The following is a 144179-nucleotide window of genomic DNA, read 5'->3' as shown; positions in this document are numbered from 1 at the left end:
AATCCTACCAGGCAGGGGTGGAAAAAGGAGTAGCTTGTTCTCCTGGTTCACCATCTATGGGAGAAATGATCTTTTTCTTGTTTCTTTACAGGCCAAACATAATGTGGATTTTTTTTTTTCTTTGTCAGTAATTTGCATACGAGTAATTCTTCCATCCAGCCCCCAAAGCATTTCCCTTCTGATCTGCTGAATCAATTGGGGGTAAAAGAATGGTGACTGTCCTCACAATCAATCAGATTTGATCCACTGTAGGGGCTGGGTTCAGCATCCCTTGGTGTGGTCAGTTGCCTTTGCTTTTCAGTGGGTCTGTTTTGGGTACTGTTGTTAAGCACCGAAACCCTTCAGGAAGGTGGTGGTTTTTAAAACTTCAGCCTTAATCTTTAGCAAAAAGGGGCCTCTGTGACTACACACATTTTAGAGACAGAATTGCAGGCTTTTCAGAAAAGAAATATGATTTGTGGAGAGTTGGGCTCAACAACAAAAAAAAAAGCAGATGAAGAACAAGCATTCCTAAATGTGCAAAGGAATGTACTAATCCCAGAAGGCTTGAGAGGGTTGTTTCTGCGGAAGGACAGGTAGAGTCTAAGTCTCTCATGGCCTAGAACTATAAAAATCAGGAGAAGCTGTGTTCTCTGAGATGGAGCATCCTGGAATCTGAGGTCTAAGGGTACTGTGTGTTTAACTCTCCTTAGCTTCCTCACCAATGTGGCCCTAGACAAAAATGGTACTAAAACCGGAGCCTGGAATTGCTAGGATTGTAGAATTAAATACATGAGGAGGCTGTCAGCTTTTCAGAAATGAAGCATCAAATATTCAGGAAATTACCAAATATTTTAAGACATAGAAATCTAGTTTCAGAATCCAGGTGTCCCTCTTAGATTCAGAAGAAGAAACTATTGAGGTAGAGACAGTGCAGAAGGTTGGGATTTTTTGGTTTTCCCCCTCAAACTGCAAGACTTCAAAATCCCTGCTTTAAATGGGAAACTGCAAAGCCACGAATGTCATCTTTGTAGCTTAAGCCCTTAACAGTGTGCTTACCATGGGAAGTGCTGGTGGAGGCCTTCAGCAGTGTTGTGTTTTGTGAACTCTGTTTACACAGGAATTGCCTCTTCTTATCCCTGATGGCAGACCTAAAAATGGCATTTGCTCAGGGAGAGGGCTGAACAGCTCTGGAAAATCTTACGTAGCTGTCCTCCTACAGAACTGCAAGTGGGTATCCAAACAGTAGATATAGCTTTTTACTGCTTTTCCAGGCCTTATCCCTTAATGTTTACGGAATTGTTGAGGCTGCAGAAGGGATGCTGCTTGCTGAAGCCTGCAGAAGCAGGAAAATAAGCTGCTCAGGCAGGAACGAAGAGGAGTGAGCTGCTGCTTGCTTCTGGAAGGGGGAAGGAGTCTGCCTTGCAAGAGAGGAGAAAGCTGCTGAGACCTGACTGGGAGGCAATATTCCCTCTTTTCAAGATGCTGACCTCTCTGAGGAGAGAAGGTTGAAGCCCTTGTTCCCCTGCTGCCTTGCTCTATATATTTCATAAGTCTCTTTCACTAGCGGCACTTTCCCTACTTACAGCTCTTCACAACACTCAGAGTCTTCAGCTTTTTTCTCCCACAGATGTGCTTTAGCCAGCCCTCTGCAAAACACATTTTCCCACAGTTACCTGTGTTGATGCGATTTTCAGTGCTTTCAGACCTTTCAGCCTGAAAGTTAAATAATTAGTCTGTCTGAAATTTAGATAAACACTAAAGTGGCACATTAAAGTGTGACTCTTCAGAGCATTAGTATCATGCTGGAGCAATGCTGACAGCTGAGTTCTGGGCTTAGGTGTTTAGAAAAGCACGGAGAGAATGAAATGTTGTAGGAAAGTCCAAAGGTTTAAGCACAAAGTAGCTTCTCCAGGTTTCCATAAGGCCTGAGACCTGAGTTTGCTTCTGCAGCCGAGGGATGAACACCACAGACCCTGAGCAGAGGTACCAATCTCTCTACCTTTATAGGGTAGGAAAGAAATACACTATGCGGCTCTGAAAATGCAAAGTCAGTATATCGGGGACCTCGTTATAACAAGGAGCTCTCTGCCCTGTGCCACAAGGTTGTGTTGTGGTCTGGGTGTTGATCACAGGCTGATTAATCAATTGGCATCGTTTCGAATTCCTTTCTTTGGTAAGGGACTGTTGCATCATGAGGAGGCTGACAGCCTCCCTGACCTTTATTATCATAGCAAAAATGATTCAGTGCTTTAAGAAGGGGAGAAACACATGAGGAAATAAGGCTTATGTTGCCTCTTGGACTTCTCCATCTACTCCTTTCTTTGGGCCTAATGAACCAGGGAGATGTGTGTTTCCTGAAACCTATTTTCCCTGTGACTATTTGGAGAACAAATACTTTTAGAACAAGCAGAAACTGCAAATGTCAAGAAGTTATTCTAAAAGCCCTAATAGGTTCTTAACGGTCCTTCAAAGATGTTACAATTTAACGTTCTGTTACTGGTCCCTAAGAAGGGAAGTGTCCTCAGTCTCTACAGAATGTCTTTTGCAGAATCCTCCCAGTCTGGAGAGCTGCACTAAGCTGTACCTGTGTTTCCTCTGCTGTTTGGTACAGCACATTTTTAGTTACTGAGACCTCAAACCTCTTTGGCCTCTCGAACAAGAGAAGCTTAGGGAAGAGTTTCCTCAAGAAAACCTTGGAATGGGTCTACTATGAAGTTATTTAATCATTCAGTGTTACCAAAACTTTCAGCACTAAGATGACAGTATATATCTTGGTTCTCTATAATCTGTACTAAGAGCTTTGTGGAAGAACTCATGCATAATGTATGAAGCATTTGTCTCGGTTGTTTGAGTAAGACTGAGCTGTATTTTGTATTTAAGTTAGCGTCAAACATTGAAAACACAGTATAATTTTCTCAAAATTATGGCACTTACAGCACAAAGTATTTTTCTGAGGAGTTAGGGAAAAACCAAGGATGTGACAGACCATGTTTTTGGTGCTGCTCTAACGGTGATTTACATGCTGCTTAATTCTTGCTAATTAAAACCCACTGAGATCCTGAGCTTGTAGGGAACAAGGCAATGGGTCTTCCTTCCACTCTTTTTCTCCTTGCTCTCAAACAGGAAGCTTCATCTCTTATCCATCATTTATAACTATCTGTTGAATTATATTAAAAATAATGCCTTCCTTCCAGAGATGAATTGCTGTAATTCTCAGAGAGTGACAATTTCCCATGGCACTACTGTTTCCAAAGGAGAGAAGAGGCTTTTGCTTGGGTGCTCACCCTCCTCCTGGATGCCCATCCGTTATCCCTTGCCTCCTCCTGGCACTGCCTGGCTCCCACTTCGCTGTAGCTCCCAGCATGCTGCTGCCAGGGGAACGGGAAGCCCTTACCTACAGGGAGACAGCAGTGGGCTGCCTTTTCCTTTCTATGCTCTCAGGTACATCCTGTTTACCTAAGTTTAAAGTTATTCAGCTTTTTTAAGGTGGTTAGGCTGTGGTTTCCAGGCAACAGAATTTGGCAAGAATTTCGACAGCAGAAAGATAACAGTGTCACTGTGAGAACGCAGTCCTGAGGGTGGTAAGGAATCAGGCAGGTGCCGTGCATCCCACCTCCCGCCCTTCTTGAAACACGGCTCCTGTCCCTGCTTGTCCGTCCTTCCCGGTGGCTGCCCCGTGGCCCAGGAGGGGTTGTTACAGAGGGGTTCAAGTGCTGCAAGAGGTGGCTGTGAGAACTAGGTCCCTGTTTCCTCCTGAAGCTGGGTATGGTTTGACTCTGTAACTCCCTCGGGTAATTACGAAAATTATGGTCCGGGTCATTTCCTCTTAACAACCCCTTTCCGAGCACGCTGGCATGCAGCTTAGAGGTTTTATTTTTTTTTCCAGATAGATGCCAAACTACAAACATGGGCAGCCTTAGAAATGAGAGAAGTATCAGGTTAATCCCTAGATGTGAGACAGAAAATAATACACTGGATTTTTTTCATCTGTCATCCAAAACGCTAATGTAACTGTTTGCCTTGCCAGTTCTCCCCATAATGGTAAGGCGATTTTTGGTTCTACCTCTTTTCTGCCCAAAGCCCGCTGGTGTTTCCAGCCTCTCCTCAGAAGTAAAAGGCTCATTAACCCATGCTGTGTCCTTACCCCAACCCCGGCACCTCCTCTGTCCTCCCAGCTCTTGCAGTCTGTCTGTCTGTCCTTTTTATCCCAACCCTTCCTCCTCCAGCTCCTGATGCATTACGGCAACACACCACAACGTGAAGGAACATCTCTGTGAGATGCCCTAGTGTACGTTCTGCCTTTCTTCGTGTTGCGTACGTGTGCTTTTCTTTTCTCTCTCATTTTCAGGGGTGTCACCGTGGTTCCCACATGGAAACCATTCAAAATCGTGAATAATTTTATATTTCCAGTGGCATTTTTAATTTTCAGAGCACTCCTTACAGGAAATTAAAACTTCCTCATTTCAGAGATGCAGTTATTTGCTGCTATTGTATCCCATAATAATCAGGATGCTGTCAACGAGCTCAAAAATAAGGATGCGTTTGCTGTCTTCAAGCATTTGTTCATACTTTTCAGTCTGTTAAATTTGTTTCTTCACACTTTGACTTGCCAATTTGTCACTAAGTGTGAAATAGGTGCTTGTGTTCCTGAAAGCAAATGCTTCACATTCAGCTTTAGAAACTCCAGTTTTGATGCCTGTGTTTGAAAATGGGATTTTTCAAAAAATGGAGCTCTCTCTGTACCCGAAACCTGCCTTGCTCTTGAGTATTGCTCATCTACAGCTCTTCTTCCAGCCTCGCACGATGAGTGGGCTGTGCCTGTTTTGAAGCAAGTAGATAAACATGCTGCCCTCTGCTCACCTAACTCTGTCTCTGATGCCTTTTGGCAGCTTTTTAAAAAGCCTGTTTTTTTTTTTTTTCTTTTTTTTTTTTTTTTTGCCTGTGTGCTATTTTATCTAGTGGAGCAAGATACTTTGGAGCAGCAGTAGCTATGCTCATCTCCATACAAGACTACATATGGCTCAGTTGTTTGGAGGTCTGGTGGCCTCAGTGTTACAGCCTGCAAAGACAGGAGATCAACATCTGAGCTCACATCTTTAATCAAATGTCACTTGTGTCCCTATTAAATCAGAGGAAGATCTGCTAGAGGGAAGATTTCCTCGAGTGCCTTCCAAGAGCTCCACCATTTGACATCTGGGCTACGTAAAATACGTCCCCGTGTGAGATCAACCCCTGCGGCGCAGCCCGGTGGCGGGCAACAAGCCTCCGTGTCTCATTTGGGGTGAGTCTGCAGTTGGCGTGGGTGTTCTGCTAACGGCCTGCCGCTCCCCACGACGGAAGATTAAACCCAAAAGGTTGAAGGACAGTGCCATTGCTTTCAAGATACGCCACGGCGCGTTTGCGTACGGACTATGAGGCTTGCTGCTTCTTTTTGTGGGGACCCCCATCAGCTCTTTATATTCATCTTTTTTTTACCTGCTCTAAATAGCAAACATCATCTAAAAATCTCTGGCTTGCATGAAACAACGCTTATGGCAAAACAGGTGTTTCAGAAAGTTAGAGAAACCCGGTGCTGCCAGGACAGAGAGGTGGTAATGCGTACTTCATGGGAATGTTAATAGGAGTCATCCACTGAAATCCCTGACTTCGACTGGAGAATAAATCTCCATATATAGAGCATTGACTGTAAACCTTGCATGGGTGGGGGAGGGCATACCGGATTGAACTCAGAAAAACTAATTTTCCATTGGTTGGATAATCCCTTCAAAATCTGTTTTCTGAGCATCGGGGCGAGATCCTGTCTCTTTATTTATGCCTGTGTAGCGCCTGTGTTTGAGCAGAACGGGTATCGGTGGGTGAGTAGCCATGGCAAAGGCAAAGGCTGTTTCCGTAGCCAGTCAGCAGTCGATAGCTGTGGAGCTCAACCATTTAAATCTGTGCTAATATTCAGCACTTGAGATTTATTCTAGAAAATTTATGCTGGAATTTGAGAAATACAGGACTGGTGATATCCACTCAGACCATCAGAGGAACTGCTTAGTTTGCAATATTCACAGTCCATTAAGTCCAATAAAAAAAACCCTACACTCACCAAACTGGAAAAACAAAGCTCTGTGATACACATCTGTTATTTTTCAACGTGGTAAATATAGCTGTATTCAGTAGGACTTCAAAATTGCAAGCCACTCTGGTGAAAGTAAAGACAAATTTCTTTAAAACACAGTATACATTGCCTCGCCATTTTCAAACCTCAGCAGGAAACAGCAAGCAATTCTCTGCCTTATATTTTCTGTTGTATTACAGACAGCTGGGTTTGATGCAGATCACTAGCTCAGTCTGACGCAGAGAAAATGACGATGTTGTAGCATCTAGTTTGTTGAAAAGCAAGAATATAGATTTTTTAATTATTTTTTTTAATCTGTGGAGGATGACGCATGGTTACTACATAACTTTTGAAGGTTTTTAACTGAAAAGAACAGTTTCGATGCCTTACAGAGCAGAGGGAGGGGGAGTACTTAGTCACCTCCACTGACATCTGAGTTTGATTCTACTGTCAATAATGGCTATGTAAATTTTGTACTATAAGAGAAATCAAAATATGTATTTGGTATTTTTTTATACTTTCAGTAGTTATGCACAATTTTTTTCCCAGTACACTTGAAGTAGAAAGAGGGAGAACATTTTTGCCCTTATGCCTCACAGCTGAAAACAGGCATTTGAAAGCAAATTAGACACATGAGAGGGAACTAATGTGGTTGTTTTGTTGTTTTCAGCCTGCGTACAGTCGGGCTTCTGTCTTTGATGGACTGGTGAAAGGAACGGAAGGATGAATTGCTTGTCACCGTATAATCTGTCAATACTTAATTTGTCAACATATAATCTGAATATGTTCAGCCTCCAGAGAAGTAAGTACGTGCTTTGTGGTTGCATTTGTAACAAATTCAATGAAATGCAGATACCTTGTATGAATCCAAGACAATCTAGCAATAAGACTAAGCTATTTGAAAAGATCTCTCTAATTTCAAGATGAAGTTCTCATGAGCTGGTAGGGGCTTTATGTCAAAAACATATCTGTTGTAGAAAGAAAAGAGCCCTGAAGCTTCTGCTATTGATAATATTCAGTTGCTTTGCCAATTCTCTTGCGTTGCAGCACAGGTTGCAACACCTCTCAGAGCTCCAAGCCACTTTTCCCCACCTGTCCCTGCCTGCTGTCTGTAATTTAGCTGCTCCTCAGGAGCTGCTCTGTGAAGTTTATGTAATTAAAATCACCTTTGCAGAGGAACAAAGAAGAAAGTCAGGCAATTCAGTTTGACTGGGAACCTTGACTCGACTTTGCTGAGTGCACTGGTTTAAGCATCTGTTCCCAAAACAACGTACCTTTTAGCAATAAGTGAAATCAAATAAGTAACTGAGTATGACGCTAATGGTCCGGAAAAGATAGAAAATATTAGAGAGGCAGAGACCACCAAGAGTAATGGGGAAAAAATGACCTGAATTTCTCACTCACGCTCTTTGCTTCCACATTACAACATGTGAAGGTGGCAGGAGTTTGTTTATATGCTGTTAGCCAGCAGGCATGGCCACCCCAAATACTGCCTATCATACAGCAACTTTTAATATAATGGTGCAGACATCCATTATGGGATTTGCATTCTTATCTTCGTAAGCCCCAAGACAGAGAAGAAAAATGAGCTGTAATCCTGGAAGAGTCAGTCCTTGAAAACTACAGCTCTCCCTTCACAGAGAGTAAGTTCCTGGGACTGCTCAGCATGCTCTTTGCTCACTGATTTATTTTTTTTTGTGAGCTCTAAATATACTTCCCAAATGATAAAGCTGTAAATTCTTTAATTGCAAGATATAGCAATGTAAGCTGATCAGAACTGGCATTGCCACAGTCTCTCTCTCCTATTTTGCTCTATGTTCTTGGCTGCTTCTTTGCACCAAGCTGAGTGTTTTTCTGATGTAATAGTGAGCCAAATTAGTAAAAATAGACTCCCAAACTGCTGACCAAGCATTTCCACCTCCTTTCTTGAATCAGATCTAGTGATCATGTAGTATATGGTATGTTGATTCAGCATTCAAAGCCAATGAAATAAAAAACCTTGTCGTTTTGTATTTTTCATACTGGTTTGGTTTCCCATGGGATCAGCAATCTTGGTCTTACCCTGCTGCTGTGACCAATGCACAGGAGAGCTTGGGGAAGAGGAGATGAAGAAGAACATTTTTTTTTTTTGTTCAACAGAAGCCTGCAACTAGAGAGGTTTTGACTAAAGACTTGCTTAGGATGGCCAAAAGTGACCTGAAACCCTTTGAGAAGTGGTCCAGCCCATGCTGAGCCTCAAGAGTACTGGCAAAGCAGGGGCAAAGCTCGCCATACTGGGGAGCTTCAGGGCTTGCACCTTCTCCTTTGCTGATTGGGTTTGGTTTCTAACATAGTGGTATAAGTCCAACTGAACTGACTGTCTAGTGGTTTAAGCTTAAACTGGAAGTTGTAGCCTCAGAGTCTAAAAACATAGAACTGACGAAAATTGTATTGAATTGGTACTTGTCCCTTGGGATTGGGAACTGAAGTGGTTCAGAGAGCAGATACAGTGACTAATGATGGCTGGATTGGTTTCCAGCTGAATCGGCTTGCCTGAACTGGCTATAATGGGCCTCCATGAGCGTTAGTGCTGGCTGGCGCAAGAGAGGGAGCATAGATTTAGGCTTGAACAGTCCAGATTTAGGCTTAAACTACAATGACATTTCATATCCAGAGTGAGCTGAGAAGCAGGTTACATCTGGCCAGGTGGGGAGCCTTCATCACTGCAGCTCCAATCCGCCTAGATGGGAAAGAGCAGTGGGAGCAGAGGGTAGAAAACATGCAAGTCTGTGTCCTCGGACCTGCACCATGCACTCCACTCTGAAAAGGGACTGATGGGAGAAGGGCTGGGGCACTTTTATTCCCTCTGTTTTCAGCACTTGGCTTTGCTGGTTCAGAGCTATGAGTTGTGTGAAGGGCTACCTGACACATCTTCAAGGGATTACTCCAGGGCATGTAGATATAGTCCTATGTAACATTAGTTCAAATCAACTTTCAAGAAAGCTAAGGGTTTTTTCTGCCCACTAGCCTTAGCCAGCTCATCTTGGAAATTACATCTCAGCACAATTCTGCAATTCCCAGCTGCCGAATTAAATGCCCAGTGTTGGGTGACATGTTACTTATTGCAGTGAGTGAAATTGTATGGCTATTCCCCAAGGGAAATCATGGCCTGTAAATGTGCAAAAGCTCCAGTGGCCCGTTTCCTCTAGATACAACTCTGATTTTTTACATATTTTCATTCTATTTCTGCTACGGTTCATACAAGGCACAAAATCTTGTCCTGGAATGTTATATTGTTACCGGTTGCTGCAATTTCATGGCAGGAAAGCATGGATTTGATCTATTAATGTTTTAGTTCCTCTACTACGATATGTAGTTGGGAATGTGATTAATTGCTACAATTGGTCTTTAAATACTACAGTAATATAGGAGCTAGGTGTAAATATTCAAACTGGTGCATCTAAGGCTAAATTACTAAACACCTGCTTGCTGTACTGATTGGTTCCAGAGGGACTGGTTAGGTACTAAGGATTTCTGAAAGTCACAGCCGTGTTTACTCTCTGTAACTAAATAAGATACTCAGAGGCCACACTAGAAACATGATGGAATTTGAAAGCTTTTCTTAAATATGTAATATAAATAAAAGCATGAGTCTATGATCCCAAGGAAGGAGAGGAAAAAAGGTGAAGCAGTATTCTTGACTAGGTATTATTGGGTGATACTTACGGAGCCTGCCTCAAACAGTTTGTTACAATCATGAGCTCTTTATTAAGTGGAATTTACCCCAGCGCAAAGGTTTTCTGTGAAAGCCTTTACTCCGCTCGTGACCTACTTCAGGTCTCTGTGAAGGGCAGAAATTTGGCATAACTGGTGAGGTTCTGCCACAGACATAAATCTGTGATGAAAATCCCAGTTATAATGTTCAGCCACTGGATGTCCTCATTTTCAAAGGTCTGCAAAGGTTGATCAGCTGGAAAGCCACATGTTGTTGACAGTTTGCAGAGTGTTGCATAAATATACTTTGTGTGTACTGGGTATTGCCAAACTCCAAGCTTACCACCCATAAAGCAATGGAATCGGTTTCACTTCCCAAGGTAATTAAACTCCTACTGGATGCAAAACATGTATTTAATCTGCTCCTTTCTCCGTCTTTCTCTCTTTTTAATGACTGAACTGCTGTTTATGTAAAACCTTGTTTTACAGGACTCTTGCCTTCCTAAACACTGAGAAGTTCCCTACATTTCTTTCTTTTTCCAGTGCTGTTTTCACTAGAGTTTGTTGCTGTTTTAACTGTGGGTTCTGACTGCAGCTTGGTTTTTCCAAGTTCCTATGAATTTCCAAGAGTGCATCCCACTGCTCACAGGAGTCCTGATCTGGTCCCATAAAGACGTCGTCAGTGATGGGTAATCAAATCGTGCATGTAGCAGGGACCACTCTTCCTCACCTGCCCATGGAGCTGTGCCTTGCTTTTTCTCAGAAGGCTTGTTCATGAGCCATCACCACCCATCTTTCCTTTGCTGCAGGCTCTCCTGCCTGCACCATCATGGAGGGTGTTTCTCAGCCCAGTCTTCCCCTGCAGCTAAAGCTCTCATCCAGCCTCCTCGTCCTTGCATCTCTAATGGCATCATCCTCCTTGCCAAACATTCCTGTCTTCTGATTATGATTTGACATTGCTTGTCAAACACTCTCCAACAACTTATAAAAATCTGAGCTGGCAGAAAGGTTGGCAAAAGGCTGCCCGAAGCCACACGTGGATTTCATGTTTGTTCATGAAACGTGGAAAAAACCTTCATGAAAATCCACATTGCTGGTTTTCTTTGGTCTGAAGTTTCAAATAAAAAATAATCTAATTGTCTTAGCTTTCTGCCTTTTAATTTGTCTATTTTAAGCCACTGTTAAAAACCATGTTGCCTTTCCAACAAGGGGGCAGCTTGTGCTCTGTAAACACTTGTTTGAAATCATGAAAGCAAGTTTTGCCAGAGGACAAACTCGGTAGAAAAATTAAGGCTAGACTTAGAATCATAGAATCATTTAGGTTGGAAAAGCACCTTTATGATCATGAGTCCAACCGTTAACCTAACACTGCCAAGTCCACCACTAAACCATGTCCCTAAGCACCACATCTACACATCTTTTAAATGCCTCCAGGGACGGCGTCTCAACCCCTTCCCTGGGCAGCCTGTTCCAATGCCTGACAACCCTTTCAGAGAAGAAATTTTTCCTAATATCCAGTCAAATCCTCCCCTGGTGCAACTTGAGACCATTTCATTTTGTCCTGTCTCTTGTTACTTGGGAGAAGAGACCAACACCCACCTCACTACAACCTCCTTTCAGGTAGTTGCAGAGAGTGATAAGGTCTCCCCTGAGGCTCCTTTTCTCCTTGTGCTTTAGACCCTACACCAGCTTTGCTGCCCTTCTTTGGACACGCTCCAGCACCTCAATGTCTTTCTTGTAGTGAAGGGCCCAAAACTGAACACAGTATTCGAGGTGCAGCCTCATCAGTGCTGAGTACAGGGGGACAATCATGTCCCTGGTCCTGCTGGCCACGCTGTTTCTGATACAAGCCAGGATGCTATTGGCCTTCTTGGCCACCGGGGCACACTGCTGGCTCCTCTTCACTTGGCTGTTGACCAATACCCTCAGGTCCTTTTCAGCCAGGCAGCTCTCCAGCCAAGTCTCTTTCCCTCATGAAAGAAACTCATCTTCTGGTATAAACAGGCATACTTACACTAGATAATGTACAGTTCATGTACCAGCATGGTAGTTTTGATGCTACAATGCTGGTGCATGAGGAATATCCCCAGCAGGAATTGGCCTCTATAGCTGCTGAAGTCTTCTAAGGTGGCTGGGGCCAGGTATGCATTTATTTATCTACTTGCTGAAGTCTGTTCTCAGTGGTTCAGCATTGGATGAGTGCTTCAGAAAAAGAGATGAACATGCTGTCTTTCCAGTAGGTCCTCAGAAAACTGGCTCACCCGTTGCGCATCTCGTCATGCTCGCTGTGGAAGGGGAGGCATGCCCAGAGCTGCCCTGGTGGGCAGAAGCCTCAGGTGCTCCTGACAGGACTCTTGAGTTCTGGGATTTGTTCCCAGCTCAGTAACTGTGCCAGTTTCTGAACTCTGAAACAAACCTAACATTCAGGGGAGCAGGGAGAAAGATTTGGAAGAAGGAGGATAGAGAGATAACCACTACAGCAGATCTGGATGATGTGATGCTTCTCAAGAGGTTGTTACCTTAACCCCAAGTATGCACCGATGTTTCTGTAACAGGGAAAGTAGCAGAGTGCGGTAGGAGCAGACTGCTTTGGGGACACAGTGAGGAGCTATGTGCAGCTTCAGAAAAGGACATGTGTTGCAGGAGTCCTCCTGTCCTGGAGGTGCTGGCAGCCAAGGAGCTGGCCATAGTTGACTGGAAATGAGCTCTCTCCACTCCTGGTGCTAGACTAACTGGGCTGGGGAGCAAATTAAATATCATGTCCCTGCCCTAGAAACTGTGATACTGCTGTGAAATTTGCTTGATTTAGGCTAATGATGCTGATGGTGCACCTAAATTATCTTCTCTCAGAAAACTGCTTAGGAACTGGTGACAGCCTGCAGTCTGCTGAGCCTTTGTCCTCTTGGAGGAGAAGACTTATTGATCCTTTCCTTCATTCTGAAGGGCATTGTGGGCCACGCTAACAGTGGTGGTGAATACGGAGAGTCCAACACCTATGTTCTGAGGTCAGACACTGCCACTTTTCCCTCTGGCACTCATGGTCATCCCTGGAGACCAGAAGCCTACAGTAATTTGGGGGGATCTACCTACTCTTTCATCTTGTGGCTTTTAAAGAGCTCTCTGGAAAATGTGGGATGCTGCTTCTAGTCATTGCGAAACTGGAGATTTGACTTGGAGTGCTGAAAAGAGATTAAAGGTTTTGCAAGCAGCAAACCCTAGATTTACAGCAAACAGAGGATTTTGCTTCCTCAGTACAAAAGCCCAGATGCAGCTCAAATTAAAATCAATAATTGATCTACATCCATTTACAGATACATCTACATTCATGTAGGCTGGGAAACCTTATCCCTGCGCGCACATTTTCCTTTTAAGCAGCTTGTACTCAAGCTGCCTGCAAATATATCTGCTTATCAAGAAGGCAACGCTCAGTTCCTTCTAGGAATGAGCTGGGGCCATTTTTTTTTTTTTCTGCTGGATGCCAAGAGGAGGACTGACAAGACAGATGGAAGCTGCTGAACTGTTACACAGCTCGTTAGAGAAGCGTGGAGCCCTTTAAAGCTCAGGGTGCAGCCAGGATTTACCTCTTGAGAAATGGCAGCGGTCCCCAAAGTAATTAGCTTGCATGGGCAACAAATCTGCCTCAAAATAAGCAGTGTGGATGTAGCCTGTAAGGCTGAACTCAAAATAAGACTTTTTTTTTTTTTTTTCCTTTCTGAGATGCTATAATATGGGACGAGGCTGAGCAAACATATTGTGACTCTCCCCTGTTTGGCGCTCCGTGTCCCAGATCACTGACTGTGAAGCTGCACCAGGCTACGGGTCACATGCCTTTATTCCCTATATAGAGAAAAATTCCTGCTATGTTAACAACAGATCTGCGAGGAATTTCATTTTTGCCTCAGCTGGTTAATGAAACGACGTCTCGCGCTGGCTGGTGCTTCCAGGGAGCGTGTTGCAAGGGGAAGAGCCCTGGGGACAGGATGTCACCTGCTGTTGGAAACCTGGTTCCAGGGGGCAGCAGCCCCCACTGCCACCAGCAGACCCAGGTTGTCCCCTTCACTGGGAAGCAATTGCTGGTGTCCACCTCGGAGTCCAACTCTTGAGGGCACTTTGGAGTCTGTGGCTCTGGGGACTGCCAATGCCCCCTTATCCTAACCCCCTCCTTTTCAGTCCTCTCCTGCTGCTGCCCCCCACAACCCCTGAACCCCTGTCCCGTATGTCCCCCACATCATGCCCAGCCCTTGGTGGGGGCAGCCCCCTTCTCCCGCTGCCCTGGGATGGACAGGGCCATCCCCAGGACTCCCAGTCCTCCCACTGCTCTCAGGGGCAGGTGGGCAGCCTGGGCAGCACAACGCAGAGCTGACCCAGTCAATGGAGGATTTGGAGAATTTTTAGCTGCTAAATATTAGGCTCGTTAGGTGTACACGCTGCCATGCCTATGTGAACTGACTTTGATTTTTTTCAGAGGAATCTTGGACAGGTTTCATGGCTGCGGCAGCAAGAGGCACACAGGTGACAGGAAGCTGATCTCTCTTCTAAGTGACCCCTTCTGCTAAAAGGACTTTTTTGGTTTTCCCCCAAAGCAAATGATCACAGTAGCAAAATCACTGTGCATCTTTTCAAGGTACGGCATAATGTATTTTCTGCTAAGTGTGTTCTCAGAACCAGCTGCTCATTTTAGCTGAAAACTTCTTTAAAATACCTGAATCTGAGTCAGACTTTCAAGGTGGAAAACATTATCCTGACAGTTGGAGTCTGGGGAAGTTGCAAGCAAGTAGAAACTAGATCTTACAAAAGGAAGTACCAGGCCAGCTAACGATGGAGATTATCAGCTCTTCCCATCGCTCCTGATGACAGAAGGAGAAAAGGTGCCCTTCTGCTTCCTAGGGAGGTTTCCAAATGTAAAGAAAGGGTCTTTGTTTTCAGTTGGAGGGGATTTCTGCTGAGGAAAGTTAGCAGGGAAGCAAAGACAGGAAACCTGCAGCAGTGGGGTATTGTGTGCGAAAGGAGAAGCTGCCTGTTCTGTGTTTACAGTGTGTCTCCAGGAGCTAGAAAGGCCAAGATACTTTTATTTTTGGCTTCATTTATAGCTGTTGTATCCTCTCACTGTTCCCTCTTTTCAGCTTGCAGCCCTGAGTTTAATTCAGATTATAGCACAGAGCTTCCCACCTTTTGGAAAATAAATGTGCTCTCATGTGAGTCCTGTAGGACACAGACAGGGAGGAAGAGGGAGACAAAAGAATCAAGGAAAAACTGCATCATCCGGACAGATCTGCATTAATCCCAACATCTGTATCCTGGGATCAGATTTCTGCTGAGATTTCACTCCAGGACAGCTTGTCCTTCCTGCTGGGAAGAGTTTGCCACAGGATGAGCATGGCCATGTTGGGAAAATTGGAGGAAAAGCAATATATAGGCAAGGGCAACCCATGTGGGCTCTGTTTCTGCAGGGGAGCCCCCATCCCAGCAACATTTCCACCTGGGGACAACCCCATCTGTATGTCTCCTAAACCTGGAAGCACTGACTTATCTGAATGGCCTAAAGCAAGTGAGCCCATGACAAGGAGTGGGATTTCAGGCAGATGAGAAGTCAAACCTATGCCATAAGCCAAGAGAGACCAGCACTGTGTGCATCAAGGTGGTATGGATGCGTCGGCTGCAAAATCACAAGCTGCTTCTTGCCATCTATGTGGCTGCAACGAGCGTGCCGAAGCAGACCAGGTTTCCCTTTCTCCCTGGCTTGGCCTCCTGTTACCCTACGCCTCTGCAAGGTGTCTGGCCGAAGCACTAAAAACTGGAAACAGAAATACGAAATGAAAAACTTGAGTAAAATGCCCTGGCTCCAGAGCTGTGTTTGTGTCCTGGCTGAAGAAATACTGGGCATTTTATAATAGATGCCGAGCAGTATCCATGGTGGGTGATGGTGCTTCTGTGCAAGGATTCTCACCAGTGGGCAAGATCAGATGTGTATTGCACCACTGGTATCAGCTGGAAGAAGCCTGTTTTTCAAGTTTGTGTCCAACAGGATAACCATATTCTTTTCTGGTCCACATATTTTTGAGTGTTGCAGTCATCTCAGATGTTCTCATAATCAAATGATTCCATACTTTCCATACTTTCTTCAAATATAAAACAGTTTTAACTGAGCACAGTGATTGGTGCCTGGCAAAATCTCTTCTTTCATGAAAAGACCTGGGTAGGGTAGGGTAGGGTAGGATAGGATAGGATAGGATAGGATAGGATAGGATAGGATAGGATAGGATAGGATAGGATAGGATAGGATAGGATAGTTCAGTTGGAAGGGACCTACAGCCATCATCTAGTCCAACTGCTGGGCTGGTAGAAGTTCCTTGCAGTTGGGAGTTGACTAAAGGCATGCCAGGGTCATGCTCCAGCCCATTTTGCTTTCCATTTACTCCTTCTGCTGGCCTGCAGAGCTTCTGAGGTGCCTATATGAGCTTCCAGTTCACATTATGTCTGTTTGCCAAGTGTTTACATGACCTAAATTCTTTTGAAAACCATCATTTGTGACAACTGTAGCACAGGCTTTATGGAACTGAGTAGCCGGGTAATAAATGCTGTGACCTGGACACACAAGGCTCTGCCATTTTGTTATCAACAGTATAGGCAGTTATTTTTCTATTTTATTTATTTTTTAATGTTAGCTATTTTCTTAAACTATATTTTTTTCTAACTAGAAGGTTAAGCTGTTGCATATATGTCCTAAATTGCTAGCTTACCGTTCGGTACTCAGCATAACGTCTCTTCAGAAAGGTATTTAATTCTGAAGACAATCACGCTTTTCACTGAATGATTACATCATACCTGGTAGCTCACTGGATTCAGATGTCTGCTTTTAATGCCAGTTGTTACTGTGACACAATTAAAGGCATAAAAAATATTTTACCTGGTGCAGCTGCTTACTGCAATTTTTCCATTCACCTTTCCAAATAAATTCCAGTTATATTTCCTTTATCCTGGGTCTGATTCCTTAAATAAGCAACTTTCACAGTCTATCAGTTCCTCTTGCTCTAAGGAGAAATGCCAGAAATTTCTTCATTCTTTTTCCTGAAGATCAGTAACACTTTTCTAACATAGCATTTTATAATTTGAAGAGAAAAATCTTCTATGGTAAAAGTAATTGAAGTACAACTGTCTAATTAACATGCATTATATGAGCTAAATAACTATTACAGGAAATTAGTGAAGAGTAGACTCAACATTAAACTTGCATTTATGAATACCAAATGTGGAATTGTATGTGTGTGTGTAATTGTAGATAAGACCCCATTTGACTACTCTAAGGGTATTAAACTTCCCTTCCAGCTAAGATGAGAGGAAGAAGGAAATTAGGAACCACATGTGTGTGTGGGGAGGGGGGGGAAGTTTTGAAAAAATTATGAGCCAGTCAAAATATTTTTCATTGTTGTCAAATTTGCGATAGCCCCAATGCTAGCTGCTTCTACTTCCCATCAGTAAAACATTCTCCAGGTCCATCAATCGGTACATGAAACGATGGGCTGTAAGGATGCTCCTGATACGAGTTCTTGACATGCAGAGTGATGTTTCTCATTGCTGCCCTTATGCTGGCAGCTTCCCTAACAGAGACAGTGTCTCCTCCTGACCCTCGCAATGCTGGATGCTACCTGACCCAGAGCCCACTGAGAGCTGAGGGGGGTCTCTCATCATTCAGATGATCAAGATCATGAAATGGCAGGAAATGAAGGTGTGGCTCAATGCCTACAAAAATCCCCAGGCTGGGCTGATAGGCAGGGTGACCTGCCTCGTGCTGGTATCTGCCTTTCCATTTCATGCCAAATCCAGCAGCGTGGTTGTCTCTGTTGGCCATGGGAAACAGAGCACCAGACTACACTCAGTCAAGTGATATTTAGCTGCATCATGTTGTTGATTCGATAAAATAAACACAGGCCTGAATTTGTGTCTCTACTTGTTCTCTTCACGGGGGTTGGAGAAGCAAAGTTTGCTGCGAGAGGTTGTATATGGTTGTATTGGACCAGCTGAAAATAGTGAAAACCTGAAAAAATGGTTTGGGCTCAGAATCTACCTCTGCTATGAAGACAGGCTGAGAGAGTTGGGGCTGTTCAGCCTGGAGAAGAGAAGGCTCCGGGGTGATCTTATAACAGCTTTCCAGTACCTAAAGGGGGCCTACAGGAAAGCTGGAGAGGGACTTTTTACAAGGGCGTGTAGTGATAGAACAAGGGGCAATGGATTTAAACTGAAAGAGGGGAGATTTCGATTAGATATAAGGAATAAATTTTTTACATTGAGGGTGGTGAGGCACTGGAACAGGTTGCCCAGAGAAGTTGTGGATGCCTCATCCCTGGAAGTCTTCAAGACCAGGTTAGATGAGGCTTTGGGCAACCTGGTGTAGTGGAGGATTTCTCTGCTCATGGCAGGGGGGTTGGAACTAGATGATCTTTAAGGTCCCTTCCAACCCTAACCATTCTATGATTCTATGATTCTATGAATCTATCTATCAGCTGCGACAGCCAGCCCAGCAATTGGGAGGGGAAAGAAAGAAAGAAGGGAAAAAACACCATTCCAGCCACCAGAATATCCCTCCTCCTTACCTGCCAGAACCCATCGCTTTGTTCTTCTGGCCAAAGAAGATGATGGGCGTCAGCCCTTGAAAGTCGGTGCAAAATAAGAAACCATCGGACACAATGCAACCATGTGTTACTGGCCACTCCTTACAAACCAAACTGAGGCAAATAGGATTAAATCAGAGTAACACCTCATGTGATTACAGCTCATTGTGTTCAAATAAAAGCTGACGTTATCGTGAGTGCTTTGTTTGGGGTGGGGGTGGTGAGGAGAAGAGATGCTGCAGCTTGTGCTCACAGCGATTGCTGTTTATAACACTGTAAAACCACCGTGGATGCGTTAAAGGCGCTGCCACGAGCACGTGCTGCATGAACTTGGTGTTACGGCTATAACAATTCATCCCAACTCTTAGATGTGCCTTTATACTAATAATACATTAATATTACTCTGTATCAGTTATTGCAAACATACGAAAACTTTGTAGATGTGGCCTTTGTGATGATGTAACTGTATTTGTCGCTCTGTAATCAATATGGGAACACTTTATAGTCACATCTACCCGCTGCTTTTACAACCCCTTTCTAAATAAATTAAATAGAATCTGCAGAGTAAATGTGCCGGAGTCCTCAGCCAGCAAAACTGAGAAAAGAGAAGTACGTCAGTGCTAATTAACTCCAGCGCCCTGCCAGGCCCGGCTCTCAGCAGCTCTGCGGGCTGTAGTACGGTTACCGCGGGTTCACGAGTATTCCCGTTTAATTCGTTCAGAGGGGGTGAGTAACTACTCTTCCAGCAGCAATTGAGCGCTGCTTAGATTATTTTCCCCCAACTGGTCCTATTGCCTGTAGTACTTGGGTCTTTCTCTCTTGGTACTCTTCTTGGTTTGCCCTGACTTCCCTGTGCTCTGTACCTGCATCTCTTTCTCGCTAATGAGGCTCAGGAAATCTGGCTGGGGGAGGGAAGAAATCCCGAACGCAGAATAGGCTTCAGGAACTTGGCCTGCTTTATTTTTGTTATTATTTATTGTATTTTTCCTAGGGTTAATTTAAATGGGTTTTGAACTAGGAGCTTTATGAACTACTTAAACTACACTGATCCAAAATCTATTTCCATCCATTCTCTTTTTTTTCTCTCTACCCCGCAACGTACTGTTAAGTTCTGATTATTCTGAATATTACTGCTTGCTTTGTAGCAGCACTAGCCTCCTGCGCACTCACCCAAACGCATGGATATCCTTGCTTTAGAGCTTTTTGTAAGAATCTCAACTTAAAACTTGGTGGTGTTTGCTTGAATCGCCTTTTGAAAGCAATTCTGTCTGAGCTGTGCTGAGGAGGGAGAGCTGCAGTGTGACCTTGATCTTTCTTCTTTCAAAGGATAACTTCCAGGAATAGTCCTGAGATCAGCCCAGCCTTATCTATATTTTACATTTCATTGTCTGAATTTCTTAAAAGCCACATAAACCTGATTTTTTGTTTGGGAGCACAGAGGAAGATGGTATCTAGAAAGAGAAATCGTGATTTTTAGCACTGAACTTCTTCTTCAACGACCAGACTGGCAGTGACTGAAGGATGGCTCTTTGTTTGATAGACTACAAGATATTAATTTTTCGGTCACGACCTGTCTCCCCAATTTCAACTACGATGTCACTGTATGTGTAGTTGGTACCCCTGCTGTCATTCCCAACAGAGAGCCCTGGAAGCACTGATCTGTTCAGCAGGGTGATCCCTTGCATGTGACACGTCCCCGCTGGGAATCCCATGCGGGAGAGTTTGCTCTCCTGCTCTGTGTGTGTGCTGCGAATAACTGGGCGTGCAACCTTTGTTTATACGCACCTCAGTGCTATTTAACAGGGGCAACAGTGACTGCCACAAAACATGATGTGGGTTGCCTGATCACAGTGCAAATGGCAGAAAGAAATACGAACTGCGGTGTCACGGTGAGAGCAGATTTCATGTGTTACTACCCCCTCTCCCCGAAGCAGAGTTGGTAGAAGTCTGACCTTGCCCACCCAAGGCTGAAGAAAGCTGCCTGCCAGGAAAGAAGCACAAAGCTGCTCCCCTCACTCATTCATTGCTCTCGCAAAAGAGGTAGTAGGTAGTGGCATTACCTCTCTTACAGATTGCATGCAGCTCGAAGGCTCTTGGCATTGCTGTAGGAGTCTTAAAAATAATATTAAGTTGTCCCAAGTAACTAAAATTCAGCCAACCAATATATAAAAGTACTAAAATACTTTTAGAAGTACTAAAAAGGAAAGAAAAAAAAAGTAGAAATGGAAAGATTTAAGTAACAAAGCTCAAAAAGAAAAAAAAAAGGAAGGTAAACCAGACCAAATGGTTCTCAAATGGCAGTTTATAGCCAGGTAATCTCCTGCAGAACTGGGAGAGCAACAGACCTTATTTCCTTTTGCACGTGAGCCAACACCTTGGCTTGCCATGGAAAGGTGTAACGCAGCAGGACTGCTGCTATCAGAGAGTGCAATACTTCTCCTACCCCTGGGGGACACAATTGCCCCAAGTAAGAAGGTTGTAAGGTATGTGTTAGCACAAACCCCCCTGGCGATTTACCGTCCTCCTCTGCTTGCCGGCAACTTCTCCTGCGTGCCTGGCTACAACTTCTAGTTACTCCATTTTACCACAATTCTCTTTTCCCACTCCTTTTCAAAGACCTCTCCCACCAAAACTTGCCCCAATGTGCGGTCACTCTTCTGGCTACACAGGATACAGAATCGGTCTCTTGGTTTAGGGAAGGTTTTTTTATTGCTGCTATTTCTTAGAGCAGCAGAACAATAGAGACTATTAACTCCTTGCGCTGACCAAAGCTGAACAGGTTTACTTGCTCAGGATGATGGTTTTTCCCGTGAGAACACTATTTCTTCAACAAAGGTGCTGGTTTGCCTTTTGGCCTCCTTGATGCCTATTTCCATACCATAGCCTTGGGCTATATCTCCAGGTGCCCAGTGGATGAGGGTCACGAGCACTAATCTGATGTTTTAAGCTCCCAAGGATTTTATCAAAGACCCTATGACAGCAGCTGTCCATCTCAGAGAAGGGGAAGAGGCTCTTTATCCTCACTTTGAGTGTCAGCTGGTGAAGGCAGATCTCATAAATAAGTATTAAGCTCTCTTGCCATCACTCTGTCCCCTGGACTCCCTGACAGTCATGAGAAGCATGCAAATAGTTTGCCTCATCCTTCATTAAAGTACTCCGGCTCACCCCACAGTAACTGTCACACTCCTGTTACTGTCTAGACTTGTCACAGTGAGACCTAGTCACGAGACACATGACAGCATCTGCAGAAGTGACACTGATGCCAAACTTCATGTCTGTGTCATGCAAGAAAGGCTCAAACTGTTTACAAGCCTCCGAGACAGATCAGTGTGCGGGATCTGAAGCCCTCTCTGTCTGGAGGGTGCACTGGGCATTCCTCCCAAACGGCAGAGAAGGCAATGGGGCAGAAAGCACCACAAGCTGGCATGAAATCCCTCATACAGTGACCACCGCTGGAGCTCTGGCCTGCTGTCAGGCTCAGCTGCGGGACAATGTGGATGCTTCCAGCTGAGCAGAAGGTGCACAGGAGGTCCTGAAGTGCCACTCACAAGCCTGTTCTTAAGAGCCGGAGCTCAGGAGTCAACCTGTTCACTGTCCCATTTAGCAATTAAGCAAGTCATAGTGTTCTTCAATTTCAAATGCTTTCACGGCAGCCCATCCCTATGATGTAGTCCTACGTAGAACTGTATGTCCTATGTATACCGGGGGAGTCAGCTCCAGCCCTTCCTTGTCCACTTGCCCTGTTGCACAGCTTCCCTGCAGCCCTGCTTCTCCAAAGGGTTCCCTAGGAAAAAAGGCACCAAGGAGCTGTAGTGGTCGCTGAATTTAGGCAAGGCAATCTTGGTAGCAGATCTCGGTTGATTTCTGCTGAAAGCACCATGTTCCTTGTGTCTGGTTCAAGACCATGTCAGAGCTTGGGTCGGAGCTGCCATGAGAAGCTTCATTTTCTGAACCTGTCCTCTCAGCTTGCCCTCGGAGAGGAGCAGCCTCACCAGCAGCTGGAAGAAGTGCACTGGCGATGCTCAGCTGGCCACCAGCTGGGACCCACCAAGCGTGATGGATATGGTCCTCCTCAGCTCCACCTCTGAGATCTGCTGGCCAGCCTCCTGCATCCCCACCTTTGCCAAGCTCTGTGCCAGTTCACAACACGTTTATTTGATTTTTCTCTCATCTTGTAGTTACCTAATCTCCTGCCTTGGGGCTGGGAAGGCCTGAGAGCACTGGTGTGTGTGTGCCCACCCCATTTCCAAGCACACATAAAGACATTTATGAATGCTCCCTCCATGGGTTCTGCAGGAGCTGAGGACATCTTTGCCTCAAAATATTGTAGATATATCAAGAACACTAATCTCCAAGCCCTGCTCGGAATACCATTAGGTAATTAATCCTTTCAGCGTGGGACGAAAAAGATCAATCGCAGCTTTCTTTTTTGCGTGTGCCATGAAACAGTTTGTGCACTTGTCGTGGAAGAAGATTACGTTGGAAACCCAGCCATGGTCCTCTGAGGTGAAATGCTGACACTTTTCTTTCCAAACACATTTTTTAATCATGGCATGGTCAGAAGTCAGAATCTGTTTCCTGTGGCTTTCTAGAAAAACCACTTCAGTTGTTATCAAGGCAGCAATATTTACAGTTCTTTCCCCGCAAGCTAGCAGGTTTCTTTACATACTTTATTTAGACGTGTTGGGAGGTTCCACATATTTTTTTTTTGTAATTACTGGATATATCGAGTGAAGAAAGAAACTGTTGGTTCTGACTTAAAAGCAAATTGTAACATTTTTAAAGTTTCTTGTTTTGTAGGTCAGGAAAGAGTAACAGTACACAAACTCCTAAACTGTCCTTTTTAAAACTGAAGAACTGCAATTCCCGGAGAAACTAAACAAGTGTAGCTTGCAAGATTAATCAGCTGATTTAAGAAGAAGCAACAATAAATACATTGCAACTTTACAAGATTGTCAGTACTGTGCAGGGATTGAAGAACAGGGATGACTACAACAAACTTCCCCCTCTTCCCTATTCCTGTATCAGCACCCAGTTATAATCATGCAAGAAATTAGTAACATATCAAGAGCAGCTCTGACGCTAAGTGCCTGCTTTCAGAAGTATTCTATGTCACCGTGTGGATTACAAAATTGCTGTTAGGCAACTGGAGAGACGAGAGTCTCGGAGACTGTTTTGTCGTTGGAGCTGAGCACATCGCCCCGCTCACAGAGGTGCGAGGCGCGGGGCTGCTGGAGCTGGCAGACACAGGTACAGGGCTGCCGCTGTGTTTGTCTTCACTAACCTTTCTGACCTTACAATCAGCTCCTTTGAAGGTGGATTTAAAAAACCTTATTTCAGAGAGCCTTGAGGATAGATATAGGTTTTTTTTTGTTTGTGTTTTTTTTTTTTTTTTTTTTTTTTTGTGCTGCGGCAATGTAGTTTGAGAAGAAAAACACCAGCAAGGGCCACGGTACCTCAACAGCGTTCCTTATGTTTTACGATGTTACTTTCCCGGTAGCGTTGTGTCCCAACAATGGGAAAGCAAATGTCAGCGCACTGAGCGCACGTTCCTGCCCGGTGACGTTTGCGAGCACCTCGGGTGAGGAACAGCACGTCTGAGAGCAGGTACAACGAGCGGCCCGGACCGGTTCGCGGCGTTGCCCGTCGTTCAACACCGTGCTAACACCGCCCGACGGCACGCAGACCCGTGCGTGCCCGCACCACCGCCCGCCCCGATGGCGAAGCGTCCCGAGGCGGCTGCGGGCGGACCCCCGAGCCCCCGGCCGCATTAGCCCTCCTGCCCCCGGGCAGGGCTTTACGCTTCCAGCCGCGGGAAACTCCGTGCCGGCGCGGCTTTCTCCTCGGCGGAAAGTTATGCGGGCGCCCGCCCCCGGCTGCCCCGGGGCGAGGCGGCGCCGAGGGGGTGCGGGTGGCGGGCCGCCTCCCCGGGCAGGCCGGCGGGCCGGGGCCGGGGCCGGGGCCGGGGCGGGGCGGGGCGGCAGGGCCCGGCCCCGCTGATGTCAGCCGGGACGGGGAGGAGAGGAGAGGAGAGGGGAGGGGAGCGGGGGGGAGAGGCTGCCCGTGTTCCGGGTCAGGCGCGGGAATGCGCGGCGGCCGCCAGCAGCAGCGCTGCGCCCGGCGCCCCGCGATGCCCCTGCGGGGAGGGCAGCGGCCCGCCGAGGAGCAGTAGGGGGGCGCCCCCCGCCCCGCTCGACTCCGGCTCCCGCCCATTGTTCTCCCGGGGCCGCCGCGCTCGCCCGGGGCCGCTTCCCGCCGCCGGCGGCGGCGCGCTGGATGCGGGTTGCCGCCGCCGGCTCGCCGGGATCCGCGCTGCGCGGCGGCGGAGGGGGGCAGCGGCTCCTGCGGCCGGCGCGGAGGAGGGGGCGGCGGTGAGCGGCGGGGCCGCCCGCCCCGCGGCCCCCGGCGGACCGGCCCCCCCTCTCCGGCGGGGCGATGTTCCACTGCATCCCCCTGTGGCGGTGCAACCGCCATGTGGAGTCCATCGACAAGCGGCACTGCTCGCTGGCCGCCGTGCCCGAGGAGATCTACCGCTACAGCCGCAGCCTGGAGGAGCTCCTGCTGGACGCCAACCAGCTCCGCGAGCTGCCCAAGGTGAGCGGGGAGCGGGAACGGGGGGCTCTCCCCTAGCCCTGGCACCGGGGCCAGGCCGGTCCCAGCCCCGCCGCCGCCCGGGGCGGGGGGCGCAGGTGCGCCGGCTCGGCAGGTGCCCGCCGAGCTCCCCGGCCCGGCGCCGGCGGGATGAGGCGCCGCCGCGCCCGCCCCGAGGCTGCGGTGAGGGGCTCCTGGACCCCCTGGGGGTGCTGTGGAATCCCGGCCCCGGTCTGCACGGCGCGGCGCGGTGCGGCCGGGACCGTCGGTGTGTGGTAGTAACCCCGGGAGTTAAAGGAAGAGCCGGAGTCTGGGGTTAGTGTTTAGCATTTCACCGGAGTTTGATGGTAAAAGCTTTCACGGGCAAAACCTGGAGGTCCGTGTCTTTCGGGAGGAAAAGTACTGTGTGGAGGGCAGAGGGGTTAGGGCTGGAGTCACAGGATGTGAATGTATGTTGTGATTAACGTTCACGTCATCGGAATTACGAGACCTTGGAGGGTATTAAACCCTCCCCTTTTTTCCCCTTTCGATAAATAGTATCTGCTCTGTACATGGGAAAAAAAAAAATCCCAAACCCTCTAGCAGATAGCAGCGTTCCCGTTTCTGCCTTCCACTCCTGGAAACTTCGTCAATGCGAAACACGAGAGGAGAACAAGCTTTTTCTTTCTCTCGGTGTTAGTCCCACACAGTTCCCAGTGTTTTGCTTCTCACATGAAATACGTAGTCAGATTTTTTTGTGCACGATTCTTTCTTAGTGGCATTGTCAAAGGTGAATTCACTTCCAATTCAACGTGGTTTTGAGATGTCGAGGTGGTACCTGCTAGCGTGACCAACTGGCTGGCACTACCTGATTTTACTAGGAAAAACTCCATCGGAGTAATTCCGGCGAGGCACTGTCTGACTCCGCGGATACAAAGCGAGCGGGAGGCGCGCTACTTGACTTTCGACTTGATGAACCAAGGATGTTTTTCAGTGTTTCCTTTTTAAACTTTGGACACCTCAGAAGCCTTTGTGAGTTGTGGCTCGTAGAGTTTGACACTGGAGGGGAAGTGTTATCTGGAAGCTGTGCCTTAAAAGTGTGTGAACTCTTACTGACTTGGAATCCAAGAAACTGAACTCACTAGCCAGAGAAATTTTCAAAAGCGCCTTTGTTTCTACCTGAATCAAAGTCGATCTGTTCATACCAAAACTTAAACAGCCTTGCTTTTATTTTTAAAAATTCAGTTCTCTTACATAAATTATTTTTTTCATTCTAGGTAGTAAGAGTAATTGTGGTGGTGAAGTTTTCCTATAGACAGTATGTAAAGATGTTCAGTTGAAATGACATATTAAATTTGGCTTTTTCTTTTGAAAATCCTAGGCGCAGGTTTGCGCCTTCTTGTGACTGGGCTCTTTATCCTTCTGAAGTAGAGCAAAACTGGTTTACATAGCCTCTGTGTGGGTGCTATTTTTACTTCGAGCAGTTTCTGCTGGCTTTGTGCACAGACTAGACTCAGGAGTCTTTGTTTTTGTACCAGACTTTTCTTCTTAGTGTTGGCTTTCAGGCTTGTACACTTCTTATTGTTGGGGTATTGAATGTGCTTGTGACTGAAATCCCATTGAACCTGATGGCGCTCTGTTTTTTATTTAAAAAAAAAAATCCGCCACAAACTGGTTGCTGTGTACAAATATAAATGATGATATCTGTTGCTCGTGGTATTGTATGATATTTATTTCTGTAGAGTGCAACTATTCATTGTTTCTCCTCTTCCTCAAGCTGTAATATGTGAAATAGTCTTTTTTTGCCCTATGATGGCTAAAAAGACCCCTTCTTCCCATTACTTATGTGTGGGTACATATTAAGTCTCATACATGTAAAAACTAGCTGAGAGGGTAGAAATCCTCAAACCAACGCAGGCTTCTTGGCACTGCAGTGAAAGCAAGCAAAAGTTGAAGTTAGAAAGGTTTTTTTTTTTCTTTTAATGTGCATGGGTCAGATTACAGGAGTGCCTTAAATATACTGTAGGAATATGTTTGTGTTTTTTTAGCTGGACTAGGAGGAATCCAATGAAATACGACTGCAGAGACATACTCGTATCTGTCCTGAGTGCTTTATGCCTTGTCAACAGTGCAGGAAGGCGTTTTTATTAGCGCTTCCTGCATGGACCTATGAACTTTTCTTGTTGGTTGTTCCTTATTGATGTGATAAATGGAATATAGTGCCATCATCTCAGATAAGTGTTGGCTCTGTAGGAGTTTTGAGTACAAAAATACAGCCGCAATCCTGGATGTGAAGCTAACCTATTGAATCTGGAAATGAATGGTTTAAAATTTCTACCAGCAAATAGTTTTTAAAAGGTCTGCTCTAGGAATCTGGATGAGAAGAATAGTGGGAGATCTCTCTTTGGAAGGTAGCTACAGGGTACACTGTTCATTCCCCTTTATATTAAAAGGGAAATGTCTATGCAAACTACAGATACAGAACTGGAAATAAGTAAAACTGCAATAAGTAACTGGAAGTAAGTAAAAAAGCAGGGGTGCACCATACCTCTTGCAGAGAAGACACGAGGGAAATAATTAGGGCGTATAGCTAACAAACTGTTAGGTCAGCATAGATCTTAGTGGTCATTACGACCGTAATCTAGTGTAATGCGTTATATTAGTCTTACCTTGATTAAGTTTCCTCTGTATATGCGTAAAGAAAGTAACACAAATTTGAGCTGGTTTTGGGCTCAGTTAAGGCCTAAACAAGTCAGGACACTTGTTTAGCTCTCACTGACTGGCTCGTTTACTTGTACTAGATGTTGACTTGTACTTGATGAGGTCCTGAAGCTCACAGTGATCTGTGCTAATTCCTGATGAATCATCTGTGGGCTGTGCTGATGCCATAATGTGTCCCGTAACAGCGATAAGGTGTTTGTGTCACTGAGATGGTTGTGATCTTCCTTGGGAAATTGCTGCTGTAAGGGCTCACCCTGCCATAGTGAAGATTCGCCCTGTAGACTCCGTGACCTGCAGCAGAAGTTGCACTAGTTGGGTGGAGGAGGAGGACCCCAACTCTGCTGCCCCACACTTCATTCTGCACACTGATAGTTCAGACCTCGTCTTCCCAGTGTGGGCAAGTGCGGTCTGAAATGGCCATTATGGCCTTGGAATACTTCTCTGAAACCAAGTAGATGTTGGTGAGTTCTTTTCCCAGTTTGCCAAGCTGCAGGTCTGAGACACCCGTGAGGCTTTATCTCCAGACATCTGCTTTCCTTCCACTTGCAAAATTTTTTTGTCCCTTCGATTGTGAAGCTTTCTGAGGCAGATAAATATCAGCAAGTGGCGTGTTGGAATACGTGGACTCGCTGCACTTTTCTGAAGTTGATGGGGCAACTGATGTTGGATGCACACGCTTCCCTGCTTCTCCCCTCTTTCTCCCTGCCTCCATTTCTATTAAGTAGCAAAGAAAGGTGTTCTTTGGTTGGTTTGCTCCAATACCCCAGTAGGAGAATACACTCTGGTACGCCCTAAAACCTACATTTTGAGGGACAAGAGTAGTCTTGGGCTTTGTTTAATCTGCAGTCTTTGCTGGCATACTTAAAACCTCTGTTATTCTAGAGGACAGTAGAGCATGGCATATGTTAGGGTGTTATTAACACCCAACAAAACAGATGCACACAAAAATCTCTTCAAAAGACAGCAGACAACCTAAAGAATTGCTGTAGTGTCTTGATGGGAAAGGACTAGCAGAAAGACCCACTGATACTGCTGCGCTGTACGTTATGAGAGTCATCTGACGTATCCTGAGGAGAGGAGAAACACAAAATACACCTGAATTATTTTGAAAGAATTACTTCGTTGGTTTTATTTTTGTTGTATTGGCTGACCAAAGTGGATGGTGGAATTCTTCATCTCTTTCTAAGGGGAGAGGGGTAGGAAGAGTTCATCTTGGACATTTCTCTTCAGATGTTTTTCTGAAGCAGAAGGAGATGTCTTTGCCTCCCATTATTTCCACTCCTCCCCTTGTTTGCTCTCTCGTACATTAATGTGTATGTGGACCAGGAGAAGACTGGGCTAACTCAGTTTCTCTGACACCCTTTTCCTTACAAATACTTTTTTTCCTAAGCTATACCTGTCAGCCGCTCAAGAATACAAGTTAATAACTTACAGTACAGTAATTTACAAATGTACAGTATGGTAACTTACTTTAATATACTGTAACTTAGACATTTTTTATATCATTTTGCTACTGCACAGGGATCCTTTTGGTTTCCCATGCCAGTACACTCATTCTTTCCCCAGGGATCTGTAACTGCTCTGTTAGATCCCTCCCTCTCTCCCCCAGTTACGTGATGGAGAACTTGTGCTTATGTTGACAGTGACCTTCCTCCGTTGTTACATCGATGTCTCAGACTCCTTGCCCTGCGTGTTCATACTTTCCCATCCTCCCCCATCTTTGATATCCCAGGATCTTGTTTACTTCCTCTGACCTAAACAGCTCAGTCTGCCTTGTGTTTCTGATTCTTTGCTTCCTCTCCTGCCCCTTCTCTGCCAGATTCTCGACTGCCCTTGCAAACATTTCCCCTCCACCCCCCCCCCCCGCCTTTTTTTACACTCTGCTCTTTCCTCTTCCTTTCAGCTGCCTTTCAGGTTCCCTCTTCTGCTCTTGCCCTTCCTGCAGGATGAGCCAGCCTGGTGGGATGTGCTGGAGGAGCAGGCTGTGTACTATTAAGCTGCTGGTGGTTTTCCACAATACTGAGGTCTCTCTAGCCTTCCTTGGCAGATGTGGCTGTTTTCCCACAGAACAACAATTTCTAGCTGTCAGCATGCTTCTCACCACTTCTGCTTTACAAGACAAATTAAAGGGCTGCAGTCTTTGGTCTCAAAAGGATGGGCTTTGTATAGGGCCAGTGGTAGAGTGTGGCTCTTAACTTGCCTAAATAATTCCTTCTCCTGCATTGGATTCCAAGTGCCTTCTTGAATATGTAGTGTATCTGATTTGATTGGAAAAAAACATAATGTGCATAGAGCGACTTAAAAATGTAGTTTGTGGGGTTTTTCTCTAAACCTGGACCATTTCTATTTTCCTTAGGAGTGAAAACTTGAAGGCTTTTTCAACTCAAGCTGTAATGTGTAGTATGTCATTTGCTACACGTCGAAAGCTATACTTCACCGAAGAGTAGGCTTTCTGGCAAATTGCTTTGATAGAAGAAAATAACACATTCTGCACGATGCATTTCAATAGCTTCTCTAATGAAAAGCATCAGATAAAAATAAAATGGTTTCAATTCTGTAGATCAGTGTATAGTTGATGAAATGTTGTTTCCTACTTCTGTACGTTAGAATTTAAGGGCCAATACATCATGCCAACTTAATTTCTCTGTGTGTGGAATTGGCAGTACTGAACTGGAGCTCGGCATATCTCTTTGCCCACTGTTTTGTAAAAAAAAAAATTTTTTTTTTTTTTTTTTTATGAACCTTCGAATGCAGTATTATATTTTGGCTTTTATATTAAAGCACTAGCATTCTTTGCATTGGTGGGTGGTGGAAATAGCTTATAACTCTTGTTTTGCTGCTGTTGCGTCGTGCTGCTGCTCAGTTGTTCTACTCAAAGGATAAAGACCACTTTCCCGTGAGAGTTTTTTCAGATGTTGTTTATATGAAAACTCCAATGGCAAAAAAATTATTCAAAGTTTTATGTATGCACTTAGTTTAGCTTAAGAGTCTACTGAACTCTTTCTTCTTTTGGGGATTATTTTTATGTAGTATTTGCAAACCTAGTCTGATGCAGCTCTAAATCATTTCACTTCTCTGAGCTTACGGATTTTATCTGTCATCTGTAATTTTTCTTCTTTGTGTTATATGCTAATGCTTCTCTGTAGAGTTATTTGATTGATGTGAGACCCCTTCCTCGAGAGAGCTGAAGAAACCCTGGCCTCCTCCTGTGCCCCACTTTCCGTGTGAGAGAAGCTGACGGTGTGTTGCTGCTTGGTGTTCGGCTTAGGCAATGTCTATATCTCATTATTATGTGTGGTGTTGAAATCCAGGGCACTGCTATCGTACCAAAATCTTGTGAAAGCTCCTAAAGAAGAAGTCCCTCTGTTCTTCCCGTACCACACCTCTTTCTCAGGAAAAAAAACCTTTTCAATTTCACTGTTCTACTATAGTTTATGCAACCATAAGCCTGAAAGACGCTTGCTTGGTCAATGGCTAGTAATCCGCTGTGGAAAGAGATGGTATCATACTATACCTCTCTTTAAATGTGTGCTTATGAGTCGTAACCATCGCTTCTTAAGACATAAACATCTAGAAGCTTTATTTCCTTTTTTCAAATTCGTAGATCTCATTGGGATCACAGAGGTGTGGTGGGATGTCTTGCATTATTGAAGTGCTGCAATGGATGAATGCAGACTCCTTAAGAAGGACAGGCCAGGCAGGCACGGACGGGCAGCTGCCCTTCATATGAGAGAACAGCAGGGATATGTCAAGCTTTGCCTTGGCATGGATGATGGGCCAGCTGAGAGAAGGTTGAGATTAGTTGGTGATGTCATTTTGGGTGTCCGCTGTAGACTGCCTGATCAGAAAGAAGTAGTAGATGGTGTCTTCAAATAACGTTCACAGGCCCAGGCTCATGTGGGTCCTGAACCACCCTGACATCTGCCAGGAGGACAACACTGCAGAACTTAAGTGATCCAGGAGTTTTCTGGAGTGCATTTATGACTTCCTAACACAGGTGATCTAGGAGTCAATGGACAGAGGTGCTCTGTTGGACCTCATACTTATAAACAAGAAAGGACAGGTTGAGACCTGAAGGTCAGGGTTGCAGTGACCATGGTCACCTTGACTCTAGTGACCGTGAGATGATGGCGTTGAGGATCCTGAGGGGGCGGAACAGGACAAAAAGCAGCGTCACAACCCTGGACTTCAGGAAACAGACTGGCATGTTCAGGGATCTGCCTGGAGGTGGTTGATAAGGAAGATGTTTGTGCTGCTGTTCAGAGGGATGTTGACAGGTTGGAGAAGTGGGCAGAGAGGAATCTCATCAAGCTCAGTAAAGAGAAATACAAAGCCCTGCATGCAGTTGGGGAGAAGTAACCACATTCTCCAGTACATGCTGATGACCAACCATCTGGAAAGCAGCTTTTCAGAAAAAAGCCCTGGGTTACCTGGTGGACAAGTTGAGCATGAGCCAATAATACTCTCTCATGGCAAAGAAGACTAACAGTATTCTGGACTCTGTTAGGAAAAGCGTTGCCAGCAGGTGATCCTTCTCTTCTGGCGAGCACTGGGGGAAACACACCCGGAGTGCCGTGTTCAGTGCTGGGCTTCCTAGAAGAAGAGTCATGGGTGTACTGGACCGGGTCCTGCGAAGTGCCACAAGGACTCAGAGCATCTGTCATAAGAAGAGGCTGAAAGAGCTGAGATAGTTTAGCCTTGAGAAGAAGGTAGCTCACGGGATCTTACTGGTGTACCTAAATATATGCCAATATACATATACACCAATATATATAAATATACACAAATAAGGGCGTATAGTGATAGGACAAGGGGCAATGGCTTTAAACTGAAAGAGAGTGGATTTAGATTAGACATAAGAAAGAAATTCTTCACTCTGAGACACTGGTGAGACACTGGAACAGGTTGCCCAAAGAAGTTTTGGCTGCCCCATCCCTGGAAGTCTTCCAGATCAGGCTGGGTGGGGCTTTGAGCAACCTGGTGTAGTGGAGGGTGTCTCTGCCCATGGTAGGGGGGTTGGAACTAGATGATCTTTAAAGTTGCTCCCAACTCATACCATTCTATGATTCTGTAATACGCGATTAGAGAGTGTAAAGAAGACAGAGCAAAACTCTTCTCAGAGGTGCGCCATGACATTGTAAGAGGCAATGGGCACAGGCTGGAACACAGGAAATTTTGTCTGAAAGGAGAAGACACTTGTTTTACTGTGCTGGTGCTCAAACCCTGGCACAGGTTGCCCAGAGAGCTTGTGGAGTCTCCATCTTTGGAGATGCTCAAAACCTGACTGGATGTGGTCCTGGCTGACCTGCTCTAGGTGACTCGTGCTTTGAATGGACTAGATGATCTCCAGGAGGTCCCTTCCAACCTCAACTGTTCTATGATTCTGTGAGGGCATATCAAGGATTTCACCTGTCTTTAGCTTTCATATTTTTAATGATGCAGGTAGAATTGTCATGTTTTTCACTGTCTATTCACCGTCAAATGTTTAATTATGTTTTAACGTTGATAATGTCATGGTGTTTTCGCACATCTTGCTGTAAATCCTTGAAGAAATACCACTATACGATTTGAACAAGCATATACTTCCAGTTAATATCAGAGAGAACGATGCCACTGTGTGAAACTGCAGCAGACTGTATGCACACAGTAAAGGAAGTTTTACTGAAAGTTTAAGACTCTCTTTCAGTGTGACAAGTGCTATGTAAAATACTTTCTAAGAACACCTGCAACTTTACAACCTCGGTGTCCTGAGAATACTTACCTTTTGTAAAAACTTTTTGTGGGCATAGTCAGTTAGTGCTAGTGTGCAATGCACACTTGAATTATTAAAATGAGTAACGATTTGTAGAGAAGCAACATTGGCTCCTTCTGTTAACATCCCTGTAAACATAGAACACTGTGTCAAAGGCTCCAAATAAGTTTATTACCAGGTAAATATCTCTAGTTTTTCTACTAGTTTCCAATTTTTTCTCTTGTGTTGCTTAAGACTTGAAGAAAATACTGTGCCTTTTGACATGAAATTTGAAAGACCACAGTCTGATGGGAGCAGAGGGAGAACTTAGTCTGGTGTCCCCTACTAAGTCTGACTTCCCTGTTCATGTACCCGAGATTGTTCAGAAGATTTTGCAGTCTGCTTGGTTTGAAATATTTTCTAATGACAGGGTTTTTTTGTAGTAACAGATAAGTTCTATGGATTTTTGACCTCAGTCAGAAGAAAGTAATTAGGTGGTTATGTTTCAATACTTCTAACTTTTTTTTTTTTCTGTAAGGAGTGCATCGTTTAGGTAAATTGGTAAGTGACGTACACAGATAAGTCAAGGTTTGTGGGCAGAGATTATACATCTGTAGCTCTAAAATACACTTTATGATTATACATAGAGTTATTTTTCTAATTATATCAATTGGTCTAAAAAAGACATTACCTCCTGCCAACAATCTTGTATACTGAAAAAATGCATGCTACAAATTCATTAGTGAGATTAAATGTGGGTTTTTTTTTTATTTGTTTCTCCAAATGGCAAATGCATTTAACTGCAATGAATCCATATTCTGTTGTAGCAGATGTTTTCTGGCGTCTCTTAAAGGCAGAGATGGTCCCTCCTACCGCTGTACTCTGTCGGCTGTGGCATCGAGTGCTCTTTAACCTTTGTTGCCTCTGCTTAATCGACATAGAAGAGAAAGTAAATCCTTGCCTGCCAGGAAACAGTGTGAGGTGACCTGTTCAATGCATTGCTTGGCAGAGCAGCGTTTTGATTCGGTGCTGCAGCGTATTGGTTTTTGAGAGTCGATAGTCCCTTGTTCCTTTTTTAAAATGGGTGGTGATAACCGAGACCAAGACCTGCAACTGGCCTATCATTGACCGTCGTTCAGAAAATGTCAGGTGCTTTGGAAATAGGGGCCAGAAACGTAGCAGGTAGATGTTGAATGGCAGCTTCAGTGAGGCATTAGTTATCATTTTTGCTCTGTCTCCTGTAGACCCTTCCCCACAACCCTTCTGCCTGGCTGATCCTTCATATCGGGCTTTAAAGCATCCATGGGAGGGGGAGGTAAGAGTTGCAACATCTGGTTCTGTTTAGGGTACATGCCCATGAACTGTGATCTTTCATTAATACTTTCTCATGTCTTGAAATGTAGTAGTTTTATTAATGTTTTGTATGGATTCCTGCTTGAATGTCTGCCCCTATGCATCTTCCATTAATATTCATGATGACAAAGTTGGTGTGAGGATGCTGCAAGACCAAAGTACAGCTTTCAGCATATTCTACGACCATGGTTTGGGCATGTAAAACAATCTTTCATCATGCCAAAAATCTGGGGCAGTTCTGGTTTTGCCATGAAACATGTGAAGACAACATTAGAGACCTCAACTGCATGGAGCAGCTGTCCGTTTGCTGACTTGCCACCTAGCAAACGGGCAGAGGTCTTCATACTGCGGTCCATCACCATCTGCTGCTGTGTCTCGTCATGGGTTGAGGAAATCCAGTAGCTGCTTCCAGTAATGCTTTGATACAGAGGTACCAACTGGGCTCCACTGGGAATTAGTCCCTGCCCTCAGAAAATAATTTCAGTATCTCACTTAGTACTTTGTTTGAAAATTGAAGTGTATTTGGCTCAAAGGAACATGAGGGATCCATGTTTATGAAACCCTGTTGTCCTCATCAGCTGTCTCAGCTTGCAGTTGAAAGCAGATGGAGTGACTTGACGGATCTTAATGTTGATAACAGGCTTTGTGGGAGATGCCAACTTCCATACTAGACTTCACTGGAGTCTGCTGGGAGCTCATTACATACTTTGTGAATCCGGAGTAGGATGCAGCTTCTTCAGCGTTTCATTGTGCAGCTAGTTAGGATGTGCTTCTAGGGGAAGGTGACCACTTTGAGTGCTCTCGTTGGTTTTCCTCAGTGCTCCTGCTCATGCTGCTGGCAGGTGTCTCTGAGATGGATTTTAAGGCGGTGATGTACAGAATTGCATCCTAGAAAGAGTTTTTTGGTTACAAGTTAGTTGTGGTTTTCAACTAGGGAAGGCTTGAGTGGAGGACAGGGTGCATTATAGCTTGCTGTGAGCGTAAGCGCAGCTGTGGTTCTCATTGACTCCAGGCTGGTATGTCCACTGGCTGACTTTGGGGTAGAAACAATGTCTGAAGTCCCACCAGTGGTTTAGCGTAGGGCATCGAGTGTCCTGTCCTCTTGGAATCCTAACCACTGAGTGTCGCCTATGGATGGTCTTTCAAAGAGTTGACTGTTGATGACTCCTACAAGAGGAGGTGGGGAAGGAATGAGGGAAAACTCACCCTTCCCTCTTTGTCTTTGCCCTTCTGACAAATGAGGGGAATGTGTTTGCGTGGATGCCTGTAGGAGAGCCTGGTTATTAAACACATCCCCAGGGAGCAGAACACTTGAATTCAGTGCTACTTCTGCCTTACATTAGTTAATCTTTATTCTCGTCATAGTAACCCCTAGGCGCCTTAATAAATGTTGGGCTTCCCCTGCTCTCTTGTTGAAGATGTACAATGGTGCAGGCAAAAAAAAAAGAAGAGCTTCTAGAGGCCAACAGCAAGTGATGGGGACCTCGTTGGGGAGCTGGAGAGCGTTGTGTCAGCCATGCTGCCAGGCTATTTCACGGGTTTGATGCCTTACCTCGTTCACTGCTTTGCTTATCAAAATCAAGTTGCAGCTTCTGCTTGTGTTTGCCTGAAGAAAGACCTTGTTCCGAGGTCTTTCTGAGGCCCTATAAACAGGGTGGGGGGAGGATTGGTTGCAGTTTCACTTATCCAGTGGCTGGAGGAGGACGCGTAGCTGGTGAATGGAAGCGAACGCACAAAGCGGAGGCTTCTCCCATTGATTTTTGTTTACAATGCGGGAGAAGAAAGTGGATAGCCTGAAGTAAGATGTGAAGCAGGAATGCAATTAGGAGTTAAACTATATTTAAATTGCTGTTTATCACTTTTTAATTCTGAAGTGCAAATCTCCTTTAGCTGGTCAGTTATGGGTTTGGAAAATGGATAAAATGAACATAGATGGTGTTTCAGAAACAGGACCTGGTAATGTACTGTGTCTCGGTAGTTTACTTAATTCCTGTTTGAATATAACACTGTCATTTCCTGAAGAAGCTTTAAAAGCTGAGGCAGCATGCATATGTTGAAAATCCATTTTGGTGTCTAAGGGAGACTTGACTTATGAGCAAATACTCACAAATTATTAAGCTTGTCAGCAACAACTCAAGTGCCTGCACTAAAAATTGTATCTTTCTACCCTCTGTGAATACAACTCTGAAACTAGAGTTAATTCGCAGCTTTTTTCTCCTGTCCCTCCTGTTCTTATTTCTGCTGCTTATGCTGGCCCGTCTTTAACATTAGGCAGTGGATTCCATTAGTGTTTCTAATTTTCATTTTCTTTGCTGCTAGTAGTAGGCTTTTTATGGAAACATTTTGCTTAACACAGTGAGCATTTAGTTAAGCTGCCTGTGCCAAATGAGTTTGGAGTGTGACATGTCTCTAGCACTGGAAAGGCTCTAGCAGTGAGATGTTGCTCCTCCTCTCAAACAGCGTTAGCTGTGAGTAGGTCGTCTTGCCCTCCTGTGGTGTTTTTTTTATTTCAATTGCGTATTGTTTTCATCTCTCTTCCTTTTTTTTTTTTTTTTTTTTTTTCTTCCTATCAGGAAAGATGCTGAAGCATTCGGGCAAGAATCTTGGGCATGAATTTTTTTTACTGCAGGAGTGAACCATTGGAAGAAAGCCAGCGATATGTCTTGTTTTGGCCACTTCTGCAGAAGAAAAAATTGAGTTTTATCAATTCTACTAGTTTGGCTTAATTCTGTTAACTTTTATTTCTAGAATCAAGTGCCAGTTGTAGTGGTATTCTTTAAAAAATAAAGTATAAAAAATGAGGACTATGGGATCACACTGTCTGTTTATACTTTTCAGTGAGTCACACACTTATCTCTTTTTTTTTTTTTTCCTTTCTGTTGACTGACATTGACTCAATTTTGTCAGAATGGAGTTTTTTTAAAAAATATGTGGCTGGGTGGAGGAGAGGGACTTGGTTAGTTTACCAGTGTGAGGAGGGCTGTATTCAAGATGTATGTTCTTAGGAAAGAAACCTCTATAAATTCTTTGACAGCAGGAAAAGCTTCAATTGAAGGTTGGGAATTGCTGCTAAATAGAAAGTTGTAGGCTTCTCTAGTGCTGATGCTCATGGAATTATTTGTCTCATTGAAGCAGTATTAATTAGGCTGGCTAAACTAAGCAGCATGAAAAGTGTTGCCAAGATACTCGTAGAGACGTCGGGTCTGCAATCAAAACCTGCTATTACAGCATGCTGGGTGGATGTGCTGCTCTGGCCAGCAACCCCGTTGCACTTTGGTTCGTGTTAGAGCTTTTCAAATAGAGGCTGAACTGTGTCTGCTACATCAAATTAGAAACATGTTTCTCATTGGCATATATTTAAGAAATTACAGATATTTAGATGTGTATATATATATTTTACATTTATAAATATTTTTATATATATTTATATATATTTTTTACATTTATTTTACATTTACAACTCTATTCTGTAAACTCTTAATTCTCTTTCTTCCCTGTGGTCTTTTTGACAGGTAAAACAAAAATGGCAAAAAGGAGGTGCTTGCCTCCCCAGTACTGCTTTAGAGCACTAATGATGTACCTTGGATAAAGGAAGAATAGTTACTGAAATAGGAATAGGATGCACTAAACATGCAAGAGTGATTGAGTTCTGTAGTTTAAAGGAAAAAAAAAAACAAACAAGAAGTTCAAAGAAATGCCATTCACATAACTGCAGTTTCTGATTTTATCTAGGAAATGGTGTCATTCATTAAAAATCGTTATGCAAACTAGAAATAAAACTCCCAGTTCATTTTTCTTTTAAGTAGTTAGTTAAAGGAACAGGAATGCCTTTAAATATTGTGTCATTTTGTTTGCTGCACATATGTGCTCTGCACATTTAATAAATATGCACAACACTGACACGTGGTGCAGTGAGGGCCCTCAAACCTTCCTAGGGATGCCCAGCTCCTAATAGCTTTTTGATGACGATTCTGTCTTTTAAGCATGTTCCTTCTGTCTTTTAAGCATGTTCCTTCTGTCTTTTAAGCATGTTCCTTCTGTCTCTTCTCACTTGCCATTGTAGAGCATCTCTGGCAAGGACAATTGTTGTTTATGAGAAGATTTGTAGTAGAACATCAATATTTATAACTGTCATATAGTTTAGCAGCTATGCACTGGCTGAGGAACACTTTTTGGCAAGTATTTATTTTGGATGGTGTTAGGACAGATTGGGATCTCTTCTGTGGGGTGTACTCCTGCTGTGTTTTCACAAAAATGTCTTTAAGTGCTTTTCTAAGCTTGTGATGGATTCTTGCTTTAGTCATATTAATAAATGTTCAGCAAAAGGGATGCATTTGTTTTAAAAGATGAAAAAAGATGTTAATGATATGAAAATCCAGTTATGGATCTTGTGAGCACAAAAAAGGATTAAAAAAACATTTGTGGCTATTTTAATTGTAATGTATGTTTTTAGGGAGCTAGAAATGTGGAATTGAAAAAGTTTTTTTATCTTCCTCTTACAATTTCAACTCTGATATCAGTACTTGGGGGGGAAGGAGTATCATTCTGACTCAAAAAATGCCTTTGAATTTTCTCATTTGTATCTGGTGCATCTTTTGACTACTGAGTGTTTATTAACTTTTTTAAGCACTATCCCTTTTATTCTCTAAAAGGAGCCCACATTTTTGAGGGAAAACACATTGATTTCAGTTGTGTTTTATTTTTATGTGACAAGGAAAAACAATGAATATTGAAAGATTGGTGGTGAGGTTGCAAACCCTTGCACTTAAAACGTGGATTATGATCTTGGGTATAAGACCCTTGCACTAAGATTGAAAACCAGTATCATAATACAGATTCATAAGACCGTGCTTTTACCTTGTGTCCTAGTGAGATGCCTGTCCTACTGCCTCTTTTCGTGTCAATCTAAGATAGAATTGACATTCAGAGCACACGCTCCAGCACCTAAAAAACACAAAATAATAATAATAAAAAAAAAAGTTCTTAATTTCCAAGAAAGGATTGCAGGTGATTAAATGTAAGCAGATATCCTAAACTTACTAGCACTTTTCAGTTATCTTGAGGAGCAGAACCCATGAGGGTACAGGCACATGCACGTGCCGTGGGACGCGGAGGGTCTGACTGCTGGGCAGAAACACCCGTGTGCTCTGGGGGCACAGAACCCATGCAAAATAGGAAGAGTCTGGTCAGTTCTGGTCAAAATGACTTGTGTATAAAGTCATTTAATTCTGTACAAATCCTCACTGCTTGCACTCGCTCTCATTCGAAGGCCTGCCGGGAAGAGAGGAAAGCTGAGATGAGATAAGGGCTCTCCAACTTTCATACGGATGCCTACATCTCAATAGTTTTTTAATGACCATTTTGTTTTTACATCACCAGCTGCTCCCAGCACCTGGGGTTGACCTGACTTGCAGCTCGGCTTTTCTCCTTTGATGGCCACTTTGTCTTGGGGGCTGCCAGACTCTCTGAGCCCATAGCTGAGGGTCAAGGAAAGTTAGCGTCCTGTCTACGTCGCATGCCCATGTCCTCACGGTAGAGACAGGGTTAGGTTGGGTTCCTCTTCAAGCTGGGAAGACCTGGAATCATGCGTATCCCGCCCAACTTTCATTAGTCCTTCTGAAACTGGGCCGAGGAGCGCAGGATGTATGAGACTGGAAAGGTCTTCCCAAGGGAGGCTGGCTGTGTAACCTAGTTGGTTATGGTGCTCGCCAGCAAAGAAGGCCTTGGCAGGCCCTCTCTGTGAATTTTCTGGATTGTCCTTTAGAAGTGTCTCTGTGCATTAACTTCCTAATGAGCCCCGGTGTGTAATTAGGATGCTTTTAATTATCCTGCTGGGTAACCTCACCCCATTAATGATTTTGAAGCCTGCACTCTGGATTTCTCTAGTATCTGGCTGCTATGATCTTTAATAGCAAGCAGTACAGTTTTGTGGTGTTTTTTAAATAAATTTTCATTTTAGGTAAGACAGATTATAGTCTGTTTACATGTAAAAATTAAACCAAAATGTTAATTCTGATGTGGGTCTGAAAGAGGTCTGCATAACTGATTTTACACAATAACTTTAATTAGCTCAAATCTTGAAAACAGCTTCCAGTTACTGCTTATTATTTATCATGCTTATATGTGAGTTATGTGAGTATTGTCTGATATGGAATCTTTTCTTTCTTTCAGCCTTTCTTCCAACTTGTGAAGTTACGGAAACTCGGACTTAGTGATAATGAAATCCAGCGGCTCCCTCCGGAAATAGCAAATTTCATGCAGCTGGTGGAACTTGATTTGTCTCGAAATGGTAAGCTCCGATGCTAATTTGTTTGATTCCATACTGTCCCATGACATGGTCTATAAAACTGGGTTAGTAGGGTTTTTCTGTCTCTGAAGTTGCTATCTATGTCCTGCAGAATGCTTTTCTGTGTAATTCATGGATTTGCCTGTAGTTCTAGATGGGGAGAATGGAAAGAGCAAAGAAGAGACGATGGTGAAAATATAGTAATAAAATAACACTTGACTGTAGTTCTGTGTTTCTGAGAGCCTGCTTTATTTTCCACTTTAAAGAATGCTTCACATCCTATTTTTATATTTGTATCTGTCACAATGTTGATTTCTTTCCCCAAGCTCTCTGAAATGCCTAGAATTTAAGAAGAAAAAAAAAAAAGAGGTTGACAGAAAAAAACTCCTTTCTGGCCCCCAAAAAAAGCTGTGTGTGAGTTAGATATCCAATTCTTTATCTCACTCTTTACCTGTGATTAGCAAGAGGCAGAATGCAAGTACTTCTAGTTGTATTTCTGGAAAAAGAGTCAGATCGTTTGTCACTTGCACAGATAAATCCAGAAAAGGATGCTGGGAGAAGCTGTTTCTTAAAACGTGGTGTTGGAAGCCACATGGGTTTGTCATTCGGTTGTCATGTTTGCTGCTTGTATTGTCCTGAGCTGTGATGGAGTGAAAACTTTTTTTTGTGTGTGTGTGTGGCCTGGTGAACTTACCAGTTCTGCAAGAAGTTCAGGGGCCGGTGGGTCACCTTTAAGCAGCCCTATGACCCAGTGATCTAGAAACAGCAAATCTGTGTTGCCAAATTAGAGCAACTGTCAGCTATTTTTGCTTCCTTATAAGCAGTGGATATGCACAAAATGCTCTCTGAGATGTGATGGATGGGGTGGAAGAGAGCAACGTTGTGTGTGAGGGTGTAACAATATTAAGAGAAGAATTAGCGCAACAGGGAGCCTTTTTTTCTTTACGGTTTAACTTCACATTGACCTTTTCCACTGAGGCCATTCAGTGGCCACTTCATCTTCCTATAACTATCTGAAATTTGCATCTTTCCTTTATTTGTCTGGTGCTTTTAATGCCCTCTTTATCTGATAATATAACTGGTGAAGCGTAATGAGTCTCTAGGCAGTTGCTGAAAAATTTCTGTGAACCATATAATTTTATGCACATGTGCAAAACTTTGTAAAGAAGAAAACTGGAAAGGAATCATCTGAGAGACAGAAGAAACAGGTTAGTTAAAACACTTTAGAAATACATGAGCATTAATTGATGCAGTATTTTGGCTAGTGAGTTTGGCTGAGTTGGGTGCTGTCTGTGACAGGCCTTATGCAAAAGGAAACACTGTTGGCTTAGTAATTCTCTTTGCAAATGAATAACTAGCTGCAAAAGAGCTGGTGGATCAGAGCCATGTGAACTCTTTGTCAGCCTGACTTGGAAGTTGGCTTGAGAGCTCAACTGTAACGAGAACAGATGGTGTGAGCATTTATGGTTGGGTAGATGCGTGTGTGTCATTAGAAGTTACCGCACAAGGAAGCATGTTCTCAAGTGATGGGTTGGACTAATGCAGGTGGCAGGGAGCAGTTGCTTTACTATATCCAAGGTTCAGTGTTAATTGCCCGTTTTATTGCGTTACTTTCTCTTCTCTGTGGTTCATTGCAGAAGGTGACTGCTACTGCTTCCCTCTGCTTAATCATGTCATGGCTGTGGCTTGACTTGAGTCTTCAAATGAAAAACACACTGTGCGAGGTGGTGCAGAGGGGCCACGACACAAGAGGACTGATGTTACTTTCCATTCTTTGGTCATATTATGGTTGTCTTGCAACTCTTCAAATTGAAAGGCAAAGCACACGTTGTCTGGGATGCTGCAGGGAAAATTCTCACATAAGATTTTTGAGATTTACAGTATTTTTGTTTCTTAGCTTTGTGTTTTGAGCACATCTTCCAGTATGTCAGATTCTCAACCTGCCAAAGGTTTCTCCTGTGCGGTTGTTTGCAGTCCATCAGTTTTTGTTTTTCTAACTACCAAAGTACTTAGGAAAAAAAAATAGAAACTCTTTGTATTCCTTTCAGGCAGAGAAAAACAGCCCAGCTTTTCAAAACGCAGTATGCTGCATGAATAGGAAAGTGTGATGGTGACATCTGAACTTGGGAAATAAGAGATCATTGTTCTGTGTTTTTTGTTGTTTTAGCTGTCTGGTTCGGTGCACTAATTGCTTTCAGTTCTGGCTCTTCTGTATCCTCAGGAGCTTAAAAACGCAAATATAAATCCATTTAATGTTCTGTGTGCAGGAGTAGTGCTTTATGTTTTAACCTCTCATCACAGGAGGAGGAGGCAAGAGTTTTGGATAAACAAAATTACTTCCATTTCCCTCGTAATAAAATGATAACATGTCTCCCTTTCTCATACTTTCTAACCCTTTGGTGAGCATATGATCTTGGAAGCTCCATGAGATGGTGGGTATATCGTATGGCTGGACTTGAGTGTGCATCCAGGCTGCCGTGGCTGGCTGCGTTTTGCGCAGCGGTGAGGTGTTGCTTCTGGAGGTGGGATCGATCCCCCAGGCAGGATCCCTCCTGACTCTTCACAGCTAGCTCTGGATGCCTGCGCAGTGCGGTTTTACCCACTGTGTAAGTGGCCCTTGTTCATAGGCACTTAGGAAGAGTGAGCAGGGCTCGCTCAGAGTGTGGCTATTTTAAATTCCTAAGCAGTTTTTGGTTAATAAGTTTATACAGGACTTCAAAAATACTTATAAGGAAAACTCAAAAATCTTCAGCAGATATAAACTTGATGCTTCTGTGATCTTGGGTGTCTGTGAGAGAAGTGAGGAGGGTAAGGTGAGAGCCTTAGTGGTGCAGAAGAAGAAGGAATTGGGGAAGGCTAGAAGCTATATAATCTTTAACTTCTCCTGGATTAGTTGCATGTTGATGATATTTCTTATTCCTCTGCAACGCCATGTGTTCATGTAGATTTCCTAGCAAGCATCCCCACTGTGCTTTTCTAGTCTGGTGGAGGCTGTTATTTGAGCAAAGGTTGAATGAATGAATCAAGGATGGGAACATCAGAGAGCAGGGAAGCTGTGCTAAGAAAACAGCGTAGTGATGGTGAACACTTTGAAGGTTATTTGGCAATGCAGTTTATCTCTGCCTCTTAGTTTAGGTTGTTTGGAAAGACGATGTACTAGTTCTGAGGCTAAAGAAAACAGACTTGTAGGGCTTCACCAGTGAATGCCTGAGCTTTTGAGTTGCTGGCAAAACATGTCTGAGACTGGGAGTGTTCCCCATAGCATCTTCTGAGATAGATGCTCAACTGCTGTGTATCTGAAACTGCTGCTTGTTCCCTCAGACTCCTCAGGCTGGGGTAAATCTTTCCCTGGATTCTCATATTGCTGGTGAATTCCACAAGGACACTGGGTCGCTGAAGCGTCCTTGTTTGATGTTCTTGAAGTTTGGGTAGGGCTCCTGTGCTTTGCATTGAGTTTCAGTGCCAGTCTTTGCTCTGCATGGTAGAGGAGAGATTCTGCTCTAGGCACAGTCAGAAGTACCTGTGTGCTATTTGTGTTCCCACAGCACTTGGGCACTCTCTGGGACAAGCCTCAAAAGACCCTGAGATTCAGAAAAGAAGTGCAGTCTTCAAAGGAAGAAAGACAGGCTCAAATTTCTGCAGTTTTTTCCTTGTGACGTGGCTGGCACTTCATTAAGCTTCCCTCTCTCCCAAAGTGTGTGCTGCTTGTCTGAGATCCCTGGGAATTGTAGCAGGCTGCTACCCATGCTGCTGGTCCGGCAGAGGTTTCCTCCAGTGACTCCCTCCCCCCTTTTCTTCTGTACAACCCCTGGAGGCTGAATTTTTAGAGCTTAGGGCCCTGCCATCCCTGATTCATTGAAATGTTAATGGATTTTCTTGTTCCGTAGCTTCTTCCAGACAGGAGGGGTGATGCATTAAAGTTTCTGTAGTTAATTTAATGCATGCCGATATTTGGGATTACGTATGCTACATATGTGTGCTGTGTTCTTGCAGATGTGGTGCATTCCTTCTTAGTATCCCTTTTCTCCAAGAAGAGGGTTTTTGTTTGCCTTCGACAAGTGTTAAATCCTCCAGATTCCACTGATGTGTTTTTTTCAGGATATTGCATGCTTCCTAAAATACCCTGAAGGTGTTAATTTAGTTGTATTTTTATTTGAAAGGAATTGCTACCCCCCCCCCCCCCTCCTTTCCCTTAGCAGGTGTGGTGTGGAAGTCTGGATTTTTATTTTTTTTTTTATGTCCTATACATTTTCCAGCCTTTGACAGCCTGTTTTGTTCAGCTCTTTTTAGGATAAGAATAAAATCACTGTCAGCTTTCATGCTGGTCAGTGGCTACTGGGTATTAGGCACTGGAGTGGCTTTCCTACTCTTCCCAGATGCAGGAGTGCCAGTTGAAACATCCCGCTGTCCACTGTCTTCTTGGATAAAGACTAACCCCCTTGCCCTTGTAGGAGATGAGCCTCTTGCAGTTCTGTGTGTGCCTGCATGGTGTTGTCTCTCCTTGATAGAAGCCTACTTCTTCTTGCTTCCGTTGAATGCATCTACCAAGGACTTGGTCATGCAAGCCTGTAGCATTGATGTAGTTGCTGTGTACTGGCAGATTTGCACCAACTATCCGTAGTTGCTCTCTAGCTGGCAGCAGATAAGGAGATTCAAGTGAACTGTTTCTCTGTGGAAGTACTCTGTAACCTTGCGGTTTGATCTTGCGTCCAAGCCTGGAGTCTCAGAACGGGAAAAAATGCAAGTGTGTGCGCTGAGATAATCTTTGTAGATGGATTATGCTGGTTCTGTTGCTGACTGCTCTCAGCAGAGCTGAGATCCTTTACTTTGTGGACTGAGAAGCAATAGGTTTGCTGTGGCATCTACTGAGGAAATCTGTGTGTGGGCAGATCTTCTTAAGCCATATTTGACTCTGCAGGATGCTTGATACCAAAATCTCAATGTGATTCTTTGTTGTGCTTATTGGATATCAAAGTACTGTTCATTAAATGTGTACAGTGTCATACCTACCATAGAGATGAGTTCTGGCTACATGATGTAGTAGTTGCTACACATTTCTGTAATTTCTGGTTAAACTGAGCTTGTGACTGTATGGATAGTGCAGTTGTTCTGGACACAAGTCTCGTGATCAGGATACTCTCATTCCAAAATCCTCTCTCGACACAGTTGCCATATTATGGCAAATGTGCTATCATTTATGTGAAAATAATTACAGATTTCACAAAATATAAATATGCTACTTCAGGATTGCCCTAACAGTAGAGCGAGTTCCTCGGAACCATCTCAATAGTCACAACACTGTAGTGTAAGGAGAGAGCTGCAGCTCTGCAAGGCTGATGGCCTAAGCAGCGTCCAGGATTTTGGAGGTCAGTCTTTGGCAGCTGTAGGCCAGTATCCCAAATGCTCTGTGAGCCTTATTTTTACCTTTTCCTTGCTTCCAAAATGGATTAGAGTTGCAAATTTGGAAACTTTTATTTTGTTTTGTCTTCAGTTATCAAGGTACTTTCAGAAATCAACAGCAACGGTACTTAACTATTCTGCTTTCAGTTGCAGGCGGTTTGATATTACTGCTATTTATTTGAAGTTTTTATTCTTTTTAGCTGCTTTATGACCTTATTAAAAGTCTCTTTTGAGATCTTAGTCACACTCAGGACGCCACATTCATTGTGTATTGTGTGATAGGTTCATTTTATTCAACAAGTCATTTAAGGCATCCTCAGAAGGCTGGGTGAGCATGCAGCAGCTGACCTGCAGAGCATAAGTCCGTGCCACTGAAGAGCTGTCGTATTTTTGCTTCTCTCTCCGAGGCTTCAGCTCACTTGTTTGTATCAGCATGCACACCAATGCTTTCCCTTTTTAATTCTGTTGTCTGCTCTCAAAGACGTACTTTTTGTCCGTACTGTAGGATTACCTCCCTTCTGCCCACAAAATGGGTGTCTCCCTTTTCTTCTCCTCCACCGAAAGCAGGATAAATAGTGTTTTCAAACTAGAAATACTGACTTAGAGTGCTTATTTCAATTCAGCCTAGGCTGGTGACCCAGCTATTTTACAGTGAGGACATAAGCTAATTAGGCAGAAGCACTCTGAAGTCTTCTGATCCTGTCCTGCAGCCCCATATGGGCTCTGCTCTCTCATCTAACAGCTTCTGCCTTTTGCCCTGTGCTCTCACCTGGGATCTGGCTGTCCAGCTCTGCTGCACTTTCCCAGCATCTCAGCAGAGACCTCCACTGTGAAATCCTCTTCTTTGCTGCCTTCCACCAGCTGCCCTCAACCCAGCGTGCTGGTACAAGTCTGGTGGTAAGTAGTGAAACTTAGAATGCTGAGAAGTAAATGTGAATTGACACTTTCTTGCTCAGCAGAGAACAAAAAAATAAAAGAAGGCAGCAAGCTGTGCTGTGAGGCAGTATGGTTGGCAAAGGCACCTTTTTGTTAAAATGGGCAACTGCTGGATGTTGCCTGTTTGCCTTCAGAACTGATTTGTGTCCAGGTGAGTGCTTGTGGATAAACAAGAATTGCTCTCCTACTACTGCGTGGACATGTCTTACCTGGTACAGGAAAGCACCCTGTGAATGCACTCACTGCAATGCTGGTTGTGAACACCTGAAAGCCATGGGACATCCCACCAGAGACTGCTGTGGTTTGTATGGTGGTAGAACACTACTGTTGATGATCTTAAGCTTTAACTTGGGTCAGGCCAGTGACTGGGTTTGTGTGAGATTTTTTTTGTGTGTGCTAATGAAAGCAAAGCTCCCTTGTTGGACACTTGGAGATAACACAATTTTTTACTTTTTTGGATGATTGCTTACTAGCAGTTGTGTTGGGTGGTGTTTTTTTTTTTCTTGTTTGTTTTTTGACACATCTAATTTCTAGTGACATATATTTTCTTTGTATTATCTCCCTTCTCTCCCTTGAGATGAGTTTAAAAATCCATGCTTAAAAAACATTATCATCTTCATATCTTACACATGAAGTTTAGGGACCGATGTACAAAGCAAAGTACTGGGGAAGAAAGAAACATATACTGCAAATTGCTTTTAGATTCTGGAGCACTGCAGAATCCACAGACTTTGAAATTCTTCCTCACTTTAGAGAAGTGATGTAAAAGTTGGAATTTGTGAATCTATGTCACTAAAATGAATTTGATGTTGGTAAGTTGGAGGAGGACGTGAACTTCGTATGCAGCAGGAGAAGTAAGGTGAGAGAGAAAAGTAGATATTCTCCCTCAGCAAGGCTCATCAGGGAGGGGAAGGAAGAAGCAGCAAGTGCTGACTGTGATGCAGAAAGAGAAGATAAGTGAAATCTCTTGAAGGAATAATCTAATTAGAGAAGTTTAAGAGGTGTTATTTTAAAATGGATTACAGAAAAGTGGATTTTTCCATCATGGTATATTCTGCCAGAAGTAACTGTTTTTTCTAAGGAAACTTAGTTAATGTACTTGCTTGCACATCTAGCAACAGTGTCTGGCTTCATCCAAACTGAAGAGAAGGCCGTGGATTTTGAAGGAATTTTTTTTTTTTTTTTTTTTTTTTTTAGGAGTAGTTTGGTTTCTTTGTGGTGGTGGTTTGTTTTGGTTTTTTTTGAAAGCAACAGGACAAGTTGGAGACAGAAACTTTTGGCCTGCTGAAGGATCAGCTCAAGCGTTCAACAACAGACAATCCATATGGGAGTGATGTAAAATAAATGTCATTTTCTGGATAATCTAGATTACAGATCATAAAATGGCAATCTGCAAACAGGCGTTGTTAGTTCTTGTGTCCACAGAGTTGCTTGGATGTTGGTTTCTTTTTTGTTGAGAAGGTCAGGTGCCATGACTACGAAGTTACTGAAGAATTAATTCAATAAATCTACAACTTTGCTGTTAAAACACTTAATCCACAGCTTCATAGGTAGAATACTAGTTTTTACTTTTTTTTTCTTCTCACTTCTCAGACTGAAAGTATTTAATTACTGCTAGCCTTGAGGTCCAAGATGGAAATCCTTATAAAAATATCTCCTAGCCTTGTTTAACTCTTCATTGGTGTGTATCAGTAAAAAGGTGGAAGACCTAAATTCCTTGCCAAACTTGGGCATTTCCACTTAGTTCACCTGGAACTATTGTTTCCTTATGATCTGATCTTTGAGCTCCCCTCACTTCTTTTTCCTCCTGTTTCCAGTTTACAGCTCCTCATCCTCTATTACTGCTGCTTCCTGCAGCTGAGAAGAGCAGCCTGTTGATTTTCCACATGATATCTGTTCAAAAAACATCTTGTTTTTATGTCCCTGTTATCTTTCAAGTTTCTTTCAAGTAAATTGCCTAGTATCTACATACCCATGAAGTGCAGTTCTGTGAAGATTTTTTTTTCCCTGCTCCTCTCCTCCCTTGGAAAAGGGACGTATCCAGAAGCAATGAGGAGGAGGAATGAGAGGTGTTACCTTGCTTCAGTTTCTTGTTAATTACAAAGTAAAGGATTTAGTTGGGAAAACCTAACCTCAACTTGTTCGTGAATTTTTCTTAAAGTTGTAAAGACAGGTCTTGAAAGAGCTGTGTCTCTTGTGTTTTGTATATCTTCAGCCTCAGAGCCTGAAGAGGAAAATGTTACAACCTGTACAAGAACCACTTCATCTCAATAGACTTTGCAAGGACCGTGTGACTCCTGTCACATTGTGCCCCAGAACTTGTAATGTTTACCTAAAGAGGTTGATTACTGCAGCCTTCAGGGCTGGTGACAAAACCTTCCAGTTTCTAGAAAAAAATAAGCTTGCCAGATCATTGTGTATGTCATGATTTTAGTGTGGAAATGGAGGGAGAGGATGAGTGACCTTCCTCCATCCCTTTCGCTTGTGGAGGCAGAAACTCTGGGAACTGCACTTGGCTGCTTTGAGGAGCGTAGAGAGATGCGGTGGTGGCACCAGCAAGACAGCAGGCTGCTCAGATGGGCTTTGCAGCTGAAGAGCCCTTCCTAACGACAAACAAATATTTGAACCGCAAATTCCTTCTTGCAAGGTATTTGACTAAGAGGGCAGTTTCCTTCTCCCGCACTGGGAAGGTGAAGGAGGTGGAAAGCAGAGTGGGAGAGCTTTGCCAAGGGCAGGCGTCTTGGACACCTTTCTGCAGGGGGTGGCATGGAGGAACCTCCTTGGAAGTAGGAAGAGAACCTCTAGTACTGAATCGCTCGAGTACTGCAGTGCTTAATGCTTTATTGGAGCTTTTTTGTGTGTGTATGTGTGATATACTATAGTAGATATTATATGTTATGTTTGAGAGAAGAGGCAGAGAAAATTCTTCTGTATACTGAATTGCATGGATGAGATCTGGTTTGCCTCTGGTTCTCTCTCTCCTGAGGGATAATGCTGTATGGATTCACAGTCTTTGAGTCTGGAATGGGCTTCCTGGGTATACATCGGGTATAAACTAATCAATTGCTTAATACATTAATGAATTACTGGTGGCTGAGTGACTAAGGTGTTTTGCCTGTGTTGTACATACCTGGTGGTGGGCCTTCTGCTATGACTGCCTGGATCAGGACTATTCAGTTGACTTTTGCTGGGGCGTATGGGGTGTGCCAGCTCCAGTCCTTCTTAAAGCACAGTGCTCTGTCACCTTCATAGCTGGAACATGTAACAGCGTCCAGTCGTTGCTCCTTGAATAACTCTTGAACATTGTAAACTCTCCCTCAGGAATGTGACACATCTGAGATTCCAGCTAAGTTCTTGTAAAAATACCTTTTACTTTGAGCTGGAGTCCACTATTTGAGTGCTCTGGTCTGGTAGCCCTGTCGCTAGCCTTCCCAACCGTTGCTGTCTTGATATTGTTTAGGTATTGGAAATTATGTTCGGTATTGGAAATTATGTTCACTATTGAAGAACGTGTGAAGGATGCTGGCCATGCAGCCTTTGGGTAGATGAAAAAATATTAGTTCTTGAAATTTGATATACAATGCTGTAAAAATGTGCTGTACAAAAGGTTTTATCAGTTTACAATGAAGTCTGTTTTCTCCTCCACCCTCCTATCCATCAGAAAGAAGGAAATGGGGGAATGGGGACTGAGAGATGTCGTTGTTGTAAAAATTGTCAACAAAAAATAGGTTAGCACCAAACAAAAGGATTTTTGGAAGTAATTTTCTCATTCAAATAGTACAGAATTCCTTAGTGTCAAACTTACCTCAAGTCATTTGTACAGGACTTGCTAGATTGTTATCAAATTCTTAGCATACTAAAATGATAAACATCTGAAGAGGTATTTTGAATGGAGGAGGGGGAATATGCCCTCTTACATACCTGACTGCCAAGCTTGATTTTCATCGGCTTCTGCTGGCATGACTTCTTTTTGCTGCCAGTGTATTTGTATTGTCACACGTCACAGGGCTTATGCTTGGTTTATGGCTTTATTATTAGCAGTGCTGCACAATCTGTATGGCAGAACATCTGGGGCATCATGTAAATGTAGAGCATTCGTCAGTGTGTAGCATTAGAAGAATCCTAGATATTTAAGTAGGATTTGAGCTGGTTATCCAGCAGTGGCAAGAAAAGCGTTCAACCTTACTGCTGCTGCTATTGGCAGAGATGTATGTGTTAATGTCTGTAATGAAATCAAGTAGTCAACAGTAATGGTGAAAGCTGCTTAATCCATCAAGAGACAGAAGGACTTCTTTATATATTTTAATATCCCGTGTTGGATTTCAGTTGATTATGTCAATGCTTCTGTTGTTGACCATCATCTTCTCTGCTATAATAATCACTCCAGTTTTTTTTGTCATATACTAAATTGCTCCTTGACTTTACTCTTCGGAGTTCATTTTCAACACAATGTTACTGTAGTCTTCACATGTCATGATAAAGTATCTGCTCATAACTTGGTTGTATTTTACCTGAGAAATCTTTTTAAGATGATGTAATTAAAATTAGCTATATTTCAACCCTATTGGACTTATTAAATGTGTAATGATCCTCAGTTCAGAGAGTTGCACTGAATTTTTGTCTGTCCCTTGTCCAGTTAGATCGAGGAGGAAAATGAATCAGACACAGAAAAAGTATCAATGTTGGGAGGAAAATGTACTTTACATGCAAAAAAAAACAAAACCAAAACTTAACATAGAAATGGAATTTCCCTTCTTTTCCCTGTGTCTGTTACATTTCTTATTGAAGATTTTTGCTGATGTAGTGACTTCATAGTCTGGAATATCTAGGCTGGGAAAGCACATTTCATTTTCAGGACAGATTTTGAAGCTTGCAAACGCGTCCATATGTAAGCAGTACATATACTGTCTTATTTCAAGTAGTATCTTATATTGGAGTAATTTTTACTTAGCTCAGCTACTTGTTGGCTTTTACAGATAATACCCAAGACTTGTAATAGAAAAAGTTTATCAAAATAGTTTTGCTGAGAAGGCATATTTTCTGGTTTTCATAGTACCTCATACAGAAGTAGAAGAATTGTAGAATTGTTTGAGTTGGAAGGGACCTTAAAGATCATCTAGTTCCAACCCCCCTGCTTTGGGCAGGGACACCCTCCACTAGATCAGGTGGCTCAAAGCCTCATCCAACCTAGCCTTGAACACTTCGAGGGATGGGGCATCCACAGCTGCTCTGGGTAACCTGTTCTAATGCCTCACCACCCTCCTAGTAAACACTTTTTTCCTTACATCTAATCGAAATCTCCCCTCCTTCAGTTTAAAGCCATTGCCCCAAGTCCCTCTCCAGCTTTCTTGTAGGTCCCCTTTGGGTACTGGAAAGCTGCTCGAAGGTCTTCCCGGAGCCTTCTCTTCTCCACACGGTATTACCCCAACTCTCTCAGCCTGTCTTCATAGGAGAGGTGTTGCAGCCCTCAGATCATTTTTGTGACCCTCCTCTGGATCTGCTCCAACAGATCCATGTCCTTCTTGTGTTGGGGACCCAACCCAAGAGAGATTATTTGCAGTATGGCTATGAAACTACACATTGGTGGAGGAAATCATTAGCATGATTAGTTTCAGAAACTTTGTCATTGAAGATTTATGTTTATCTTCTGCTTTATATCTTACATTTTTATGTGTATATATTCTTTAAAATTTTTTCCCAAACAAATTAGGATGGTTACTTCTACTTGAGCTCTGCTTTTTTGTGAAGCTTTTTTTTTTTTTTTTAATCTAGGAGAATGATTCACATGCACAGAAAGTGTGTTTCCGTGTATGAAAGGGGTGTGTGTGTACTTGTATGCATGTATAAAAGTTGTGGACACTGGCTTGGTTGCAAAGAAATGAGCTATTCGGAGCCATCAGAAGCTTTGAAATTGTGAAGTCCCTTTCAGGATTTTTCCAGCTAGTTATCCAGGGAGGGATGGTGTGAAAACTAGGTGGTGGATGGCACACTTCTTTACTTGCTGCTGGTTAGCAGAGCTCAGGATCAGTGTTTGTCATTGCTGTAATGCAAGGTCGAAGTAACAATGTCTGTTGAGTGCATGTAGGACCTCTGTCTTCAATAACCCTGTAGTACAAATTCAGTCTTCTACAGGCAGCACTAAATCATAGAGGACCAGAATGGGTAAAGCCATCAGCTTTGTTGTCTGTAAATGTGGTTTTGATGATGTTTTGATTTTAGGTATATTTCTGTGTAGGCAAAAGGAAGCTTTCCATTTCTGTGCACTGTTTGTATTTCTTAGAACACCCTTTCAAAAGTGAGTGCTTCTACATTAATGTTTAATTAAAAAAAAAAGAACAAAAAAAAGAAAAAGTAGTAGTTTACTTGTCATCTGTTTTGTGAGACAGAGCAATGTTCCTGCGATGACGTCAACACTTTTACTTTCTGGAGTGTTGGCAACAGTCAAATGCTTTTAAGTACTTACAGCATTATGAGAATTTATCACTTCAAGGTTAACATTTAATCAGGCAATCTTAAGGATACTTTCTTTTTCCCCTTAGTTACTCAAATGCCACTCTTCAGACCTGTTTGTCCCTGCCATAGGAGAGGAATAAAGTTTGAGATTTTGACTCTTGAAGTGAGGTCAGCAGAGATGCTGGAGAACATCACAAATGCTTTGAAACAGGCTGGTTGTGCAAGTGTGTCTGATTTAAATTCGAGAGTCCTGTGGTGTAACCTGTCACTTCTAACCTCAAAAGCCTTACCTAATGTTTTACTCTGACTTTCTCATTGCTGTCGGATTTCTAGGAAAGATCAACTGTTTCCCCTCAAATACCAAAGCTGTTATGAAGGAGCGGGTGGGTAAGAACATATGAAACATCTCTGATGGGACTTAGTCTCTAGAGTCACCTATTCCATTTTATGGGAGAACTGCTGCTGTTGATGGGCCTTAGGATTTGTCTGGATTTATAAGTAGTTTATTCTCCTTCACCAAGTGTACTAAGGGAACTCTTTGCACTGCGTGCGGCGCTCCATGCCAACCTCACCCTGGGTGGCCTTCTTCGGCATTGTGGAAATATGGCTTGGTTGTTTGATGCCTCGCACTGTGGGTATCCACCTTTCTTGTTGATTGTTTTGATATTTAGTAGCAGTGAAATGTATTTTCTGAATATGCAGTGTATTTTTGGGGTTAGTGATTAGACCACTCCAGAGCTATTCGTAAACATTAGGAACTGTTTCTCTACCTGTGCCTAGTGAGTATACTGGGAGCACTGGGGTTTTTAAGGCAAGAGTCATATGCTTCCATTCCAAGAGGAGACACATCTTGGGATGGAGTGAAACCCATTTGAGGATGCCCATCTCCCTCCTTCCCTCCAACCTTTCCCACTCATGTAGGAAACAGGAGATTCCCAGGAGATACTTCTCTCCCGCCCTTTTGTCGATTGTTCACAGCTGGTGACCTGTGGGTTTGGAAGGTGTTCCTGCTGGCCCTTGGGTTTGGTTCTGAGCTGGGAATCATTCGAAATAGATACATTTGCTCGGATTACCTGGCAAGAGATGAAACTGATGAGCAGGCGCTCTCCTCCCCTCCTCTCTCCATCGCACTGCTTTTGGGGAGAAGAGCTGAATGAAATACGTAGGTAGTCAATTCTGAGTTACTCAGCTAGGTGGGAAGAGACCTAATTTCCAAATCTTTTTCAACATATTTAGATCACTGATGGCTACTGAGGTCAGTGATGCCACTTGCATGAGGAAAATCTGTGAAGACGTTTCCCAAAGTATTCTTTGTGATGAGAACAGCAGGAAGAGGAGATAGAGTGGATGTACTGCACTGTAGAAAAAATGGAAATAGGAAAAAACTTGGAAACAGCAGTGTGATTTTTACTTTAAGATTTGCCTTTTTTTTTCTTTTTGAATTCTTTTCAAAATAAATCATAAAAATCTAAGTTGTTAAACAAGGAAACCAAGCATGTTTGTTGAAGTTTTACTGAATCTCAATGACAGTAAACAAGGACTTACACAGAGGACCACAGCCTATTCGTGGAAATGCAGCTTGATGTAAGAGGCCCAGAAGACAATTTTAAGATAGCATGCCTCACTTCAGTAGGTAAACGTGTTGTGTTGAAGATACTTGGAAAAAATACCTCGTTTCACATACAAATATTTCTGATTACTTTCTGGCAATCTGAAATAGTGTACTAGCACTTGTTCGGGACCTGTCAATTTGAGATAATGTTTTCAAATTACATGGCTTTAGTGTGAGGGAGGCGGGTTCTTCTCCTATGACTGTTTGTTATAGGTGGAGAGACTTGCACGTTCTCTTCTTCCTTCCTTTGTTTTCCCTCTCCACGTACTTTCTGCCAGCACAGATTGTGGGCGTGTATTGATCAAATTACAAGAAGTTCAGGTTTTAAATGGTTCTTTAGGACAGTCTTAGCACATAGAGGGTCTGTTTTTTCGATAGGCAAAGGCTGATAAAGATCAATCCAAGAACAGGTGAGTAGTGGAGGATCAGGAAGATGAGTATGAAGCAGGAGAGCGAAATGGGATGTGAAAAAGCACAAAATGGCTCTGTCATGGTAGCCGTATACTTGGACATGAAGCAGTCTTGCATGTTGAAATGTCTTGAAAGATACCAAGATAACTCCTTGCAGTAGCAAGTTACTGAATGTAATGAGGCAATAACTTCAGTGTAGGTGCAGTACAGTTGTTGACGATGTTTTTCCCTTTTTTTTTTTTATTCTGCAGATATTCCTGAAATACCAGAAAGCATCTCATTCTGCAGAGCACTACAGGTAGCAGATTTCAGTGGGAATCCACTGACTAGGTAACTTCCACCTTCTTCTTACTACTCACCATACCAGAAATACAATCTTGCTGTAACAATTACCATTTTAAATAAGCCCTTAAAAATTGTGATCTAGCATCTCTGTGAAATTTTGCCAGCAGTGTCTGTCTCTGGCAGGGACTGCAACAAAAGTTCAGATTTAAAAAGTGATGTGCATCTTTCTTGGGAGGGGATGAAATTTGTTAGCCAACCAGGAAAAATGTAAATCTGATTGCCTGTTAAGTAATTTTCATTCCTCTTCTTAAATGAATAGGAAAACCATGCTCATACTTGGGAGAGATAAGACAATGGTTAGCACGAATGCACTGGCACAAACCCAGGTGCCTGACGATTTGGAATAGACTTTAGATCAGCCGCTGCAGATAATGGCTTTTACTAATGATTAAAGCTCGGACTAGCGTTTCATCACCCTCCCATCAATTGGGACACAGTGACATGCAGTAACATGCGGCAAAAATGCGGTGGCTGCTACGGCTACTGCTGATCTGTGTTCTGGTGAGCTGGGGTGTGGGGATTACGTGCACTTTTAGTATGGAAGAGGAGTTTTGTTTACATTTCTCTGTTCCGTTTGTTGAAGAATTCAGAATTTATCTAGTGAAATGAGGCTAGAGATAGCAAGAAGAGGTGATCTGCTAGCTAAGGCCTTTGAATGCTATCTGGAGAACTGTTTCCTAAACCAGCCCATATCACAGGGCTCCTTTGTGATGCTGAGCAAGTCAGGTAATCCAGAGTATTCACTGTGGGCACTCACCGACCTGCTTTGCTTTGCACTGAGAAGGGCTAGGAATACTTGCAGGATTAGCTGGCTGGCTGTGGTGCAGGAGTGCTGACAAACAGGAGAGTGTCTGTAATATCTTAAGCTGCTCCAGTGGTTTTGCAAGACGGCTTCTCCCACGTGTGCAGCTGAGGTTCTTCAGAAGTGCACTCTGAATATCGCCCATAGTGCGTCCTGAGTTCTCTGGAAAGTCGCGTCTCTGAGCATTAAAGGGACACTTGTGATCTTAATCCCTGTGCCTCTGAAGCCCGTTTATATAGTGAGGATAACACCACCACAAAAATCTGGTAAAACAAACTGAGGCTGAACTGATGTTTAGGTATGCAAGTGGTGAGGGGTCACAAAACAGTTTTTTCCCAGGCATGGGTGTGCAGTATGTAAAGCTCAGAGCCGCGTCTCGTGGTATCAAAATCAAAATTTTCTGGAGTAGCATGCTAGCTGTCCTTCTCCATTTTGTGTGCTGAATAAGGCCTGGGGGCCAAGTAACATGTTTTCTTAAACAGTAGTTGTAATGCACAGCTACAGCTGAGTGGAATTAACAAAAGAGTTGAAAGGCTCCTTAATGGGAGTGAAATAAATCTTTGTTGAGAGTTTAAGGGAATTTTAAAAATTCTTGATATAGTGACTCCAAAGTGTATGTGTGTTCTGGAAAACATCACTCCAAGCAGTTTACTAAGTTAGAAAACACAGATACCAGAAGCTGTTTACACATGGTTGCCAGGTATTTTCTGTGATGAGATCCAGAATTTCGATTTTACCTATATAATAGCATGTAGGTTTGGGCAGTAATTTGCTCAGGCAAAGTGAGAAAGTGTAGTAGTGACTTCATTTTCTGCGTGATATCCTGGAACTTTTTTTAGCCATTGATTCTTGTCCTTGTTTCCTCTAAGCTTAAAAGCCAGTCGGAGATCTTCCCAATCAATGTCCTACCACTAATACAGTATGTTGCCTCATTGTCAAACTTAACCATCAATGAACCTGCAGCATTAAAAGTGTCTGGCAGACCATTTTTCCAGCTATTTTCAAATTACGTCAGGTTTATATTAATAAAAAGAAGGTGCATTTATGGAAGATTAGGCTGGAAGTCCACTGTATGCTATAGGTAGGATAGAATAGAATAGTTCCAATTGGAAGGGATCTACAGTGATCATTCTAGTCCAACTACCTGTCTGCTGCTGAGAGATAATCAGACTATTTAGCTCCAGTTGTAAACCTATTAGAGCCTAAATGGTGATGAACAGTTACAGTGGAGCCTACGTTTTTGAGATATTGAGCATGTTCTGTTAATAAGGTCCAGAAAATGACAATGCAATCTGGAGTTGAGACATAAAAAGCTCCCCTTCCGTCCCAGCCATTGTAATTTTTCTTTTTCCCTTTCCCCATCATTCAGTAGGTATGTATCTGCTTTTGACTAGTTGCCTACAGGTCGTACCACGTGCCTTGAGCTGGGTGATGGAGAGAGCAGGAACCAAACCAAGTGCTGCAGCTTGAGTTTAGGTTGCATGCTCTGAGGGTTGAGCAGAAGTTGGATGGCTGGTCCAGGGGCTGCTCCTCCTCCACCTCATTGCCCTCTGTCTCCTGCGCAACTGCAAACTGAGCTGCTTGGTGCAACCCAGCTGCCAGCAAGCAGCGACTGGTACAGAAATCTGTCCGTGTGTGGGGAGGGGAAGCCAAGCCTTGCAGGAGACCAACCAAGTGACAAACCTAAAGGCTTTGGAAACTTTGAGGGCGTTTTGCATACGGCTGTGTTTTTATAGTGTAAGAAGGGAGGGATTACATGCTGTTGTGGTGTGAACCAGTTAATGTGAAATGCTGTAACAGCAGAACGTTGTGTTTGTAGTGAACAGAAAGTTTCTTCAAAAAGCAGCAATTGAGGAGCAACTCAGTAGCTAATATGAAATGGCCATGCTGTAAGCATGTGTGTAAGTGAAGCCTGAATAAAAATAATTCTTTTAGTTGTTTTACCGTCTAGGTGATACAGCAAAATAGTAGTAAGAAAGGTTTTTAAAATATGTTTGATTTTTAAAATTTGTTTAAATGTTTAAAATGTTCTCAAGCCCTATAGCTTTTTGAAATGGCAAATTGGGGGCAGGGAAGAGAGGGGCTAGGAGACAGGGATATTACCTGTTCTTTGACACAGAAAAATCTTTAAAGTGTCTAAGTCACATTTTTTTTTCTTACTATGATCCTTGGAATTTTCTGAGAGTCCTGCTGGATTCTGAGCATGCCTCCCTCTGTGTGTATTTGCTAAATACTTTTGTTTTCCACTACGTGTTCTCTTTTCCTGTATGTATTATATGAATGTGAATACTTCTGCTGGAAGTCCTTGATTTGAATTAATATCTCCACAGGTTGCCCGAAAGCTTTCCTGAATTACAGAACCTCACATGTCTTTCAGTAAATGACATCTCCCTGCAGGCACTACCTGAAAACATTGGGAAGTAAGTTTTTTATACTTTATTGCTATTTTGATTTATTTTCTTTTTATTGTTGCGCCTAATGTAGAAATGACTTGTGTTACTGTATACAATGTACCTATAAAGTTATTTACAGGTCTATGCTTATTTTTTATATTCTTTCCAGTCTGAGAGATCTGTTTAAGAACAATCCCGTTGCATTGGCAGGCTAATGCAGACTCTGAAGCATGTGTGTGTATGTTTCAACTCTGTTCTCTGGGATTTGGAGTAACTTGGAATTTTAGGTGCAAAATTAAATAGGTGTTTTGTGACGCAGATCTGACCTTTTGCTTTCCTTCATTGTAGTAGACTATTGATCCATTATTGTGAACATGTCAGATGGCTTGCAGCTTAGCTCAAAACCAGCCAATTGTTGGCACAGGAACAGATGGGTGAAAGCTGTCTGTGATCAGGATGGAAATCAGAAGGCTCCTAACTATAGGAGCAGTCTGGTTCTGAAAAAAAGCTCCAGTGGGAGCTCTGAAGATAAAACCTCACGAAACAGCTCTTAAGATGAAATTTGTTAAGCTTTTAAAATGTGTTGTTAACTCTGGAAAGTAGATCAGTGTTGCAAGGACAGGCTTCCAAAGTGGAGGTGTGTGGACATTGAACATTGTTTATCTGTCTCATTTTGGCTGAACTAACATCTACACTTGAAGAAGCGAAATCTCTCTCCTCTTAGTGGAGAGAAAGGTGTCTCCTCCAATTTGAAGGAAAAGAGGTAATTCCATGACTCCTCACTAGAATACGTAAGAATGGCTGTGCTGGTTCAGATCAAAGGCTCCTCTAGCCCAGCTTCCTTCTGCAGTTGCAGTAAGTAGATGCCTGGTGAAGATTAAGAAGAAAAGCGTGTGTTTGATTATTCTTCTTTCCATCCCCTGGTTGTTTCCGGTTCAGAGGATTTCCTGAGCTTTGGATTTTGGTTTGTCTAACTGGTAGCTGATAATGAATCTCTCTTCCATGTACTTGTCCAATTTCTCCTTGAGCTTATGTAGACATCTTTAGTATTCTCCCCTGGCAAATAACCACACAGGTCTATTACCCATTGCACTGATTTGTTGTTGTTGTTTTTGGTTGGTTTTTTGAGCATGGCTTTACCTACCTTGCCTATGATCCCTAATATTGGAAGAGGCAGCGAGCAGCTGATCCCTATGCATTATGATCTGCCATTGATGCCTTTGTAGTTTTCTAGTGTATCCCCAGGTGCTTTTTTCCAGGCTGAAGAGTCTAACTTGCTATTCCAGCTTCAGGAATAGTCTTTGCAGAATATAAGATAGCTGTACTTCAACTCAGGAAAGTTATAGTTTGTTACTTTTGCTGGGAAACATTCCATTTCAGAGAATTTGAAATTTCTTTCAGCACGTGATTATCCTCTATCTCCGCCTGCGCCTCGTCCTTCCCCTCCCCCCCCGCCCCCCCGCCTTTTTTTTTTTAATCTGCACCTGCCTTTATGGTTGCCTTGCCCATAGGGTTGTTCTAAGTTGCCGTGTACTGAACCACTTCCATCTTTCTTCAGAAAGCTGCAGGAACTCAGATGTTGAGTCATGAGTATCGGTAGAGGCCTATTAATCTTGGACATCCTTTCATAAAGTGGAACATTTCTGACATGGCTTCTTTGGAGAGTCAGCATAGTCCCTCACAGTAAAACCCAACTGTTTTTAAACAAAGGAGTCCTCCAGAAGGGATCTTATTATTAAGAGCTCCTGCAACGTAGTCAAGTTCAGACCGGCATTGCTGTAGCCACTTCCCATGGGTATGTAAGCTGTCAGCTGGCACCACTCCAGCAGCAACAGAAGTGGAAAATGTCTTTTGAAACCTTCCGCAAGCACTAACAGGTACAGCTAACGTGCGCCCAGTGAATATGGCAGTGTCTTACCTAAAAGTTCCATGGGCTGGGGCTTCAGTGACCATTCTTCCTTTTCTGTAACAGTTCACAAAACTGTTGTGAAAACAGTTTTTGTGAAAAAAGCTGAAAACCGAGCTTTTCACAGCGCTGGCAGCTAAGAACAGGCTTGCTCAGACTTTGTGGTTACTGAAAGCCAAGGCCAAAAATTTGGGTTCCTGCCTGATTCTGAAAATGAATACGAGAAACATGACAGGCTGCAATGATTCCCAAAGCATGAGGCGGACTGCTGGCTTGCTGACAGCAGCTAGAGGAAGGTTGCTGGCCTCCCTGAGAGGTCACTGGCTCTGGTGGCTCTGGCTTCTTGCTCGTCCTGCCTGTCATTTGGTAGCATGAGTGGTGATTAGCCTCTGTTTTGGAGCAATTGACTAGGAACAATTTTGGTTAAAATGGGGATATCAGACGTCTGTAGAGATGTCAATATGTGGAACTGTGCAAGAATAAGGTTAAAAAATTGCCTGTTACTGGTCCTAAGCAGTCCGGGGAAATGCTGTGATGCTATTTCAGCCCTATGTGAGCTATTGCAGAACAAGAGCAGTGTAATCCATCCTCCCTCTGTATCTGATTCCCAATATCAAAGATAAAAACCAGGGATCCTCACTTGCTTTGGGAAGAGCCATATGCTTGTCCTGGTGATTTTGGTGAGTTCTCCCGGGGGACTAGACTTTTATTCAAGTCTGACAGGCCTGCTTTGATCTGGGAAGTGCTCCCAGGTTAGCTGTCTAGAATATGAATATTATATTTTTACAAAAACACTTTCATCTCATTAGTAGAAATTTTTGCTGTCAGATTTAGCAGAGAAAAATGTGTGGGATGTTGTCTTTGGCTCCTCAAGTATTCATGGTAGGTGGGAATATGGCATTTGGGAAGTTGACAGTAAGGTTGAGTTAAAGATGCATGCTTTCCAACTGAGAAGAATATTAACATTACACAAGGGAAACTCATGGGGTGTCCACCCAAAATGTAACTGTTCCTGAAGTCTATTAGGGAATGTCTTCGTGACAGAGAGAAAGGGATCCTGTCTGGCTCCAGTTGGAAATTATTGGGAGGTCTTGTTTGTAGCCAGTTAGAACTGCAACCTGAAGTCCTTATGGGTCACTTGCCTCTGAGAGAAAATTTTGACAAATTTTTAGCATTAGATCTATAAGTAATAGATTTTTTTTTTTTTTCAGTCTGGTTACCAACAAGTGCAGCTTTCCGTTTTTTAATTCACAGAATTTTCATCATTTATTGCAGGGGAATTTGATGGTGCAGCTGACCACCTTGTGTTTGGTAAAAGCAGTGAAATGCTCTGTGGCTTCTCCAAAGATTCCGTGCTTGTAGTCTTCATTCCCTTCTCTGTTTTTTTTTTCCCTCTGCACTTGCTGGGACTCAAAAAATGCTAGGAATTGGAAAGAAAGTAACGCTAATTGTGTCTCTCCAGCTGAAGAAACCAAGTAAGGCTCTTAGAGGTGTTAGGATATGTTTGCAAATGCCTTACTGGAGTTTCTGTGTGCTTTGGATAATAATCCATGGTATTAATCAATGGAATAGGCTGGACCTATGTGCTCTGTATGAGGTCTGTCAAATAATGAGCAAACAAATACATGCTGATGATTTATTCTACTACAGTTGGGCTTGTTTTGGGGAAAAACTTGAAGTCCCTGTGCTTGCTGCTGATCTGGCCACTAGAGTATGTGAAAACTTAGGTAAATGCATCCTAAATTCTTACGGTCTTACACTCATGTCTGAGAAACTGCCTAATACAGCCAGTGAAATCCCTAATTCATCTTCATGTAGTACAGTGATCAGTATGTACTTAGTGTCTTTTTTTTTTTTTTTTTTTTAAACTACCTACTTAAAGTCTTGTGGCACTGCAAATTTGCCCTGCCGTCTTAAATGGAGAAAGAAACAAAAGTGATGTTGAATATTTTCCAAACAGCAATACTTTGGAGGTTAGTTAGGAAGTTCTTCCTATAGCAGATGATAGACTTGAATTGTCTTGAGGTGAACCATTAGTGGAAGTGTGTCTTCCTCATGAGTTCAGATATCCAGTCTGTTTTTCACATGGTCTGATGTATGAGATGAATGCCAATGTAGAACTTCACTGCCCAGGCCAGTGTTTGAACTTGTTCAAGCCACTGATGTTTGGAGTTGCTGTTAACGTTTTTACTGTGCTGTTAGGAATTCTTCTGCATAGACCTTTTATAATTTTCTTTTCCTTTATGTTGGCAAAAGGAATATTTTTATGGGTCCCAACTGGAAATCTGAAGAACATAGGCAACTTTTTGTCTTTCCTCTCGCTTGTGCATAGCCATGCTCAGTGTATGTCCACTTTTCTTCTGTGTGACCACTTCAATCTGCTTATCCAGTGCTGGTACATGTGCTGAAAGTTTTCCCTTATCAAATAAAGCATTCCTCTTGTAAGCTCATGTGTTGGTTTAGGACATACTAGAAAGATGTGGGACACGCTAATTTAGAACTTGATAACAGACTAGATGTCTTAATATTACCAGTGCTATTTTTTGTGTTTCTCTGTGATTTGTGTTCTCTTAACTTGTGGTGTGGTTGCTATCTGGAGTAAAACAGTGAATGCTGATGCATGTGAGATATTTTAGCTAATAATTAGGTGGGTGCCGCTTCAAGCAGGAGTTGTCCTGTTGGCTAGTTCAAGCGTTCGGAGAAACAAGTTACACAATTTAAGCTGTGAGTAGGAGTGTTTTTACAGTGTTTCTCAGTCTAATGAGAACAAGTCTAATTTCCTTGCCTATGTTGCAGGACCATGTGTGTCTGTAGATCTGCCCAACGAGCAAGCATAACCTGTTTCTCCCAGTGTGGGTAGCATTTAGGAATTTCCACTTGCTTCCAGGATTTTTCTTCAATACTTCCTTATTCATGTAACACCTAAAACACAGGGCATGACTTTTTCCTGAAATTCAAAAATCAGGGTATTTGTATGTAAGGGTATTTGGGTAAATTGGGATGTTTGTCTGTAAGGCTTCCTAGGGCATACCTTACAGTGATATGAATAATCTAATGTCTGTCTGTCCCCAGCACCTTCTCTGTCCAGATGTGTTCATTCCTGTAGCATTGGCTTCAGGGCAAGTTGCCCACGACCACCAGCCCACTGTGATGTTGGCTTGTTACCAGCAAAGATTTGGGAACTTGGAGATTCATACATTCCTCTCATGGCTTAATGTCTAGAAAGAGAAGAGAGGTTGTGTCAACTTTGTATGTTTGTTATTTATTTGTGGTTCTTAGGCTTGAACGAAGTCCAGGTACCTTCTTTGGAAAGCCTTTTATGTGCGTCTCTGATGTTTAATCTAGCATTGGACTCTCAGATGGGTGCTTCAGAAGGAATTGGCCCTAGCCAAAAACTCAGTCTTTTCACCATGAAATGCATATTTGAAAAAGACAGTTATCTGTCAGACTCTGTGGAGGCAACAAAATCAACAAGTTTCTTTAACAGCTGAAGGAAAGTGCAGAGCTTTGCTAGTGTGCTTCAAATTACGATTACAGGCCTGCTCCCCAGCAGCACACCAAACATCTAACTCATGTCCAGTTTCTAGTTTTGTCCATTTTTTCCGCAGTCTTGTCTGTGCCTGGGAAAGATAAAGATTACCTCTTTTTTTTTCCTTTTTTTTTTTTTTTTTTGGATGCTAAGGTTTAAAGTATGACATTATTACTGACTGGCAGGTAGAGTGTTTTGGAAATTCCTTGCCTGAACTCTAGCATAGCAAATAAAAAAACTTTTCCTCTGCCGTAGACAATCTTCCCCCCAACACTGCCTCTAAAATGTACAGATGGTCTACTTGGACACGATCTCCAAATCCTGAGGATTCAACAACAGATCATAGTAATATCATGATTTGTAGTATCCCCATCATTCATAGCCTCCCCTCCCCCCCTTTTTTTTTTTTTCAGATAACTGCACTGTGATGCAAGAAAGTAGAATAGCTTTATTTTAGCTTTAGAAACTTTGGATGTGGGGAGGGTTGAATTTCTTTAGATGGGAAGGGTATTCTTCTGATGCCGATGACTGATGAGTCTGGTTTACCCCCAAGCTGCAAGCAGGCTGAATGGATCTGTGGACCTTACTACTGAAAGGGAATTACCAGGTAAGCAGAGAAATTTTCCTCTTAACCTCTGCAGCTAGCAGGTAGAATGCTGAAATAGGCATTTCATTATGACGGTGAACATAATGAAAAGAATAGAACGAATGTTACTGCACTTAGGAGCATTGTTTTGTGGAAAGATTTGTTATAGGCATGCTTTTCGTGAGTCGTGGAACCCCAAATATCCTGAGATTTTGTGTTACAGAAACAAAGTCTCTGAGCACGGTGTTTTTTTACATATACATATATGCCTTTAATTCTAGAGGTTTTGAAGTTTTCAGCAGCTTGTAAACTCAGAATCTTTAATGTCGGTCTGAATAGGAGTAGCTGGAGAATAAAAGGTCTTCAAAGGCAAGGATGATGCGCTCAATGCGGATGATCCAGAAGCAGATCAGAATGACATGCTTATTCCGATAATGGATTCCTGGGCCAGTCCTTGACTGCGTTGTTTTTTTTTAGTGTATGCTAGGATGCCTCAAGTATAGATTACACATCTGGTAGCAACACACAGCAGAAAATGCTCTTAAAATTGTGTAGAAGGAGAGAATGTAATTCTCTTTTAAGGTTTAGCGTAATAATGTCTCATTAAAATACCGTCTTACATGATAGAACAAAAGTGATGGGGAGGCTTATCTTGCAAATACATAGAAGGAGGACTATTTGTAGGTGGTCTGGCTAGGCTGATGTAAATGTATTAAAAGCTCTCACTCTGCTTTATCTGAATTTAGCAGGACAAGTAGTATTTACAGAGTTTGAGTAGGTAGAACATTCAGTGTTAATCACAGCTGTTTGCTAAATGGCAAAACTGAGTGTTAAGGAACTCGAAAGTTTATTTCAGGAACGCTATTTAACAATATAATAGTGAATGCAATGCCATCTGGCCTTTAAATAAAAGATATTGCATCTTGTATGTTACACAAGGAAGAAATATTTAACATATATTTAGCAATATGTTTTGGAAATAAAGTAATGCCATTTTTTATTTTAGTCATTGAAGGTTGATGTTGCATGACTGGAATAGAAGATATTTTGAAAATGAAATCTTGTAATACTGAATTGGCTTAGCCTCCCCAACCTGTTTCAGTAATCTTGATAAGCAAATTGGAGAATGTTCAGTTAAAGCATTCAAAAGTGAACAGGCTGAACTGTAATTACCCATCTCTCTCTTCTTAATGATGCCTTTTGAAGGTCAGATGGAGTTCAGTGTTCCTGTCCATTTTTTGGACCACGCTTGTTGCTGTGTGTGAGATTCCCCCCCACCCCCCCTCTCAATTTGTGTCCACTTTTCCCAGCTCTGTAGAAAATGGCAAGTATTAGTAACATAGTTCTTACTTTCAGATTTTTTTACTAGAATTGTCCTAACTAGAATACTGTCCTGCTTGTCAAACTCCAGAAATGAACTGCTAAGGAAAGCCTCATGTGCCTTTCCCTTACGCATACCTAAATATTCCATTACTATACACTTAAACTTGAGAGGGAAGAATAGTGTTTAACTATTATATAAGTAACTATATGTTACTTCAAGTTGTTTTGCCTCCAAAAAGGACGAGGGGAAATGCTCTCAAAGATGCCTTTTGGAAGGATGGTCTTTAAGCATACTGATAAGGAGGTGTAATAACAGTTTTATCAAAACTAAATCTAGTTACCTTGCTTGACAATTATTTTTGTAGCATTGCTTATATTCAGGGATAGAACCTTAGGACTTCACATCTGTGAAGACAATTTGCTTTGAATGGATAAATTTGCCCTCATTTAGGAAATTAATATTTCCTGTGATTTCTGGCTCACATAAGAATTTCTGGGATTCAGTAGCTAAGAACATGCAAAAATTGCTTTCCTCTGTTGCATGATGTGGGCTTAAGGTCTCTCTCTTTAAATTCTTGGATTAATCTTACAAAAATGCATTACTGCTGCTCTTTACCATTCACATTGTAGGACAGGTTTCTGTAACTGAAGGGTAACTAGACAAAGAGGCAGGACAGTGGTTAAACCTGACATTTGGAAAAAAAAAAACTTTAAACTTAAGCTGGACTTTTTGGTGAAATAAGCTTCTTGAGAAAAGGAAACTAGCTGCAAATCAGTACTTTTTGCAAGTTACCCTATAATGGCTATGAATTTCAAGGGTCCTCTATGATAACTTTGTCTAATTACATGCCAGCATTAAGCAGTAGTTGTAAGCACAATAAGCATAGTGTTGAACCTTTAAAAACGGGAGGTAAAATGCATATAGACCACAAATTACATGGTTATGTGTTAACAGAACCTTAGGAAATTCAGGAAGCATAATCCTTCCCTGTAAGGCTAATATGGCTTTTGTTGCTTTGGAAATGTCATTAGACCAAAAATCCACATGGTGCTGTTTCTTCAGACACTGAGGAAGGATACAGTGCTGGCGGGTATAGTAACTGTGAGGAGTTTGTTGGTGAAATAAGTCAGTCCGAGGAAGAACTGAAGTGATACTTAACTCTGGAATGAGGTGCGTGCTATGGAAGCTCTTGAAGCCACCCAAGTTTAAACACTTGATTTCATAGACTCACAGAATGGTTTGGGTTGGAAGGGACCTTCAGATATTATCTAGTCCAACCCCCCCCCCCGCCATGGGCAGGGACACCTGCCCCTAGATTGGGCTGCTCAAAGCCCCATTCAGCCTGACCTTGAACTCTTCCAGGGATGGGGCATCCACAGCTTCTCTAGGCAACCTGTTCCAGTGCCTCACCATCCTCGGGGGGAAGGGGAGGAGGGGGGAGGGGGGGGGCGGCGGGGGGAAGAAAAAGTCTTCCTTATGTCCAGTCTAAACCAGCCACTCTGTACGTTTAAAGCCATTGCCCCTTGTCCTGTTACTGCAGGCCCTGGTCAAAGCTGTCTTTCCTATAGACCCCTTTAATTTACTGAAAGGCCACAGTAAGGTCTGCCTGGGGCCACCTTTTCTCCATGCTGAACAACCCCAATGCTCTCAGCCTTTCTTCACAGGAGAGGTGCTCCAGCCCTCGGATCATTTTTGTGGCCCGTTGGACTCTCTGCAACAGCTCCATGTCCTTCTTGTGTTGGGGACTCCAGAGCTGAATGCAGTATTTCAGGTGGCGTCTCACAAGAGCAGAGTAGAGGGGCAGAATCACCTCCCCTGACCTGCTGCCACGCTGCTTTGGATGCAGCTCAGGGTACAGTTGGCGTAAGAGTTGGAGTTTGGAGACTGATCTTCTCAGGCTCTTTCTGCAGTCAGTAAAGAGAGGGTGAGAGAAAGAAGCTTCTTTCGGGAGTGGATTGAAACAGGAGCGGGTCGCAAAGGTGTGTGTTGCGCCTTCCAATACTTATGGTCGGAGTGAGCGGCGTTTGGAGAGCTGGCTGGTGACTGATCAGCCCTGTCATTTCCTTGGGGGAAAAAGGCTGCTGAACATCACGTTCTCAGTGACATGTCACTCTGTGGCAAAAGGCTTGTGGGATGGGAGTAGCTTACCAAGATCCTGTCCATGAGTGAGTAGTCACCTCTCTGGTGTGTCCTGGGGCAGGGTCATGCATGTCACTAGTAGCTTTATTTGGGTGGTGGAGATGGACTGTAATATATTTAAATATGGCTAGTTTCATGCATTTTGTACGCTGCTGTCAGAGAACCACAGTTTCCCTTCCATCTCTTGGAAGACTCTTGACAGACAGGAAGACTGATGCCTTCCTTTTCTGCACAAAAAAATGAGTTGCCTAGTTTAAACTCCCTTCCTTCTCAGTCAAGTATGACACTGAATGTTTCAAAGTGTATGTGCTGCATGGGGATACAGGGGCAGGATGTTATCAAAGCAACAGTAATCTTCAGATGCTGGCCCAGCCAGCTGAAGTCCTTTAGAACTGGTGGAAATAACCAGAATGCGGACTTCATATCGCATTTCTATATGCAGCATCCTTGGACTGTGTTCTGTAGCCATGGCTACTGCTGCCAAAAAAAAACGTAATACCAGACCAATTCAGAATCTGTGCTATGTTCTCTCCTTAGCCATCCTTATTGTGCAAGACCTTCCCTTGTTCTGTATAAATATGGGGACCATGCCTGTTCTCCTTATTCCCTGCTCTTCACAGTCTTACAAATGTGAGGAAAAGATCTCTCTTTATAGGTTGCTGTTCCCAAAACTACGTTTGGGATTTTGCATTCTGCTAACCAGCTGGAACTTGCTGGAAAGGGTGCAAATGGGGCCATGCATTTCTGCAGGTGTTTTAGATCTTCATCTCTTCCAACTCTATTCTGTTGTTTCCCAAAGCCTGACTTCTTGTCTTGCAGGCTCAGCTGTGCCGTGCTCTTGACATAAGGTCAAAATGTGTGAGGCTTCCATTACTCAAATAAAAGAAGCCTATTGTTTAGTTTTTGATCGCCCAAGCACCTTTTATCATCTATCTTCCTTTTCTCCTAGCTTTTTTCAGGTTTGTGTTTTCCACCTTTGTATTTTTTCCACTTCATTTTCACAAAAGAATAGCATGTGTCTCACTGTGCTTCCCAGTGCTTTCCTCACAGCCTTTGCTGTTGTACTCCAAGGGCTTGGGCGCTCCCAGTCCTATTGGGGCTGAGTAGGGGTAAAATGGGCCAGATAATGTTGTCTGTTGTCACTCTTAAGGCTGACTTTCTCTCTCCTTGAATAGGGGAATTACACAGCTGTCCCTGATAAAGTTAAAGCACTAGGATAACTCTTCTCAGTTTCGTATTTTAAAACGTTACACGGCAGAGTATGCTTAATATATGTAGTACACTGAAGAAGTAATTTCATCCAAGAAACTAGGGAATCTCTCGCTTGCTCTCTCTTGCTCTCTCCTTCTTTTTTCGCTGCCATTGTTGTTGTTTTACGTATTGCAGTGATTGTCCAGAGTGTCATCTGCTTTTGAAATGGTTGTTTTGTAGGGCATGTTGCTACTGATAATCTCTTTGCAATTAGTCCAAAGAAAGACTCATTTACTTTGGAAGAAGAAGAAGAATATGCTTTGGTTTCGATCTTAGTGCCTGGTTCTAGACTTGCCTTTATTTTGGAGGAGACCAGCGCAGTTGACACAAAGGAGTGTTTGCCATGTTGCCTATATGTAGACCATGTTGGATTGTGAGTTTTCTGTCAAATCCCGACAGGAATACTCAGGAAAGACACTTCCAGCATTTATGGACTACCTTGTTGCTATTAGTTTTGTTCTCAATTGTTGATTTCACGTTTCTTCTTTTCATTCTTCCAGCTCAAACGATGAATATCTACAGTTACTTTAGGTACAGCACTGAATAAGTGCGTCTGGTTTGTACTGAAAATGACATTTTTAGCTGTGTCGTGCTTTTAAATTTGACTTGGTTCCACCCTTACATCAGAAATCATCTGGAATGCTGGGATGGAAGACTTTGTAATTGTTTCAGTTGCTGCATCCTCTGTCTGGTTTGGCTGTTGCCTTGTGCTCAGGAATTTCACACACGTGCTCAGTGTTCAGGGTGTGTGTGGTAGCTTCTGCAGTGAGAATTATTACAATATTAATGCTTTTTACAAGTTTCGGTGGAATAGCTTCTTGCAATAGTAGTCTTGGAAAAGTACATAGTTGAGTTTTTTTTTGGTTGGTTTTGTTTTGATTTGTTTTTTCTTTATCCTGTAGAATATAGATGACATTTTGTTTGTACTTTTTCTCTTGGGTTATCACAAGAGTGAGTGTAGTGGATGGTTTCCCTGCCCATGGCAGGGGGCTTGGAACTAGGTGATCTTTGAGGTCCCTTCCAACCCCAACCATTCTATGATTCTATGATTCTATGAGGACTGTCTGTGTTGGAGAGCAGCCTGCAATGCTCTATGGTGCGTTTGTATTTCTAGATACAATTGGTGAACAGCCTCTGGCAGAGCAGTCTCTCCTGTCTGAGTAGACTAGGTTGTTGTCACCTTTCTGTTTTATGGATTGAAACAAATATCCCCTCCCATGACTGGTTCCTCTCCTAGATAGAGGTTAGGATTAGGGAAGGACTCGGAAATTGGTAAAGTATGGCTTCTTTTAGTTCCTTTCAAAAACTTCAGAAAGACTGTTTAACTAACCGTGCATCCATAAAATTAAGGGCAGAGAGAAAAGAAGAAATGTATTTCACTTAGTATATTGTGAAAAATCTTTATTTGTAGTTGAGAAGAGGAAAAAATTACACTTTTTGAAGAGAAGGTGTTATTATATCAGAAAACATTTGAAAAATAGCAAGAAATCTAAGATTTTTCTTGCAAATGACTGAAAATCCTTTCTCAACATACCTTAAAAGCAGAAAAATGTTAGTGAACATACAATGTGTTCAGAACCTGTTAGTAAATTTAAGGAAGAACTATACCTCTGCTCTCTGTAAGGTGTCAGAGATTGGTGCTTCATTACATCAGCATGCCTTTCTATTTTTACCTGCTGTTCTGTACTCTGTCATGTTTTCCCATGAGTTTGCTGGGAGCCTCTTCTGGAATAAGTCAAAAGTTTTATCTCATTTTCTGGCCTCCCTTTCAGATGGGTCCACATTAAACATAATATTTTGGTCTAATGGGGCAGCTTCGCTGGTATGAAGTTTTACATTAATGGTGGGAAACTTTATTTTGCCTATTGGGATCTGCTTACATGGCGTTTGGACTCGAGACCTTGGAAGAAGTGCAAAGGATCTATTAAAGGGGTGGAGGGCAGTGTCTTTCTTTTGTTCGAGGGTAGAGTTATAGTTGTGAGCATGCTGTGCGTGAGAATAGCTGTGGAATAAAGCATTTCAGAAAGAAAGCTGTTTGTTAGAGATGAAAATGTAATCCTGTAGGCAGCTGACTCCCGTAAGAAGAGAACCTAGCCTGGGACTGCGATCAGCAACAGTCAGTCTCCGAAACACGGGGTACGTTGTTGGATGCAAGGACAGCTGTTGGTGGATGTCCACAGGGCACAGCTACCCCGTGAGTCCTCCTAGTGCTGCTGGCCTGGGCAACCCAGATGCCTTCCTTGCACCTTTCTGGCCATGGTACTGGCCCAGGTGTTTAAGGGGATTTATTCTATGTTGGATTAAAGATCTGTGTTATTCTTTTTTGCTGGGTTATTTTTAAGCAGGATCAATTTCCTAAGCTGATTCACTGACCTGCCCCAGTTTAATGATACGATGAGGCTGGTTAAGATGGTGGTTCCCAAGTTATTGCTGTTGAATGTGGGTTTGCTGACAAAGATTTCTGTTTAACCACAGCCGAAGTCGTGTCTGATGCAAGAAGAGAAATTAAGAGATTGCACCATTTTACTCATCAACACTTCAACGTGATGGGGAGGGAGATAAGTAGATGTGGGGTGATCTGTAAACACAGGATTACAAGGCAGCTTGGCGGTGTGCACATCCTTTTTGTATTCTCTTGATAAAAGTGAATCATGGACCTCACCTGATACGAGCTTGAAGAGAAAGTGCGAAATTCAAAGGAAGATTGGAATGGCTTACTAGAAAACCTGTAAACAAAAATGTAATGGCAGACTGTGGGTGGCAATGTGAGTAAGAGCAGACTCACATTTCTTTCAGAGAGAAACGGGTCTCCATCATCTCTTCCCTCTCCCCCTCCGCTGATTTGGTTTCTATGAGAATATCAGATACCATGTCCCATCTTGACTTGTGTTTTATAGTGTTAAAATTTTTATGTGAGTTTTTGTTCTGTCGTTGGAACGATGACTTCCTTATTACCTTGTTTCTGTCAAATGATTTTGGGTGGCAGTAGCTGAGTTATTTTCACTTATCTTTTAATTGAATTTGTAATAGGCTTTTACTAAAGTATCTTCACCTATATGGTATGTTTTAACTGTATTTCTTCTGGAGGAATGCAGAACCCGTTGGGTAAAATGTGCTTATTTTAAAAGCCGGAAGAGACTGCTGAGACCAAAACCAAAGCTCCTGTGAGATTTTGTTCACTGTTTTCTGAATGCAGGACAAAATAGGTGCTTGAAATAAGGATGTATTCTTCAGAAACCATCCAAGGTCAATGCATGAAAAATCTTCTTTTCACTTTAATAACTCATTACATCGGTTACTTTGCTTTTCCTGCTTAGATAGCTATATTGGAGTTGCAATATGAAGGTTTTTCTTTAGTTTTGTTCAGGTTATATTAGCTGCTTTTTTACTGAGGCTCACTGATGATCCTGTAATTCAGTATGTTGATATTGTTTGAAGTAAAAACAAATATTTCAATTTTATGTGGTCTGAGTACATGGGCTTGTGTGTTTTTTTTTTTCCCCAAGGTGTACAAACAAAAACAGTTTGGGTTTAGATTTAACATGTGTTTGAAATTTCATGGAATTCCTTTTTTAAACTAGGATTTATTTAAGGCCTAGCATAATGTCCTCCATCCCTGCACACCAGGCCAGAACGTATTCTGTCGTAGGCAACTGCTTATTTGCAGTCACCATATCTGATTTTTATTTTTCCCTGGGACGCTGGAGGATTAGAGCAGATTATAGTGTTAGGATAATGTCTGACTCCTTGTGTTCCATTTAGTCATAAATAAACCCCTGGAAAAAAAAATCTGAATGTTGCTATGGTGACGTTAGTAAAAGCCTAGGGTATGGAGTAAGTGAGCGGCTTAGAGGCATAATGTCACTTACAGTAATGAGCATGCCGTCGTTAGAGCAGCGGTGGGTTTGCCTGATGCTCTGTAACTTGGGTAGCCCACGCCGGGTTCTGAAAGCGAGTAAGTAAATGCAATTCACATGAATACGTGCTGTTCAATAACTTGCAACTGCTGACCTTTTAACAAACAGAAATTTGTGTTTTGTCTGTTTACATTCTAGCTTTAAAGTGTTGAAGTGTCACTGTGAAACAAGTGGAAACGTCCAATCTTTTTATGCTACCTTTCATGTGATGTCCTGGTTGAATTAAAACAACAAAACCCAGCAATTTTAAACTGCATAAACACACACTTTTTATTCTTCTGAAAGTGTGGAAGGTAAAAAGTAAGACTGCATTAAAATGTGGTTTGTTCTTTTTTTTTTAGTCTTTATAACCTGGCTTCACTGGAACTTAGAGAAAATTTGCTGACATATTTACCTGAGTAAGTGACATTTCATGTGTTTGATTATATTAACATAAAATGTTATTATTCTTAAAATCTGCTCACATATGAAACTGAATGGCAGCTAGAAGAAATATTGAGTGCTGATTGACAACGTATATGAGATACAGCTTTGTTTTAGCAACACCTAGTTACATCCAGGACTTCTAGATGTACTTGGTTAGTAGCAGGACCCTGTGGTCTGCGTCGATTGGTTTTGCTCTCTATATATACTCTGTATAAAATACACCAGCAACAAACATTTATTCTTGCATGCATTGAACGAGCACATCAGGAGCGGGAATGGTGGTTTGGGTTTTTCTCCTGCTGAAGTTTCGTAACTGTGAAAGTAGGGTAATAGGATCTCAGAGATTTCCACTCCAGACCTTCATAGCATTGGGGCATTTAGCATTAGGGCTAAGTCACCAAAAGCTTCCAAAACCTGGAGATCAAAGCCTTGGGTGACAAACTAGGCCTACTGATGTCTGAAGTCTGACTCCACCCACTAGGATTTTGGGGGAAAAGAAGATGTCTAGATGTCTCCATGCTGTCTGTATTGTGGCAGGGGAATCGGTGATTTTTCATAAGATTAATTGAATATCTTACATATTGGGGCTCCTTTTTGGGTGCCTTGCTTCACTGCCTGGCTGCTTCTTGCAAGAGTTTTGATGACTCCTATTCTGCTTGTTTAGATAATTAATAGATACTGTAATAGGTTTAACCTGTTTTAATCAGAATCTCTTCCCCACTTGCTTTGGGGTCCTTTTTTACTGTCAGTCCACACAGTACCTCGATTGTGGCTGTTTATAGCTGTGAGCCACAAGGCACTTTTAAATGTCAGTGATCAGAAGATACGAATTGCTAGCTGGGTTTTTCCATGTGGTGTCAGAATGAAGCTGTCACAGATGTGGACAATTTTATTGCTCCTGGAAAATTCTGACTGTCAGTAATGTAGCTGATGAGTCTCGCTGGCTTTCGTGCCACAGCGGCTTTGGGGAAGGTATGCAAGAGTTCTACAACAGGCTGCTTTGAGGTATAAGGATGGCCCTCTGTGTCTTTTCATGTTCAGAGAACTTCTTTTAAATCCTTTTGGACTTTCCTCTTTGCATCCTCAAATCCAACCCGAAATACTTCAGAAATGGTTAGATCATGTAGAGAAGATAAATGATGGATTTATTGAGTCTTGAGTCACACTCGTTACATGTGATTACTATGGGGAATTTTTGTCCAGTTGCATAACTGTAAATTCCCCCTAAAAAAAAAATCTAGCCAACTATACTGAACTATGTAGCATTGTCCACCCCGAGGTGAAAATAAGGAATAATGATTTGATCGCCTATACTAAGTTTTAAGTTTCAAAGGCATATAGTTATACTGACAAACCAAATCACTTTTTCAGGAAGGTATTACTGCAAGTAGTCTATGCCGAGTAAAATAACTGTCTGTCTACAATATGCTGTAATTTGAAATATGAGTTTCAGTAAAATGAGCTCATTCAAATACATGGGGTTTCTGTTGGTTTAGTCTGATGTGGTTTTGTTTTGACTTATCTCATCTCACAGATCACTTGCCCAGCTGCAGCGACTAGAAGAACTTGATTTAGGAAACAATGAACTTTATCACTTGGTAAGAGAACATGCCACTGAAAGTGCTTGTTGGTCTTGTTTTACGCATCATTTAGATGAAATAGGTTGTAGGATGTCCAAAATTGAAGAAAGAAAAACGTATGGAGGGAGAGTCTTTTTATATGTATAGGTGAATTTTGGCAGAGTCGATGCTTCCCGTATCTGCTTAGTCTTTTTCAGTACAATATTACTTTACCCAAAAAACTGCAGCTGATCTCTAGAAACTGAGAGCGCTGCACAGACTTTTTCTATGGAAAGAGAAAGGAGTAGAAGGACTCAAACTCTTGTCTGGACTTGCAGTTACAATGAACACATGGGCTTCTCTAGGGAGCTGAAAGGGCTGAACAGAGATGAAAGCTCAGCTACTTCCAGGATGGGAATAGGAATCTTTGGGAAAGGACTGAGGCAAACTGTTGAAGATCGCAGTGTCTGACGTTGTGGCAGATAGTTCTACCAAAAGATATCTGTCATCTCCCTTAAGCTGACGATTAAACATTGGATTTGCAGTAAATCACGAGTGCAATTTGTTAGTGCATGTCACGTAAAGTGTGGCAGCTTGTTAAGCCAGAGCAGTTAGTTTGTATGATGGAGTTCCCAAATGCTTACAGTCACCCGTGCTGCATTTAACCATGGTACCTCTAAATAGTGCTTGGAGTAAGGATTGGTTTACTCGGACTGTAATTTTGGGGTGGCCGTTTGATTTTTACTTGAAGCTCCTATGTTACTTAACATTATTATTTTTATGTTATAGCCAGAAACAATTGGTGCACTTTTCAATCTTAAAGACCTCTGGTTGGATGGAAACCAATTAGCCGAAATACCTCAGGTAAAGATGAGCCCTACTGATACTGTTTTGAAGATGCTTTTAAAAGAAAACCTTTTCTTTCATACCTAAAGGAAGGCGATCTAAAATTAAATAGTTTTCTGAGTTCACTTTGCCTGAGTTTGGTTTTGAATGTGTAAGGGTTTTCTCTTAAGTTCCTCTGCAAGGGATTGTACATGATATCATATGTTGTCAGACTTTTTTTTTTTTTAATACGTTTTGACAGAGGAATTGTTTCCTAATAGACACATTGTTCAGTTATAGCATGACACATGCTCTGTTTACAATCCTGGTGCAGTGATCAAGGAGCCACTAGTTGGCTGAGCTAACCCTCACCTTTTATATCTATCTAAATTGCAATTTTGTCAGTTTTGAGGATGAATTGTGGGGTTTTTTTTTGAGTCTTCCATTCAAATACAGTGTTTGGGAGAAGTACAATAATAGAACTGTTGCCATAAATAGAAATTTTGATTTATGCAGGCAAATCCCCCATCTGACATCAGTCATGAGATGAGGGGCCTTAGCATTTAAAGCTTACAGCACTCTAAATTCTCTTTCTTAAGAACTGTGATAACATGTGGGATGGTTTCTTTTCCCTCTTTTTTTTTCTTTAGACTCAAGTCAAAACCTGTTTTACCTTGTTCCTCATGCAGTTTGCTGTTATTTACTGTATTGATCTCATTGTCAACAATGTAACTTGGAAATCAGTTACAGTTTAGTAGGCTTTGTCGGCTTTGTTGTTGTTGGCTTGGCCTAATAATTTTTAAGTACATATAGTTAAACACTGATAATCATTCATGAAAAGGTCACATGTGACTTCAGCAGCTGTTTTTATTGAAGCTGGTGATTATTGTGTAAGTTGTCTAATGTCCAGAAGATGAACTTGTAGGATAAAGGGTGTGTGTGTGTTTAATGAAAGATCCTTTTTGAGATGCAAATATTTCCAAAATAAAAGGACTGATCTTGTGAGTTAGGATCAAGGCTGTCACTGCTTGAAAATTTCATATATGTAAAAGTAAAGGACACTTCTACTCCAGTCATTCTGTTCTCTGAAAGACGATTTGGATGACTAAAATGAGAACTATTGTAGAGCATGTATAGGGGTGTCTGTGTACATGGGGAATAGGAGGGTGCACTGATGGCTAATAGGAACAAAGGTATTTCTCTGTCAGACTCTTGAACTAATTGGCGGATTACCATTGTAAAAAAAATTAAGTAATCATTAATAATTGTAGATGATGGCAGTATAACTTGGCAGTTCAAATATGCTTGCTAGAGCAACACTCCCAATTCCTATTTCTACATTTGTTGCAGTCGGGAGATGTGAAGATATGAAATCCCTAGATGTCATGGCATGTTGCTGTATCAGCCAGGAGAAACTAATCCTAATTTGCCTAGGGTTAATTGGGAGGGGCAGACTTTAATTACGTGGAGGTTGATAATCTGTAGTTCTGAAAAAACAACTTTGCGTCTTTACTTGAGGAAAACTCCAGTTTTGGCTGATGCTTGCCTGGGTGTGCTCAGCAAACCTTGTCTGACTACTAAAGCCCGTCTTAATAGTTATAATAAGAAACTGTGACTGAATCACTTGGTTGGTTTACAATATGTAAAATGTAATTATTTACTTCTCCCCTGCATTTAGAGGTCCTACAAAGAATGGCCAATTTAGAAGTCATACAGAGAATTGTTTTTCTTTCTGGAATTTCCTTGTGATGTTGCATTTTTCAAATTGCTTTGTTACGTGTTTGGGCATGACTTAAAATTTTTGTGTTGTATCGCAGGAAGTAGGAAACCTGAAAAACCTGCTTTGTCTGGATGTTTCTGAAAATAAATTGGAATGCCTTCCTGAAGAAATTAGTGGTCTGACTTCTTTAACAGACTTGCTTGTTTCTCAGAATTTACTTCAGGTCTTACCTGATGGCATTGGTAAGTACAAGGTGACTGCTATCACACAGAACCATTTAATCCACTGTAAATTGAAAGTCTGTTGTTTTCAAGCCTTTTGAAGTCTTTTTGTGCAAGAGATGAGCTTGTCTCAGCGTTTTTTTTGCTTAGTATGAAATGCATAGCTCTATTAATTTCACATTTTAATTGCCTGCATAATGACTACCTTGTAATCCTTTTTGTCCTTCACGTGACACCTACCCGAACAAAATAAAAGTTAATATATCCTCTCTGTTCCTACTGTGTCCATGTCACCATCATCACTCTTTCACATTGTAAAATCCTAGCTTGTAACATGCTGTAGGTCACTTGATAAGACTGACTGACAGTATCACTACAAAAAAGTCATCCTTTTTAGTGGGGATGTGTAATTATTTTCAATTGGACAATGTGATTAATCCTATACTGAACCCAATGGAAGGCTGTTCCAACTTCAGCCCATTACTTCTCATCCCTAGGATTCAAAACACAACCCTTCTGTGCCAGACCCCTTCAAACAGGTTTAATAACTGAGGAATGTTTTCTGAAGCATTACCAGTGCCTTTTTTTAAGGTAAATGTTTTACCCCAGCAGTAATTTGGAGAGATAGTCAGCGAGGCATTGTTTTTCTACAACTCATGAGTTGTTTTTCCAGAGAGTTTCGTGTTGCAAGAGCGTGCCTTCTCCTTGCCAGGATTATTATTTTTTTTTTTTTTTTCTTTCAAAAATAAAGGTGTAGGGAAAGGAGGACTTGTGAATGTGGTTTAACCAGGAATGCGGAAAAGAGTGGACAGACCTTCCCCCTCTCTCTGTGTGCTCTATGAGCCTAAAAAAGATAAATATTTTTCTAGAAGTTAAACTTGGGGAGTGGAGTGATTACTGTGGGTCTCACATTGGCTAGTGTGTGCTTGGTGGAAGCAGCCCTGCCTGATGACCTGAGCTGGCCAGTGTAGTGGTTGTACATCAGAAATGGAGCTGTACCTTCTGAAAGGCTGCAGCCCACGCAGCCTGCCGGAGGGGAGCCCGTCTGTAAGACCAGATGGTGAGCAACAGGAGCTGCTGCTTCTGGAGAATCCTGTTAAGTGGAGATCCTTTGCTGGGGAAGGGGATTGCAAAGGGCCAGGGGCTTTCAGGCCAGACCTAGTTTGCATGGGCATTTTGTAACATTTTCTGGACATAATTTTGTTACAAAGGCAAAAAAAAAGTGCTACTTATGTGAATATAATAGCTTATTTGTGTTTGGAAAATTGGGTAGGGCTACAGTACTTATTCCTTTTGTGTAATATTGGAACTTATTACGTGAAATTGATAAAATCTGCTATTGTGGTTGAAGTGAACCTTGCTGGTCTCTGTGAAGCTACTGAGAGGAGCTCAGCTGATCACCGAATTGTTGGTTGGAAGAGAGCTCGAAGAAGGGCTCACACCAGCACCAGGGTGTCAGGTCAGCTGTGGCTGTGTCTTACCAAGTCTCTAAAGCCCCTCATGGAGGTGTCTCCAGCATCCCCGGGCAGCCTGTGCCAGTGCTGCACCACCTCCCAGTGAGGAAGCTGCTTCTGATGTCCAGCTGGGACTTCCCGTGCTTCAATTTGTGGACATTGTTGTCTCACCTGCTGCTGCAGAGAAGAGTTTGGCTCTGTCATTTCTGTAACTGCCCTTCAAGTAGTTGTGGGCTGTTCCTAGGTACCTCCTTGGCTGCCTCCTGGTGAGAGTTAACAAAGCCAGCTACTTCAGGCTCAGCTCACATGTGCCCTGGTCATCTTGATAGCTTCGTGCTGGATCCTCATCAGCATCTCGCTTGAACTGGGGAGTCAGGGAGGGAGGGCAGGTCCTGAAACTGAGCATGATTTTACAGGTGTGGCTTCACTTGTGCCAAGTACATGGGATATAGTAGCTTCTATTGATCTGCTGGCCTTCATCTCCTAACATAGTCCAGCCAGTGTTTACTTATTTCTCGTGAGAGCTCACTACTAGTTTGTATTCAGTCTGGTGCCCACCATAGTGCCCAGGTTCTTTCCAGAAGGACCATTGCTTCCCAGCCTGTGATGGTGCATGGGTTTATTCTGGCCAGGCGCGGAGCTCGGCACTTCTCCTTGCAGACCTCAGGTTTCTGCTTAGGTTGCTATCTTTTTGCATATCAATTGTGTCTCCATGATTTAGCATCTTCAGCGAATTTGTCGTGGCAGCCTACTACAGCTGTTTCGGACCAGGTGGGGATGGGCAGGGAGGTGTCAGCAGCTAGTGATGTCTCCTGAATTCTCTGTCTTGGGCTCTGCCTGGGTTAGCTCTGCTTTGCACCAAAACCATTCTGGTACAAAGGAGCAGAACAAGGTGAGCTTTCTGCTCTGAAATAGTATTTTGTCCTTCTTGGGGAGAAGACCTTCAAAGAAATCTGATTTCTATTCAAAAAAATAAACTTTTTTTTTGTGTCTGACTAACTGGGTTCTATATTAGGGCAAAGAAACCTTGATCCTGTTTGGGTTTTAGCTGTCACTTCAATGCAAGCCTTTCTCACTGTGGCTGAGTAGGCGTAGGTGATCTTCGGAACATTTCTTTATTAATAAACATTGTATAATTGAGGAAAAAATAGATAATTTTCTCCTGTTTATAGGCCTTTGGGTAGACATGTCCTTGACATTTACATGGGGTACCGTTCAGGTTGCAATTTTAAGACAATTTATTAGCTTAAATATTGGATATAAATATTTATATTGAATATCAATTCAGTGATGTTATAAACTCACCAAAATAACGCAAGCGCCAAGTGAAGCAGTGCTTGAATTCTCTTTTTTTACCTGAAAAAAAAAAAATTTCATTGTGTTAGAGGTTTTCTAAAAGTTTTGCAGCAGTAAAATTTTCTATAATTAAAGCAGGTGTCAGAGGGTACTAAGCTAAAAAAATGCATTCTTCTTTCTGTCCAGGAAAATTGAGGAGGCTCTCCATTTTGAAGGTTGATCAGAACAAACTTATTCAACTAACGAATTCAATTGGAGACTGCGAAAGCCTTACTGAACTAGTTCTAACAGAAAACCAACTGCAGGTAAGGGTGGTCTTGGCTGCTTAAATGGCTGGTGGTAATCTGACCTGCTGCTAAGTGCTGAATCACTTAGCTCCTAGGGTTACTTGCCCTTGCTACTGCTAAGTAGCAAGTTTTCTTTAAATGCGTCTTATTTCTTACCTGTTAAATGAATGCAGAAGATCAAGTTGTGTGTAGTAACAATCCACCCTTCCAAAGGCCTGAGCAATTACATATTCGCTCTTGAATCTTTCATGACCAGTAAGGGAATCGGAGCATGTGAAGTGCGGGTGTCACTTACTTTCATGTGTTTTTAATGCGGCGTTTGTGCCGCGTTGCGGTATTGCCAGTTTTTGCTGTACGTTATCTGGACCAGGCTTGCTGGACCTGAATAGAAGCCCAGAGCACTGCAGAGCTGCTATTGTACTGTTCCTTGCTCTGCTGATCTTCTCCAGCCGGGTATTAAATATGATATGTGGCCAATTAAAATAAAATCTCAGACTTCCTTCCATTAGCTGTTTCCTTCCATTATTTTGAAACTGCCTTTGCGTGACACTGACACTTGGAGAGTAGATGCATTTATAAAAATCTAGATTTAAGCATTTCTTAAGTTAGGTTGGTACTTGTTTGAGTCAGGAGCTTGAGCCTGTTGGAAAGATGCCTTTCCAGAGGTCAGCTCATAGCACTTAAGTTAGAAGCTTGCCTCTCAATTAGTTATTTAGGGATCCTAAAGTTAGATAATATGGGCATTCTGCATATACTCTTCTGCACACAGCTGTTCTGCATCTGTCATCTTAGTGCAGAGATAACTGGTGAGTGAGTTTGTATTAGAAACTGACGTTCCTGGACATTTCTTCTGCAAGGTAAAACCTTGGATCTCCTTTAGAAGGCCAGGTAGTAATGAGGGTTAACTACACTCCAGTTTTGAAAATGGATCTGTCTATTAAATCAAATAGATTCTATTAAGTAAATAACCTATTAAATCTATAAATAAGTCTATTAAGTCTGTTAAAATTAGTTCATTTTAAAATGAGATAACTTTTGTTCTGATTCTATGAATTTACAAGTTCTGTTTGCATATTACTTTGTTTTTGTTGGTACAGTCACTGCCGAAGAGCATTGGAAAACTAAAGAAGCTGAACAATTTGAATGCCGATAGAAACAAATTAACATCTTTGCCCAAAGAGGTAAGTTTTATGCAATTAACTCTCACCGATGTCATTATACAAACAGAAAACTTTTTATTTCGAATGCCTACAAGAAGTAGCAGGCAGCTTTGATCCACTGGGTATTTTTCCCAAACAGATCACAACCAGAAACTTGTCCCTTAGATCTGAACAGCAGCTGTGGTGATTTGGTGGCTTGGAAGTGCGAAATGTCTTGGCTGTTGAACAAGAAGGCTTGGATCTAATTAGCCTGTAACTAGTCGTTCCCAGTGTGGATGAGTGGGTGTCAGGTCCAGCACTATTTGAAGACTGGGAGTTCTGTTATAGAGTGAATGCATTTAAACACCAGTATGCCTCTTCTGCATGCAGAACAAAAATATTGCTTGTGTCTTCCTTGCCTCGCTCTTATAAGCAATAGCAAAGGGAAGGTTTCATATTCTGGAAAATTAACAAGAGACTGTTTTGACAGTCTTTTTAGTTTTGGAGATCTCAGGGACTACTTTTCCCTTTAAATATGAAGTACTTCATGTGACAAAGGTCACTGATGCCTCAAATCTTACAGCTATGATTACTAGGACTTCTTGTCTATTGTAACAGTATATAGAATGAAATAAGGCTAGGATTTCTGTTGTGAAACTAAATGCAACGAAGATCTTACAAGTTTAGTTCAGTAATTTCTGGAAAGAAATCAGGGGAAGCAGCATGGGACTGCGAGTTGGTTCTGTTTGCGCTGCTGTCTCTCTGTAATTTTTGTCCCAGTAGTTCTCGCCCTTAATTTCCCTATCTGTTTCTAACATGTGCCTCTGAGGTCGCAGCTTTTGTTCACTACTTTCAGTCGCTTTAGGAGCAGGTGGCAGCTGATGGATGGGAATTGAGAGGAGTATCAGCTCTAGCTACTGAGCGCACACTTTTGCTCAGGCCCGCTTACTTACGGAGCTTGAAGAGGGGGTGTGGGGAGGAAGCGAAGTGTCTGGGAACTGGGAGATGGAGGAGAGCCGATGGTCTCAAGAGGAGGATGCTGCTGTGGCACTGGCAGCAGCAATTCCAATAGCTCAGGTCTGAGCTGCCACAGGTTTGTCACCTCACCAGGGCTCCACAATAGCCCTTATTGCTTCTTTACAGATTGGGCTTGTTAAGTGTATGTTTGACGGGGCAGGAAGGTGAGGGAGGGAAGAGAAGCTGTGAGTGCTGCAGCTCCTCTAGCAGGACAGTGTCTCCTGTGCAGAGGTGCTACTGGTTCTGAATGTAAAATTGCAGAGGGTGTACCCCAGTGGGTTGCAAAAATGCTAGAAAGACACAGGACTTCAGGAAAACTGTTTTTCTGGATTAGGATGTAATGGTAGTTTTGATTTTCTACTCATTTAGCAGAAAACTTTCCATGTCTTTACAAAGAACTTAATTTAATACATTACACAGGTGTCCTGAACTATCTGTACTTGAGACTCGTAAAATTTTGCGTCTAGTCCACGTTTAAGTAGAAGTGCTTTGAGTTTGTTATAGCGTGTAAGGTGTTACTGGTACACTTTATTTTCAGATTGGCCATTAATAGTTTATGTAGTGTATAAGTGCTTTTCTTAGTTAATGAAGTTCATGGTATTTGAGATGGTGCATGGGGGCGAGCAGTGCGGCATGGAAGGAGCAGGGACAGGAGCAGGTGAGAGGAGGAGGCTTAGCTTCAGAAGCATGTAAAGCAAGGTGAATATGGATTGTGTCTGTTTGAAGGGAATAACAGGGTCAAGAGTTCAGTGCAGAACAATAAAGGAATTCATGCTACACAAGAAACTGGAGACTTGGAACCAGAAGTGGGTTTCAGAGGTGGAAAGCATTGCGCAGTCAGTGAAGGAGTTGGGGATATCAAAGGGTGAAGTGAAGAACAAGAATATGTGTGGAGAACATGTCTGGGGTCCCCAACAGAAGAAGGACATGGAGCTGTTGGAGCAAGTCCAGAGGAGGGCCACGAAGATGATCTGAGGGCTGGAGCACCTCTCCTGTGAAGACAGGCTGAGAGAGCTGGGGTTGTTCAGTCTGGAGAAGAGAAGGCTTCATGGAGATCTTCTAGCAGCCTTCCAGTGCCTAAAGGGGGCCTACAAGAAAGCTGGAGAGGGACTTTTTACAAGGGCGTGTAGTGATAAGACAAGGGGCAATGGCTTTAAACTGAAAGAGGGCAGGTTTTGATTAGATGTAAGGAAGAAATATTTCACAATGAGGGTGGTGAGGCACTGGAACAGGTTGCCCAGAGAAGCTGTGGATGCCTCATCCCTGGAAGTGTACAAAGCCAGGTTGGATGAGGCTTTGAACCACCTGATCTAGTGGAAGGTGTCCCTGCCCATGGCAGGGGGTTGGATAATCTTTGAGGTCCCTTCCAACCCAAACCATTCTATGATTCTATGAACATTAGTGCACATGAGAGAGAGGGGAGGGGTCACCTGCACAAGGGTGGAATAAAGCATGGGCATGAGTTTGTGTTTGGAAAAGGTGAGTGATGAGGAAATGGAAGCTGGTATCTGGAATGAGGTGAGCTGAGGAGTTGTAGAAGGTCCAGGAAATAAAGATGGGAGAGGGTGGTTCCCAGGGAGCTTGGCAGAGAAACAGAGGAAACAGAGCTCCTTGGCATTCATCCACTTCTTTGAAATAGATTTTTTTTTTTTTTCTCCTGTAAAGGTCTCCACACCTATGTGTCTTTCTCATTAGAGCAAACACTTTGAAATTACGTTTAGTGTAACATTTTCAGAATGATTCATGAAAGTATGTTTTGCTCTGTGGACTTTAAAAATTATTTTATTTTTTATTTTAAAGGAAGTCAGTCTTCCTCCAACTAGGGTGTCATATTTGATTTGATTTTATTGGATTTCCAAGCTGGTAATGGTAACAAATAGAAAGCATAAACAGCTGATGCAATGGTCCGTCTCAAAAATACTATTAATGTGCATGTTTTGCAGAACCTACTGTCTAGCTAACGAGACTTTTCAGTTTCAATTTTTCAAGTTTCAGTTTCAATTCCTTGTGCTTAGGCTGTGCAATAAAACACTTTTCCTGCAAAGTCTTTAGATTGCCTTTTAACCGTGCTGAAATGCTAGTTTCGAAAACAGAAAGAAATCTGCTGCTCTCTGCTCATGTTGCATCTTCTCCTGGAGCTGCGTTTTCTTTGTGTAGTGTTTTTCTTAACCAGTAACTTTTTGCTTTAAACCAAAAGTGAACATTTCTGTAGTACAAGTTCTCTGGTTAAAATTCAGAGGAATTCAGTGAAGAGTCACATTTCGTAGCTCTAAAAGGAAAATGTTCTGCGTGAACAGAGTGCACAGGTATAACAAGTGCTGTTTGCAAAGCATCCACAGGAGCAGCTGCAGCAGGGCTGGTAATGGCAAAAATCCCAATGCCATGTTTCGCTTTGGGTGGCAGGGAGGAACAATTTGGTGTCTTGGTGAAATGTTCAGTTTCCATTTTCCTTCTCATCATTATTGACTTGGGGAAAAAAAATAATACAATATGCCTTGGTAGAGCACTTAAGGAAAACTGAAAAATGTGTCACCCTGTTTCTGTTTGTTGGAAGGTTCTGCTTGACAGTGAGGCAGCTTACCATCTTTTCCATCTATTTTCATCTCAAACTGACTAATCAATATTTAAAGCCAGGCACGAGCTTCTGACAGCAGTCACTTTCAATACCCTGCCTGCTGTGTATTGCTTAAGGTGTCTCCTGAGATAGCATGGTGAGAAGCTATCTGAGACCTTCGCACATCCATCAGTGTTAGTACTCATACGCTGGTTCCCCCTTCACAGAAGCGGAGTCAGATGGAGAAGTGGAGCATGCACAGCAGATATTCTTGCTCGGTGTCTTGCCCTCTTTCCCTTTCAGTCTTTTCCTTCCTGCTTTCTCTTGGGTTTTTTTTTTTTTTTTTTTTCCTTTGCCTTACAGAGTGCTAGAATAGCTGTGCATTTGTGGTCTTCATCCTTGTAAGAAATGGGTGTGGGACAGGCCTTTACTGGTTTCTGCTGGAGAGGGACAAAGATCATAGTCTAGTAACACAGGTATGGAAAAAATGGAACTCTACTAGGGAGAAGAGTACAGGTAACTGATATTATATCTACCTGCGCGTGTCTCTGTCCTTCGCTCCAGAATTATTCCTGTAGCAAAGAGAGCTTTTATAGACAGGATAGCAGAAATGATGTGCCTGCTTCTAGTATAACCTGGTGAGATAATCTATGAGTTTTAGCTTTTTTGTGGTAGTGTGGGGGTTTTTTTGTGGATTTGGGGAGGGGTTAGATTGTTTTGTTTTGTTTTGTGAGGCATTTACTAGGATTGGATTTTGGGTCAACCTGTCAAATCATTACATTACCAGATTGTTTCAATGCCAATGCACGCTTGCAAAACCAGTCAATACCTTTTGGTGTAAGATTTCTTGACGAGGGATTATTGAGGAGTTTGTATGCAAATATCCCTTCACAGTTTTCCTGGTTCAAAGGTTCTTCTGTATCTGGTGCCGATATATAAGGTAGAACGTGGAATGACTGAATGTATGACCGAGACTTGAGTCACTGACAGATTTCATCTTCGGTATCTCATCTTGCAGCTCCGTCCCTCTCTCACTGAACTGAGTGGTGAAACAGACTTCAGCAAGAACTGAGAATGTCTAAACCTGTTCATAGTTACAAATGTTTTTCCTTTTAAACTTGAAAGACCTGCCTGGTGACTCTTTGGTATTGAAATCCCACCCTGGCACTGGAACGCTGGTGAAACTGGTGTGTTGATTTTGGCACTTGCATAAATAACCTCCTTGGAATGTTTTCCAGTTCATATGCTTTTGTTAATGAGTCTCCACAACCTGCAGAGATCTGGTAATGTGTCCTTCCTGGCTCTGAGGTATATTGTGAGAATTATGACTACCGTAGATAAAACTGCAGAGTTTTTTGGGTGTGATAACTGTGCTTTTTAATTTTTTTTTATTTTATTTTTTCTTTTTTTTAAAAAACAAGTTGGGGCCACTTTGTTGTTTTTGGTTTTAACTTCCCTCGTCTTGTCCTTTCCCTCATTTGTGTGAAAGTATGTGTTTTTGTGTCTCAAAGGAAAAAAGGCACTAAAGAAAAATGCAGGAAAACTTGTCTTGAGTCAGAGAGCAGAGAAGCTCTCTTGCTGTGCTCCTCCCATGCAATTCACCGGTGATGCAGGGAGTGCTGAAGTGAGTTTGCCGAAGGTTTTCCTAGTCAATTTAAAGTTAATAATAACTGTATAATATCTAATAATAGTGATTTGGGCATTTTCTTCCTCCTCTAAACGTGTTCTATGCTTGCAGTTAAAGAATTAATCTATTTTATCTGGGGCCAAGGAAAATTCTGACTTTCTTTACTTTGAATCCAAATCAAATTTTGGTTATGACACTCTGGAAACAACACAATAGTAACTGTGTTTAAATTCTCAATACATTTTTCAGAGTTGTATAAACCTAGTGAGAGTTCTTGGTGCTTGCTGACAGCTTTATTGAGAGCTGAATAAAAGAGGTGTGCCACTGGACTTTAACCAGTCACATGCTCAAGAATAATCATTGTAGTATTTGTCATAACGTTGTGGGGTTTTTGCATTGCTTATACCGCTGTGAAAGATGCTAACTGGTAAAGGACAGCAGAATTGATTCATAGCTTTTGAATAGCTAACAGAAGCTGAGATCAAAAGATATTATTCATCTAATGTTAACCTGAAGGTCTTCTAAGTTTCCCACCTTTATTTGGTGTTTTGGCTTTAGAGCACCAACAGGGTGAGGATGCACCGTTATAATCAGTGAAATTTGGTCTGTGGTGATGAATGACTGTAACCGACAGCTGGGCTCAAGGGAGGGAGCACATGGGAGTTTTTGAGAGGGATCTAAATGGAAAGAGAGATGAATCTGTATACTCATCTTGGGTTTACCTCCAGAAAGCTGCAAGGGTGTCATCAGCAAGAAAAAACAAATGGCAACGACCAGGTTATTCTGACAGAGAAGTGCAGTAGAAGTCGGATGATCAAAAAGACACCACCGATGCCAGTGTCAAAACAACAGTCTGCAAAAGAGAAGAGTCATCAGAAACATCAGCAGAGAAGTGATATGATAAGACTTGCAGTTCTGGAGAACTGTTTAGGAGGGATTGGCAGTGGGTATGTGGATGTCAAAAAAGCAGGAGGCTGAAGTGGTGAATGCTGGTCATGATCAGATGTAGAGGGGAGTTTTGTCAGCCAAGCTGACATCCTCTATATGTATGTCCAGGTCTTGCTGCTTCTCCAGAACAAGGAAGCTGTTAGAAAGATGAGCCTCAGACTGAGACAGAAGAAAAGAGCAAAAAAATCCTTTACAGGGGTAGAGTTTTGTGTGGAAGCCAGAGGGGTCCTAGTGACACTCATCTGCTGAAGAAAGTCAACCTGAATGCAAATAAGCAGTTTTGGTCAGACTTTACAGTACTGTAGAGTCGGTAATCTCAAAATTAGCACTTCATAGTAATGGATCATTTTCTACCTGACTGATGTGTGGGTTTTGGTTTTGTGGTTTCGTTTTTGTTTTTCTTTTTTTTTAGTCTAGGCTGACTGTTCTTTGGAGATGATGTGATGAGACAAGTGAATAACCCTTAAATTAAAATTACTAGAATGAAATAAATCTCAGGAGTATGACTTAGACATGCACAACTCATTTGAGACCTTTTCCTGATATCTAGCTTGCTACAGAAGAACGTGAGGACTACTTTAAGTCTCCAGTCTTTGGAACACAGTTACTCTTGTGCCTAGAACTAAGCACATGCTTGTCCTCATTAATTGAAGTTTGTGCTTGAAATGACCTGTGTGCTTAACTGTTACATGGACTTGTCGTCTCAAGTGTGTACTTGGTGCCTATGCGGTGGTTTGGCAAAGTCTGTTGTAAGCATGTGATCAAACCCTTGGAAAGCATGGCTCTTCGTCAGTTAATGACTCTCAGCCAGACCAGTGTCGCTCTGATACTGTATTACCTCATGGTGGTCACGACGATGTTTTCCTTTCAGCATGCCATTTAATGTGTGCACCTTGCCTCAGTGGTGCTAGTTCGTGTTTAGATTTTCAAACATTAGACCCGATGTCTTTCTGTACTGCTGGATGGGTGCCATGTTTTTTTGAAATGACAAAAATTTTAGCTTTTTTTTAACTGTCAGCTTGTCTTTTTTCTCTGTGATAGCTCACCCAGTGCTGCTTGTTAGATGCTGCCTGCATTTTCTAAAAACAGTTTCGTAAAAAAAGGGTTCAGTATCTGTGCATTATCTCCCTCCACTGCCGTATTAAAAAAAGTCTTCCTACCTCTGAGTGAAACAAAATGTTCGAACAATTGTCTATTGACTGATAGAGCAAAGTTAAAATAACTTAGGAGTTCTAACCCTCTTTGGCAGTAGAAGAATATATGTTCTGTCTCCATTTGTTGGCATGCTCTTGTCCAGTATGGGTAAAGAAAAATAAATTGAACATCTCTTGTATTTTCTTAATTGTTAGCCGCTTGGAAAATTATGGGTCAGGTAAATTGATAACCCTGTAAGTATTATTCAGTCCACTGTTCTACTGTTACCTTTCATTAAACCTGCTTTAAATGCATGATGGCTCAGGCCAGCCAGTTCCACTGCTGCATTTTTCCATTGTCAAAATTACAGAAGTTTTGATCTCATCAGGGCTGCATGGCTTTACTTTGTTCGTTTGGCTAAACTGTTTGGATCTCCATGTTCTGAGACTGAATAACAAACTTCATTCATGGAAAAGCCAACACTTTGTGTACAGTTAGGGCGTCACTTGCTAGCTCATCAACATTCACTAATTGTATCTCTTGCTTTTCACAGCTCCTCATGTTAGATACACCAATTAGACAGCGTGTGTGTATATCTATACATTTTTTTTTTCTATATGGCACTGTAATCTGTGAATGTGTCAAGGCATATTAGTTAAGAAGCTATACACGCTTTAAAGTGAACAGCAGAATTATTGCACTCAGAAATGTTTGCTCGCGGTTTGAGTGCTGGTTTCTAAGGGCTTTGATTCACGAGCTGAAATGGCTAACAAGGTTGCTGCTCCACGAATAGACTCAAGGCCAGGAAAGCCAATGCTCTTGCAAATAGCTGCATCTTAGACTGCAGTGATTTAAGGGAAACCATCCCAGATTTTGTTTTGTCAAGAGAATTTTGCACTGTAACTTTGCACTGTAAGAAGCTTGTGAATCAGAAGCCTTGAGCAGCTGATCGCTGCTTTCTTCAATTAGAATGTATTTATGATAGAAAGGAAGGTGAGTGGGGTATAAATCCTCCATGTGTTTGTTTTATTTTCTAAGTCACAGTTGCATGCTTTTAAAAATGACTTTTTCCTTGGTAAATAGTATAGATTAAATCGATACGATTTTTACTTTGACTAGTGGAAAAGCTTTTGTGGTATTTGTCTGTAATCTCAGACTTGGGTTTGGACTGAATTGTGGACTTTGTGAAGACAGAACTGACAGGTAACTAGAATACATAAATAATTTCAGCTCAGATTTGGGACTCCTGACCAAGGTATAGTGACATGTTGGCTATGGTGTGACAGAAGAACCTTCTTCCGTGTGTGTGACTATAGAAGTCCTCTAATTTTTGAAGTAAGACCTTTCCGTAGCTTTGCTACCTATAGTTAGGTTCTAAGTCCACTTAACTTTAAAGCTTCAAAAGGCGTTGGGATATTTTGACTCTAATACTTGAGGAAGAGAAGAAACATTTTTTTTTTTTCCCCTTCTCATGGTGAGTTTTGGAACTAGGAAACAAACAGCAGCGCTTTTTGAAGCTCCATATGATAAGCAAACAAAGGTAAGTTTCCTTTGTGAATAGGAACAAAGAGTTACTTGAAGCAGCTTTCAAGTTGCTACAACCAATAATCTTGGTGTTTATAGGAGTAGTAATTGCCATCGGGAACAAAAAGGTGGACTGTGATTCTTATATCTTTTTTTAAATCAAATATAGAGGATTTATTTTTCTGAAAATGTGTACCTTTGATGTAAGATATACGTATTTTGAGGGTAAAACTGAAAAATCCCGTCTTTGCACCCAAAAATTAACTTGGGAATGCAGATGCTTACATTTGGATAAGTTGGTAGAGACAGAGGATATTAGATTAAATTGGCCAGTTCATACGGGAATCATCTTGAAATTAGATGCTTCTAATAAAATAGGGCATCAAAGATGTTACTCATAGAATCTTCTACTTTTTGTGAACTCTTCATTAGTCTTTGTGGACTCAATAAGCATTGGGAGTTGATTGGTGTATTTAGCATTTTAGCCTTGCCTAGAACCCCATTGCACTTGCTTGTTGCTAAAGTTACCATGAGGAAAGAAAGAGTTAGTATGTAAAACATAGAGCTAGAAAAAATCCAAAGTTAAAGCTGGTATTTTTTGTGAGGGTTGTCTACAAAGTGGCATCTGTGTGGTTACTGATCTCTTTCTGGCATGGAAGGCTCTAAAAGGTGGGTGGAATCTGACCTATTTAAAGATATACGTTATTTGCAGATATAGATGTTCAAGAAACTGCTCCAACAGACCTGCTTCAGGTCAGGCTTCTTTTAAGCTAACACTTGTTTGCAGTCTGTACCTCTGGGTGAAGTGTCTAGCAGGCATTGTAACTTGAATGCGCTATGACATATTACGTGACCCGTACTGCATGCCTTTGTTTCTGCTATCATAGTGCAACAAAACCAGACTGGTGTGTTTTTTTTTTTTCTTCTTCTTCTTCCTCTTTTCTAATACAGATTGGAGGGTGCTGCAGTCTTAACGTCTTTTCTGTACGTGACAACAGATTATCTCGAATTCCCTCTGAAATTTCACAAGCCACTGAACTTCATGTCCTGGATGTTGCTGGAAACAGGTAAGAGATTTTTGTGTTGTCACATTCTTTTGCTAGTTTTACTTAATTCTTTCTAATGACAAAAGACATTAGGTCTAAGAATGAAGTAACAAGAAGCCTGTTAGGACTTTTGTATTAGCATTACTGTTGAAATCGTCAAAGCAGTCTTCCCCCTTGGCCCAAAGGAGCATAAATTGTGTGTTGTCATGAGTTCGTTTTCTGTATTGCTTTGACCCTGAGGAAAAAATAGGGTTTTTAAAAAACCTCTGGATTTGTATATTTCTGAATTAAAACGGAGAATCTAGGCACTTTGGTAGAGCTTCAGCTGAAATTACCAGCCTTAATGTCAAGTAACACTAATATTATCTTAGAAATACAGTGCAAGTAACAAATAATGCCACTTTGACCTTGTGACTTCTCATGAACCTTAGTTGCATGCTTCAGACATCAAAATGCAAAAAGGAGTGAATTGAAGCATTAAATAGCACATTAGTTCAGCTGCTTAGTAGGAAGTTAAAGGGAAAAAAAAAGAGGAAAAGCAAATGGCATCTCTTCTGTGCAATAGAGTTGTCTCATAGACACTTGCATATTTCTGTTCTGGCAATTGTTTATATATAAGGCTTCAGAGCAGAAACAGCTGTCTGCCTTCCAGGGCATTTTACTGCAATACAAAAAGCTCGGCTTTGTTTTACCTGTTATTCACAGCTACAGAGAATTATGGTTTAAGTTAAGCTGCAGATTCTTTTTAAAAGATTGAAGTAGTTGAAGTTGATGACTACTGTAGTGCCTTCTATTAAAGGCATTAATCTCAATCCTGTTTATTCTGACTCAGGAATAAAATACTTAAGAGTCGACTTCATGACCATCTATTAAGCCTCCTAGAGATTGCCCTGACTTTTTTATTTTTCTTTTTTGAACTAGGCTGACGTATCTTCCCCTTTCACTGACTACCTTAAAGCTGAAAGCTTTGTGGTTGTCTGATAACCAGTCACAACCTTTGCTGACGTTTCAGACTGATACAGACCCTGAAACAGGAGAAAAGATTTTAACATGTGTATTACTTCCTCAAATGCCTTCTGAGCCTGGTTGCCAAGGTAAGTGCCTAGAGCCAGTTTTTCGTTACATATAGAAGTACTTCTTCTTTGTTTACTGTGTTGTCTGTTCCATAAAGGTTTGTAAAATATGCATAAGCTCTAATGAGTGAAGTAGCAAAATTCTGGTTGAATTCTCACTTTCAAACTTTTTTGTTTTGTGGTGGGTTTTTTTTTGTAATCATACTAGTTTTCAGAAGACTTGAAAATCATGGCTGTGAGTGTTATTGAAAATACAATGACACCAGCTACCATAAATGAAATACAGACCTGGAAGAAGAAGATGTAATCATATCATTATTCTGAGGCTTGCCAGTGGGCCAAGTAACAGTGTCCATATTTGTGTACATTGATTATACATTTTAAATACATATATATGTAGTGAAAATTGGTGGCTTTCCAACTACAGTCTCTTTACCAGAAAAATAATTGTGTAGCTAGTAATAAGCAGTAGACATTTAACTTTTTAGCAAGCCAATTTTCTTTCAAAGATACTGTACAATAACTTTATTATATTCTTCAACAGGTGTAGAATTGCAGTATAAGTTGCTTTTACTTTTTGTGCTGAAACTCGCCTCTGGGCCAGGTGGAACCATAAAGTCTTTTTCACTGTTGGCTGGCTTGCTGCTCCAGTAACTGCTGGATGATTTTTTTCCTCAGGCTTTTATAGAGATGTGTGAACCTTCAAGGGAATTCAACTGAGCTAATATTTAAACTCTTGCCGTAATCACTGGAGAGTAATTTATCCCATCCAAGAACAGACTTTTAAAAGAAATCTTGTGGATTCTTCTCCACTGAGTACAAAGGGGCCTGAGGAGAAAAGCACAGCTGTAGGTATCTGTATTGCAGGTACCAAACCTACCTAGATTAAGTTCACCCTTTCATTACTATACAGCTAGAGCAAACAGAGACCATTAATGCAGTAGAAGTGTAAAAATGGCTCTGTTTTGTGTCAGCTTCTGTATTTTAAGAATACAGTAAGAAATACATTAAGAATTAAAATAAGCAAATGATTTAGCCCCTTTTGATTTAGAGAAGATTAAGCTAGCCTAAGAGCAGCAGGTAGACTGACTTTCTCTAAAGGCCTCTCTACTAGAAATTCCCAGATTTCTTCCTCTCCAAATGAATGTCATAGCTTCAAGGGTAGAAGGCTTGGAACTAAGTTGGACGTGTATGCCTAGCAATAAAGGATGAAGTCAGTAAAAGCAATGATCCTGTGTTATGGAATGCCATTTATGGAACTGGCTAATGTCAGATGGCAGCCATGATCCAAAAGAAGAGCATATATAGTGTCAAGTATATTAAATTATGTAACCAGTACTGTACACAGACATGCTGCGAATCTTTAGTTACATTTTGCTGTTTTAACAGATAACCTACCGCGATGTGGTGCACTGGAGAGTTTGGTAAATGAAATGTCGGATGAAACATGGAGTGAGCGGGCAATGAACAGAGTCAGTGCAATTCGCTTCTTAGAAGATGAAAAAGATGAAGAGGATAATGAAATGGTATGTTTTCCAAACCTCTGGATACGTGCAGACACTGTGACTTTAATGCAAAATTGTAAAAAATAAAATATCTGAAGTTTTTTGCTGTAAATAGTTCAGCTGTGACTTCATGCTTTTTTGCATACATTTGTGTTCATGTTGACTGTCAAAACTTTTCATATTGACTTAAAGTGCCTTTATTTTTATTTTCTGCTTTGAATATAATGTTTATGTTCTGGTGCAGGATAGTCTTTGTTTTGTTTTCCTGTGTCTGCTCAGGATGTTTTCTTTCCAGAAACAAGATAGGATCTTTCTCTGCATCTGGGAAGCTTTACTGCCTGAAAGTATATAGGGTCAAATTTAGGATTCCAGCACTCTGGCATGTGTCTCCATTAAGCTTGCCATTGTTTGTTGCTCTAATTTCTATTTTCAATTTCTTTCTTTCTCTCTCTCTTTCTTTTTTTTTTTTCCTTCCACCATTTGCATTGAAACAACCTTAATGTCCATAAACAGCAAGAATGTTGCTCATTAGTTTCCCACTTAAACAAAGGATGTGGGAACATCTGTCACTGTACTTATAAGACCTCTCCATTAAGTTGGGCTCTGCATGTCCTGAAGATCAAAATGCAATGTGATCTTTAGCTTTACTAACTTTCACTAACAATTAAAACTCTTTGTAAAGATTAAGACTGCTTCAATCAGATTTGCAGCATGCTTCTCTGATGCTCTAAAAACTTGCTGGTGGTCCTCATTAGAGCTCAGCTTGAGATACTTCAGGGCACTGTCTGGATTGTAGCATACTAGAAACATAGTCTTACTTTTAAAAGTGACTATGAAAATTGTTACTTAGTAGGGAAATGAACATCTAAGTTTTCAGATAAGGTGGTTGCTTAATCCAAAGGAGCAGAAACTAAATGTCTCCAACAAGCGTGGGTCATAGGCTGACTGATAAGGGAGTTCAGAATGGTGCTTCTTAACAACTGTGCCAACCCGAGAATGTCCATGCAATAATGAGGGCTCAGGTGTTAGAGATAACTGATTTCAGTCATGGCATTACAGCCTGACTTGAGGCAAGAACCATTTCAGGGGAAAAAGAAGTTTATGATCCTACTGGGAAGGAGGAAGGGCAGATTTCCAAAGCAGTCTTGACCAATGCACCCATTTATGGGTCATCAGTTCTGCTGTCATCTGCATGATTTACATGTATACCACTGAAAAGCAATTGCATGTATATATGTATTATACTGATACATATTTGTGCAATTATTCTTGGTGTTCTATTGGTCTCTAATCTGGATGCTAACTGGGGTTTTTGTAAATTTTGTTTTCCTTGTAAAGGTTTCAGCACAATGGTGCTAGACGTTCTTGCGTCCAAGATGGGAGAGAAATGCTCCCTCTTCTTCTTTTCAAGATATTTTTTCTCAATTGACAAGAGAACCAAACTGTGTGGTGGGACTGGAAGGCATACAGAGCTCCACACAAACATGTATTTGACACCGTGAAGAGATTTTGTGGGATTCTTTCAAAACCAGCTGAATGTTTGTTAGTTTGACATGTGATCTTAAATCACTTGGATAGTTTTTTTGGGGAAAACAAAAAAAAAATTCCTAACTATATTTATGAAAGAATCTTCACTTCATAATTTGTAATTGTACTTCACTTGAGTGACTTTCAGATTAGTAGGTCAAGAGAGGAAACAATTTGCTCCTAGACAGTTCTTAAGACCTCTTTCACTGTCTTCATAAAAAAGCAGCTATGAAAATATTGTTTGCTATAGAGCATCATAGTTTGAAAAGGAAAAGGGGGGAAAAAAAGAAAAAAAATCAATACCTAATATTTGGTATGTGAATGCTAAAGCCTTGAAAGTGTATGTTGTTTTTCCAAAGAGACGAAGGCAAAACCACTTATTGCGCTGTTTATTTTTAGAGAACACTTCTAAGGCGAGCCACTCCACACCCTGGAGAATTAAAGAACATGAAAAAGACAGTGGAGAATTTACGGAATGATATGAATGCTGCTAAAGGACTGGATTCAAACAAAAACGAGGTCAATAATGCCATTGACAGAGTGACCACTTCTGTGTAGAGTTTCATCTCCAGGTTTTACCTCCTGTGTCTTCCCCTGCTGTTGAAATGTTCCTGTCGTCTCCTGGGACCTCACTGAACCCCTTTTTGTTTTAAACCAGAACCTGATTCATCATCTCCATATATGTGAAAAGTGCTGCCCACTGGAAGAAAGTGCCTTATTTCATCCAGGCAGTGAACCAATAATTTCCAAATCAATGTTGTAATTTTAATAGTGCTAGGCTTTTTTAAGTATAACACACTACTGTATGCAGAATACAATATTTTTGTCTTAAACACAGGGGAAATAATGCTTTTCTTTTCCAGAGTGCTGGGGTATCTTTTTCCCAGTGGTTGGATGTGCTGGTGAGAAATATAGTTTTGTGGAAAATTGATACACTTTTTTATTTTTTTGGCAGCTCAGATGGTGTAAATTTTAAATTTTTGTATAGGACTTTCATAACAAAATGATGTATTTCATTTTTAAGAGAAAATTTATCTTAAGCGGTACATATTTTAGTATTTGTGGAAGAGAACAAGTTTCATGGACGACTGTATTCATTCATTTGTACCACCCATTGTGCCTTATTGTGTCTTGTATGTCATATTAGTCTTAAATATAGCAATTCTTGAAGAAAGTGAGTAGATTTAAACTTGGTCTCCTGTTTTAGATATGTTTTTCTTTTCAGACAGTAATTTGTTGGGATTTTTGCAGCGGAGAACTTATGTTTATATCATGGGATTTTAGGTCGTGAAGCACAAATGTTAGTTTTGTTGTAAACAGAATTAAGATTAAAATGACCAAACTGCTATTGTTTATTACATGATGCACTCACACTTTAACTTAGTTGTAGTGAAACATCTTGTTTTGGATGCCATGTTGCATTGCAGTCACTAGAAATTCGTGCTTCCGTTGTTTTTTTTTTTTAAATGTGCCATCTGTAAAATAACTTGAAAAACAGCACAATAGATTTTCAGAAGCACAGTTCGAAACTAGTTTTATGTATTACACAAGAAAGCATGATTCTTTGAAGTGCTTTGGTGGTTTTATATAAACAGATAAAACCATAATAAAAAAAAATCTTTAAAAGCTTCAGTAGATTTATTGTATCATTAAAATAGCAATTAAAGTATGTATGAATTAATACTGGAATTTACTATCATTGTTACTATGTTGCACTTCCAGTGATCCAATGCTGATTTCAAGGTCTTATTAAATCTGTGGGTTCTGGTTTCTTTATAAGGTAAGTATTCACTGAGTTGAATTCAGTAAATAACAATTTTGAAAAAAAACTGATAAAAATTGATTTTGTTGTCTCTGGGTTCTGTTTGTGCCATGAACTAACAAAGACCAGCTTGTTCAGTGCACGGACTTGAGCAGTCTGAGTTCAGAGCAAAGATTTGACATATTCAGGGAGATCTAATGCAACGAACCCAAATTTCAACAAAATTAAAGACCTGACACTTCATATATGGCTAACCACATCCCTTCTTCTCTTGAACATTTCTTCCAGTAAGCATTAGTTGTATGAGGATTTCTGGGAGAAAACAGAAAAGGAGATCAGGGAAGTCATAATAACTTCTGTGTTAAAATCAATAACTTCAATATTTGATAATTTTTGTAATTTCACTTTTTAAATTTTGATTTGAAGCTTTTACAAAAGGCACTGCTTTGTTTTGATATTGCACAAGTAGGTATTGCAAGCCATCTGCAAATATTCAAATCTAACCTGGCAAAATGATTTCTTTTTTTATTTCCTGGTGATTTCTTCTCATCCCAAAGATTCCTGATTTAAGCTTCAAGGCATGGTCTTTTTGTGGGAAGCACTGCTGGTTGACAGGTGTTAGGTTAGTTCAGAGGTAGTGCAATTTCTTTCTTCCCAAGGCAAAGGTCTCCTCGTTGTTCTTTGTAAGCTACTGTTAAAATAAAACCAGAAAGAAAATGTGGTTTTGGTACAGCTGGATTGGGTAGAATTTTCTTTTTAAAGTACTTACTGAGATTGACACAACAAAAGTTTAAAAATGTAGGAAACTCTGTACCCAGAGTCTATAACTAAACCATGGTAAACCCATTTGAGATGAAAACGAGCTCCTAAAAGAGCCAGACCAAAGCCAAAGGCAGCAAGACTATGCTCTGTGATGACAGTTTTTCATTTGGAAGCTGTGGTTTGTTTTGTTTTTAGTGTCTTGCTCCAGATATAAACAGGAGAGCTCCGCAGCAGGATGAAATGAATGTAAAGCCTGGATTTGGGTCTTGCCTAACATGCCACCAGATGAAAATAATTAACTGCCTGTGTGCACCTGCTCCCTCCTGCTGAAGTCAGAACAAGACATGACTCTTGTTATAGCTCTGTGATCGGTGCTTTGTCACTAGGCAGTTGCTTTTTGTATACCCCAACAAGCTCGTGGAGACCGCACTGCAGGCCAAAAACTAGCCAGAAGACGCACTACTTGCTGCATCAGCTTTGACATGAAGTAACTAGTCAGCAGTCTTTTTTTTTTTTTTTTTTAATTATGGAAGGAATATTTGGTTTAATTTCTCTGGCTACAGGGAAATGGATGATCTGGGCTTGTTGCCTTCAGTTGGGATGTTTCACGCTCCGAACACCCTAGGGTGGTTGGTGTCATCTCCTTGTGGTCATCTCAGCCAAGGACAGGTGGTATGAATTGCTTATTGAAGGTGTTTGCACCATCATTCATTTGTAAAAGAAAATAAATTGAGCTTAGAATAGAATCCAACAGTTTCTTGATGAGAGGTTAGAGGAGCTGAAGTCCATCATCAGACCATCCTGCTACAATCCCCCAAAGGAGTGTTGGTGTTCCTTGCTTGTCACTGCCATCTGTCTTCACTGTGTGAATCTGTGTAATGAAAGCCTGGATTTTCGTTACGTTTTTTTTGGTGAGTATCTGGGGACATCCGAAATAGGAGGTGTATTTTTCAGTCTTCTACACTAACACTCTATAGTGCTATATCTCACTAATGTCTTTTGTTTATACTGTTTGGGTGAGGCAGTCTGAGATTCTGCTCTGCTGTGGGTAGTTCAGCAGCATATTCAATTTAGTGTAGGGTTTTTGAATATGGCAGTAAGTGCATTTTTCCCGGCTAGTCAAAACTTGAGGTGTGACAACAGCTGCTAGTAGTGTGGAAAAATAGGAATTGAAGTGTTGTTTGTTTTCAGGGCTGAAAAGATGCTTGGATGCTCCTTGTGAAAACAGGGACAAGTGGCTACTCTTTCTCCTCGCCAAATCCTAGAATTCTGGTTCACAGCAGCTTTATCATGAAAGAGTGGCTTGCATGTCATTCCACTTGGTCAGACCTCTGGTAGCCTAGACCCCTGGTAGTCCCTCTGATTTCTCCAATGGTCAGTATATGTGCCGTTTCATAAAGTGGTTTAGGTACACTTGTCTTGCCAACAGCGTCAATAAAGTTCCAGGTAGTTTTAACTGTATTATAGCCAGGAAAAGCTGATGATGTTCGTTATGCTGAAGCAGTGTGTGTCCTCTAAAGGATGAGCTCTCCCTTCCCAGTTTCTGTTTGGATCTTTTCTCTTGCTGATGCTTTGAGGAACCTAAGCAGTGAATATAACTTTGTAAAAATAACTTTATTGAGGCTTTTTTTCCCCTCTTTAAACTTTTTCTACTTTTTTGATTGCTTTGGAAGTCTTTTGGGGGGTGAGTCTAATGCAGGGAAAGAAACACTATGAAATTTGCACACTGCTTTATTAGCTAAACAGGTAACCAGGGAAAAGCAGTTGACTGTAGTGATGGAGTGGATTTAATATTAACCTGTCAGTTACTGCATGCCAGTTCTCTTTATTGAAAGTCACAATTCCATCGTCTTACAAGAGTGGGGGGGGGGAAAGCACTCTCTTGCTACCACTATTAGTGTAGTTAGTGTAGCAACAAATTTTTCCATCCCCTGTGTATTGCTCCAGGCTTTTTCCACAATTTTCATATAATTTATGTGTCGAGATTATTTTTCTGGCTCACAATCCTTATTTTTGATAATCAGCGTATTGTGGGAAATTGAGTGCTGGAAACTTGCATACCACTGTCCTTTCCAGCAAATGACTTGTTTGTGTCCAGGACAAGCTGATCAGCCTGCTTCTTGTCTCATGTTAGTGCTCTACTAGTGCTGGATGTACCATTTTCAGTTGATTAGCTACTTAACAGGTTTCACTACTTGCTGCTCACTAATTCAGCTTTTGAGAAGAGAGTAGTCACACCAGGAATTTAATATTTTTAAAGTATATTCTTTAGTATAGCAGTTGATCTATCCTGATTCACTGTAAATGTCTACCTCCCACTGAGACTGAAGCATACTGTTTATCAGAACTGTCTAGACCTTTTGATAATGGAGAATTCACTGCCTGTCTCTGCCTTGACTCTGGAAAATAAAATTACTTTTCGTTTTTCAATTGACTTGATAAGAGTGTTTCCCCATCTTCAGTTTCCATCAAACACACAAATCTGTTTCCGTGCTTAGGTTGCTATCACAGAAGATGACAAAAGCAAACTGGTCTTGGCTATCAATAAATGTTTTGGGTGTTCCCTTCCTCCTGAACCGATTGTGAAATTTTCAGAGGGAAGGTGCCTTCCTCTTTCATTCTAAACTCGGAATACAATTAGTATTCAATCAGCTTAATGAAAAATGTGAGATTTTTCGAAGTGGAAAAGCAGATACCTGGTTGGAGGACAGCTTGGTGAGCTGCTCTGCAGGATCCATCTTATCTCCTGGTGGATGTTGGAAAGACTAGGGGTTTTATTGCCTCTTGCACGGTTCTTGTGGCAACAGGACAGCCAGTCTTGGGTTCTACCAGAGCGGAGAGCTGTGAGGAGCTTGCTGTGTGTGGCTGGACTGTACCCTGAGCAAGGGTTCATGTCAGTCCGGTTTGGAATTTGTAACTTGTTCAGCATGTGCCTCTTAACACTCATGATGTTAGTCTATTAACACTGAGATCTCGAGAAGTAGCTTATCTTTGTATAGGGAAGTCCTCTCCTGAAAGGGGCAACATCAGTATTGTCCATGGGAAGAACTCTGTGCCTTCTCAGTGGTGTTTTGCAGAAGGGATTTAGCAAATCTCCCTTGGTGTTAATACCGGGAAGTGGACACCTGATGTCCAGTAACCTTTGATACTTTTCTCTTCCTGTTCATCTGTCGCTGGAGAATGTTGTCTTGATCGAAATCTCTGTATGTGCAGCTGGAGGCATGGTAACAGCCATACCCCAAATGTTGGCAACATTCACTGCAGTAGACAAGTCCTGACTGCAGTAACTTTCCTCAAAATCCACGGATGCATGCACAGATTGCAGATACCACCAAAGCATCAGCAGCTTTGTGGAATTTCAGCTTGTAAGCAGCCCCAGAATAATTCAGACAGGACTTCAAAGTTAGTTTTGTGTTGGACTAAAACGATGTTCTTTTGATCCTGAAGCAAACATGAGCAAATTACGGGACTACGCTACTGATGTAAGCAGTTTGATTCCCTGATCTCTACCAATAACTTACCAGTTTTACCCAATGCCAAAATAAATGAACTGCATTAAACTATTTTGAAGTAGCTCATAGAAGTTATGATTGTCCTGTATTTCTGGATGATTAAACAGGGCACTGCATGATTAGAAACATGAGTGAATTTCTCTGTAGTTTGTTGATGACATCATGGACTTCCACTAAGCAACTTAGAACCAAAACAAAATCTAAACAAACTAACAAGAAGAGTGATTGTTTGAATATTGCTGATGATTTTTTTTTTTCTGTTCAAAAGGTGAGAAAACTGCAAGTCTGAAGAGCATTTGCATAGTGGATGTTTTTAGGATAACCTATGGCAATTTTTTTTTTTTTACATGGTGTCTTCAGGAAATTAAAAAATCTCATCTGACTGGTTAATACTTGAACATCTGCGTTTGAAATTAAGTCATATATTTACTGCTAGCAAAGTTTCCCTGTGGAAGGCTTGCTTCAGTAATCTGTTCAGGCAGCTTTTATGTTGCCTCTTCTACAGAGAGAGAATATTCAAGGATGCCTTTGTTTCGGCAGTGTTTTGTTTAGCTTTCATTCCTATTTCGTGCAAATCACACAAAGCTCTTTCAGAGACAGCCTTTTGTACTTTAAAAACGGAATGAGTCTGAAATCATTTTCAATTAGTAGAATATGTTATGTATAGTTGTACTTTAAAGGAAAAGAGTGTTTATGTTGTAGGAAATACATCTTTAAAGATATTTTCTTTCCCGTATTTGCTAATTAAGCTATTTAAGCAATTTCTTTTTTTTTTTTTTTTAAATAGAAGAATAGGCAAGAATGTGTGTTTGGGATTTTGAGTTGAATTATAGTAGCAGGTGTATTACCATCAAAATATTCTAGGCAACTGAAAGCACTGGCTTCTACTTGCCAGTGGTGACTGGGTTGTTGCTGTAAGCAGAATGTTTCATTGTCACTGCGTGGTTTTGGTAGGGTACTTCAGAAATGTGGGTGGTTTTCATGTCTTGGCTTTTATTGTTAGGGTGTTTTGGATTGTTTTTCATTTGCCAGAATGATTTAGGGTGATAACATAGCATTTGCACACCTTTGTTGCCTGGGGGAAATTCATTCTCTAGAGGATTTATTAGTGAGATCTTATCAGAATAGACACCTTGTACTTTATGAGAACAATTTGTCCTCTTAACATACAGGGCTATAATACAGAGCAGTATTTATGTTCTGAAGAGACCGCCTTTCAAAATGTGAAAAACATGTTGAAGAAAGGTAAAAAGGGAGCCCACCTGACTTGCTGGTGAAATATTGAAGGAAAACGATCTGTTACCAATCAGTTAGGATCATTACTAATGAAGGGAGATGAAAAATCCATGGAATATAACAACTTCTGAGGCTGATGAATAGTTTTTCCCTCCAAACACTTCTGCATTTGTAAAACATCAATGTTGCACAGTCCAAATACCCATGATTCTTAAAGTCCTAAATACTGAATTCACCTTCTTTCTTTGTTTTATTCCAAATATTTTTAACAGAATGTAAATCTATGTGCCTCACTCTGTGTTTGCTAATGACTTAAAACATTGACCTTTTTAATCTTTTTGGGTCTCAGCTTCCACATGTATAAACATGACAAGAAACTTCCTACCTTACCTTGTGTGAAAAGACCAATTATCATCTGTAAAATTCTATAAGGAGAACTGATTTTTCTCTCTAAATATTAAGATGTTTGCCAGTAGCCCCTTCTGTCTCAAAGCACGGTCCCATAGTATGTAATACAATAAGAATGATCCTATGAGGACAGGCTGAAAGAGTTGGGGCTGTTCAGCCTGGAGAAGAGGAGGCTCCGGGGTGACCTTATAGCGGTCTTCCAGTACCTCAAGGGGGCCTACAAGAAAGATGGGGAGAGGCTGTTCAGGAGAGCCAGTTGTGATAGGACAAGGGGTAATGGTTTTAAAATAGAGGGAGGTAGATTCAGGTTGGATATTAGGAAAAAATTTTTTACCATGAGAGTTGTAGAACACTGGAACAGGTTGCCCAGAGAGGTGGTGGATGCTTCATCCCTGGAGTTGTTCAAGGCCAGGTTGGATGAGGCCCTGAGCAACCTGATCTAGTTGGAGATGTCCCTGTTCCTTGCAGGGGGGGTTGGACTAGATGACCTTTGAAGGTCCCTTCCAGCCCTAACCATTCTATGATTCTATGATTCTAATGAGCTAACAAATTACTGGAGGTTTAAGATCGTTTTATTTTTTGAGTACAAATCTACTATTTGTTAGCTGAACTGTAGCCATTACCACGTAGAGGGGTGATGGAAGCTTATTGCCCATCTAACATGATTTTCATTAATACCTCAGAGTAAGGAGTTGGTTTTATTTTTGGGAGGCAAAATGAAATCCAGTAAAAAAATCAGATTGAGCAGTCGCATTGCGTTAAAGCACAGCAAACAGCGCTGTACCTTCCATCTCTTCCTTGTAGCAAACTCTGTACGTGACTGGCCTCACTAAGAACTTGCAGTGTTGTGTAGCACCTTGGCCACTCTTGGCTTTGTCCAAAAGGATGTGAAGAGCTGGGCACGGTAACACCCTGGCAGTCAGTGGGTCCAGCAACAGCATGCCTGGCACTTTCTGTTCCTGACCTAACATTGCTACTGAACTCTGGATTAAAACTCTATTATCTTATTTTCACTCTATACCCCTTTTCTTTCATCAAAAGGATCCAGTTGTAAAAAATGATTGAGGATTAAGATTTATTTTCAAAGTAGTGTTAGCCTATGCTCACAGCAGCAGCAGTCATTGGCTTTGTTTCTCCGTTTTATTTCATGAAAGCATAGTCCATGGCGTGTTTTGCTTATGACAGGTATGTGCAAATGTAGGCTGAAAGGCACTTCTGGTTGTTCCATTCGATCTCTTGCTGTTGATATAACCAAACTGTGAAACTGCTTTCATAAAGATAATGCCATCCATGGTATCATATAGACCTAGTGAAAACTTGAAGGAGACCACCTACATCATCATCTTACCCAGAACTGTCATTTTGTTTCTATTTTACTTTAAAGTACTGTAGATCAAGAATATCAAAGATTAAAATCTCTTAGAAATAAATTAAATAAATTAAAATCTCTTAGGTTACAAAGGGTGTGAGGTGTGAAACAATACTGAATTTCCTTTGCAGCTGGAGGTCAGCATGAGGAAAAGCATCCTGCTGTAGGAGAAGGCAGGCAGGGAGCCAGAACATGAGAGACATAGGGATGTAAAATCTACTGATGGCCATCAGCTTGCTCCTCATGTGTATGGGAGGCTACCACAGCAGTGGAATGTATGCCTGAAATGGTGAAGTGGTTGTCAGCATAAGCTTAGTTTGAAATCTGTATCTGTTGCCTTGAGAGAATAGCCTTTTACTGGTCTTACAGAATTTGACAGGCTGAGTTTGAGAAGCAGCTGTTTAGGATTAGAGATCGGGGTCAAACAAGGATGAGACGTTCCCTCGGAAGACGTTAAATGCTTCACTGTACCTGTATTTATTTTTAGAATGAAATTGCTTTATGACTTCCTAATGAGCTTAAAAGTTGACAAGGATTTAAACTGCCTCTGGAAATACCCTGAATGCTGGGAGATGTCACATTAGCTATTCTGAAATAAACCAGACCAAAACAATAGCAAACAATTAGAGCTAGTGTGCTATTTACTTATCTGATTAGAATTGCTATCCGCCTAGTTAATATTCATAGGAAACAAAGCTGCTATTTAAGGGTACCTTACATTTCCTTATTCAAGGCCAGTGTAAAGAAATACCAGGAGGTGTCCTGCCTTGTGTTCTGAATTGTCAAGAGGAACGGGAGCCACTACCGTGTCAAGATTGTTTGCGCTGCTTTTGCTATTCACTGATGAACCAAGCCGGCAATCAGCTCGAGAGTCCTGAGTGGTGTGCTTTAGAATGAGCAGAAATCCTGGCTATTTATCAGCAAACGGTGGTGTCGCTGAACGTCAGTGCAGTTCTAAACGTGGTTTAACAGCAAATTTCTTAGAGACCAATCACACATTCTGTCTACAATGCAAATAATCCTTTGTTGGGGCTGTGATCTTTTCAAGACTCACAGAAAGGTCTATAAGCTTTTTCAACAAGGTGCTGAGATATTGTCCTTCTCCGTTTCCTAGTCTTTTCAGCCATCCTAAAACCAAAAGCAAATGAAGAATCCCAAGGGAAGCTCTTTCGGCAGCTGAAGATAAATCATTACGGCCAGCATGGGCAGCCTTGTCCTATCTCCTTTTCTTTCTCAACCTTAGATCTAATAGACATGGTGGCATCTGGGATACTGAATAACAGCAAGAAATCTCTGTGTCTGTGTGAACATAAGCATACTGCATTGAAAAAGAAAAGTGGGAGCTTAAAGATTTGTTAAATCTGAATCAAATATCTGTTTAAATGATGTGAAAGTCACTGTGTGCTCCTGATTGCCCCACCATAAGCTTGCTGATAATTGTTTTTGCTAGTTTGTGTTCTCCATCTCTTTGCCTTGTTGGAGCATGTGCGTTAATGCGTCTATTTATATGGCGTCAGACTGCTTTCTCCCATTGGGTTTGTATCATCATAAGAAAATTTAAAGGCAAAATTAAAATAAAGCTTAAAAGAAAGATAAAGGTTGCTTTGAAAAATGGCATCTGAAGTTCAATGAAATTAAGGTATATAGACAACCTTGACACAACTTGTCATGTATGAATATGTGTGTATGAAGAAGAGAGGTGGAGTGTTTCGGATGTAAATAAGGAATTAACATTTTGGGAAAATGACTATAATCACTTCGGAAATCCGCAAATCTTAAAAGATCAATTTAGTATTGTACTTTCTATCAGGACCATTCAACAAATGGAACATATTATTTAACAAATAATGAAAAGAGGGAGGTGACTTGACAAGGTATTTTTAACTCAGGTCGTGAGATGAGATGGTCACTAAAGGTCTAAGTACTCTTGTTTGTTTTCTTAATAGTACAGAGTATAACATTATTGAAGACTGTTGTTGATCATTAATTCTTCTTTATGGTGCTGAAGGTGGGCTTGGTTCCATGCTCATGTAAGTCCCTAAAGGCTTCTACTAATTTCAGCAGCGTTTGCTTGCTCTTTGTATCACCAGTAAAAAGTGTCTCTCTGGGACTGAAGGTACCTCTCAAGGTAAAAAGGGGAAACCCAGTATTTACAAGATACTAAAATACCTTGCAGAACTTGCCAATTTCTGAGCGTGCATACTTCAATCACTTTCTTAAAATCTATTCATTGCCTATTTTTTTTTTCTTTGTCGTCTTCCTCTCAGGACTCTATTAAGTGGCTTCCCAAGTCTCCTAAACTGTACAGTGGCCATAACTGGAGCTCCCATGGCTCTCGCTGGGCCTCGTTGAAAGGAAAGGAAAGTTTTCATGGTGGTAACCTGTACAAATTCAGCTCTGCTAATGGAAAATGGAGGGAAGGAAGGATCAGTCCCGAGCAAGAAGCAGAGGAACTGGAGGATCCTGATGATGTAGGTAGTCTCCTTGAAGTCAGGAGGGACAATGTTGTGTGTCTGTCAAGAAAATACAATCTGGTCGCAGTGCTATGCTGCCGAGCACTCTGGGTTAGCAGGAGGCTGCGCTCGTGCGTACTCTCCCGTCCTTGCCTGTGCAGAGGGTACAGAATCATGTTCAATGTTTTATTCCTTTACGTGGCTTCCGATTAAACAATCCATCCAGCCCTCAAGAGTACAGTGCAACTTACAGGTTAAGATGAGTACCCTGAGCAATGATGAGGTACATCTTTTTTTTATTTTACTCTTACTTACATCCCCAATTACCAGCGTCCCTCCATCTCTTTCAGGTCAGTGGGTTGTTAGCAGCACTTGAAGCTCATGTCTCCCAAGGATTGGATGGTAGAAAAGTGAAGTTGCAGTGCTACTCCACTGCATGTTTAGTTTTGGGTAGTGGTCTTCCAGGATGCTAATGTCTGGGGAAACCCTGGGTGCCGTGATTTCTGTAGCCTGTGCCCACCATTTGTCTGTCACCTGGGCGGCAGCTTGGCTGTCTTCTTGGTCATAGCCTGGGAAAAGAGGTTATGATTGCACTCTTGTAGCCTTTCCCTTTCAGGGCATTGCTCACCAGTCTTTCCTCTAGATGTTTGCTGGGAGTTAAGGAAGGAATAGGGGCTCCTGCTCCTCTCCCAGGACCTCTGCTGCCTTCCTAGCCCCTGTTGCTGCTGCTGTGCCACCTTCTCCAGCCCCCACTCCCAGCTCTTGCCCCCGGCCTTTCTCCCTGGCACCCACAGCACCCCAGGACTGCTGATGGGTCTGGGTTAGTCAGCCTGGTGCCATTAAAGATGAACCTCTCTCAAGAGAAGAATGATAATGAATGTTTTATGTGAGTTAATGCTAAACAAATTCCCTTTTCGTTTTAAGTGAAATAGGAAGCAATCATTCCTTGCTTGCTCTCCCTGGGATTGGTGAGGCTTCTTTCCATCCCAACCGAAAAGAGATGGTGGGAAAGCTCCAATATAGCTTGAAAAATAAAGTGTGCAGTGGGGTTTCTGCACAGTTGTTCATGGTATTGCCACTGCTTTTTATTTCAGGTATTAAATTTCCAAGCTTAGAAAGACGTTTATGGGGTTTATTTTCAAAGATGTTCACCTTTGTTCGCTGCATCATTTTACTGCCAACAGAAGATACAAGGATTATGGTGATAGGAAGATCTGATTCAACCTGACCCATCAAATTGAGGAAAAAATCAGCTAAATATAAATAAAGCATCCATAAAATGTGAACAGAATTTGGGCATCATGTCTGAATTTCGTTTAAGCACCTTGCCAAGCATAACTGATAGCTGGAAAACATCATTGTGTTTTGCAGTCAAACCTGTCTGAAGCTTTAATTGTTTGGTGGATATGTTTTAATTGTGTATTTCCCTTTTCAAGCCCTTGTGGTTTAGCTAAGTGTAGGGTGACATTGGCTGTTCCTCACTACATCTCATAGAAAGTACAGCCTAGAGCCAGACTTCAAAGCAAGCTTCAGGATATGCCTCACCTTTGAGGGTCCACTTCCATTAGACCCTTAAATCATTAAGTTTGTAGGTTTTCATTCACTACTTTTTGCAGCTAAATAAAGTCAATCCAATTACTTAAACAGAATCTTCTCTTAGAGATGTAGATGCAAGGTAGGGGCTTGCCTTCCTCTCACACCTGTGCTCCCAAAAATAGAACATAAGCCTTGAGGAACTATGAGAGATGTTTTGTTTTCTGTATGGAAAGCCCTTTCCTTCGCCTCACATGTGTGCTTCCTTGCCCTGGGATGGCAGATTCAGTGCTACTGAGCTGCCAGAGGCTGCCCAAAATAGTCTTGTTCTCATGCTCCGTCTTTTTCATATGGCATTGCAGGATTTAGTTGGGTATATGTGTGTTAAATGAGCTTGTGTGTCCCAGTGGACCTAGGGAAAGGCTGCATGAATCCCAGTCCTCTCCCTTTTCCCACAATTTCTTTTCCCACAATTTCCACCCTCATGTTGAGGGAAAACCACGCCCAGAGAAATAATGGTAAAAGAAAGATACTTGTATACATTTGCTTTACAGTTGCAGTTTTGTCTTCAGTGAAACAAATCCTAATGTAGAGCAACATGATAGAGAGGAACAAATCCAATTTACCACTGGTAGGGTCTGGGTATCAGACAGCTATTCTCCTTGCTGTCACTGTGTTTGCCCTTCTTATCTTTAACCCCCAGGAACCTATTTCCAAGTTTTCCGGCAGCCTTTTTGATACTGCTGATAGCATGAGAGATCAAAGAAATACCAGGACAGCTCTTCAAGAAAAGCACAAGTTGGCAATGAAAGGGAAGGCTTTTCCAGGGACTAACACTAAGGTGCAGCCACCCGGCTCAGCAGTGGGCAGCTTCCCTGGTGAGAGCAGCCGCATCCTGGAGGAATCAAGGGTGGTGGATGTGCCACAGCCCCCACTGAAGGTATTGAACTGCTGCATGGGCTAGACTCGCAATGTGGGGATGGACACCGCGTGTCTGTGGGGAAGTCCCTATGTCCATGGGGAAGTCCACTTCTTGTGTGAGGCAGTTTATGAAAGATGGAAAGAAGGGAGGGTGTTGCATGGTAGATGTTGCGAGACTTATTTTTCAGAGAGTAAGCTGAGTTTTGTCCTTGCTCCCACAGACTTACATGGAAAAGAGTTTTCCATTAAAAAAAAACCAAAACAAAACAAACAAAAACTTTCTATGTAGCCATTTGATACTGTCTCATTTGATATATCCAGCTTTGCTATTATAAGGTCAAGCCAAGAGTGTGTGCAGGTGGGCACTCAGCTAAATCTTCACTTATTCCATGGTTTAGGAGCAGTGGCATGGCCTTACCCTCACAGCATGAGGAACCCTCTGTCCTGTGAAAAGGGATGGGAAGGTTCAAGTGAAAATTTATCAGTGAGAACTGCAAGATTTGGGCTGAAGTTTATGGAGAAAGCTATACTCTGAACTCAATGAATATATCCATCCTGTCTTGACATGCTTTGGAGCACATGAGGAGGAAACGTGCTTTATGGGTTGGCTCCCAGGGGTGGCCTAGTACAGATCACACCTCTGCTGACTGCCCATGGGGCAGGAGATGCAGAATTGTGCTGGATCCCCGAGGTTGTGGGACACAGCGTCAGGAAAGGCAGCTCACCCCATGTGGCACCTGTGAAGGCTCAAGTGTGTGGGTAATGCTAAGTCTAAGCAACATTTGGCAGGGTGGTTTTCATACCTTTTCAGGAATTAGGAATTTCAGATGAGTATGTTGTATGTGCAAGAGTAGCTGAATACATTCGTTAAATTTTGAAATGCAGTTGTGTTGAAATAGTCTTAATTATAAAATATATGGCCTGAATTGTCTTAAAGCTGTGAAGCAAATCAATGAAAATAAGAGCATTTTGCTAATGTGATGAGGTGAAATGCAGTTTGCATTCAGATTCCTCTACACTATGGCAACGTATTCTTCAATGTGATTGTTGGTTTAGTAATTAGCAAATTATTGTTTACTACCATGCATATTATATACTAAAGAAAAAAAAAAAAACAACAACTGAGGGAAATATTTCTTAAATGTAAGCTGTCTTTGGAACTTGAAACTAATTTCATTTGGGCTTTGTGGTGAATTCTGTAAGTTGAAAAGAATTGTCTAAGATTTTGTACTAAATTTTTGCCGATACCAGCAGAAGAAGAACAGACTGGATAGAGTACAATTTATGCTGCTTTTTAAAAAAGCTTCCTGATATTTTTGCTTTTAAGTCAATGGTTAGAGTACCGTCAAATCTTTTGACAGAGTTAGCACATACATTCAGAAAGCCTGTTTAAAGAAGGGAAAATTACTGTGATAGCACTCAAATTCAGTTATCTGCTCTCAGGAGAATTGAGAGTAAGCAAATCAAACTGTAGATGAGGTTCCAAATGAAACTTTTCACTCCTCCTGCGTACCGGTGGTGTTGCCATTGTGAATGCTCAGTAAATTGGTGGGTTTTATGAAACAACTGGTTTGGTCAGCAGCCTTATAAACAGCCTAACATGGTTTTGGCATGACTAAAACCTGGACAAACAACGCATTTTTGATGTTATTGAAGATTAAAGACTAGTCTTGCATGTGCCAGTGTTGAAGCATAACACCGTTTTTCTCTGGGCTAAGCTCTATAGGGGAAAATCCTCTGGTATTCAGAGTGGGAGGTAGGTTTTCATTGCTCATGTAATTAATAGGCAATGTTTTTGATTAATCAGGCCACTTATCCATTATAATTCTTTTCCAGATAACCATTACTGTGTGCAGTCAAATGGGGAGTCTTGGTATTAGCATTGCTGGTGGAAAGGGCTCATCTCCATGTAAAGACAATGATGAGGTGCATTTCCTTACTCAAAATTTATCTAGTAATCATTAGAAAGAAACTGATGAGCAGTTCTTTGAAGCTATTGTATTTTGTTGTTTTCTTTCTGAGGTTGTACTCAATGTAACATCACTACCTTCATAACAAAGCTAACAAGGGCAAATGTGTGTAACTTGTTTCCCAAAGTAGAAGCCAGCAGTAAATTTTGATGGGGAAGCTCCTGGAGGGATGATTTTGGAGGGAAAACATGATGTAAACCAATAATTTTTTCAAGGACATCCTGATGGCTGAAACACTGTTGGCTATTTTTCACTTTCTACCTCAAATTGGGGTCACTCCCTTGGCAATCCATGTCTCTCCCATCCCATTTGCTCATTCCCAGGAGCTAACTTGATTTGAGAGAAGTATTTCTCACATCTTCGCACTTAATTATCATTTCAATAAATCTTTGTTTCCCAGTCTGTCCCCCATGGCACAGTGTAAACATTAATGACTTTTATTTGTTGTTGTATGTATAAGCCGTGGAGGCTTTTTTTTTTCTTGCTATTATGCTGAGACATTTAGTTTTTGTTTTAATAGAGGCAAGAGAACAACAAGACTTGAAAATTAATTACTTCCTGTTTGCTTTTTACATCTAAGAACAACAGAAGAAACCCTGTCAGGTCTGAAACCTATCTTTTGTGTTACCAGGGGATCATGATTGCACGGCTGCCCAAAGATGGACCAGCAGACTTGGCTGGGGTACAAGCAGGAGACAGAGCGACAGAGGTAGATGGGTTTTTCGTCAATGTGGAGTGTGTTCTCTTCTTACTACCTTTAAATCAAATCACTCCGAGTTGGGGCGTTTGAGATCTAGATCTAGGCTTGCCTTAGCTTTTTAGATACTTTCCAAACTACATTATAAAGAAATTATAATGACATTAAATTGTTGTATGCCTTCTTATTATATTCTGGATTTCTGATCTTTATGTTCAAAGCGCTTAACAAAATATTATTCACTTAAATGGCTGATTCGTAAAGGAAAATAATGTCTTAGTAAGCAGTTATATAAGCACAAATGCAGTTGTACTTAGGCCAAGAAGCTTTCTTATGACATTGTATTAGATTTACTGGATGAGTTCATTACAGTTGTTACAAAGAAATATAAACTAGATGAGCTTGTTTCTCCAAGGTAATTTTTGGCTGAGAGAGAACAGCTCAAAGTAACTCCCCTGATGGAGGCTTACAGTGCCAAGTGCCAATGTGTCTCTTGAGCTGCTCCACCTCAAGCCTCATCTTTCCTAGCAGAAGCCACTCTTAAGCTTCAGAGGTTCCCAAGAGCAGTGATGATCACGTTCAGTTTTGTGATATATATTTTTGACCTACTGTTTGGTTTCCACCTGCTGAGAAAGAGTGGAAGGAGACCCTCTGCAAAATTACTTTGAGGTCAAACTGCTCCATAATTTTTTTCAGTTCTTGTTCTCTTCAACTGTCATTTATACTTACTTAGATTAGTAGTTTTTACTCCAGCATACTCCTTGTTGAATTAAGGTAGGATAGAGCAAGCAATATTGTATGTCTATTAAATTCGCAGGAACAAGGATACAACCTATATCAGCCAAAGACAAATTAATGGTAAATTAATTTACTAATTTTGTAAAACTATGCTATAGATTTATTAATAGAGAATTTTGTTCCACAGTCCACATATGGAAGTTTAACATTTTTTAAAAAGTTAATTACAGATAAAGTTCAGTATCATTTTACCTTTTTCATTTTATGAAAGAATTATCCTTAACTAATTATTGTATTTTAATAGATGTGAGAGAATTTAAATGATTATTTACATATTTCACATTATCAGATCATCAGGGAAAAAAGAATCAGGATTTTTCGTTGTTGTACCTTTAGCTTCTGAGCAGAGTTTCTGGTCAAGTCATTATCTTAAAAATCAACCTTTTTACTCAGGTTCGTTCATGAGGCTATAATTCATTCTTGTTTTTGGGACTATTTGAAATACACTAGCTACTGATGTCTGTTCATTTAATGAATAGTGAAACAAGTGAAAAAGAGAAGAAATTTCTCTTTCATACTGTTCTGTCCTGCTGTTATTCTACAAATAGTTATGATTTCTCTATCTTCCACAAGATGGCAGAATCATTCATCTATTTAAGGAACACGGAAAAAAAAAAAATCTCAGCTCTTTGTATGCGTGGGAGATGAGAAGGATTTAATGCATTTAGGGGTGCTACAGGAGCCCCAGTGTTTTGACCACAGGACTAATCCGTGTACAAATAACCAGCATTTTTGTCTTGATACTGTGTGTTACAACTTATTCTTGAACTGACCGTTTCAACAGTTCAAATATGCAGTGTGTTCATAAAAAATGGGAAACAGCAAGGATGGCAATTTTATTTGCTTGCGTTGTGCAACTATATATAATGATAGGGCCAGATATTTGCATACTAACCTGAGAGGGAGGGAATTGCTCTTCTTAAACAGCATTCAGAGTAAAAACATGTGTTTCTGCTGCTTTATTTTTAAAGGCATCCCTAATTTCAGAACCTGACGCACTTGATGCTGATCCTACTGAAGCTTCATCCAAGGGCAGCCCCTTCTCGGCAGTAAACCACGTCATAACAGTAAGTAAGATGGGCCTCAGTGAGTAACAAATCATTCTTAGCTAAGTACTTTGTGTGTTGTCTGTCGTTATTGCTAGTAAAGGTGGTAGAGACTGGCATAAAACTTCTGAGTGGCTGCATAAGAGGAGAACGTGTACCAAAGATAAGTGACCCCACCATGCATTTACTTGGCTGCCACTGCAGCCAGGACTTGGCTTCTGGAGGAGCTCAGCTCCTGGATAAGCACCAGCGTAACAGACCTGAGCTTTTGAAGCACTCTGGTTAGGGGACTTTAAGGGTGGTGCCAGTTCCCTCCAGTTTAAGTGTTTATTCTGTTGTCTGGGCTCCCTCTCTAGCTAATGGAAGGAGCAGCAACTCCAGGGTGCCTCTTTTAGGAGGGAGAGGTTTTGCTGCTAGCTGGAGGTGACCATTTTTATCTTTTGGCTTGAGGGAGAACTTGTGTGACAGGCTAAGACTCTGTGCCCGTATTTTAGGTGACTGATGTCAGACGAGATTAAGCCTACCACACATGTCACAGAAGGAAATGGCCGAGCCTGCAGGGTGGCTTTTAGAAATCTCATCCACTTTTGTGAACTTCTCTTAAAAAATTCAGCTCTCTCAAGACCTACCTCAATCATGGTCATCTGCCTGCACACCTGAAACTATAGCTTTACTAGGAAGATACAGTAAGATCAAGTTATCTGAATTATTAAGATCACAAAGCTTCCTACTTCTATTAAGCCTGAAGTACCAAGAAGCAACAACTGTTTCTTCTACAGCAAATGCCAGAGGAATGCTTGATTTGATTCCTCTTCTTCCAGGCTTTTTTTTTTATCCTTTTCCAGGAATACCATTCACAACCCAGCTAATGGCAAGAAACGGAAGTTCATCTATTATGTAAAAACTATAATCGAAGACCACACTCAGTTTTAATTAACCATTCACATTTTTAAAAATAATGTGATTTGTTAGTTGGCTGAAGAGTATGAAAATAGACCACGCAAATCTGGTTTTCTATGTGGATTGCTATTTAAGAAGTGTTAAGCCTGCAACTTTTGTCTATGAGATAGACTAACAAAGGTTTTATCTTCTATTCAGTTGCTTAAAGAAACTTATTTTGAGGCCTCTGGTCTCCAGCATCATCTGAAACATTGAGACCAGTTTTATTTTCCAGTTGAAAACACTTCCATATTATTTTTTTTTTGTCCAGTTCTACTTAGTAGCTGTTTCTTATGGTCTTAACCCGAATTGCAGGAAGCACGATGCTTCCTGTTAGAGGAACCACTGTTGAAAGAGTTGATTCACACATTTCCAGTAGCCTGGGTCTGTTGAAGTAGTATCTGACTTTCAGTGTTTTCAGCCAAAAAGAGAAAATGATCATTTTTTGTGTTGTATGCCTCTTGGAAAATAATGCCTTCCTTTAAAGTTCTTCAACTGCAAGAGGAGGAGGCAGATTAGACCAAGCTACTTACCTCAGAGCACAGTGCACTGAGGGAGTCAACTGGCTGAATATGTTCCGGGTGTCAAAAGCAGCCAATGTGCAAGTTCTTTCGTGGAGAAATATTTGTATTTCTGTTTTTGTTTCTTTTTGCAATCAACATCTTTGTACTGTAGCAAATTGTGTGTGTTATTGCCTTTAACCTAGAGCAGCGTTCATCAGTCTTGGGGATTATGTGCTTTTGAGGAGTATCTTGCTGACTCAGAAACGGGTCAGTATCTCATCTGCTTTTGCTCTGGATGTACTCTGTTAAGTTCCTCTCATTCCTCAGTAACTGTCTTATCTGAAAAATGTTTACAGGCTGGCTTCTTATGGAGGACATGCTTTGCGTGTTCAGATAAGCAGATGGCAGCAGGACCTTAATGCAGAATCATCTTCTTTGCTAGGAATCTAGGAAGGTTTGTTTCCTTCGTGTTTCTGACTAGGTTTCAAGAGAAGATGGATGCATCTACATCGAGAGAGGAAAGGAGAGAAGCATAGTGGCAAAGAAGCCAAAGGCTCTTATTATTCTTACTGCAAAAGTTGAATTATGTATTGGATGGTGCCCATCTTCCTTCTTCCTCTCTTCCTTGTCGTCACTGCTTCCTGCCCTCCAGCAGAAACTGTCTTTATCTATTTATTTTGATTGAATTTTAATAAACATTATCTTTGCATATGCTCTCTGTGGTAATAGTTATCTCTTACTTGCTAGCTATAGCCCTCTAGCCATCTCTTGCCATCGCCCATCCTGTCTCCGAGCCTCGTGCTCTGACATTACAAAGAGTGATCCTGCTGCCAGACTCAGATTTCCTCTCTGTTTTCCATGGTCCTGATTGCTCTAACTTCTTCTAAAAGACTCTTTTGAATTGTTAACTCGTTCGGTCAAACTCAATTTCAAACCCTTTGTGCCAGCTTCAAGATTTCGTAACAGCGTGAATGACCAGTAATTAATTGGACAAACAATTAAAATTTCTTTCACTCTGAGTCATTGTTTTGCAAAGGAAAAATGAGAATTGCCCCTGGTTTTAATTATGATTGAGTATTTTATTGAAAAGTAGAGGCCCCAGAACTTTAATTGTAATTAGATACTTTTTTACATACCATATTTTATAGGCTTACCTCAGTTATGCTAATCACATCTCAAAAATATGAAATTTTTTTATTTTACTTTGTTTAATAGATATATATATAAATAAAAATATTTTAATTTAATTTAAACAGAGTCTTTGGATAAATAAGAGTATCTATGTTAAGACGTGCATCAAAATAGAATGGATTGGAACCACAACTGATATGGCTCTCTACATGCAGACTGTGTGTAAAAATTTTACATCTCTAACTACAGAGGAAAAAAAAAAAAATAAATCAGGGATGCAAACATGGCCAATAGTGCTTGATGCTGACTTTAACAGAAGGAACTTTAACTAGGATTCTGGATTTCTAGTTCTCTGTTTTTCTGTCTTCTGCTCTTTGTTCTTTATTTCCTACTCATCCTCTCAAACATAGAACCAACTCTGCACAATCTTTCTCCATCAAAAATATTTTCATTTGAGCTCTTGACTGAAATTCCCCATGGATTTTTGTCTGACTGAATGGAGAGTGTTGACAGGTTTCAGCGTCTCTTATCAGTTCATGATGTGCATCATCATGTCATCTTCTTTGATCCAATTTTGGGGCTATTAACATCATAAGGATAATAGATACTTTATAATTAATGTAAAATCTCTTAAATATTTTATTCTAATATTTCACTTTAATTCTTACCATATTATTTTCTGTAATAATATGCCTTTGCCCTGGGAATTTCCTCAAGTAGATTTTTTTCATATAGCTCACCAGGTGTACAAGTGTCACTTATATTAAGGATTTTCAAGGAAGTTTAAAGTGAGAGTTACCAGTTAAAAGTGATTGTGTAAAAAACACTTACAGTATTGGAAAAATCTGAAGAACTTCAAACTAAAAAAGCCAAGTGTTTTGGTTGTTCTGTTAAAAATGCAGAGATACCAAATGCTCCTAAATATGGTGAGAAAACAGACAACTTTGGTGTACTAGAACCTGTAATGTATATCAAAGTGAAATGCTCCTCTGCCTGCAGAAAGTGAGTGAGCATGTACCGTGCTCCCACAATATGTAGGTTGCTGTTTTTTTTTGCCATTCTCCCACATTGTTTAGATGCAAGTCATGAGAAGCCTTACATGGATGAGAATCACAGCCAATCTGTCTTCTTCATTTCCAGGTGATAAAGACTTTTTCAGGAAAAAGTCTTGATAGACTTATACCAGTTAGAAATCTTCAGAAATCTAAGTATCAAACCCTTTCTTTATTCATTTGAGCAAGTTAGTTCTAGCCATATCAGAAAATTGTAATCATACAAATTAAACGTAATAAAACTTCTTTCTTGTTTCTTTAGTCATTGCCTTACTTTTTTTTTTTTTTATTTTAAAAGCAAAACCAGTAGAATACTCAGGTCAGAGAAGCGCTATAAAAGATGACAACTAAAGTAGGATTCAGAATGTCCCTATCATCATCAAAGACAGATTTCTTCTGAAATTTGTTTCAAACAAAAAAGACCTTGCTCACAGACAGTGTTTGAATGACCTGTTCCCATAACATCATATGACCTAATATTTCAGTCTTCAAGTTTTTTATGGACAACTGCTTTATCTCTTCTTGAAGACATTTTAATGACTCTAATCTCGTCAGGTAAGGGTGTCGGTATTTTTATATTATTACTTTTTATTCTGACAAGGTAAGTTAGTTTTAGAAGTCAGGAGTCTGACTCCTCACTGCTTTGCATCTTATGCAGGTTTATACACGCTTGCAAAGAAGTCCATGCGGAGCCTTGTTGGCTTAGCTAACCCTGTACTGATTGTGTGAGCTTCAGAGGAGTGTAAGCACCCATCTGCCATGTGATTTCCTTCCCCATGTCATCTACCGGTTTGATTCCACTTTTATCCAAGTGACTGAGTATTTCTGAGTCGAGATGAAAGAGAAAAGATGTGTGGTATGGGCACTGCATTTACCTCCAGAGTGCAGCAGTTAGGGAACGTCTTCTGTGAATTTGGGACTAAGTTCCTGTGCCAAACAAATGCTTCTGTTTGCAGTGTCTCTTTTTTCCTCGCTTCCTTTTAAGTAGTTTTCTCATAGGACTCAGTTAGAATTGACTCACTTCAAACTTTAAATTCTTGGATTTTGCAGAGCTTGTAATTAACAATGCTAAATAGGGAAAATCTTTGAAAAAGAAAAGTCACTAATTGATCTTTTCGAGATACCGTATTCAAATACCTCAAAGTTAAAGAAAAAAAACGCACAAAGTAAACCCATTATATGATAGACAATGTAAGCGCTGCAGACAATATAAGCAAAAGTGTGTATGAGAGACAAGTAGACTCAAAGAAGGCACCTGGAACCATGCTGTAGGACATAGCATGCTATTTGAGCATAAATATTTGAACAACCACACAAATGATCAGCAACATCTCCCCTTGTGAAAGGTGTCCTCATGGACTCTGCAGGAATTCAGCAGGGGAGGAGTCTGTACTGAATTCCCTCAGGTGGTCAAGTACGGCCGCTGCCTTTCACAGGGGTGAAGAGCTTTCTTCAGAATCAAAGGATTGGTAACTTGGGACGTGGGTAGCGCTGCTTATGGGGGTAGTACCTTCTAAGTCTCCTGATGTGATCAAAGCAATGCATTTCCTTCGATGTTTTTATAGCATCAGGCCATAAATGATTACACAGAGAGCACTTAAATGAAAATCTGTGTTATCAGGCTCCACTTTCAGGGAAGTCACTATCCAGTGGTACATTAGAAGATGAAAGAAATGGAGCAAGGACAATTTTCGTAAGCAGTTTGAATCATATAAAAGCCTTTTGTGTCTGACGACATTGCAGATATGACACGATGGACATCGATCTTTCATTTTTGTCTGCTACAAAACACGATGGTGAGTTTGACTGAACTCCACCTTCCTTCCCATGTGCCTTGCCCTTGGGAGGCACTCAGTTGCTGGATAGGAAGGGCAGAAAGAAGCTTCGCTCTAAAAGTGACATGCCAGATGTTTTATATGCTACACTCTGGGAGACAGGTAAAACATTCAAGGTGTTCTCTTGCTATCACAATAAGAAGTGGAGAAAATACCCAGTTTTAAACCTAGCCTCTAGAAGATACCAATTTCTAGAAAATTCCCACAGAGGAAATTTTAGGGGAAAGCACCTGGAGCAGCACTTGTCTGGTGCATCAAACCTCCAGGAAATTACCCTGAGCTGAGTTAGATTTCAGAGCAAATCACCAGGCACAATGTGGGAAGAGCAACGAGCTTGGGGAAGAGGGATGGACTGGTGGGGTAGCCCCCGCTCAGGGCCCTCACTGGGCTGCTGCACCCGAAGCCCAGGCAGCATGTTCAAAGCCACCATGCCAAAGCTCAGCCCCAAGTCTTTGGCTCCACGGCTGCTCCAAGCGTAAGGATGAACTGAATTAGGCGCTGCCCTCTCCCACCCCTGAGCTGCATCAGGTGCTGTCATGAGCTGACCACTCGCTGAGCGCAGCAGCACGGACCACTCTGCTTTCCTTGTGCAGAGGTCTTCTGCTGCCCAGGTAGCGAGGTGCTTCATCCATGCCTGACCATCAATTTATCTTCCTCGGGATGTGGGAGAGGTTTATACCTCTCTCTCCATCTGACTTCACAATCTCTGGAGTTTGGCCACAGGCCTCGAAAGCAGTGAATTAGCACTGTGTTGCACTGGCGGAAGGGATGCAGCCAGGGCTTTCCAAGACCGGGAGCATTGAGGGTGCACCATAAACACGTGCCAGGTAAAATGTTCCTGATAAGATGCTGTGTTGGATACCTAGATGGGATTTGTGAATTTGTACAATTTCATAGACACGACTGTGCGTTAGTTGGTTTTCGTCGTGTCCCCCTCACCCCCTGCCCCACCCTGGCAGCCTTGCCCGCTTCTGCCTGGCAATGAGATTGCTCATGGGTAATAAATTCACAGAGAATTAATTAGATCTCTTTCTCCCTCTTTAACTTGTATTTCCTGTACGTTTTCTTCTGGGGAGAAGGTTGCTTTTATCTGTTGTCTCTGGGAGCGAAACGTCACATCACTTTAATTAAAAAAGCCACCAGGTGCCGGTTTGGTCTGAACCGTGCAGCAGTTGATCAGCCCATTCTCTGCTCTTCTTGTTAAATGCATTTTGGCATCTTCTTTTTGAAACTATTATTTAAAAATCCAGCTGTGCACCCTTTTTTAGGCATGACTAAATGCCCTCCTTCACCTTAAATCTGATTTAGACAGTTTCTTCTATGAATACAGTCATTATCAAACGCAACCTTTTGCGTCTAGCAAAGACATGTTTTCATTGTTTAGCGAGAAGTCTGAATTTCCTGTTGTTCAAGTCTAAAATGCTACTGCCGTCACCAGTGATGACAGAGAAGGTAAAATTACGCATGAAATCATAACATTATTCACGAGGTTTACGCAAACCCCTGCAAATGCTCTCAACTGGGCAGATTATTTTATTTTCTCCTATTTCCTCTAGCTGAAGGGTACCAGCCTTAGCACTCGTGTCAGTGAAGATCAGCTTTTAAGTCAAATTTCAAACTTATGTACTATTTAGATATATGGAGTTGAACTAGGCAGGCTTCCCTATTAGATGTATTTTCTAGCTGGGGAATATTTTCTTTAGAAAGTGATCTGTTTGAACTAGGGTTAAAAGTATGTCTGGTTTTCTTCCAAAAGGCCAATCCAAATCCTTTTCCCTTGCCCTTATTCTTTCAAACTTGGCTTTTCATGTGTCATGTCACCTTCTGATTCATAGCCTCTCTCCCCAGCAGCTGGCCTTGCTCTCAGCCGTGCTTTGCCTTGTCGCCGCTGGTTATACCTTTCATGTGAAGCTCGGGCTTGAGCTGTGACTCTTGCCTTGAGAGCTTTCTTCTTCTGTTAAGATTGGAGTATGGACCTTTGAGGGGGGAGGTCAGGGGAAGGCTTATAAAAGAGAAAAAAGATGATGGGGTTTGTTCTGTTTGGTTTTGAAAAGGTTACAAAAAGACATACTGAACTGTCCTTTATGGACTGTTCTGTAACCTTTGGACAAACATTTTTTAGAACTGGAAAAGGAAAGCATATGTGTACAACTGGAAGTTAGAAATTATTGTATGTTGACCTGTTGGCAGGACATCTCATTTATCATGCTTTAAGAAGATGCTTTCAACTGAAGCATCATAGCTAGTTGGGGGTTTGTTCCTGTCCTGTTTCAATATGAAAGGGTTTTTGCAGCCAGCATGGAAGCTGAATTGCCCCCGGTTATTTAGACGAGTCTGTTTTACTGCTTCTTGCAGTGGACTTGGAGTGCACAGACAGCCCATTTCTGAGCTTCAGTGGAAGGACTCCTGCTTTCGATGGAGGGTGGTAATTCCATTAAATTAGAGCATCTGAAATAATTTGATTTTTAGCTATGCCTGATTGAACTAAAAGTGAATTTTTTTAGTGAATCTTTTTAGTGTCTGAAGTCCTAGAGTTTATGTTGAAAAAGTGTAAGAAAGATGCAAACAAGGTAGTGAAAGAAATTCTCATAGGGAACACACTGGGTTTGGTACAGGACTTGTGCTTTGTGAAGTTTACGTTTTAGGCACTGAAAATGTAATTTCAGGGGAAAAAGGAAAATAGTAACCCGACAAATGATTAATCATACATCTTTCTGAAAAAATATTCTACATATTTTGATGGTTTGGGATTGACTGATACATCAGGTATTATTTTAATAATGAATGCATGATGATGGAAAGTGAGTAGGAGGACTTTGTGATTTCAACAGAAATATTTTAAACAAGTTCAGACATTATTCATTAAAAACTAGTGGAGTAAAACAATGGAACAATACAGGATTGTGGATAATCTGTCCTCCTACACCAGGATCAATTACTTCTGAAGAATTACAGGTAGAAGATGGAAATTCCGTGTTTTGCCATATGCCTTAGGCAAGCAACTTGAGCTCAGCTGCCGGTGCTGAAAAGATTTTCCTTGTTTCCATCCTAAATGTCTCTGTCTTGCCCTGCTTGTAATGGGCAGTGGAAATAGTTTGTTTTCTCTTTGCTGTCACGTTTTTTTGCATGTGAAATCGTTCTCCTGTCTTCCCTCAGTTATGATGCACCAAGAAATGAACATTCAAATATGAATATTAAAGAAAAGCTCCAAGAGCAAAGCTTGGCTCTTTTATAGAGTGAAGCTGCAATCAAGGAAGATAAGCATGGAAATCTGAAAGCAAGGCTAAAATCCCCCTGGGATTCTGGGAAGAGACACACTGGGTTTGAGAGAGGGTGGCACAAAAGATAACACAAGTTCAGAGTTGTTGAGTTTTGTTATTTTGTTTTGCTTTGTACTTTTATTTTTAAAAAACAAAACTGGAAGAGGAAAGGAAGCTGTTAAAGCTTAGATCATGATTTTCCTGGAGCTAGAGTGAATGGTAAGGCAGTGATAGAGAGTGCTGGGTTCCTAGGGAATAGTTAGGTGACAATGGAAAGGCCACTGTGGTTAGAACTGTGATGTGTGTTTCTTTACATCCATTTTGTGTTGCTTTTGTGGTTTTTGGTTTGTTTTTTTGTGTGTTTTTACAGGAGATTAATTGATAACTTCTGATGCTAGGAGAGGGAAAGTAGAGGTCTGAACCTCATTCCACTGAATTAGACCTTGTGCAAATGCATACTCTATTACTTAATTGGGCTTGCTCTCAGTTTGCGATTGCATAGGTGGCACAATCTGCAACCAAGAGTTGTTTTGTCGCGGGTACCTGCGATTCAGCTGTGGGGGAGTCAGGGCTCCTCCACATACCGTCGGGGAGGCGAGTGCGGAGCAGGATGATTGGCCACGGAGGAGGGAGCAGCGGTGGGTTGGGGGAAAGCAGTGGTATGGGTTCACATGGGGTTTCAGAGGGAGAGCGGGCAGGGAGATGTGCAGAAAGCAGAGGGACAGAGGGTGCAGCTGCACTCAGACCAGAATATTTGATTCGTTAAAGAAAGACTTCCCCCAGCACCGCTGATTTCATGGAAGTGGTTGGTACAGCTACCGTAGGAATGTTGGACAAACATGAACTGGTGGACAGGTGGTTGTCTAACGGGGAGCCTAACCAGGGGCGTTGGTAGCAGAGTCGTGCTGCCGGTGGGGAGGGGATGTCCTCCCGAGGTTCTGCCACAGCACAGGTGCTAGGGGTGCACAGGCTTTCAGACCATGGGCATAAGAGAGAGTGTGTCATCAAGGAAATGAGAAGAGTTTTTTTGCAAGTTGTGAAAGCCTAACTGCAGCTTGCAGTGTATTGAACGTAGGGAGAAATGCGGAAGAGTATTCATGCCAGAACTGAGCATCCCATGGGAGTCATTGCTCTAGCAATACCAGATTTATGTTTCTTTCAGATGTAGATAATTAATTAAAAAAGAAAAAAAGGAGGACTAATTTTTTTTGTGATAATTAAAATGAGTAATGGTCTCGAGTATTTCAGAGCACCTAAAAAAAACCAAGTCTCCAAAGGACCTTTGTGCCAAATCAAATCTCTGTGTGTGTATATTTAGAGGGGGTGGAGTGGAATAAGCCACAAGAACTTCATGTTATTAGTTGAAACTTTTAAGGTTATGCCTCACCAACAGCTAGATATTTTTTTTTCTATTTTTCATTTAATCAATTAAAATCCCTTTGTGATTTTAAGACCTAGACCCATCATAATATTGGAAAGGTAGTACGCAAGAATCAGGCTTCAGAAGTCACAAAATGTTTGAAGGAAAGCTTTTTTAGATAACTGGGTTTAATTCCTTGCAAGTAGAATCACTGGGGAGTAGAAACCATGCTGTTAGAGTATTTCAATAACTGGTGTTCAAAATGTCTAAGGCTGTTCTTCAAAAGGAAAAAGAAGTACCAGCGACTCTTCCTTCATGCTTGCTAATGCAATGAATGCCTGGTCTTGGGGGAATGTGCACATTTCTACTTTTGATTGGCATAGTACTCAAAGACGGGTCTTCCCTGAGCTTTAAACAGACAGCTTAATGAAACGCAAAGTTTGGTCCTGGATATTTCTGCAGATAAATTGAGGTAAACCTCCACACTGGTTTTTGAGGTGGCAGAATTTCAATCTATGACCCAGTGTTCCTCCTGAGCATATAGGATGTGCATTTGCTGTAGCATAAAGCAGCTGGCTATCATTAAGAAAGAAACATCTTTCAGCAATGAACTGAGCCAAGAGAAAGATCCAGTATGTGGAAAGCTTATAAACGCTGTCAGGTGAGCATGACAGAAGAAAATCTTCCCGGAGTTGTTAGCTCGACCAGTACTTAGGATCTGTATAGGTCATTTGTAGCTTCCAGAAATGTGTCGTCCTTAGTTTAAGCAAACAGGGGGATGGGGGGAAGATAAATAATCATGTGTTCAATACACCAGGGAATATAACTACTTTTATACCTGGTTTTAAAATTGGTTTACAGCTTTCATGGGTGAGATTCAACTTCGGACTGACATCTGCATTTTGGTATCTGCACACAGTGTGCCTGCCCGTGAGCCAGTAGATAGTCAGTGGAGCCAGAGCTAATGCAGTCAGTGGAGCCTGGGGAATAATTTATTTTACTTCAAGGTCCCTTCCAACTCAAACCATTCTATGATTCAATGCAGAAACCTACCGGCTGGCTAGCTGAACGGCCGCGAAGCATCTATGTACTTGTGTCATTTCCCAAATCAAATAATGTACAGCAAGCCAATGATGTATAAACGATTGAATTGTGTGGTGTCAACACTACACGTTCTTATAAAGTGTGAAGAAACGCAACAAAGGAGCTGATAAATAAGAAATACTACCTTTCTTGAAAATTTTCAGGCTACTGTTACCAGTAAAATATTAAAAAAATTATAATTTATTGCATATTCTTATATTACCTGCTTGTTACATGTATCAACTTACTGTTATATCTGTTTTCATTACATGCTAAACTTTTTTTGAAAATTAGTAAAAAGTAGGATGACTTTGTGCATCAGAGTTAAATTTGTAATAATCCATTTATTGATACAAACCATTACCGATATATTATTTGGCTATACATAAGGAACCTGACATTCTTATCTTTTCTCAGTTACAGCATTTAAATTAATTTTAAAACATTAAGATATAGTTCTCAAAGTTCTTGGCCAGAAAATTGATACGAATCAAATCCATGTATGCATATTTATTAACTAATGAATTTACACATTGATATTTTGTCTTAATGTTTCCCTTAAATATATTTTGTCAGTAAAAACGCCGAAATATTCAATTTTTCAACGATCAAAAATTTATATACTTTATGGTTCTTAATTAATCCTTTATTGCTTTTTGGTGCATGATTTTAAGGAATAATGAAGTTAAATGCAAGTAAATTTTTATTTCTCATATTTACTTCTCTTTACTTTTTAAAGGTCGTCTTATATTTTTTTTCCTTCTTTTTTCCTACAGAAGTTTTTTTTAAAAAAATAGCTAATGAGAAAAAAAGGCAATTTATGTCAATTTTGCTTTAATTATCAATGCAATTTTTAGCATAGAACAGTTTGCCTGTCAGAAAGCTCTGTGGTGTAACGTCTTTCGCATGTTTTTCTCATCACCTACTTCCCCTGTACCTTTAAGATATCCCCTTTAAACACTTCCCTGCTCTTGATCTGACTCTTTTCTCTGAAATCTTTCGCATCTTGCTGAAGATACCTCGGATAATCCTCACGCGCCCTTCTACTTCCGACGAAGATACTGACCAGTTGCCCCCAGATCCAGATGACTTTGAGCCCGAGGAGCCTGACAGCACAGAAGACCATGCCTATTCGGACTATTTGAACAGTGCTTTTTATCCTCCCTAATAAAGTACTTTTCTGGAAAGAGTTAACGGCTGGTTTTCTTTCCTGTTGTTCGATTATGTTTCATGTAGTACTTGAACCGCTATGCCTTACTTGTAGGGAAAAACGTTACACAAAAGGTGGATTTGAGCTGGGGGAGTGGAAGCCGTGTTTGTATTTCTTTGCCTTGAACTTTCCTTTGGCCAGAAGTTGTGCACTTGAAATGAAACACGCCGGGTAAGGTTGTGTGAATGTCACCACGTGTTTCAATAGCCACTTGTAAGGGCGTCCTACAACACCTAAATGCAATGGTGAAAAGAGCAGGTGGTTTTGATTCAGAAGGTACATTACCCATTTGGAAACACACTGAAAACAGTTGTATAGTTTGGGGTTTTTGTTGAATCTTGTGTCCATGTTTTGTCTATATAACTCACCATTTTGTCTACCCCCAGATTCCTTTGAATTATCCCTCTTAATGTTGTTTTCTGTGAGAATAAAAAAATCCTTTTCTGTCTTTTAAATAGTGCTGGTGTTTTTTTTCCCCGCAGAGAACTGTTATTTCCATTGGCATTCTCTATCTCATTTGAGCATAATAAAGAATAGTTTCTCCTAGTATATCAGTAATGCAAACATATATCAGATTTGAACAGGACCTGAAAGTTACATTTTATTAGACCTAAATGCAGATGCATGTGAGAGTGAACTGAGAAACAATTTCTTATGCTTGAGGAACTGTCTGAGACTTTTATTTCTTCTCCTGACTTGCATATAAACAGAACACCTTTAATTTGCCTTACTGCAATATGCCCGTATTTCGTGTGTGTGTGTGTATATATACACACAAATATATATGAGGTAAGCATTTAAACGCAAATGTTCTAGTATAACGGTGTTCAATCCTTTAATTCTCTTCACTGCTGTTCAGGTTTGTGATGTGTTTTGAGGTGCTTAAGAACAACATTTTGGAACTGATCTTTCTTTGGGGTTCCACGGTGCTGCCTTAACTCAGAGGTGGGGTCTGGCCCTGCTAGACTGGGATGTCATGACTTTTTTTTCATGTGCATATAGTGTGCACTGATGGCTTTTATAATATGCATACAGTTTCTCTTCCTGTAAATATCATATAGCACAACTCAGTAACCTGGTAAATCCTCATCTTTTATTCACATTCTGAAAGATTTCTCCCATGATCATTCACATATGACTTGAATGAATGCTGGTACCTGGCTTTTCAGGAATTAGGAAGTTCCCAGGAGAGTATGGCTGTCACAGATTTAGAATCATATCTCCTACTGATAAAAGGGATATTTTACTGGGAAAAATAGGTTTGCAGTAACACTGTGATATAAAGATTTCTCTCAATTCTCAACTTCATCTACTGTGGCTTTTTCATTATCTTGTACATCAGGACTTAAATGAAAGAGAATTTATCAGCAATAGGAATATTAAGCTAATTTTCATTCATTTGCAAAATGAACATTACTTTAGAATCTGCTATGGCTTTAATAATAAAGACTGTATTATGTGCCTAAACATTCCAATTTGAATTAACTTAAATGATGTTGATAAATGAAATAATATTTAAAAATTTTTGCTTTCCATCCCTTTTCTTCTTCCAAAATGAACAGGGTTCTTTCACCGTAACTTAATGTTTGATCAATGCATATTGCAAAAATATCATCAAGCTCAGAACCTACAAATGCTTTGGCAATCCAGCTGGTAATATACAGTTCATTATTGCTTTATTATGTCTTAATAGACTGCAGAAAAAGTAAACTCATTCTGCTGTTGTAAACCAGCCCTGAGCTGCGGAATAAGTTAGTTGAGAGTTACTGAAATAAAGTAGGAGTTCTGTGGAGAGCTCTGTATTTTCCTTCTTTTTCCTCCTCATGCACAGGTGTGTGTTTTAGATTCTTCATTAGGTCTTGGATGTCAAAACAAGTGCTGCCAAAATTACGTGCTCTTAACCAAATGCTGTCAGCATTCAGATAACTTTTAAACACTTGGATCTTTATCTGTCCTTTTCAACCAAATTTGTTTTGAAGGCAAATTTCTTATTGCAGCACAGAGGATTTCGCTGTAGGTATAAACTTACTGTGGTGGTACAACTCTCTATGGAAAAAATGGAACACACATTGACAAATGAATCAGAATAGTTTCATAAATGGACACACAACAAATATATATCAATTGCTACACATGAATCAATGCTACTCATTCAGACTTCACTTAAGCAAAAAAAAAATGCTGGGGCAGGTGATTACGTTTCACTTTTGTTCTGGAAAAGAGGGGCAGAGGTGGAGGTCAGATGCCGATGTCCTTATCAGCACTGACTAATGTCTCTTTTGAGGTTTGGTGTTTGATAAGAGTGGGCAGAGACAGAAGTTGGAAAAGGCGTTGGGAATTGGTGTGTTAATGACAGCTCATATCCTGTGCTCTTGCTTCCTGCTGACCTGGGAGGTGCCTAGAAAAAGCCCACTGCCTGGCTATGGAGTGGTCGCTCGTTTTCCATGGGGAACTGGCTTCTCCTCGTTCCCAGCTGCCACATCAGTTAAAAGATAGCTAAGGAAGTATTTAATGCTTTCCTAATGTATTTCCTTAGCCACATCTCATCATTGCCACGTCTATCATTGTGGAGGAAGGCAAGGCAAACAGAACCACTGAATATGCAAGGGAAGATTTTGTTTGTTTGTTTGTGTGTGTGATGCATCTATTGAAATACATTTTACAGCCTGAAATAATTTGGTTTGCTGGGATATAGCAGTAATATTCAGAGCCATCATGTGTATAAAGCTGAAACAATATATATCCAACAGAGAAGAGGTCAGTTGTTCCACTACTCTCTGTACTCTGGAGGACAGCAGATGGTAGGACCTTGTCAGCACAAGGATAGTCCACTTTAACACAATTTACTTAGAAGACCCATGAGGAGAAAGCGTTTACAACTTCCATGGACTGCCATGTCAGAGAAGGCTCAGAGCTCTCAGAATCAATTTATTACAATGTTGAAATAACCTTAGAATCATAGAATCATAGAATGGTTAGGGTTGGAAGGGACCTCAAAGATCATCTAGTTCCAGCTCCCCTGCCATGGGCAGGGAAACCCTCCACTACACCAGGTTGCCTAAAGCCTCATCCAACCTGGCCTTGAGGCCATGGGGCATCCACAACTTCTCTGGGCAACCTGTTCCAGTACCTCACCACCCTCAATGTAAAGAATATCTTTCTTATATCTAACCTAAATCTGCCCTCTTTCAGTTTAAATCCATTGCCCCTTCCTTGTTTTTATCCTCTAACGTATTCAAACTTGTCCCTCTGAAGAAAATTTGTCAAGGAGCCTCCTGCTCCCTGTGCAGGACACGTAGGGCTCTGCTTCCTCACATGCAAAGCAGAGACTTGTGCCTGCAATGTTTCCTGTTTTCCACGCCTGCTCCCTCCAGCTCTATCCTTGTTTGCAGAGCCAGCGGGGTGGACCAGGGAGTGACAGCAGCAGCTGCCGGCTGCTGTAGCAGGAATGCGGACCCACCTCTCCTAAGGATCAGCTTCCCAGCTGCCTGGAAGGTAAGCCTGCTCCTCCACACACAGCCTCGGTGGCTCCGGCGTGCTCTTCATTTCTGCAAGGAACTTGCCATGAAATACCAGCTAGAAACGCTGCTGAGGTCCTGACATTCCCAGGCATGTGTGTGTAACCTTGGGTGGATGTGCTGGAGTAACGTAGGGGATACTTGCTGGGGCTGCAAGATGGGTGGGCACCAGAGATAACCTGGAAATCTTAACTTGTGGCTTCTGCTGGACTGGTGGTTACAAGTGGTGAGGGATCCTACTGAGTTTTCTGTTTGTTTCTTTTTCTTTTAATTTTTGACTTGTTTCAAGTGTGGGATAGAAACTCTCTCTACATCAGACCTCTAAAACTCCCTGCGGATGTGTTTTCTGTATTAGTCTTAGATTCTTTTTTAACTGTTGGGTGTGACTTAAGTAGGTGGCTTTCAACTGAATATAATACTATTGAGTACATCAGGGTCAGAACTAATACTTCTGACTTTCAAATGCTTATGATGTGTCTGATGCTGAGCAAATAAAAGATATCGGCTTAAGAAAGAAGCGGTGCAGATGTATGACGTGTGATACAGGTGCTGGCTGGCAGCCCTGGGCTACAGCTGAGTCAGGCTGAAAATGAACATGTGCAAAGTAAAAGAACTGCAGTAGCTACATGAGTGAAAACATAGCTGAGAGGGACACACAAACGTCATGGTAGTCACTTCCTTCTCCTCCAAGAACAGCGCATCAAGTAAGCACAGAAAATACAGCTGCTTAAATGGTTTGTTTACGCAATACTACTACTTTGGATATTCAGCATTTGCCCCTTTCAAAAAAAAAGGTACAACCCTCCCCACCCCATCAGCTTCATCTCTTGGCCTCTTGTTAGGTCCCGCTCTGAGAAGAAAAACAGGTGTCAAGAGGCCAGTGACTGTAATAAAAAGCAGTCATTGAAAATAGCACAGTAATTTAGGCAACATCTAGAACATGCTTTTTACTTAGCACCTGTTTACTATGTTTTCCCTTGCAAAGTAGTACAGGAAATATACAGTTACTGACAGTGTTTTAGAAAGTCCTAAGAGTAGAATAACCATTATTTCTATGTAGGAATAAGAAATGTACTCTCATAATCATATAAAACCAAATTCTGTTATGGTTAAGATCACGATCTTTCCTCAGGTTTAGTGTTGAAATGTCATGCTTAGCAAGGTGTAGTAGATAATGAGGTGATGCTAGCCTTTCTATGGGATCTTCAGGGTCCTTATATATTAGCATCCGGGCTACAGAAGAGCCCTGCATCCAGTGTTTCTTGTACTCCCTGATTTCAACGCAATGGCATGAAGTTTGGTGTCATATTCTGTTGCATTCTTAGTTTTTTGCTCCTTTTCCCATCTCAAGTGTAGTTTGCTCCCACTCACCAGCACTTGCCCAGTCATCAGCATGATGCATCCAGAATACAGATTTCCATTCATGAGAAATGGAGCAATTAGATCTTCCTGTCTTAGTATTTTAATTTTCACCTTTTTTTTTTTTTTTTTTTCTTCTTATGAAGTCTCCTGTTCAGGCTGTAGCAGCCACACAGTGGAAGGGAAAGGAGTTTGGGGTTTTTTTTTGTGAGTGCTATTAGACACCTGAAAGAATGTTAGTGGAAAACCCACTTGTAAAACTGCATACTCTCATCAGCATCTCATGTTGGAATTATTATGAGTAGTCACTTCATAGTCACTTCCTTGGGTCTTTCTGTAGTACTCGTCTTTGACATTCACATGGGTGAGCTGACACATCAAAACAGTATGAGACCCTGGAAGCAGTGAGTATAAACGTGATTGAAGATTAAGTTTTAGGGTAGTTAATGTGAGTGCTAAGTTACACATAGCATAAACTCCAGATAAAACCTGCCAACGCTGTTGTAATTCTGTATGGACTCATACAGGTGTCCCTGACTGTGGCAGGAGAGTTGGAACTAGATGATCTTTAAGGTCCCTTCCAACCCAAACCATTCTATGATTCTATGAATCTGTGTTTCTATGACATGTCTTGAGTCCTACGTTGCTGGCTTGTTGTGCCAGTGGCAGCCTGCTCTTTTGCCACCACGAGTATCCATTCCTCAGCACTAAGAGGGAGTGACTCCCTTGGGAGCTGCTGTTTGGGAGCCTGCTAACAGCTGGGGTGTCCCAGGCACTGGTGGGACAGGGCTGGGGAGAGCACCGAGCACATGCGGCTGAACGTGCCCACCTGGAACGCTCCGCTCCTTGCCCGTGATTTAAAACCGTTGCAAGCAGACAGGTTAACGGGATCAGAGTTGCTCCAAGTTTTTCGCCTGCATTGCAGAAATGGTGGGTAATGTAGCAGCAGCGTAATGCAAGCTGCTGTTCGAATCCCACTCGAGACCTCCTTTCAGGATGTTACTGGTGTGAAGGCATTATGCAAGTCCCTCGCCATAGGGATAAATTTCAGCCTCAGAGAAAAGATTTTGAAGATATAAACTTCTCAATACTGTTTGCCTTCCTGCTGAAGAGCGGGAAAGAACTACAGCTTTCCTCTGGGTGTTATGTCGCTTACTCTTGTTCCTTTTATCCCAGCGTTTCCAGGAGATGCAGTGAGGTGTATTTTTACTCTTGTGACATCAAGCTCATATTTGTTCCCTCTACTGCAGCAACCCTTTTGGGTTTGACTGGTTCTTTGTGTTTGCCTTGCCACACTCACTCCTCTGCTGGCTGCTGTACGCTTCTGAAAACAAAGGTAAAAGACAAACTAAAGAAAATAATTGTCACTGAACTAACTTTTTATTTGTTCTGAAGAACGTTTCAGAACAGGGACACTCAAAGGTGTTCGTTTGTTTTTTTTTTTGTCAGCTTTTCATATATAAACTGTATAGACTGTTGCGTTTTGACTTCTTTGCCTTTTCTTCCTATCTGAGGCTTGAAAGATCGTGTGAGTTATAGCATCTATCAAGAAACAAGCAGAGCAGAAAGGAATGTGCCTAGTTTTGGCTGTGATTTCCACAAAGACAACTGAAAAATGATAGATGATAGAGGTTTTTATTTATTTGTTTATCTGTCTGTCTATCTTTGTTTTTTGCTTATTTTAGAAGAGTCTTCTTTTACCAACGTGTTGAGAGGAAGAGAGGGGAAGGATATGTGTTTTCTTTACTAGAGATGTAGTGAGATCCTTAAACTGCCAGCTTTACGAAGGGCTATGCTTTTCTTAATGAACCACAGGTTGACCGGAGAGCATATTCTTGTAGCAAACATTTTCTGTGTGATTCTGTGTCGTTGCTCTTCCCCTTCCCTTGTTGGTACGTGCAGAACCAGCCTTGTGTATGAATCACCCCTAAGACAGCATGTGCCCAGTTAATGTGGCAACTGGAGGGTGTGTTATAAACCTTGGCATGGGCAGCAGAGCTGCCAAGAGGTTCCCCCGGTGCTGTGGTTTCTAATATTGGCCTCCTGACTTTATCATTGTGAACCAGAGCCAGGTTATTCCTTTACAGTCTCCAGAACAGACTCCACAACTACCATCTGTATGGATATTAGCTCAGTTTTAGATGCTCACTGGTCACTTCTTGTGTTTAGAGGTGCTCATAGTACCTGCTGAAGGTTTTGCAATTCTTCCTGCATTTCATAAATCCAAGAAAATGTCGTGTTATGATATTAGAAAAGGAGAGTACACTCTGCTCAGTCTCAAACACTCAACAGGGCAAGATCAGTAGTCATGCTAAAGCACCATTTTAAAATATCATTCTGTACGCTTTCTCTCCCTGCATAACATGTGGTGCCAGTTGATCATGTTGATCAGATTACTTGCTTAATAATCTCTGTGAGCACAAGTTAGTGCTCCTCAGACACAGCCGTTCATTTTCATGGTCTTTTTCACTATGAGCTTTTGGGGTAGAGGGGGCTGAGGAGAAAATTATTTGGGCCGGTAACCAAAATCCCTCCTGAACAATTTGCCATGATGCCAAACCAGCGTTTATTGTTATCGGAGGCAGCTGCCTGCCCTCTCTCCACGCTTCTATTTGTGGATTTTCGATGGCTATAAATGGAAACACACGCTGACCAGAAATCACCAAGCACTGCCTGATACTTCTGTCTCCCGACTCCAAAAGTACAGGGGTATCTAACATGTAGTCAGGTTAAATCACTCTGCTCAGGATATTAGGGTGGCTTTTTTCCTCTGGGAAATGGAGTTAGGAAAACATGAAAGTAAAGTCTCAGGAAGAGAAGCTTTAGACGAAAAGCAAACGGTAAGATATATTGAGACATGTTGATTTTTTAATGTGTTTTTTTCAGTTTAATGATAAGAAGGAAAGGCAAATCATCTGTTGTACTTTATAGGAGTATTTCGCAGCTTCCTTAACCACTGACCTTAAAGATTAAAACTTCATTCATGTATGTTAAAGTAATTATGACGGTACATTTCTGTGGAAATTAGGGAAATCTGTGAATTTTGCATGTGAAGTGCAAAAACTGAAATCTAGTTCAATGTTGACTTGTTATCGTAACCGAGATGGATAGTTGACAGTCTGTGGTTTTCTTGAATTTTTCTTGAGGGACTATTTCATGTCTCTGCACACTGTTTTCCTTAACTTTAAATCTGTAAATGGCAGAAGAAATTGTTTGCATGTGTGTGGAGCTTACTGAAAAGAGATGTGACCAAGAGAAAGTGAAAACAGTCAAAACACAGCTTATTCCTAATTAGCGTAGGCATGAAATGCAATTTATAATTTGCTTTGCATTAACAAGGTTATTTTCTTGATATCATAAAAAGGGCAGTGTATTCTTGGCTTGGCAAAGCTGTGAAGAAAATTGGCCATCACTTTTGTTAAAAAACAAATGGGCACTGAATTTTTTGGCTCTTACCTTAAATAGCGTTGGTGGTGCATAAGTTTGGTTTTATGGTGGGCCAGTGTTTACTCTTGTTTAATTACAGCGTTTGCCTCAACTAGCCTCAGTTAAGTGAGACTTGGCAAGCTTGTGTGTTAGTTACTAGTTTTATATACAGCTTCACTGAGGCAAGGTGCATTGGGCAGGAAATACGGGAAGTGCTGAAACAAAGTAATGACCCGGCCTTAAAGTACCTTTTATTTTTTTATGAAAATATTATTTATCTAAAGAGTAATATCTGAAGAAGTGATGCTAAGGCTTGAGCATGGAGTTATAATATGAATATTATGTAATGTTTTACTTGTTCATTTTCTCATTAAAGATATAGTACTTCAGACAGTGACCTCATTTGGAATTTGTGATTGATACATAAAATATAAGGAAAACTCATCAAAATAAAAAAAAAATAATTGTAAAACCCACAAAAGCTTCAAGAAAGCTTTCAAAGGAAACCTTTGAAATTTTTTTCTAGCTCATGTGTGGAGAAAACATACAGCAATGTAATCAAACAGTATGATTATCTAATTGCAAACTGCATCCTGATTCACAAAAAATTCAGCAGGCAACATTAAGTGAGACTTTTCCAAAAGGCAGAGCACTTCATTTGGAACACTAATGATCTTCTGATGACTTTCTCTGTGTGCATCATTTGCTAATTTTAAGAATGGCAAACTGGAGCAAACAGGGACCCCACTGATGGGAGCCACGTTAACGCCCATGCCAGGCCACCCACTGTTCAATAGTTTCAAAGCTGAATTCTCCTGACACACCAAGCTGAGAGAGTCCCTGTTAGCAGCGGCAGGTCACATCCCTGTGGGTGCTCAGCAAGGGGGATGGAGGAGGCCCTGGCTCGGAGGGTTTCGCGGTGCTCTGCTGACAGCGGAGGGGTACCCTGGCCCCACGCCAGTCCTCCTGCCCCTTTCCCTGTCGCTTTCCAGCCTAGCACTAACCTCCTCTCCATCCCACCTTTCTCTCTCTCTTTGCTTGTTTAGTCTTAATGCTTTTCTTTCTGATTGCTAGATGGATTTCACTTTGCCCCCACTTTTTTCCCCTGGTTTTGTACCTCCTGGACTTTCATTGACTCTGCCCTTTTCTCTTTGCTACATGCGGGTCAGGTCAATATTCAAACACTGCATGGTAGCAGTGTCAATCTGTGCTGCAGATACTATCTGTACATATTCTCATTGTCTGTTCACATATTTAACTTCACTGAAGCAAATATATAAACTATTTCATATTATAGGCACCATGAAGTGTCCATTTTCAATATTATGTCCTGTAAACAGGATGATACTTTATTTTTTAATGTGTATTTCATAGGAGCATAAGATAACTCGGGGTGTACAAAGGGAGCTCAGGAGGTCTCTAGCCCAGCCCTCTGCTTAAAGCGACTATGGGATCAGACCAGGCTTCTCAAGGCTTTATCAAGTTTGGTCTTGAAAACTTCCAAAGATGCCTCATCCCTGGAAGCGTTCAAGGCTTTGAGCAACCTGATCTAGTGGAAGGTGTTCCTGCCCATGGCAGGGGGGTTGGAACTAAATGATCTTCAAGGTTCCTTCTAACCCAAACCATTCTATTATTCTGTGATCTTGGTGATCAGCACTGAACTTGCTTCAATCTTTTGAAGTCTTCTATTGGAGGGCCCAAAACTGGATGCCCTGTTCAAGATGTAACCTAGTGAGTGCTGAGTAGAGGAGGATAATCCCTTCCTTTGCTCTACTGGTTGTGCTCTTGTTAGCACAGCCCAGGATGCTGTTGACCATTCTGGCTGCCAGGGCCCACTGCTGGCTCAGGCTCAAGCAGATGCACACCAGGAACCCCAGGATCTCCTCAACAGAGCTGTTGCCTGGGCAGTCAGGCTCCAGCCTGGATCACTGAGAGTGGCTCTCCCTTCCCAGGTCCATAATGCTCCTCTTGGCACATTTGTTCAGCCCTGCTCTCAGGCAAGACTTTTCCCTCCAGTTTATCTGCACATCTGGTGAGAGGACAGAGCCCTGCAGCACTCCACTTGTTACTGTCCTCCAAGAAGAGTACAAAGCATTAATGGTGAACGTCTGAGCCCGATCATCCAATCAGCTGTTTAACCATTAACTTGTCCACCACTCAGGCTGTCACATCTTAGCATGGATGTGAGAATATTGTGGGAGACAGTGTTGGAGGCAAGTGAGGGCAAACGACATCCACTGCTCTCTGCTCGTTCACAAATTCAATCACTTTATCACAGAAGGCAATCAGGTAGATTGGGTGCAGTTTCCCCTTGGTAAATCCAAGGGCTGTTCCCAGCCAACTTCTTCCCACAGGCAGGTAGGAGTTGAGTTGACTCAAGCCATCCCTGCCTTGATCGTCATTCACTCTTTGTTACCCTCCTTCTCCATGACCCCTGCTGCTAAGCACAGAGGTCTGGGAGACCTTGTTGGTGTAAGCTGAGGCAAAGACATCACTGAGTCAGCCCAGCCTTACCATACCTGCTTCCACCTCCTGGGCTGCTTTTTTGCACTGCAGCTCAGTTACAAACCCCCTGTTTAGCCACTCTGGTGTCCTGATAAGTCTACTTATCCTCCTTGAATATCAGCATGGACAGTCTTGCATGTATGTGTAAGAGGTTATTTTCACAAACATCTTGGCTTTCTCAAGCTCCTTGTGCTTCCAAGCCACCTCTCCTGGGATCCCACTTACCAACTCCTGGATAGATCAAAGTGAGCTCTGCTAAAACTCGGGGTCTGTATTCTGGTCCTAGCCTTCCTCCAGTCCCCTGGAAGATCTTCAGCTTCACTATTTCACAGTCACTGCAGCCAGGCCTGCCACTGAGTATCACATACCCAGCCACTTCTTCCTCGTGTCTGAATAACAGATCCAGTTGTGCGTGACACTGGTCAGCCTGTACGGTGCCTGTATCAAGAACTTATCCTTGACACTCTCTAGAAATCCTCTGGATTGCTTGTGTCCTGCCTTTTTGTTCTCCAACAGGTGTCAGAGAAACTGAAGACTTCTGTAAAACACAGTCTACAATCCAGATACTTCCTTGAGTTGTTTAAAGAAGTTGTTGTGAGGAGCGTTGCCCACTTTCTCACCTCAGTCGTGCTGTCTGTAGCCCAGTCCCACCGTGATTTCACCCTTACTGACCTCTCCTCTGATCCTGACCTACAAGTGCTCATCTAGCCCTATTGTCCAACGTGTACAAGAGCTTCCCACGTTTAAGCTGCTGCTTCACACAGAGATCCTTTCTTTGTTTTCCCTCTGTCTTTCTGAAGATCCTGTGTCCATCTGTTGCAGCACCACAGCCGTGTGAGCTATCCCACCGCATCTCATCTCTTTCTACAATGTCATAGCTCTATGATCTATATATACTAGTGTGTGTAAGACAAATCTTGGTTTTGTATGCATTGTTACCAATATTTCCACCTACTTTCAAAAGAACAAAGTCTGCATCATCCTGAAAATACTCTGATTGCAGTGTGTCATAGAATCATGCCAGTTCATGGTCGAAGTATAACCTCCATAGAGGACAACTTCACAGACAGTTCTATTAAGTCATATTGTACCTTTACATTCACTGCTTACTGTGTATGAGATAAATAATATAAAATTCTCTACCACTTCAGACTATTTCACTTAATATTTGTGAAATTTATTGTTAAAGAATTCTTGTCCTTGCTTCCTGGAGGAAGACTCTTCGGCAGCTAGAATCCTGAATAGAGTCTTTGTATGGAGCTGTCTGTGGAAATGGAAGATAATGGAGTGCCCATTTTGTGATGGGAAAATAGAATGACTCACTATAAAATAGATTGGACTAAACAGATGGACTCAATTTTCCTTTTCATAGTTCTGATTTCAGCATAGCTCAGAAGGACAGAGTAATTCTAGAGTTTCCCTATCAAAATGACAGCTCAGCTCAAAATAGTCTGTTTACATTCTGAAATCCCCCTCCGTTAACGCATATTGCCTCTGTTATTTAAAATTATTTTAATTATATTTCACACTTGTCTGTTTCCTATTTTATCTCTTCTCCCTCCATGAAAATACAACACATGAAGTATTGCATTTAAAGTAATGTTTACATTGGTATGTTTAACAGGGAACATTCCATCTTCATACTTTAGTTTGCATGATAAGAGTTTTTTTTACTTGCTTGTTGCATTAAGTAACGATGAAGAAAAGAACAGTCATCTAGAGAAAAGAAATTTAACCATTGGAATATATGGATCAAAAGGAATGTCACGCACTGCTTGAAATGGCTTTAAGGTTAGTTTTTGGAAGAGAGGATGGACTCTATAAAAAAGGGCGGCAGGACTTATTCAGAGAATTAGCATTTGCTTTTCACAAACAATATATGGATACAGTTCATACAGAGAGAGGCACTTTGGATCAACTCCGCCAAAGTGAAACAACAGTTAATCTTTGTACAGTGGTACCAACAGAAAGAGCCCTGTTCAAGATCAGGTCCTCTCTGTGGGATGTAAATGCTCCTTGAAGAAGACAGCCCCTTTCCTGAAGTTTGCAGCCTAAGGGAGCCTGAACAGAATGGAGGATGGTGACTAATATGGTGATGGCTGGCCCTGCTTGCAGGTTTAGTTGTTGATTTAGCTACGTGTAAACCAGGTGAGAAGTGAGTACGAGAGAGGAAGCATTGCTTGTAGAGTAGAAGGAAAGAGGAGGAGAGCTGGGTGGAGGCTGGTGGGAGTGGGCATGACGGGAGGTGCAATCACCCCACCATGGGGACCTCTTCTACCAGGTCACCATTGCTTTTGTGCTGGTGAGGGTTGGCATCAGAGAGGCAGAGACGGCAGCACAGCCTCTGGGCTCAGGCTGTCCCTTCTTTTCCAGGAGCAGGACCTCACGACCAGTGCTCTACTGCGCTACCTGCGGCTATGCAGCAGGCTCTCAGAGCAGGTACTGCTGGCTACCCAGCTACGGCACTCAAAGCGGGCAGCTGAGTGAGCAGGGATGCTGCACCACTGCTCGAAGAGGAGCCGTAAAAGTTCTTAGTTCTTGCTGAGGGAAGAGCAAATGTTTCTTTGTGCAGATACAGGGAGTCAAACGCCTGGACAACAGGATCACCTTTGGTAATAGCTGAAATCTCTGTGGTCGAGTTACAACAGAATAGCCACTGCTGCCCACAGTGTTGGAGAGGAACCGTGCTGGTGTGACACACCAGCCCATGAGCCTCTCCTCCTGGTGTCCACAAGCAAGTGCCCTTCCAGATTCACTGCAGCGGGTGGGAGAAGAGAGCCTGGAAAGGTCAAAATGGGAGGGACATGTTTGCTGCTCAAGGGAAGCAACTTGCATTGGAGGCTGTGAGAGGGGCAGGTCCGTAAGTTCCTTGTGCATCAGGTATCTCGCGTCTGTGCATGGCTCAGGATCTGCAGCCTTGTACATCTGCACAGTGTAGGATCACAGAACAGGACTGCTGAGGTCAGCTGGGCATCTTCTCTTTCTTTGGAGAGAGGAGGTGATAATCGTTGCGGGTGAGGGTGGCAGAGATTCAGAGGAGGTGAAAAACAGAGGTACAGCCTGGAGTGCAGAACGTATAGGTGCTTCAGCACGTTGCACTCTGTGAGAAAGCCAGTGGCATGTATGTGGAGGACTGCTAGATACAAACCCCTTGTCCCCTTTGCCTGCTCTCTCCCCTAGCAGAGGACAGGCTGGTGACTGCTAGGCTGCTGATTTACGTGGTTCAGATGACAGGGTAATGGTGAGAGGTAAAATGAGATATTATATTTTTGTTTAAATCCTCTTTCTTAACTGGTTTACTTTACACCTTGACTTTTCTTCTTCTGTCTCCTGTGAGAACACACCTACCCAAAAAATAAACTCTTAAAAATACATTGCCTGCCTGAATCCATTCCTCAGTTTGATAATTAAGTGCTGAAGCATGAGCAGCATGCTCATCTCCAGCAGAGCATATGAAACTAAATAAGTTCACAGACTTACTATAGAGTCAGAGAAGGTTTTATGTGTGGACACATTTAAAAGATTCTTGTTTATCTAAGAGGAAAGCTTTATTTCTTGCTCTGGAGATTTTGTTACCTTCTCTGGGAGCTTCTGTCATGCAGCCGAGTTCATCTGGGTGAGTTGTCACGCTTACGGCTACCTTGTCCCAAATTACAGCAGCCTCAGCTAAAAAACTTGGTCACAGGAGACACTTTCAAATATCCCTGATCTTTGAAGATCAGGACTGAGGCTTTGCAGTGGCTACAGCCAGAAACTGATAAGATCCTAGCACAGAGGCAATGACGTCTTGCTGTGCAGGTAGAAGAAGACGGCCAAGACAGCACCCCAGCCAGAGGACTGGTATTTCCTCTTGCATACCTAGAGCTGAGGCATTCCTGCCTAGCTGTGTGGAGGCATGGATTACTCCAGCAAGCCATCACTGAGGAGGAAGGAATAAACTTGGAGGCTGCAAATAGCAGCATATTTTTAGCACTGTTGATGTCACACAAACAGGCCTGATGCAAGTGGGAAGCACTAAATCCTGGTCTGCTCTCCTTTCGAAACATGTCACTTAGCTGTCCTCTTACTTGAGTTTATGCTAACTTTTCTCTAACCTAACACCAGTCATACAGAAGTGCTGCTGGAACGCTTGAGGTGGGTAGGCTTTGGTTGTTTCAGTAGGAAAAGAGCTATCTTGGAGAGGTGTCATCAACACTTTTTTGGCACATTTGGAGGTTGTGTGAAACGTTACCATGCAATCTCACGCAGTAATTCAGAACAGGAGGGCAGCAGATTCCTGCAAGGACTTGAATATGATGATAAAAGAGGCTTTTTAGGAGCAAGTAGCAATTATATATTTTAACTTCTGGAGATGAGAAAAGATAAGAGCCCCTGAAACAGCTGGATCAACTGCTGCAACGGTATCATGCAGGGCAATTCAAATGATTGCACTTTGGAGGAGACAACAAAGAAAGGACTATTAGCATGGAAAGACAGCCCCTGCTGATGAATTAAAACAGTTCTGGGAAACGTTTATAGGCATTGGAACTCTCTTGAATCCAGTTAAATTGAAAGATTCGTCTGTGGTGTGGTATTGGTTTGGTACTTGCCTGAATGATACCTACATGTAGCATGAGAGTTAGAATGGGAAAGAGACCATTTCCAGAAATAAGTTTAGATATAGAGACCATTATTAAGAAAAATCATGTGTTTTTAAAATATATTCTTCAGGAATGTGGGAGTGAGTTACAGGTGATACTTGGGAAGATGTTCACTGTTTGTTGCTGTTGCTAACACTGAAATTTGGGACAGATACTAGGAAAGCTCCTTCATTAGAAGTGCAGGGGAGCACTGGAACAACCAAGGAATTTGTGGACTATCCACCCTGGGAAATTGTCAGGACTCAACTATATGAAGCCATAGCTGACTTGAACTTGCTTTGACAGTAGTCTTCCTTTAAGCTGGATGCCAGAGTGGATGACCTCTGGAGATCCCTTCCAAACAACACTTCCTTAGATTTTGAAGCTGCACTGCTGTATTTGTCATGAAACATGCCGACAGCTTTTTCCATCTGCAAGACACCTTTAACACATTTAACGTGGATACACAATGAGACTGTGCTTATCATTAAGACCTCTTCATTCTTCCATTATAAACCTACTGCTTTCAATTCACTGTCCTTTGAATTCTGAAAGCACTCAATAATATAGAAGTGGCATTAAATCTGTTACTTTGAGATGAATTCTTGGAAACAGAGCTACTTGACAATGAACAAAATAAAAGGAAAGAAGTGGTTAATAAAAGGAGAAAGAAGGTGGACGTTGACTGAGCTAGACTTTGAGGGCAACAGGCAGACAAAAAATAGCATGCTTCCATATTTGCTTTGTATCAGCTATGGAAGACCTAACATTTCAATATGTTTTGTCTATATTGCCCTCCCTGCGTACACCATTAGATTAAATTTAAAGGTTGGTAATTAATGATTGCTTCTCAAAATAAGTTTCCTAAATGCATTTTAGACATTGAGTCTAAACACCTTAAGCACTAAGTTATCCAGAAAAAAACAAAGTATTTCAAAGGAAAATGATTGAAATATTGGGGGCATCTGTTTCTCTGCT

The 144179-nt window shown here is 41.6% G+C and overlaps 1 protein-coding gene across 2 annotated transcripts; it reads left to right on the top strand.

The window, feature by feature from the left end:
* The first annotated feature begins 24822 nt into the window (after positions 1-24822).
* On the top strand, positions 24823-127732 carry LRRC1 (leucine rich repeat containing 1). Of its 2 annotated transcripts, XM_086608326.1 has the most exons (20): positions 24823-24981; positions 40934-41051; positions 56112-56190; positions 59338-59427; positions 74394-74450; positions 76013-76076; positions 76827-76901; positions 78680-78824; positions 81740-81858; positions 82938-83021; positions 92735-92850; positions 93751-93923; positions 95292-95428; positions 97334-97453; positions 108251-108454; positions 110673-110909; positions 112727-112816; positions 113492-113569; positions 115327-115422; positions 127580-127732. In XM_086608326.1, exons 1-20 carry the CDS (start codon positions 24823-24825, stop codon positions 127730-127732), a joined length of 2394 nt encoding a protein of 797 aa, XP_086464452.1. The 2 variants fall into 2 exon arrangements, with proteins under 2 accessions (XP_086464452.1, XP_086464453.1); XM_086608327.1 differs by lacking the exon at positions 97334-97453.
* The last annotated feature ends 16447 nt before the right edge of the window (positions 127733-144179 follow it).

The sequence above is a fragment of the Tauraco erythrolophus genome, chromosome 2 (genome assembly GCF_009769465.1).
Source record: "Tauraco erythrolophus isolate bTauEry1 chromosome 2, bTauEry1.pri, whole genome shotgun sequence".
In the NCBI taxonomy this organism is placed as follows: domain Eukaryota; kingdom Metazoa; phylum Chordata; class Aves; order Musophagiformes; family Musophagidae; genus Tauraco; species Tauraco erythrolophus.
This window is presented reverse-complemented; position numbering and strand designations above follow the sequence as displayed.

Excerpts from the sequence above, each read along its gene's own strand:
- LRRC1 (XM_086608326.1), top strand. The coding sequence starts at position 24,823 with ATGTTCCACTGCATCCCCCTGTGGCGGTGCAACCGCCATGTGGAGTCC. Across the intron at positions 93,924-95,291 it reads TTCTGAGCCTGGTTGCCAAG|ATAACCTACCGCGATGTGGT; the intron begins GTAAGTGCCTAG and ends CTGTTTTAACAG. Across the intron at positions 95,429-97,333 it reads ATGAAGAGGATAATGAAATG|AGAACACTTCTAAGGCGAGC; the intron begins GTATGTTTTCCA and ends GTTTATTTTTAG.